The sequence below is a fragment of the Crassostrea angulata genome, chromosome 7, assembly GCF_025612915.1.
Source record: "Crassostrea angulata isolate pt1a10 chromosome 7, ASM2561291v2, whole genome shotgun sequence".
NCBI lineage: Eukaryota > Metazoa > Mollusca > Bivalvia > Ostreida > Ostreidae > Magallana > Magallana angulata.
The window spans coordinates 22,291,270-22,413,165 of record NC_069117.1 but is presented as its reverse complement, the minus strand read 5'-3'; the positions used below and the strand labels follow the sequence as shown (position 1 = coordinate 22,413,165).

General features: G+C 32.9%; 12 protein-coding genes and 1 pseudogene across 25 annotated transcripts; 5 read left to right on the top strand and 8 right to left on the bottom strand.

Moving 5' to 3' along the window:
• Positions 1–1,166: 1,166 nt before the first annotated feature.
• On the bottom strand, positions 1,167–32,191 carry LOC128193129 (uncharacterized). 6 transcript variants are annotated; one of them, XM_052866394.1, is made up of 12 exons: positions 32,078–32,191; positions 28,663–28,857; positions 9,145–9,216; positions 8,585–8,647; positions 5,965–6,027; positions 5,201–5,251; positions 5,049–5,081; positions 4,039–4,101; positions 3,592–3,787; positions 2,640–2,732; positions 2,356–2,448; positions 1,167–2,244 (listed from the first exon to the last, which is right to left on the bottom strand). In XM_052866394.1, exons 2-12 carry the CDS (start codon positions 28,809–28,811, stop codon positions 1,978–1,980), a joined length of 1,143 nt encoding a protein of 380 aa, XP_052722354.1. In that variant the 5' UTR covers positions 28,812–28,857; positions 32,078–32,191; the 3' UTR covers positions 1,167–1,977. The 6 variants fall into 6 exon arrangements, with proteins under 6 accessions (XP_052722354.1, XP_052722355.1, XP_052722356.1 ...); XM_052866395.1 differs by having other exon boundaries at positions 8,597–8,647; XM_052866396.1 differs by lacking the exon at positions 8,585–8,647.
• Positions 10,234–26,480, top strand: LOC128193128 (uncharacterized). 4 transcript variants are annotated; one of them, XM_052866390.1, is made up of 7 exons: positions 21,124–21,294; positions 21,442–22,696; positions 22,843–23,116; positions 24,398–24,596; positions 24,728–24,789; positions 25,634–25,709; positions 25,803–26,480. In XM_052866390.1, exons 2-7 carry the CDS (start codon positions 21,549–21,551, stop codon positions 26,078–26,080), a joined length of 2,037 nt encoding a protein of 678 aa, XP_052722350.1. In that variant the 5' UTR covers positions 21,124–21,294; positions 21,442–21,548; the 3' UTR covers positions 26,081–26,480. The 4 variants fall into 4 exon arrangements, with proteins under 4 accessions (XP_052722352.1, XP_052722351.1, XP_052722353.1 ...); XM_052866392.1 differs by lacking the exons at positions 22,843–23,116; positions 24,398–24,596; positions 24,728–24,789; positions 25,634–25,709; positions 25,803–26,480 and adding exons at positions 10,234–10,629; positions 13,648–13,771; positions 16,287–16,360 and having other exon boundaries at positions 19,574–21,294; positions 21,442–22,051; XM_052866391.1 differs by lacking the exons at positions 22,843–23,116; positions 24,398–24,596; positions 24,728–24,789; positions 25,634–25,709; positions 25,803–26,480 and adding exons at positions 10,239–10,629; positions 13,648–16,360 and having other exon boundaries at positions 19,574–21,294; positions 21,442–22,051.
• Positions 32,151–35,812, top strand: LOC128191236 (myb-related transcription factor, partner of profilin-like; annotated as a pseudogene).
• A 2,909-nt stretch (positions 35,813–38,721) lies between these two features.
• On the bottom strand, positions 38,722–47,712 carry LOC128156880 (uncharacterized). Of its 3 annotated transcripts, none has more exons than XM_052819205.1 (12): positions 46,529–47,712; positions 45,851–46,048; positions 44,728–44,889; positions 44,559–44,588; positions 44,329–44,370; positions 44,121–44,174; positions 43,743–43,784; positions 43,450–43,491; positions 42,607–42,805; positions 42,276–42,371; positions 41,186–41,278; positions 38,722–41,034 (listed from the first exon to the last, which is right to left on the bottom strand). In XM_052819205.1, the coding sequence occupies exons 1-12, from the start codon at positions 46,558–46,560 to the stop codon at positions 40,768–40,770; spliced, it is 1,257 nt and encodes a 418-aa protein (XP_052675165.1). In that variant the 5' UTR covers positions 46,561–47,712; the 3' UTR covers positions 38,722–40,767. The 3 variants fall into 3 exon arrangements, with proteins under 3 accessions (XP_052675165.1, XP_052675166.1, XP_052675167.1); XM_052819206.1 differs by having other exon boundaries at positions 38,723–41,034; positions 44,773–44,889; XM_052819207.1 differs by lacking the exon at positions 44,559–44,588 and having other exon boundaries at positions 38,723–41,034; positions 44,773–44,889.
• A 122-nt stretch (positions 47,713–47,834) lies between these two features.
• On the bottom strand, positions 47,835–49,651 carry LOC128156881 (uncharacterized). The gene is made up of 5 exons (XM_052819208.1): positions 49,492–49,651; positions 49,005–49,200; positions 48,668–48,736; positions 48,428–48,532; positions 47,835–48,317 (listed from the first exon to the last, which is right to left on the bottom strand). Exons 1-5 carry the CDS (start codon positions 49,602–49,604, stop codon positions 48,015–48,017), a joined length of 786 nt encoding a protein of 261 aa, XP_052675168.1. The 5' UTR covers positions 49,605–49,651; the 3' UTR covers positions 47,835–48,014.
• A 1,293-nt stretch (positions 49,652–50,944) lies between these two features.
• Positions 50,945–52,403, bottom strand: LOC128155272 (uncharacterized). Its single transcript, XM_052816900.1, has 4 exons — positions 52,246–52,403; positions 51,891–52,155; positions 51,674–51,778; positions 50,945–51,565 (listed from the first exon to the last, which is right to left on the bottom strand). Exons 1-4 carry the CDS (start codon positions 52,383–52,385, stop codon positions 51,263–51,265), a joined length of 813 nt encoding a protein of 270 aa, XP_052672860.1. The 5' UTR covers positions 52,386–52,403; the 3' UTR covers positions 50,945–51,262.
• Positions 52,404–53,524: 1,121 nt separating this feature from the next.
• LOC128156709 (uncharacterized) lies at positions 53,525–59,425 on the top strand. 2 transcript variants are annotated; one of them, XM_052818959.1, is made up of 9 exons: positions 53,525–53,671; positions 55,560–55,752; positions 56,110–56,213; positions 56,456–56,578; positions 56,933–57,118; positions 57,268–57,380; positions 57,588–57,711; positions 57,808–57,831; positions 57,921–59,425. In XM_052818959.1, exons 1-9 carry the CDS (start codon positions 53,632–53,634, stop codon positions 58,421–58,423), a joined length of 1,410 nt encoding a protein of 469 aa, XP_052674919.1. In that variant the 5' UTR covers positions 53,525–53,631; the 3' UTR covers positions 58,424–59,425. The 2 variants fall into 2 exon arrangements, with proteins under 2 accessions (XP_052674919.1, XP_052674918.1); XM_052818958.1 differs by lacking the exon at positions 53,525–53,671 and adding an exon at positions 54,225–54,774.
• A 546-nt stretch (positions 59,426–59,971) lies between these two features.
• On the top strand, positions 59,972–63,644 carry LOC128156710 (uncharacterized). Its single transcript, XM_052818960.1, has 9 exons — positions 59,972–60,178; positions 60,448–60,534; positions 60,756–60,933; positions 61,148–61,371; positions 61,502–61,687; positions 61,965–62,080; positions 62,276–62,384; positions 62,626–62,649; positions 62,872–63,644. The coding sequence occupies exons 2-9, from the start codon at positions 60,495–60,497 to the stop codon at positions 63,117–63,119; spliced, it is 1,125 nt and encodes a 374-aa protein (XP_052674920.1). The 5' UTR covers positions 59,972–60,178; positions 60,448–60,494; the 3' UTR covers positions 63,120–63,644.
• On the bottom strand, positions 63,626–64,771 carry LOC128156711 (uncharacterized). The gene is made up of 2 exons (XM_052818961.1): positions 64,410–64,771; positions 63,626–63,989 (listed from the first exon to the last, which is right to left on the bottom strand). The coding sequence occupies exons 1-2, from the start codon at positions 64,486–64,488 to the stop codon at positions 63,637–63,639; spliced, it is 432 nt and encodes a 143-aa protein (XP_052674921.1). The 5' UTR covers positions 64,489–64,771; the 3' UTR covers positions 63,626–63,636.
• Positions 64,772–65,427: 656 nt separating this feature from the next.
• Positions 65,428–76,529, bottom strand: LOC128156408 (uncharacterized). Of its 3 annotated transcripts, XM_052818522.1 has the most exons (10): positions 76,414–76,493; positions 76,034–76,154; positions 72,219–72,390; positions 71,146–71,249; positions 70,280–70,408; positions 69,215–69,403; positions 68,914–69,053; positions 68,520–68,640; positions 67,894–68,250; positions 65,428–66,273 (listed from the first exon to the last, which is right to left on the bottom strand). In XM_052818522.1, exons 2-10 carry the CDS (start codon positions 76,092–76,094, stop codon positions 65,894–65,896), a joined length of 1,653 nt encoding a protein of 550 aa, XP_052674482.1. In that variant the 5' UTR covers positions 76,095–76,154; positions 76,414–76,493; the 3' UTR covers positions 65,428–65,893. The 3 variants fall into 3 exon arrangements, with proteins under 3 accessions (XP_052674482.1, XP_052674483.1, XP_052674484.1); XM_052818523.1 differs by lacking the exon at positions 70,280–70,408 and adding an exon at positions 70,798–70,923 and having other exon boundaries at positions 76,034–76,511; XM_052818524.1 differs by lacking the exon at positions 65,428–66,273 and adding an exon at positions 66,284–67,044 and having other exon boundaries at positions 76,034–76,529.
• Positions 76,530–78,402: 1,873 nt separating this feature from the next.
• LOC128191163 (uncharacterized) lies at positions 78,403–82,854 on the bottom strand. Its single transcript, XM_052863250.1, has 8 exons — positions 82,461–82,854; positions 81,199–81,367; positions 80,704–80,807; positions 80,316–80,435; positions 79,866–80,054; positions 79,598–79,743; positions 79,388–79,508; positions 78,403–79,141 (listed from the first exon to the last, which is right to left on the bottom strand). Exons 1-8 carry the CDS (start codon positions 82,516–82,518, stop codon positions 78,852–78,854), a joined length of 1,197 nt encoding a protein of 398 aa, XP_052719210.1. The 5' UTR covers positions 82,519–82,854; the 3' UTR covers positions 78,403–78,851.
• Positions 82,855–84,213: 1,359 nt separating this feature from the next.
• On the bottom strand, positions 84,214–89,421 carry LOC128156451 (uncharacterized). The gene is made up of 4 exons (XM_052818606.1): positions 89,275–89,421; positions 88,889–88,951; positions 87,686–87,964; positions 84,214–87,425 (listed from the first exon to the last, which is right to left on the bottom strand). The coding sequence occupies exons 2-4, from the start codon at positions 88,935–88,937 to the stop codon at positions 84,883–84,885; spliced, it is 2,871 nt and encodes a 956-aa protein (XP_052674566.1). The 5' UTR covers positions 88,938–88,951; positions 89,275–89,421; the 3' UTR covers positions 84,214–84,882.
• Positions 89,422–92,919: 3,498 nt separating this feature from the next.
• On the top strand, positions 92,920–120,985 carry LOC128192969 (circadian locomoter output cycles protein kaput-like). Its single transcript, XM_052866113.1, has 14 exons — positions 92,920–93,059; positions 97,415–97,468; positions 98,022–98,179; positions 103,337–103,413; positions 103,661–103,750; positions 104,137–104,275; positions 105,789–105,935; positions 106,671–106,815; positions 108,293–108,399; positions 109,370–109,523; positions 109,912–110,786; positions 111,536–111,597; positions 113,521–113,700; positions 114,797–120,985. Exons 1-14 carry the CDS (start codon positions 93,028–93,030, stop codon positions 114,866–114,868), a joined length of 2,292 nt encoding a protein of 763 aa, XP_052722073.1. The 5' UTR covers positions 92,920–93,027; the 3' UTR covers positions 114,869–120,985.
• The last annotated feature ends 911 nt before the right edge of the window (positions 120,986–121,896 follow it).

The window sequence follows — 121,896 nt, the reverse complement described above, 5'->3', positions numbered from 1 at the left end:
ATATATATATATATATATATATAAAGCACTGAATAGAATCAACAACACTAGGCATCTTTAAGGTGTCGGATCTAATATATAGATACTAAGCCAGTAAACTGAATATATAAAGCACTAAAAATGGCTAACGACACGAACAATAGAAATTGTCAAATTTTCGGGACAACCCGTCCCTTCTTCAGGACCAAAAAATAGAAGTTTCTTAAGTAGTTTAGTAGTAGCTTTAGATTTTGCTTTCTTTGTTTTGGTCCTGAAGAAGGGACGGGTTGTCCCGAAAATTTGATAATTTCTATTGTTCGTGTCGTTAGCCATTTTTAGTGCTTTATATATATATATATATATATATATATATATATATGTATATATATAAATATATATATATATATATATCCTGTTTCAAAGACACAAAATATTTCTATATCATATTCATTTAATAACCATCTTTTTATATTTTTCGACAACTCTTTTAATGGTATAATTACATTTCAGGGCCATTGTGTGAAAGACAAAAAAATACTAGTCCCGTTTTGGATGAAATTCTTCTTTTGCAGTTGTACACTTTTTAATAGAAACTTAAATTCTAGCTGAAGTATATATATATATATATATATATATATATATATATATATATATATATATATATAATTTTTTTTTAGCAAGATACTGTGGTTTCATTAATATTCAAGGATTTTTATTTTCATGGATAAAGTGAAAATCAGTTTCAAGGATATGAAAATTCGTGGCCAATAACCCCATCAATACAAAATTTTAATAGAAATTTCATTTCAATGAACATTTAATTTCATGGATCAACTTTTAAAAACGAAATCCACGAAAATTGGTATTCAACGAATATTGTTGAAACCACAATAAACTTTATCGAAACGAAAAATTAAAACTTTTAAAAAATTATCAACTCTAGGTGTAAAAATTCTTGACATGATGAGGAAAACAAATACACTGTACTTATGACTCTGTCTTCAGTCAGAAGTTTTTTTTACTTTTAATATTTAGGGAAACAGTCTAAGAGACTTCAAAATGCACAAACAATTAAAATTTTTAGAACTTAGTAAAGAGCCAATACACCCTCCAAAACCTCCCTTTTTCATACATATGGTTGCAACATACATGACCTTAGTGACTAAAGACTAAATTAGAAACGTTCATAACTTTAAAATCAAGTTTTAATCATAGGATATTTCTACATACAAACCATACTTGCATTCAAATCGTTGTTGTACATAACTATTGCTCATTCGTTGTTTATTTTTTTAAAATGAATACACGTAAAAGATATTCTAATATGTATCATTTCGTGTCATTAAAAATTTGATTTCTTGTTTCTTTCTCAGTATTACATATCACACAGCATAAAGTATACAAACGTTTTAAAGTTTATCAAAAATTGGTATGTGTCATAAAACCCTTAATTATTTGTCATCCAAAGTTTTCCACACAAGTAAATTTAACATCACACAGTACTAGTTTTATAATTTGTATCGCTCTGAGTTTTTGCTCAATGTAATTGTATCCAATACTTGTAATTTAATGCTCATGGAAAATATTGCGCCCAGCACTAAGATCAGAAAAAAAATAAAACTGAGGGATATTGACAAGTGCCAAATTCTGATGTGACATTTATAACACCATTTTATTGGGTGTTGGACATATTAATGGATATATTATGATTAACAATATTGGCACCTAACACTCGGTGACCTTGTTGTGCACAAATGCAAATTACAATCTGTCAAACAACTCTTATATTCATTATCCTTACATGCACACATATACATAATATCATCTTGGCTAATGAGATATTACAATGACACAGTATAATACGTACTACATGTAATTATACAATTACATTTGTTTCCAAACTTGATTTTATTTACAATGAATATAATAAATTGCAAGAAATATTAACCTTTGTCACCAAATTAAATTTTCATTTGTACTAAAAATGACTTAAAAGGATCACTTTGGTTGCAGAACACCTTTTTGTACTATTGGTCCATCCTCATGAAGAAAAACGGCCGGCCAAACCAGAAAATCGACTTTTTCTCCTGTTTTCGTATACAGTCGGAATACATTTTTGTCGATTACGGAATCCTTTTGGGGTCCAAAGTTCAAAAACATTGGAGGATCTTGGATGGCCATCATCCAGCATAACTGAGAACACTTCTCAACAAATTGACCTTTTGCTTTGGAGCTGTTATTCTTCAGATGTGTACTTTCTTCTAGCTAAAAATTTTCAATAAAAATGCAAATAAATTACAAGAAAAGAAAATATAAATGAAGGTTTTCATTGATATTAAAAATTTTATAATGTCATAAATTGAGGTCAACTCTCACAATTATTTTCTCCACATCTTGAAAAGCTAGTGACGCAGTTCGTTTTTGAAAATCAATGACTTTGGACACAACACCTTCTGGAGGATTGTCAGTCTGAAAGTATCAGAACATTTAACGGCATAAACTGTTTTTAGTATAATTGTGCTCTTTGTGTGTGTTTGTGTCGTCCAAATATCTTTAAATTACCTTTATATGAACCAAAACAAAAAATTATATTAAAACTCTCAAATAAGTTGTACTTTGTACATGTAATCATAATGAATATGTCTTAGTAATTGCAATACCTTTTGGGGTTTTGGATTTGCAGGGTATGCTATAGCAGTGGTCAATACTTGGCGTTGATTTTGAGCTAGTTTGTTGCAAATATCAAAGGCGTCCTTAAAATACACGTGTTTGTATATATATATATATATATATATATATATATATATATATATATATATATATATATATATATATATATATTCAATGAAAGTAAACCCAACAATCTATCTAATCATATCTTAGGTCATTTGACATATATTTTGCATTGCATTATTTGCAACTTAAAGAAAGGTAACTCTTTTTTATTTAAGATATGCCATCAGAATGAACTACTGGATAACATAAAGACTAACATAAAATACGCGGTATAAAATTTGAATACGAGAAAAAACTCATTATCATGATCTATAACATCTTCACAACGGAATTCCACACAAAATGTTTGTGGAGTTCTGTAATCACAAAGCCTTGACGTTGTGAAGATGGTCTATAATAAGATTTATACATCTCTTAAATGATATTGAAGAAGAATACTATGAGTATTTACAAAAAAGAATTAAAATTGAGGATCAATAATTCGATTATGAATTCACCGTAAACATGAAAAGGTTAAACTACTCAAAACACATTATTGACTCACACACATTTATTGAAACTAATGACTTTTCATTTTCGTGTCATTTTCTCAAAACTTTCTGCAAAAAAATTGTTCATCATTTACTGCACGTCTTATCTTATAGAAATTTACTGTAATATACTACATTTGAGGTATTTTTTTTATCTACAGCGTAGTACTGAACTAAATATGTAAAAAAAAAATTTCAATCTTCAAAGTCCAAGAAACAAATTGAATATTTCAGGAAATATATCAATTCAAATCAAATAAATATAGCTTTAAACTTTATTGCCGTGACCTCTCTAGTTCCAAAATTAACTATACTTAGAAATTTTAAATGTTGTGATTTTGTAAACCTTTAACAATTGTACAATCTGTCCTATTATTTCTTCTTCAGTCCCGGTTCCTTCCATATTTTCATAAAATTCTGTCCATTCGTTGTCGTAAAGCTCGCTAAACTTCTCAGCCAGTTTGTTGGGACGATTTTCATCCGACAAATCTGCTATTGCTGGATTATTAAACCGCAATCTTTCACCAGCCACTGAGCTCAATCTAAAACCAAAATCCAAGCAGAAAAATGTAAAACAAAATGATATTCATTTTTTTTTTATAGATTTATCTATCAGGTATGATGAGAGCCTTTGTATATTTAACACCATAACACAGACGAGGAGGATAAAAGGTTAAAGTTATCTTGCCACAAACAGTGAACCTTTTGTATATTATTTGTTTAAAACGGAAGAATACTTCATTTAAAGATGAGATATCAAATAAATAGAACATAAACAGGATACCCGTTTTACCTTGTAAGGGCTTTTTCTTTCTCTTCTTTTTCCTGTTCATAGCTTTTGGCAAGTACTGAATAACTGAAGTATAATAATCAACAAATTATTATAATGTACTAGAGTATCAAATAAGCGAGTTCGATAAAAGAGTTCAATTAAAACAAAAAGTATCCATTGGTTGTAAAACGGTTGAGTACTAGTATGTTATTCAGTCCGGTTAATGTGACCAGTTTTCATAAAATTGTACCAATCAGTGAATCATAAAATGTAGAATTATACTTTCTAATATATAACTTCTGCTTGACCAACAGAGCCCCATCAGACATAAAATGACTACTTATCAATTTTATATCTATGTAAATAAACACGATGTTTCATTACGTTGTATGGGCTGTCACAGATGTCAAACTGGTGTATATATATAAAAAAAACTTTAATGTTGTTATTAAAGTCAATTCATAATCAAAGGAGTCAGCTTCCCCCAAATACCTCTGCATCAGAAACTAACGCTTTTAGCTAGGTTGATGCATTTCACAGTCTTTTAGATGTCCAGTAGTAGAAGATATTCTTTTATCAAAGAAATTATTTAATTTTACTATAAATAATTCAATAGGGCTTCGCCCAGAGACCAAAATGACTAATCCATTGGCACAGTTTTGACAATTTCGCTTCAGGCTTCTATACTAATAAGTTTATCTGTTAGATGCTCAGTACAAGCTGATAAAATATTTTTTTTTCATTCGATTTATTTTAATGATTTTTTTTATGAATTATGTTGTAGAATTATTTAACCAATTTTAATTAAATTTATCTATTAATTTGAATGTTCCTTTTTTTAATAAAAAAAACGTGGTTCATTAAAACTGACATTGTAGTTTTAGATAAGAAGATAAAAAAAAGTTATATTGTTTTTATTTTGACCAACGTACGACGCACGCCAATAGGCATACTCAGGTATTAACACGTCCCCTTAATGACTTAGGGGACCTAAACATTAATTGTTATCACAAATGAGAGTAAAATGTCACCTTTTCTGGAGATCTCTCACTTGATTATACAATCTGTAAACGATAAAGAAATATGAAATATTAGCAATATTATTTTGCGCCAAAATATTATAATAATGTTTTTAAATAATAAAAATAATTTTTCACGTAGTTTTTTTATTTAAGGAACATACCGTGAATTATCTTTCTTTGATGCTTCCAAATTATTTTCCAGTTCTTTAATTCTACCAGAAATAAAATAGTCCAACTGTTAAAGTCTAAAATACTTGGATTGATCATTAAACTTTACTATGTTTTTAGTGTAACAAGTAATAATCAAATTCAAACGACGTATATCACTTTTTTGTTTTTTAGTTTACGCGTGAAAACGGGTTCTCAAAACTGGCATTACTTTTTTTCATTGCTTCAAATTATTGCATGCAATGTATATATTTTGATATGCACGCTTATTAATTAACATGGTATTTTATTAAAACTTCATTTATTTTTTATGTATGGTATTAGAGAAATTAAAGTTTTTATTTAATAAATTTAACATACGCTGGTTTAACTTTCGTAACCTTTTGCATAGTTAACGTTCCTTTTGAGTGTATACTTTTTGTGTGTATATTGTAAATCTTCCCCTTAATAATTTCATGAACTTATTTTATAGAAGTGGATCGGACAGACAGGACCGGAAATACATAAGACAGAAATACGAAATTTTTATATCAAGCCTTGATCACTTGAATCTGTTTTCATTTTCAAAATCTTAATAATTATTTCATGCAAGTACATTTGTCGTTGGTAAATTAAGGCAGCGATTTATTAGGTTTTCTATATAACACCATAACAAGTTTTAAAAAATGGATAAAATACATCAGTTGTTTGAATTGAATATTGCAATCACAGAGAATATACACAGTAAGCTTTTTATTCAAATATATTATTTTATTACCTTTTAATAAGTTCCTGATTCTCTTCTTTAAGTCTTTCATTTTCCCTCGCATATTCTTCCACCCTAACAAACGAATTCATACTGATTTTGTTATTGGATGACAGTAAATATTTCAACAGTCTGCAGATTGTATCATTTCACAGCATTTAAACCAATGGTTTTTAAACGCATTTGCAATCGATCAAAAAGAAAATGAAAAGTACATTCCAAAGAGTGTTTAACATTTCATTACGGCTTTCAAAACTTTTCTGAAGGAATTGCTGACAGTGAAACAGACGGGCGTACGTCAAATTTAAATTTATCATCATTCATAAATGTAAAAAAATGAGTAGAAATTGATTCATTGATACATAGCGTTGGGTTATTTTTACATGTGCATAGGCAATAAATGAACTCGTTCAAATCGTGTTTGTAAAAGACTGTTAAGAGTGTATTCCTCCACTATTTCTTCACCTTACATGTGTCACAGCAATTGGGGGTTAAATTTAATTAAACTTAATTGATATTTATTACAGCAGTTCCATACTTTTTCGGCAAAAAAATACCGCGACAAATTTAAAGTATGAGATATTTTTCAAGTTATCTGACTTAATTTTATAAGAAAAAAAAGTTGATCACAGAAAACTCAAATTTTAATGAAACCTCCTCTTTATGGAAATATGAAGTCTGAACGATGACGTTTTATCACTTTTCAACAAACAATAGATGAAAATGATGCACCGTTATGATATAAAGTAAAATGTTCTTAAATTATTGTTATTTATAGCCACTGAAGAGGTTTTTTTAACAAGAGGCCCATGGGCCACATCGCTCACCTGAGGAACAATAGGTATGATAAAATCAGCTTAATGGAGTCATATTACAAACTATCTGGACAATGTACAATAATACATGAAGATCCTGTATAAATTATAAAGAATTTATCTTAACAATTATAAAGAATCATCTGGCTGATTAGTTTCAATGAAGAAGATTTTTAAAGATTTACTCTAAATATTCATATGCTAAACTTTGACCCCCCATTGTAGCTCCTCCCTACCCCCAGGGATCATGATTTTCACAACTTTGAATCTACACTACCTGAGGATGCTTCCACACAAGTTCCAGCTTTCCTGGCCAATTAGTTTCTGAGAAGAAGATTTTTGAAGATTTACTATATATATTCATATGTTATACTTCGACCCCCCATTGTGGCCCCACCCTAACCCCAGGGGTCATGATTTTCACAACCTTGAATCTACACTACCTGATGCTGCTTTCACACAAGTTTCAGCTTTCCTGGCTGATTAGTTTCTGAGTTGAAAGTTTTTAAAGATTTACTCTATATATTTCTACGTTAAACTTCACCCCCCCCCCAATGGTGGCCCCACCCTACCCCCGGGGGTTATGATTTTCACAATTTGGTATCTACACTACCTGAGGATGCTTCCATACAAGTTTCAGCTTTCCTGGCTGATTAGTTTCTGAGAAGAAGATTTTTAAAGATTTACTCTATATATTCATATGTTAAACTTCGACCCCCCATTGTGGCCCCACCCTACCCCCGGGGGTCATGATTTTCACAACTTCGTATCTACAATACCTGAGATATGCTTCTACCTAAGTTTCAGCTTTCCTGGCTGATTAGTTTCTGAGAAGAAGATTTTTAAAGATTTACTCTATATATTCCTATGTAAAACTTCGACCCCCCATTGTGGCCCTACCCTACCCCCGGGTGTCATGAATTTTACAATTTCGTATCTACACTACCTGAGGATGCTTCCACACAAGTTTCAGCTTTCCTGGCTGATTAGTTTCTGAGGAGAAAGTTTTTAAAGATTTACTCTATATTTTCCTACGTAGAAATTCGACCCCATTGTGGTCCCACCCTACCCCCGGGGGTCATGATTTTCACAACTTCGTATCTACACTACCTGAGGATGCTTCCACACAAGTTTCAGCTTTCCTGGCTGATTAGTTTCTGAGTTGAAAGTTTTTAAAGATTTACTCTATATATTCATATGTTAAACTCCGACCCGCCATTTTGGCCCCACCCTACCCCCGGGGATTCTGATTTTCACAATTTGGTATCTACACTACCTGAGGATGCTTCCACACAAGTTCCAGCTTTCCTGGCTGATTAGTTTCTGAGAAGATGATTTTTAAAGATTTACTCTATTATTCGACCCCCCATTGTGGCCCCCATCCTACCCCCGGGGTCATGATTTTCACAACTTTGTATCTACACTACCTGAGGATGCTTCCATACAAGTTTCAGCTTTCCTGGCTGATTAGTTTCTGAGAAGAAGATTTTTAAAGATTTCCTCTCTATATTCCTATGTAAAACTTCGACCCCCCATTGTGGCCCCACCCTACCCCCGGGGGTCATGAATTTCACAATTTTGAATCTACACTATCTGAGGATGCTTTCACACAAGTTTCAGCTTTACTTGTTTTATGGTTCATGAGAAGAAGATTTTTGAAAATTTCTCGAAAATTTTCACAAATTCCTAATTATCTCCCTTTGCAAAAGGGCGTAGTCTTTAATTTTCACAACTTTGAATCCCCTTCAGCTCAGGTGAGCTAAAAATGGAAAGGATACGATTCTAGGTTATTCATAAACAACATGCAAACATCATACCGTTTGTCTAACCTTTCTTTCAATGTCTGTAACTCTATCATTTCATTTTCATACTCGTTGGTCCTGAAAACACGAACAAAAAAACTTGACTTATCAAGTACTGTAAACCAAGTATTATATAGATGCAATAAATACCCATGAAATTTACCTGCGGATATTCATTGAGGCGGACCAGTAATCAGTTTTCAGTCGCTTTTTTGCACATAGATTTTTAAAATATCTAGTCTACAGTATTACTCTTATGCTTAGACATACTGTTCGTAATATAATGAGCTTTACACAGAATTAAACAAAAGACTGTGTTTACAAATAAACGATATTTATTTATGTTATTTACAGCTCGAATTCGTTTTCCTAATTTCTTTTATTCGTTTTATTCTATTCATATTTTGTACAAGATTTCTGTGTATATCCTCGTATAGATCTACATAGTTTAAATGATCGCAGGGTAAAATGCATATGAATGGGGTCAAAAGGCTTAAAAGGCGTGCATCTTAAATATCTGATATAATGATGCAATGAAATGCTGTAGAGACACATCTGCTTAAAGGACGCAATACCTCTTTGAATGTCCTGCTCCATGTCTATTCCGTATATTTAAAATCCATGCAATAATTCTGACACATCTTTCACTGTAGAGAAATAAAATAATGAACAAAAGTGTACTAGTCGGCTGATCACTGCATTTGAGGTTAAATCCTCAATTTAATTTTATTATCTAATCCATATTCAAATAACAAATAACACCATTTGTTTACTAGGGATATTGCATTCTAAGGAAGACCAGGAAAAACAAGTTGATTTTTTTCCTAAAAGAGGATACCCTTGTACCAAGCACTTGGCTTTTTAAGGTGAAATTAAATGACTTGTACTTTACCTACTTCAAAGAAAAAAAAGACATTTGGTGTATTGGAGATTCAGAGTCCTACTGTGAAATACACATTTGGAATACGTGTTCATCTAATAGTGTCATTTATATTCTATTTACTTATGTGCTATCAAATAACTGTAATATCTAAATGAGATGATTTGTTGATACTTGCTGTAGCTATCTTTACTGAATTCAAATATTTTGATAACATATTATTCTGCATTTCATAGCAAATATGTTACCTTTATGAAAAACATTAAATACTTCCATAACTTATAAAAAATTAGCTTTATAGCATTGTACATTCTCATGTTGTTTGTGTGATTTTCCCTTTTCTTACAAACGTCTTGGTATATAAATAAGGAATACGGAATCATTCTTTGAGTATTATGAGGTGATAATTTCAGTCGGGGCGTGATCAAATCCAATAGATAGATTTGATCACGCCCCGACCGAAATTATCACCTCATAATATTCAAAGAATGTTTCCTTATTACTTATATTTATATAATTATAGGCCATCGTACGATTAAATCTTTAAATATGAATAAGCAAACCCAGCCGGCGCCTCAATTTGGCGTCATTTGTATTATGGGTTATATAGTACAAAATCGATACGTAGTGTTTTCAGAGACAAAGACACTGGATAATGTAAATATATGTATATATGTGTAGGATAGGCCAATTTTCAAACCTTGTAATAAAAAATATGTTTATACCTATTTTGAAATACATTGTAAATCTTGAGAGAGAGAGAGAGAGAGAGAGAGAGAGAGAGAGAGAGAGAGAGAGAGAGAGAGAGAGAGAGAGAGCTCCCGAGTTTCCTACATTATGGGGTATTCAATTTGTCTTCAGACCAACACTATGGGGAAAGTTGGAAATTGTGGGGAATAAATAAGTTCCCCACAACAACAATCGACATTTTTGACAACTTTTCAATGGCGTACATAAGAAATTTCTCCATCTCTGGCCCCTCTCTTTATCATGAAGCTTTGCAGTGATCAGCAATGAACGCGCGCAGCGTTGGTGACGTTCGTAGATTAGTCCAATCAAAATACCCCACAGTGATCATATGACATTCTCACACTACCGTAACTGAATTTTGGTGTTCGGAAGTCCCCATTCGCGGGAAAATGTACAACGAAGAACGAACAAGGGATTTCGTGCAAATTAGGTAAGTAAAGTGGCATAAATATATAATTATATATATATATGCGTAATAGATAAGTTAAGACTTAAATAGGACAGTTTAGCATGTATATATTAGTGAAGTTTACAAACAACAGCGTGTTCAAAGGCCGAAGATATCAATGAACTGGCTACTGTAAGGCAAAGTCGTCAACTCTGGTTTTACACATGGAATGTCATCGTAACAAATATTTATTATATCTATTGAAACTGTTTAAGTGGATTCTATTTTAATTAATACATTTGGAGAATTCATATTTTGTATGTCAGGAGTGGAATATGGGGAAAAATCTAGAAAATAGAGAGTGTAACTCGGGTACACTATGGGGAAATTGTGGGTCGCTGAGTGTTGCATGATGGGACAAAGAAGTTGGCAGGAAAGTTGACGTGAGACGATGGAACTTCCTTCTGCTTTCCTTGCATTTTATGACGATTTTGACTACTCTAGAGCATGCTCATTCTGTTCAGATTTTGATTTAGACGTTCTGGAGTTGTTTATTAATGGCGTGAACTTTATAGCATTTTTTGATATCACTGAATTTACTGCCTGCAGTTTTTTTTGTGAAATTAATGACATTGCCATCGGGAAATATGTGTTTTGCATATAAATTCATGGGAACAATATTCATCAGGTATGTTTTGAAAATGATATTTTAACATTTTTTCAGCATATATTTTGCAAATGCCTAAATTAAATATGTATCTGTTTACACATAGTAGCTTTACTCTGTCTCAGGTTTTTGCTTCCACACTTTTCGCTTGATATTTCAATAATAATATACTGGTGTCTCATAATATCGCGGTACTTGTTTTTTTCCCTAAAAAAAGATATACCAAGTTATCATTTTCACATGTCATAAGTGCTGTTCGAAAAGCTTGTATTGGACTAGCTTTTCTGAGGAACATCAATTTCCCAACTTACGTAGTTTATTTTGTGTGCTATTTTTAAATCACAAGTCTTATTCACCTTCAAAATTAGAGAGTTCCATTATATCGCGGCATTGGAAATCTGGAAGCCTGGTACAGTTTTTATTTTTATAAATAAAATATGATTTTTCATGAAAGCAAAGTCACCTTAACTGGTTCGGGAATGAAATATACATTTTATTATGCTTTTTATATAGTTTCCTCGGGAATCCTATTTTTGGAACATACCGCGATACAACGGAACCCGCAATATAATGAGAAGAGAGTATATATACCTTTGTGCTCAAACTATGTTCATTCACTAATATGAAAAATGTCCAGATTATCTGTTTAGAAACACCCCTTCTACCGCTTCATGCTTAATACACATCCAAAAATAGAAAGTCTAAGGGAATTTGCCTTGCATCAGCCATTAATTAGCCCGGATGATAACGTTTAAAAATTGCGCGAGGTGTCCTGAGAACTTTTAAATGGAGAAAAGATGTAAACATTTCCCATTATAAATCTCTGTAAGAAATTTGTTTTCGTTCCTGTAAAATTTTATGAGTAAAAAGGGATAATTTGTTAATTTTCCATTTCATTGATTTCAACTGTACTTCTTTCACAGGTATGTGTATTTTTATTAAAATAAATAGGGATGGATGTAATAACTAGGGACAGACTATAGTTTTTAAAGATGAAATCTTGGCCAAGATTTGCTTCATATTTGGACTGACATCTTTACCGAATCTCAGGGCAGTCCTTAATTCACAATTCACTTCTGGAAATTCACCCCAAAATTTGGGTGCTAATTTAGAAAATGTATAAACAATGAGGGGGGGGGGGGTATTCAGTGAGTAAATTTAAAAGCAGAATGGGGAATTTTCAGTGAGAAAATTTTTGATCAGTTTGGGGAATATTCAGTTTATATCTAACTTCCTTATGATTTAGAGAGAGAGAATGTAATATAAAAAGTACCGATATGTGGAATATTCATATTCTTATAGATATGATACTGAAGATTTACATAATTATAATTTAAAGTTTATTTCTTCAAACATAACATTGACAGAGAGTTCAGAAAAATTACTTCAACTTCGATCCTGGAATTTTCTCAGTTGCAAATGTGACCATTTTAGGGGCAACTTGAAGCACTGCTCAGTGAGAAAATATCTATACACAGTATGGGGAATATTCAGTGAGAAAATATATTATAAAACAGTATGGGGAATATTCAGTGAGAAAATATATTATGAAACAACAGTATGGGGAATATTCAGTGAGAAAATATAATTAAAAACAGTATGGGGAATATTCAGTGAGAAAATACACAAACCATATGGGGAATATTCTGTCAGAAAATATGTAAACAGTATGGGGAATATTCAGTGAGAAAATATGTAAAACAGTGTAGGGAATATTCAGTGAGAAAACATAAATGGTATGGGGAATATTCAGTGATTGTAATGAGAAAGAAATATAAACAGTATAAGGAACATTCAATGAGAAATTATGAACATAATATTGTATATATACTGTAACAGTTACAGTGTGAGGATTATTTATTGAGAAAACTCTTGAAGAAAGAAGTGCGCAAGACATAGGTATGTCCAGTTTTTAGCCTGAGCAGCAAGCGATTTTGGAAGTTTAATTTGGCTAAATTTCTAGTCATGAATTATGGAGATCTGTCACAAGATCAGTCCAAATATCTAGTTGAGCTGAATCTCCACCGAATTTATGTATTAGAGTAAGGCCAAGTAAATTGAAATTCCGTTTCTCAGGCCCTACACGCATCTGTTTTGAGGGAGCCGCATTGTAAATTTTATTGCATTTTATATAAAATTGAAAGTTGGGAATGCAGCGCCTATCCAGAATAAAAAATCCCTATCCACTTATTCATTATTTGGAACTCCTCATGTCTGACCCTTATCTATCGCATTATCATCAAGTGTATACTGATAAGTTTCACTTTTGCTTTTAATTTCTCTAGCCCTGTCATGTGCAGTAATAACTGAAAATCAGTTTTACGATTACAAATCATCATGTTTCAATATAATGGGTTTTAGTCTCACTCTTGACATGTAAATCATTTTTTCAGAAATGTCTGAGGAAAAGCAAGCTGTTTGGGCCAAAGGTTTGCCTGGAGTACCCAAAGCAATGTTTTGGCCAGGTATTTTAGGAGAGACTGGGGACAGTGTTTATGTACATTCAGATGAATCTCTGTAAGTATGTTTTTATCTCTCATCAGAGGAAATATTGTTTTGATAATATTTTCAAGTTAAAGTATTTAGAATATGAAGGTGACCATGATCTAAAGAGCTGTAAATAAAAAGCATAGTCATTCTTTAGAACCAGTGGAATGTTTTTCAAGAAATCTCAGTTAACTTGAAGAGAATTTAGATAAATTTAAAAAAGTATAACCATTGAAACTAAAAATAAAAGGGGGCAATGTCACAACATTGGTAAAAAAAATTCTTCAGTAGAGCCATTGGTAAAAAAATTCTTCAGTAAGCCATTTTTTATATTCAACCTTATTCTCAGTCTCTGTTCATTATCTCTGCAAAGGTTACACACACTGAAATGAAAATTGGTATTCTGGTTTATCATGAAAATATCCAGTATAAGTTTTGTTTTGGGAATGATCAGACAATTTTTGACAGTCATTCGCATGTCCAAGGGCATGGAAACTTGACTTACTTGACTTATTCCTGTTCGCTCCTTGGGGAGCATAGGGCCGCAACCACTCCTCGCCAGCGGTCTCTGTTTTGGGCGACTTTCTTTAACTGGGCCCAGGTGAATCCTGGGCATGGGGGAAGGGGGCATAATTATTTTACAAACATCTCTTGTTAAAATTGTGTCACACCTAACAAAAGAAATAGGAATTTAACATTGAGTATCTACATTGTAGATTTTTTTTGTCATTAAATGCACCATGTCTTGGTAATGCCATATATTGAATGTTGACCATTGCTCTTTGAACTTTTTGTTGTAGGAAGATTGGTTGATGTTTTTGTATTAAACTGTTTATCTGTTGTCGTAGATTTCAATACAAAGAACAGGTGCCTTTCAGGATTCAGGAAACTGCATTCTATAAAGATCTTGGAATGAGTAATGTTTAAATGTTACAACCCCCCCTCCCAAAAAATGTGTGTGTTCAAGGTTTCCAGATTCCCTAAAATATAATAGGTATTAATGAGGTTGGATATTTTTTTTTTATGAGACAGAACTAGATTTAATTTCAAGAGTTACCTCTCTCAAACAATTTATGCAACATGGTGTGAAAAATGTCACTTAATGCAGTACAGCACTAAATTTGTGCTCTAAAGATGTTCACTTGATGCTCTAAATAAGTAATCATAAAAATAGGTAAGGGGGGATTAATAAAAGTTGCTAAGGAAACCTTAAACATGCAATTTTTTTTTTTGGTTTTCTTGTTATTTTAGAATGGATGTTTTCGTTGGAGAAATTTTTGTGGAAAAGTTAATGTTACAGGTCTGCTTACTTTGTAATCATGTAATTCACATTTTCTGTTTATGAATTTCCAAACTTAAATCCATTATTAATTAGCATTTTCTTAGGTATTTCATAATGAATGATTTGTTATATTTGAAAGTAAATGTAAGTTAATTTTTTTTCAGTATTTTGACATGTACACAAAAAAATTAATTATTTAGGATTGAAATATGAATGATTGTTGGATAAATGGAATTCAAGTTTGTTTTAAAAAGAGGGCCAGGCCCTCATAAAGAGAAAGATAATTTTAAAAAAATGTAAAATATGTCTTAAAAATCCTCTCAAGAACTAGGAAGCCAAAAATATGAAAACTTGTGTGAAACATCATGATGTTATTAGTTAAGATTAAAGTTAAATCAAAAGGTTGTCCCGGGGTCAATATAGGTTTATATTAGAGAAATTCCTCTTAACACATGTGGCAAATTGCTCTATGCATATTTGGAAGAAAGAAAGCTAACTTTGAACTAGTCTCAGTCAATAGAACAGTTTAATGTAAGAAGTCCAAAATAATTTAGTTTGGTAAGATAATATATGAAACAACTATTTCTAAGCAGACAGTTAGTTAATAAGCTATGGTTAATTTGAAAATGTTATTTCAATCTATTTTTGAACAAACTACTAAAGCCATTTGTTTAATGTATATTATAGCTGAATGATTAAAACTGTCATAATACAGATGTCAGTTTTAAGATACATGTATGTGTATTAATTAATTTGCAACAATTTTTGATGCATCTCTACTTTTGCACCTATGGTGCTTTTGTGATTTTTGGGCTGTTGCAATTTATTCTGTTTTTTTCTTTTATTTGTTTTTAGCTCACCTGAGCTGAAAGCTCAAGCGAGCTTTTCTGATCACATTTTGTCTATCTTCCATGTCTGTCTATCTGTCTGTCTGTAAACTTTAACATTTTCCCCAATGCCCCAAAATTGTTAACCCAATATATGTTGGTGCATTTGGCAGATAAAGGAAAAAATATATATTAATTGTTCTGGACTTAATTATTCAATGATTTTGGGTCAGAGTAGTAGGCCATTGTTGCTCAGGTGAGCAATATGGCCCCTGGGTCTCTTGTTTCTACTATTCTATAAATAACAATTACATAGCATCCAAGAAAGTGAAGATGTACTTTTTTTAGTTATTTAAAGATGTATATGATACAATGTTTTACAATATTGGAGAATTGGGTGATTTTTAAATTGATGATACTAAAAATTCTTATACAGAAAACCTGAAAAGGAGACCTGCAACCCTAAAGGCCTTCTTGGCAGACATAGAGTGGACATTAGAGACCATAAGGGTAAAGAATTTTTATACTTTGTTGCAACAAACTCGAGGATGAAAGGATAATTAATAAACTTCAAATCATTTGAAAACATAATTTTCCCAGCCATGCTTGTCTATCAAAATATTGGTTTTTATATTCTTGGAAACATTGTTTTATGGTATAATTGGAACCATTTTGTCTGTCCACCTTGCTCTTTGTCAGTCTTTCTTTGTAGTCATTTTTTGAATGGAACATATTTTTACAAGTGATAAAAAACAGCTTTTTATTAGCTCACCTGAGCTGAAAGCTCAAGTGAGCTTTTCTGATCACCCGTCGTCCGTCCGTCTGTCTGTCCGTCTGTAAACTTTTTACATTTTGATCATCTTCTCTAAAACCACTTGGCCAAATTTAACCAAATTTGGCACAAATCATCCTTATAAGAAAATGAATATAAATTGCAAAAATAAAAGGCTAGATTGTATTCAAAGCGGAGAAAACCTCGAAACTGTAAAAAAGGGGGTAGCATTTTAAAAAATCTTCTCAAGAACTACTGAATTAATCTTAACGTAATTTAGCATAAATCATCCTTAGGGAAAGGAAAATATAAATTGCAAAAATTATAGGAGAATTCTGTTCCAAATTTGAGATAATTGCGAAAATACTAATAAAGAATGGCTCGTTATTCCAAATATCGTAGACTGGCAATTCATTGCGATAGACTGGTCTTATGACAGGCATCGCCAGTCTACCGCATCTCGAAAACGAGGTTCTTTGTTTGAAGCTGGCAGTTTGTTGTGCAACAGTTCACGTGCGAATAGACTCTATGAAACATGAAAATAACATTGGTGCTGATTATTGTGAAGTAAATTGAGGTTAAATATTTCAACGCGTTGTCATTTTCACTTGTGAGGGTGGTTTTAGCTTGTTTTGAATTTTTCGTTTCATTTTGCTTTTTAACTTGGGAAACAATCGCCTTGTATTTGGAACATAAACTTCAGTAAATAGGCAGTTGATTGTTTACCTGCGAAAATGATAAAATCTGATGCATTAACAACGTACTAAAGTGCATTTCCCTCTGTTTTTATTGTTTATTAATTTCTAATTGTGTCAACAAGGATCAAACAAGGGAGCGACTATGATTGAAACTCGATTTTTGATCGGTGACTTCGCCGGAATTTCCTTCGAAAGAGAATTTGAAGTAGCCATGTATTCCGAGTTCATAATCGTGTAAATTAAATCCAAAGACAATAAAAAGATGTTTATGAATGTGAAAAAAACTTTTTCACAGCCTCAGTTAAACCCTGTTGTGATTAATCACCCGCGACTGTCTTATCTTTAGAAGTTATAAATACGGGTGATGCAAACACATATACCGTGCATTGAAAATTACAATCGATAATCATTACATTTCTTGTTGATACTACAATAAGAAGGTAACTTGTAGTTATTTAATAACTCTGCCAAATTAATGCAAAACCGTTTGTTTACAGTTATCTTCAAAACTGAAAACTGTTGTAATTGGGTCATAGGGTAGGACTAATTTCTCCAAAATACACAGTGCATAAACTGATTTTGTGTCACCTGGCTAACTCAATTACAAAACATTTTATCTATATAATGTATGAATGCATTAAATAAAATGAAATTTAACAAATTGGATAAGTTTTTAAAAGTTGCTTATCATTCTACGACTGACGCTGAAATGTTTGTTGATCATTGGAATTGTCTTGCTAAACATTATATACTTGTGTACAGAAAAATCAAAAGGATGATGTGCTATAACTACTTTCTGGGGTCCTGTCTCATTTGATAAATTATTTTAAATCTGCAACAATTTTGGTATTTTTCAAACGAGTAAATAAAAACTTCTTTTTAACAGTTCTGACACATTATAATTATGAGGATATCCGTGCATTATCATTATTTTAAAGAAAATATTGCAGCAGAAAATCATCTTGGTTTGTAGCCGTTTGTTGTTTTTGAGAGAATGTGAAATAATTAATGGGCCTTAGTACAGAACTGATACCTGTATGCCTGACAATACATTAAATTATATAGCTTTTTAACACATCATGTGACAACATTTTTTAGTCAAATGTTTTCATCGATCAAGTGAGTAAGGCTATTCAAAAACGTCACAAAAGTTTACATCAGGTAAACAATTATTAATAACGTCACACTTTTTTGTAAGCACTCTCATGCCTACAAATTTCGACGGATTTTCATTAAATTTATACTAAATCTTTATACCACTTTAACCTTGGTCAAGTTCGAAAATCAGCATTGGTCGATACTTTTTGTTGGAGTTATGGGACTTAAACCACAATAATGACTCCGTTTTATCCAAAAATTGACCTTGTAAGCGCTCTCATGCCTACAAATTTTGACGGATTTTCATTAAATTTATACCAAATGTTTATACCACTATTACCTTGGTCAAGTTCGAAAATCAGCATTGGTTGATACTTTTTGTTGGAGTTATGGGACTTAAACCACAATAATGAATCAGCCTTGGTCGATAGACTCGATACTAGTATACTGCTTGACCGGCGGGGGACCCAGGAATTCTATTCTTGTTTATCTTAAATGAGCTAATACTGTTCACATATGTGCAAAAACTGAAGGAAATAATGTACCGGTGTTATATATAATTAATATATCACAATATATTTTCACCCCTACCCCTTTATAAAATATTGAGTTTTAGGTCAGAAAATTATCATGGTACTTAACTTTGCTAAATATTAAATTTTACTGTTCATAATTATTTAAGGACACACGAGATGTTCCTCAATTTTATATAATTTTCCTTGATAAATTATTCCTTATTTATTAACATTTAAACCTGTTAATTCCCAAAAATTCAAGGTTTATTACCAGGCTATTTTTAGAGCTATAATATTTAGAATTTTCCTTAAAATAGCATCAAAATGCATTTGAATGCTTATAAATAAAGTCATAGTATATATTTTCAATTGAACACTTTATATCTAAATAAAAAAAGTATCATATAACAGGAAAATATAATTATGGAATTACTTGGTGGAAATCTTCACATTGTGGAGATAGGAAAAAATAGAAAATAATGGAAGATAGGTCGCGTCTGATTGTAAATTAAGTGTGTTAAGTCAATGTAGTTCGCCATTGTTGCTCAGGTGAGCGATGTGGCCCATGGGCCTCTTGTTTTGAAATCATTTTAAAATTATGCACGGAGACTATTGCTAATTCAAATCATATACTTTGTAGTTTTTGTGTGGATCAAACTGTCAACCAGGGAGAAAATTACTTTGGTTCGGTGATGATAAGGACAAGGATACTGACGGAGATGGTATCCCTGACCATCTTGATGACGATGATCACAACGATGGGATTCCCGATAGCAAAGACAACGACGACGATGGCGATGGAATAAGCGATGACAAACAATACTGGGACAAAGACGGGTGCACAACCTTGAAAGATGGGGATGGAATTCCTGATCACTTGGACGATGATGATGATGGCGATGGGATTCCCAACGATAAGGAAAAAGACACAGATGGCGATGGGATTCCTGATTATTTGGATGATGATGACGATGGGGATGGGATTCCAGACGATAAAGACATTGATGATGATGGGAACGGGGTACCAGACAATATGGAGGACACAGATGGAGATGGAATCCCTGATCATTTGGATAAGGATGATGATGGAGATGGCATTCCAGATGACAAAGAGAAGGATACGGATGGTGACGGAATTCCAGACTATCTGGATGAAGATGATGATAATGATGGGATCCGTGACTCCCAGGACAAAGACGATAATGGAAATGGTATTCCAGATCATTTAGAAGTCGACAGTGATGGAGATGGAATTCCAGATTACCTCGATGATGATGATGATAATGACGGGATCCCTGACCATTTGGACAAGGACGACAAAGAGAAAGACACTGATGGTGACAGAATTCCAGATTATCTGGATGATAATGATGGAATTCCTGACGTTGATGATGACGATGGCGATGGTATTCCTGATAAACTTGAAATTGATACAGATGGTGATGGGATACCAGATTACTTGGATAATGATGATGATGGGGATGGAATTCCTGACTCTGAAGATAAAGACGATGATGGCGACGGAATTCCAGATGACAAGGAAAAAGATACAAACGGTGATGGTATCCCGGATTATCTGGATGATGATGACGATGGAGATGGTATTCCAGATAGTGAAGACAAAGATGATGATGGGGATGGTATTCCTGATGACAAAGAAAAAGATACAGATGGAGATGGCATTCCAGATTATCTCGCTAATGATGACGATGGTGATGGAATTCCAGATAGTTTAGACAATGATGATGATGGTGACGGTATAACTGATGATAAGGAAAAAGACACTTATGGAGACGGAATTCCAGATTACTTAGATGATGATGAGGATAATGATGGAATTCCAGACTCAGAGGATGATGATGCCGATGGAAATGGCATTCCTGATTACAAGGAAAAAGACACGGATGGTTATGGTATTCTAGACTACTTAGATGACGATGATGGTAATGACGGAATTCCTGATCATCTTGAATTTGTATTTGATTTTGAGTCCTCTGATGAGGAATGGAAACCTAAAAAGGATGACTGTATTGAATCTGATGAATCTGATGAGGTTTTTTCTGATACAAAATGTATTCGGCCATTCCTATCAAAGGTACAGATAACATACTGTTACTTTAGTGTTCTTATTTTTTCTTTCTTTTCTCATTCTTTTTTTCCCCCAGTCTTTGTGTAATTTTTTAGAGACACTTGGTCCATTATTTTGAAACTTGAAGTGATTTGGGGGTGGCGGCAAAATAAGATAATTGTAAAAATGACTGTAATATTGAACACAAAGGCATTTTAGTTCGATCTTTTTTAAGGATTGGACATCAAAAGTCAAGATTGTTGCTGAAGGAGATGCATGTGTTAGTGAAACAGGTATGTGAATACTGCATACAGGATTATTTTTTCGCACCATGTTAATTTCGCCTTTTGCCACTTATTCTATCTATTAGTCCGTGACTAACGGACTAAGGTTAGAGTTGAACCCTGGCATGTGTATATAACCTTATCCCTTTCTTCAAGTTTCAGTTGCACCTGTTGTAAAACATGGAACAAAGCGTGTATATGACAAAAGGCATGCTTGTTTCTTTTGTGGTGACACTTTCTCCAAGATATCATCTCATCTGCAAATGAAACATTCAGGAGAAAAATTAGTAGCCGAAATTTTGGCTAAAAAGAAAGGAGGAAAGGATAGAAAATTGCTTTGGAAGAAACTAAGAAATATGGGAGACTTTCATTATAATATAAAAAGAATTACAGAAAAAAAAGGACACTTGATTGTTGAAAGACGACCAACAACTGAAAAGGATTCAAATGAATTTCTTCCCTGTCCCCATTGTTTGGGTTTTTTTGTAAGAAGTGAACTTTGGAGGCATGCTAAAGAATGCCCTTTTCGATGTCAGAATAATGAAGAAGAAAAGCCTTTGGTCTATTCAGCCCAGATACTGCTTTACTCAAACTTGCATGAAAATTCAGATTTGCAGGAGAATATTGAGGAAATATTAACAGGAATGAAATCTGATGGTGTCTTGAAGGCAATACAGTCTGACAACAGTTTGATGTCCTTTGGATCTGCTATGCTGAAAAGAGTGGGAAGAGGAAGATTACCTAATGTCAGACAAAAGTTACGACAGTTGGGACGACTTTTAGTGTCATTAAGGTGCTTGTCAACAGAGGCAGCTGTATTTACTGATTTCATCAAACCAAAGGAGTTCGACAGAGTAGTAGATGCTGTTAAAAAAATAAGTTCAAACCCTTCAGAGATTACAGAAAAAGGATGTCAGAAATACAGCCTTCCCTCCCTTGCTCTAAAACTTGGACATTCTTTGAAAAGATTAGCTGAGGTAATAAGAGGAAGGGCAATACGAGATGGTGATGATGAGAGACGAAAAGATGTAGAAAACTTTATCTTATTGCATGACACTGAATGGGCTGACAAAATAAGTAGCCATGCCAGACAAACAATTGCTGAGAGGAAGTACAATGAACCAGACATATTGCCATTAACCTGTGACATAGTAAAACTGAAAGACTTCCTTCTTCATGAAATTGTCAGGCTGAGTGAATTACTGTTGAAAGACATAAATGCTGTCAACTGGAGAAACTTGGCAATGGTTGTTTTATGTAGAATTACGATATTTAACAAGCGCCGAGGGGGAGAGACCAGTCAGATGAAACTATCTGCTTACGTAAACAGAAAAACTGGAGAATGGAAGGATGCTGAAAATCTGGAAATAATATCCACTTTATCACCAATTGAAAAGAAACTGATGGACAGGTAAATATGATTATTGAGTGTCTCAATATTTTAAAACAGTTTTGGCTTATTTTTGACAACAATCATTGGACAAACATTTCTACAACATAATGTAACAATTAACGCCTATTGTATTTTCATTTGTTTTGTTTTTGGATGGATTTCAGGCTACAGCTTGTAGAAATAGTTGGAAAGAAGAACAGAAAAGTCCCTGTTTTGCTAACTAAAGACATGTGGAATGCATTAGACTTGCTTAACAGCAAAAGGAATGCCATTGGAGTTCCTCTTCAAAACCCTTTCCTGTTTGCTGCACCATCTTCCAAGTCTGGGCACTTGAAATGTTGGGATTCCCTCAAATGGATAACGAACAGAGTGGATTTAAAGAATCCTGAACTTATTACTACAACTAATATGAGAAAATACATCGCAACAGTTTCACAGGTACACATGTAAATCTCCTCTTGCTCGTGAGAACTTTTTTTTGCATAATTACTCAAAATACTGTAGTCTGCTTGCAAAATTAAAGGACAGCAGGACTAAGTTTATTAGTCCCCTACCGGTTTCACCGGAGGGGACTATAGCTTTCCTCTGCGTCCGTCAGTCCGTCTGTCTGTCTGACCGTCCGTCCGTCTGTCTGTCCCACTTCAGTTTTCCACTGTTTTTTTTCTTTATGCGTTGGACGAATGATATGAAACTTGCTGAGCAGCTTCAAAATATCAAACTACAGATCAAGTTTACACTTTTGTAGCGTCTGGTTGACATATTTTCAAGAAAATTAATTTTTTATATTCCATTTTTGTAATGTTCGGGTTCGTTAGCGGGCTCGGTGTGTATCAAATAAACGAGGAAAGTATGTTGTCAGTAATAATATCGTGCATTACTTGGACCATTCCTTTTATTGTTTCTAACAAACAAATAAGTTCTGTTAAATACTATCAAGCATTGTGTTGTAAATTTAATCGACAGGGTATTTTGTATTATTACAATCGGGTTCGTTATCGGGTTGGTCTGTTGAGACGGTAAGAAATGATATTCTGCATAACAGTGCATTGTTTTCACAAATTTCTACAAACCGGTAGGGGACGTGTATTGCTTATGCAATACTCTCAGAATGCTTGTTCAGATGAGTTTTGTGGCCCATGTGCCTCTTATGTGACCATTCTGACTGAATGTGTATATACTTATGGCATTATCATATGGTTCAGTTTTCTGGTATTTTGATACTATCTGCTTGAAAAGTAGGGGTGTATAGAGATGGGGATGTCTGTCAGTAACACATGAGGGAAGTCAGCTATTAACAAAATTCTTCCTGTATCACTGAAACATTTAATAGAAGCTCTTTTAAAAAGTGCCATTTGTACCCTGTTTTATGTTTGGATAGGAAAACTATTTGGTGTTTTCAATAGTAAAACATAAATGCAGGGTCTGCCATTTTTTCAATAACGTTGATGGTACCCATTTCTTATCTGCAACTCCTTGATCTTATATCGCTGAATAAAATTATAAAAAATTTCACAATGTTTATTAATTACTTTGTAACCTAATTTTGTTTTTTGGACTGGACAAATACTTGTAGTTTACCATTTCGAAAAAAATGAAAATTTGAAAACTTTACCATTATACAGGAGAAGATGGCAGGGTATTGTTGTGTGAACTCTGTGTTCATAGTACCTTTAGTGTGTAAGCCTACCAGATGAACCCTTAATGTTATTTTTATTTAAGATAGTTGATCTGGATTCCAAGAACGAGCTAGAATGGCTGGCAAACCATATGGGGCACACCCTTTCCGTACATAGGAAGTACTACAGACTCCAAGAACAAACTCTTGAGCTCGCAAAGGTCAGCAAATTGTTGATTGCTGCAGATTGTGGAATGGTCCATAGATATGCTGGAAAAACTCTGGATGATATCACATTGGAAGGTATACAAAATTTGATTTCGTATTGCTCTGAAATCCCCACGTGGTTTTAAGAGTGAAGCATAAAATTGACAAGAAGTATTATTTTTATATTTGTCATGACAGATGTTCAAAATAGGCAATTTGTATTTCAGAAATACAGTTAGATAAGTCTGAAGAGGAGGATTGTGATGAGCAAGACTGTTCTTCATCAGAGGTTTGTACAATTTTCTTTAAAATACTTTAACTTTTTTCATGCCATCAGTATAATATGTTCAACTGTTACCATCAGGATGTCAAAACACATCTTGTAAAATGCAGATCAAGGCCTCTCTGGGTTATAATAACCCCAAGATATCAAATGATCAATATATCATGAAAATTACTGAGATCCCCACCCTAAATCATATGCATTATTGTTCCTTGTGTAATGGCAAGTCTTGTTACAATTGCAGTTGAAATTAGAATTGAGTATACATATCTTTAAAAAATATCCAAAACACTATTTACTCAGTTTTCACAATTAAAAAAAAAAGAAACTTGATTTTTTAGTGTATTTCAGTAATGGTACAAAAAATATTTCCTAAAATTTTAAGAAATTTTTAACAGTTTATCAGAGGAAGTTGAATATTGTTGATAAGTATTGCCAGAATGATTTGAAATCCATGCTACAGATCTGATTTTAGTATTGCTTGGTAGTTGATGGTACAAGCACATTACCTGGGTTTTTTTATTTCAACAGTGTTGTCATGGTTGCAAAAAATTTTTGTTAAAATTTCAAAATGCCAGTAACCCTCTTACAGTTTTTCTCAGATATCAGTAAGATTAGATACATAAGTAGATTGTTCAAAATATGTAATCATATTGGGTTTTTGACAAATGATGTTGCCATGGTTATGGAAACAAAAATTTATATTACATTTTTTTTAAAATGTCATTCCTTGTATAGTTTTGGTCTATGTTACATAAGTAGACAATATATAGATGCATCTTTCCTCATTGTAAGTACTGTATACACCTGTAAAGCCACAGTCTCAGCAGATATTTCTTGGTTTTTTAAGGAGTGTCAGGAGAGGACCCCCCCAAAAATAAAGGACAGTAAACAAAAGCAGAAGGAACAAAAGCAAAGCGAGAAAGGTAAATTCCTAGAAATGCCTTGAAGAAAACTTATATTTCAAATGATATCCTAAATCGGAAAATTATAGTTCGTTTCACTCATATTTTTTGTAGATACGGAATATGTTTGCAGTAATGCAAAGAAATGTACCAGAAGGCCATGGAAAGAGGAAGATAAACAAGCATTAAGAACATCATTTCATCAACATTTTACACTATGTTGTCCTCCAAGTAAGAGTGATGTAATGCTACAGGGAAGGAAGTCGGACAGAGTTAGAAAGTTAATCGAAGAGAGAGGGTGGACTGCTGTGAAGTATTATGTTTGGAATCTAGTGCAACAACATAAAAAAAGGGGCCAAAATATGACAAATGCCAAGGAACAAAAAAATTAATTGTGTCTCGGGCCAAATTTTGAAATTCTGGTAAAGCAGGCAAATTTTTTTTTTTTTACTATCATCTTATGTTTTCAGTCATCAGCAGGTCGTCAAACTGATGCAATATTAAGGGTTTTACTTTTTGTTTGGTTTTAACCATACAGTAAAACAGGCAGCCAAGTAGCTGGAACAGATAATTGCTTTTTTGAGCATAATTCATTTTATTCATCAAGTGTTTAATATATTGAAAAGTCAAGAGAAATGAAATCACTATGCTAAAAGAGTCAAATCATTATTGGAATATTTTACTGTAATTTGACCACATATACATTTCCATTAGTTTAACTTGCATACTTGGTAATGAAACACCAATTGAACATGTGTTATTAGTATGTTTGAATAAAAAATGTAAATCAAATTTTCAGTTCCATCATTTGATAAGTACAAAAGACATGAACAGTCTAGCGAAGAAAATGAGAGATGGTAAAGTTTATTTTATAGTCAAAAGATGACTGAAATTGTTGTAAAATTCCCATTATCCATGTTATTAGATTAATTGCACAGAGCAATTATAACTTGGAAGATTTCTGAGCTGCGTTTAACAAAAGAACTTACGACCAATTTAATAAGTGCTAGTTAATCACAAACTAATCAATAGTTTATTCATATGGCTGAAAAACATAATTATGGGAATTAAAATATTTGTAAACAAATGGTTTATGGCAATTTTGTTCATTACAGATCATTTTATGAGACTGTAATTATTTACAACTTTGTCGTAAGTTCTTTTGTAAAATGCAACCCTGAAGTTCAATATGAGGATAAGAGAATGACAAATTGTAACAGAGAATTGAAAATGCATGAGATGCAAGTATCCAGTCATGGAGAAAGAGAGACAGTATTAAGATTATTTAGTTAATGGACAGAGGGGAGGTGCCATTGATAATAGTTTATAACTAGAGTATGCAGAAACGTCAACACTAGTAGAAATTTTCAGAGAGAAAATATTAAACAGAGGGAATACTTGGTGAGAAAATATACATAAACAATGTGGGGAATATTTAGTGAGAATGGAGAATGTATATGGGGGGGGGGGGGGGTATACATTGAGAGAATAACTGAATAAACAGTATAGGGAATATTAAGTGAGGAAACATGTCAACAGTATGGGAAGTAATAAATAAGAAATTCAGTAAGAAAACATATAATCAGTATGGGGAATATTCAGTGAGAAAATATTGTGGGGAGTATTCAGTGAGAAAATATTGTGGGGAATATTCAGTGAGAAAATATTGTGGGGAATATTCAGTGAGAAAACATTGTGGGGAGTATTCAGTGAGAAAATATTGTGGGGAATATTCAGTGAGAAAATATTGTGGGGAGTATTCAGTAAGAAAATATTGTGGGGAGTATTCAGTGAGAAAAAATATAAAAACAGTATGGGGAATATTCAGTGAGAAAACATTGTGGGCAATATTCAGTGAGAAAATGTATTATAAAACAGTACGGGGAATATTCAGTGAGAAAAAATATATAAACAGTACGGGGAATATTCAGTGAGAGAATATATATAAACAGTACAGGGAATATTCAGTGAGAAAATATTGTGGGGAGTATTCAGTGAGAAAATATTGTGGGGAGTATTCAGTGAGAAAAAATATAAAAACAGTATGGGGAATATTCAGTGAGAAAACATTGTGGGCAATATTCAGTGAGAAAATGTATTATAAAACAGTACGGGGAATATTCAGTGAGAAAAAATATATAAACAGTACGGGGAATATTCAGTGAGAGAATATATATAAACAGTACGGGGAATATTCAGTGAGAAAATATATATAAACAGTATGGGGAATATTCAGTGAGAAAACAGTATGAGGAATAAATCGGCGAGATAGTTTGAAAACGGACTTGGATAATGAGAATATTGTAATAGAAGTCTAAAGCAATTTTGAGGATTTAAAAAGAAAAATGGATGAGAGTGATGTCCAGAACAGTATGAGGAAAGCTTATTGAGAATGAACGCCTGGATTGCGAGGACCGTAGTTTTTTCTAAATTAAAATAATTTGATCCAATGTATCTGTTATACCGGCTATATATTTGTAGGAATTTATATATTTTAAAATAAATGAAAATAACATTACAGTAATATAAATGAAATCAAACTATATAAGACACTGAACACTGTTGTGAAAGGATATATGTATTCTATACATTCAGAGGGGTTCCGAATTTCATTTCCTCTTTATTCTGTGAGAAAAATTATTTCCCCATATACAAAAACTCCCAAAAGACATTGTTAAAGGCAAGCAATCAAGATATGCAAGAGGTGTTTACATTCATAGACCTTTGTTTAATAATGATATATTATAATTATTTTAAACAAAGTGTAGGAAAGAGGTTTCCCCATAGAACTGGTGTATGACCCATTCCTCTTAATACAGGAAAGTCGGGTAAAAGAGAGAGAGAGAGAGAGAGAGAGAGAGAGAGAGAGAGAGAGAGAGAGATAGAGAGAGAGAGAGAGAGAGAGTTCTTTTTGTGCTTACAACCTTAAATTCAGTATGTTAATGTTTGTGTTTCTTATTGCATCAATACTCACGGAAAAATCCACTGACAAAACCGATGGTAAAAAGCACATATATAATGGATCATTATATTGGTTTTCGGAATCTGGCTGTCTGGGTCTATATCGTGCCTTGACTCAATGTGCCTTGGGAGAGGAGTATACTCGTACTTTCCGTATGACATTTTGTATCAATGTATAATGTCAAAATCAACAAAGGAAGCACTCCGCCTGAAAAAATAAAATGCGAGTCTGTTACCTAATGAACGCAATTTAATTCATCTAATAATATAAAGCATGTTTTTCTGTCCCATCCCAGTCTTTTTTTCTTCATTGCTACAATAAACTAATCTTGAATACTATACAGATCCGCCATTATAATATATGACATGCGTAATTCAAAAAGTTTTTAAAAAACAAAACAACAAAAAACAACAAAAAAACAGAAAAAGCCTTGTCGGTCATAACTTTAAAAGAATCAACTATTTATTTTGAAAATTTCACAGATTTACTTTGAAATAATATTGATTTTAACCACCCTCGCGATAATTAATGTTTTGAGCAGTATACCTCCATCATCAATTAGTTTCATACATGAGAAAATCTCTATTAATTTAATTTTATTCATTGGGTTGTATTTAGGTTCCAAGGGCTTTAAAACCCAAGGTGGCAGGGGATAGTTTCAAAATTTTGAAATAAAGGGAGAACCTGGGGGTTGGCTGGTTATTTGAGGGGCATAAATTGCTAGAATATTTATTGCATTCATTTTGTGGATAGAGGAGCTCATGTCAATTTCATTGATATATGACACTTTAATACTGGTAGCACTTATCATCATATATGGAATGAAAATGCGAAACTGTGGCAAAAATTTTCACTTTCGGTTTAGTGCTTGAAAAGTAGGGTGGGTTCAGAACACGAAATGTTACTCGAAAAGAAAGTGATTGACCCCCCCCCCCCCCCCCCCATCAATTGGTGATTATTTGCATGGGTATACATTAAGCTACCAATCTTATGGTAGTTTATGGCAGTTGCTTGGGACTGGAGCGTGGTTCTGGACCCGTGAAAATGTGAAAAAAGGACAATTTTCAGAAAATTTTGAGACCGTCCCTGGCTATTCTTTATAGGGCTAGATGTAAGATGTACTTGTTTTATTCTGAAATGTTTAAAAATTCTCAAGAGTCGGGACCATGTGTCCCCTGCATGCAAACCAATTTTAGCAAATTTAAAAATCCACTGAAAAATCGAATCTCATATATGAGTACTATCTGCCTCACATTTCCTCGACCAAAAAAACTATCCCCTGCCACCCAAGTTACGCCCTTATGCCTTTTCAACTAGAAAATCGTGTTTGCTGACAAAAGTGTGTATATTATTGCATAAGTCCAAATTACTAAATTCACATCAAGGGCATACAGTACTTTTATCCAAATCTTTTTTTTAAGTTCATTTTTTTTGTACATATATATCGTTTTTCATGTAATTAACGTTTTTAGTTTTTGTGTTTTTTTTATAATTTGTATAGGCGGGTTTTTTTTATATAAAGAATATTTTGTATATCCCACCCTCTTTTGATGATTGGCATATCAGTGCCATACTTTTTATGTGTTTTTATGTAGGGGGTCAGATTATATATGTTGCCAACTATATTGAAAAATGTATCAGCTGTTTTTTTCTAGTCTCGTCTCAATATATACACTTTTTTAAAACTTTTTAATAAATGGCCTTTTTTAAATTCAACTACGAGTGTGTTGTGTTTTTTCTAATTTCATCGAAAACCCTAGTGCAGTCGTTTTGCCTTTTTTAAACAAAGGAACATAAACATCTTTAATCCAAATCAAAGCCGTTTAAATCAACCGTCTTTCATAATAAACACATCCAAAATCAAAAATATCATATTTGTACTTCGACTCGTTGGCAATTTTCAAGTTGGGATGTGTTTATAGTCATTGACGTATTTATAAATAAAAAAAAACACATTAATATTTCAACACGGACGGGATTGGGGTGATCATCAAGTGTTCGAAAGTGCAAAGATGCGACGGCGAAGCGCGAAGATGCAATGGCGAAAGTGAGAAGTTGCGAAGGCGAAGATGCGATACTACTATCGCTCCTTCGCCATCGCAACTTCGCACTCTCGCCTTCGCATCTTCGCGCTTTCGCTTTCGCCTTTTTATAATTGTGGAACTCTCTATCGTTTATAGAAATGTTAGCTGTAGAAAAGGATATCTGAGGCAGACGATGAACTTTTTAGAATTTATTTTCAACAGCCTGCGCAGATCCATAACTTTTTCTAGGGGGGGGGGGGGGGTCGATGGATAATTATATTTATATGGGGGGGGGGGGGGGGGTCCCGAGACATATTTTGGAGATTTTATCATATATAATTAATAAAATTAAATTGTCTTGGGAGATGGGATCCGGACCCTCTCTCCTCCTTTACTGCATGTGTGTAGTTATTAATATTGAATTTTCCGGGAGGGCGGACCCCCTCTCCCCCTCTAGATCCATACACGAGCAAGGAGTGACGCATAATGAAATTAGAATGTTACTGTGTTTGATCCACGGTAAACAGACAGCTGGTAAGTGACAAGTGTCTGGAAGTGCATATGTATACATTATGGCGGACATTACATTTTATGTGGAGTATACATGTATATTAAATGATTAGGCATAGCCAGCACTGGTAAACATATATGTCACATATACACATCAAAATATTTATAAACATTCATAGTAAGTACCAATAAAACCTTGGCGAGTACGGTGCCTGCATCAAATTCTCTGTAAAATCAAATTCAATGTAATCGACCGAGACTTTCTGAATGCTATCAAAAGAGGCGAAGGCGAAAGTGCGAAGTTGCGAAGGCGAAGGAGCGACAGTGGTATCGCATCTTCGCCTTCGCAACTTCTCACTTTCGCCATCGCATCTTCGCGCTTCGCCGTCGCATCTTCGCACTTTCGCCCCTTCGCCGTCATACTCTCGCACTTTCGCCTTCGCAACTTCGCACTCTCGCATCTTCGACCTAAAGGCGAAAGTACGAAGGTCGAAGTGGCCCCATCAGAACATCGTACAAAACTGATTAAGAAACACAAGACATTGAAAGTTGACAATAATCCACCCCCTCTCCAAGTTTTTTTTATCTTCAATGAATTTGAGGCTTGTGAACTTCAGCTTTTTGAAATTTATTCTAGTTTTTTGTTGAGATGGTTTACGATTATTCTAGTCGTCCTACAATTGGGTACACTATGAAATGATATGAAATCAATTATACGTGCGTGAACATACATGTACATGTGTACATACACTGAAATTAAACTATACTGACGGTGACCAACGATAAACAGCACATGCTACGGTTTAGAACTCGGACTGGCAAGCTGTAATATAATGGGATATTAAGAACTGTTGTTAGATATAAAATAGATACGTTTAAATGCTAATACTTACGTGATATTAAGAAGACTTACTAAACTTGTAAAACTTAGAAAAACTACTTTCGTTTTGTTTTTCTCTAAACTTAATGAAGAAAGACAACTCCTGCAGGTATGCGGAAAGTCTCAAGGTATCACACCGGTAATTGTTTTCACTATATAACACTATAGAGGGGAAAAAATTCTTAAAAATCAGTTTGTATTTTTCATGACAAAATATTCGGAGGAAATGTTATTTGTTACCTATCTCATCAGCTAACACCATAAAAAGGGCAAGCGATACTGCATTTTCTCAAAATATCTAGCTCCAAACAGGTCTACCCTCAAAACCACGTGTTTTCCATTTGTATGTAAACAGACTGCACACTCCCCAGGAAGCTGCTGCATGAGCCCTGAAAGAAGTAGTTCCTGTGAAAAAAAATCATCACCTAACAAAATACATGAAATATCCTACTCAGTGGTACAAAAAATTTTAAAACTGAGTAAAGGAAAATGTAAAAATGCAGTCAAGGAAAAAAATAATTCTGAAGTATATATGGAACTACAATTGACTAAGTTCATTTTGATTGGCCGATTACCGGTGTGATACCTAAAGATCTAAATATTGCGATTAACAATTAAATTGACCTATAGGGGAGATGGATTTCCCGGAAAAATCACTTTTGAAAATCAAAGTTTTTTTTGTTATTTTCTATCGTTCATATTTCAAATTTTTTTGAATTTGCTTTTTTAACCTAATTTAACATATTGTTCTTGCTATTTTATAATTAATCTTCAAAGTCGGCTAAAACAGCATTCTCTCAGTAAAATGTTATATTTATGCATGGTTTTTGGCCTAGTAATCCTTCAGGACCGGACTGCCCCTCAACAAACTTTGATATTTTGATAAGTTTCGTTCAAAAGAATAAATTAGGATACATTTTTTTTAGTGGCACCCGGCCATGGGGGTTAAATAACGACAAAAATTTCGGAAATTCATTTCTATCATAGTGGTCTTTATTTTCAACACTATGAGTAACTTCTGGGTCCGCCGCCATAAAACTTCTCAAGAAAATTCTCAACTAAAGTCTTGAGAATTACTCAGCTAAGAATATTCTCAAAATCACCGCCATAAAGCCACTTGAGAATATTCTTAGCTGAGTAATATTCAAGACTTGAGTTGAGAATTTCTCAAATTTACGTTCTCGCGAGACGGTTTTCGCGCATTTTTTTTTTCAATGACTGAAGGATTCTAGTGGAGCTCTTCTGCGTCAGAAAGGTAAGAAACATTTATAGTTACGTGTAAATAAACACGCGTTTTGCATATTTTATCGTCTGCTTTGTTATTTTGGAAAAGTAATGGAAAAGAAACTGGGCAGAATTGGGGGGTTGACGAAGAAGTTGCCCTTATTGAGGAAGTAAAAGCGAGGGCAACCGTGCTATTTGGGTCGTTTAAGGGGTGTGGGATTAAAAGGGGGAGGGAAATAAAAAAAAAAAAGAGAGTGGCACAAAATTGCAGACCGACTGAACTCGTCAGTAAATCTTAAGAAGTGATAAACAATAAAAAAAGACCTGAAATAAAAAAAAATGTGAAGTGTTTGTCATAAGTAAACTAGATCTACAAGAATACCGCAAATTTCTATGTACAGCGCTTGCATGTCTACCAACCCGAATTTGCCGTATGGCTACAGCTATTGAAGTTTCGATACAATCATAATTTATTAGACAACATGAAATTGTAATAAAAACTAAATTTGTAAATGACATGGAATAGATGTCTTCATTTTTATTTCAATGTAGCTGCACGTACGTGCCGTCAATTATTATACGTTTATGTTCACGAGCAATATACATATATATACCACACTTCGGTGCGAAAATATAGAGCCCTTAGGCTACTTGTATTTTTGTGTGCATACAACAATTACGTACATTCAAAACGCATTTCGTAGTTTGTTTGGTTTTAGTTTTTCTTTACAGTTTTGTCAATGGTGTTTTCCGTTTCTATTTATAGTTCCGCTTGCATTCATTAATAGGCTCTCCTTTATTGGAGACAGTTCGGAATGGGAGGAGGTGAAGAAAAAGTATTACAATGTGAAGTCAAGAAGTAAGTGTGTATATGTGTATTTAATGGTGAATGTATGATTAATCTTATTTATCAATCTATTTACACAAATTGAATGACAAATCAAGCAGATAAATTATTGCTTTGAACGATTTTTGACTGTTAAATTGTACACATGATGGACCTTTGAGTCTATTGGGCATAAATATTTTGAGTTTTTGAATACCCAATATACTGTACATATATATAATTGGACCGAGTAACCAAATCATTTTAAGCATTCAATATACCAATGTTATAGTTAACTGACAACATACTGTAAACTTACTGCATTTGGTTGTGTATTCTATTTAGCGCTTTTCACGGAATTCAGCTTTCGCTAAGTCAAGTACATCGCTAAATGCCATGCATATATGTACAGAAATAGTCACATTCAGGAATACGCTTATTCAAATCTACTCCAACTTGTTAAAAAAGCAATTTCCGCCAAATATCGTACACGCCAAATGCACAGCCGCAATTTGATGCTGACGCAAATCGTTGTTGTCAACTCAGCTGTTGGGTTCTTGTAATTTATATTTTGCAATATATAGAATTAATGGTGATCTGTAACAATAATTATTACAGAAATGAATATAATAAAATACACACTTACAAAACTTAGATTCACGCATTAAATATATTTGAAGATGTTTGAATATTATTAATGTGTTTTAAATAATTAATTATTTCAACAGATAACTTAGGCAACTGCGGTAAATGAACTTACCGAAATGACAGATATTTTATATCACTATTATGGAATAGATAATATTTGTAGAAGGAGATAAACTCTTCCTTTCTCTCGGCTGTCTGGGGGTGAAGTGTCTTAGATTTAGGATTTTGCGCCAAGCATGCGCACTTAAATGTAAAACTTGTAAAACAACTCATTCACTATTTCTTAAATATCAACCATGAATGAAATGTGGGAACGTAGTAAATTCCAGTAATCACTATTCACTATGTATTTGTTTATAGACGATGATGAAATGATATATGAATATTCGTACATTATATATCAATATATTAAAATAAATATTGGATCAATGAATAATTCACCCTGTGACATATATTTCATTACTTATTTAAGAAATAATTTAATGAAATCGCAATTTAGAATGTATTTATGCATGAAAATATAATGTATTAAGTTAAAAAAACACCCCAGGTTTAAAGGACAATGAAAATAATTATGAATTATTATTAAGACTCTTATTATATCACATCTTTTCTTTTTGAAGGTAAAGAAAAGCTTGATGGGCTGAAGCGTCCCAAGACTGGTGGCGGCCCCCCACTACCTCCACTCACACCAGGTGAGGAGACGTACCTCCGCCTGGCTGATGGGGAGCCAAACCTCTGTGGTGTGGAAGAAGGGATTGATACAGATGGTATAAAATCAACAATATGTTAATCCACACTCGCACACACATGCATTAATATAATTATACACACACAGGACTATAGATGGTATATATAAAATATAGGATACAAGACACAATTGTGTTAATGTCTTTAAATTAAATTAGAAGGTGTATAAATTAGGATTGAATTCACACATCTGTCAGTTTATATCACATGCTTAACATACATGTATTTATGCATAATTTAATTTACATAGCTCCATTACCGAGTATATCAGAACCACTGGTCCCAGATACTGATGCATAGAACGATCTTTAAAATCACGTCACACGGGACATAGTTCCTTATATGTCCCTGATTGTTAATAAACGCATAAAAACTGCATGTATCGTATTAAAGAAAGTAAACTGAAAGTAAAATTTAAAGATAATAAAGTAAAACAAGAGGCCAATAGGCCTTAACGGTCACCTGAGTAGCATATAACCCATACACAAACTTGTCGAGGAGTCTCATATTCATTTAATTGGGTTTCATTCTGGAGTAGAAAAATTATGAATTTGTAATGACGACCACCTCCCTGCCTAAAATCTTTCAAAAAGAACAATGAAACCTATAAATTAAAAACTTAAAGATCTGGTCTACAAAATCATGAATTCAGTTTTCCTTTCAGGTGTGTGGTAGTAAAGAAGATAATTTATGAGAGTTGATTTTAATCAACTCTCCTATGCAGTTACTCTGGCAAATCGAAAGTGAAACAGTGTTTGGACCTAAGCACAAATCATCACCGCTGACAAGACTAAGTTCTTGAAAATAATAGAAAAAATTCGTTGTAATGTATGCTGAAGCATTGTTTTTCAAGGAAACTTATCTACAAACACTTTGAAAATAGTCAAATGTTATATACTACGAACAATTTAGATATTTTTGTAGTCTCGTTTATTCCTACGCCAGAGTTAATAAAGTCTCGTTCAACCAGACGCTCGGCTGTCTCAGTAAATCTGCGACAAGCAGAGAAAGGGGGCTCTCTTGCTTGTCGGATATTAACGGAGACAGCCGAGCGTCTAGATAAACGAGACTAGAGTTCGATATCAATAGTGCTTGGATCCATACAATTTTTAGAATTGTTTCGATAACTAATACAAACAAGTAGTTGAAATCTATCTTTAAATATTACTCAACATGATTCATATGGGGTTTCTCGAAATTCTTGTCGGAAAAGTCTAAAAACTCATATTATAAAAAAGTGCGTATTTCAAATACAAACTAGAAACTAATTGCCATGCAAGATAAATTGATTTTAAAATAAATGATAATCGATAAAATCAACTTCCGTCAGTACTTCAGTACTTTGATTAAACATTATATGCATTAACACCTAAACATCCATTTTGGCCCTGCCCTAGAGTCAAAACTCATACTCCAAGGGACATGAAATTTAAAATTTCAGTAGAGGACTTCCTGGTAAACAGAATTATGAAGTCAGTTTTTCATACAGATGTGTGCTCATGAGAATAGAGAAGAAGATTTTAAAACATTATTCTCTGTACGCTTTAGCACTATATTGCCATATTGACCCCCCCCCCCACCCCCCCGTATCCTGAGCCCCTGACCTAGGGGCCATGAATTTCACAATTTAGGTAGAGAAGCTAGTGGACTACATAACCATGTATTCAGTTCTTTGCCTATATGTTTGGGGATAAAGAAAAAACTTTTTAAAGATTTAATACATATTTACTATATGGCCATATTGGCCCCACCCTAGAGCCTGAACCCTGACCCAGGGGCCATGAATTTCACAATTTTTGGTAGAGGGCTACATGGACATCATAATCATGCATTTAGTTTTTAACAAATATATATGGGAGTAGAGAAGAAAATTTTCTAAGATTTAATACATTTTTACTATATGGCCATATTGGCCCCAACCTAGAGCCTGAACGCCTGACACAGGGGTCATGAATTTCACAATTTTGGTAGAGGGCTACATGGACATCATAATCATGCATTTAGTTTTTAACAAATATATATGGGAGTAGAGAAGACGATTTCTAAGATTGTGGTGCCCCGGATGTGGTAGAACCACGAATTTCACAGTTTAGATTCCTCTTACTATAGAGATGCCTCACACCAGAAATGGTAACAATTAGCCTTGTAGTTTTTAAGAAGAAGTTAAAAATGTAAAATTGTTGACGCATGTAGCACGACGCACGATGACGGACGAAAACGGGTCACCTGAGTTTACTCAGGTGACCTAAAAAAAAGCGTCCATTATTCATACTGCTTGAACAACGACTGTGAAGCTTTTTTTTCAATCACTATACATTATGGGAACTAGAACTCAAGCGTTTACTAAAATCAAGAAATGGAACGGAAATCGATATGCTTTTTTTAGAGACAGAAACCAATACCGGCCCTATAGGTCAATTCAATTGTAATATACAATTGATCCGTTCCAATAAAATAATTGTATGAATACATGACTGTCGTAAATAAAAAGCTTCAAGTTATTTTTTTTTTGGTTTCATGTTAATACCAGAAAACATACTTTGCACAATAAGTTTTTTTATCTTATCTACATCGATATTTCTCGCATTGACAGACCATTACTCTAAATCGTGTATTGTGTGCGGATCAATAGATATATGTAACCTATAAAACGGAAAAAGCAAGGTAATTTTTTTTCATTTCAATGCAGCCTTAAAAAAATAAAATTATTTTAAACCTAATCAACTTTATTGTCAATTTTGAGATTTATCCCATCCCTCTATGCATCGTTACTTCTCTAAGGAGCACAAGAAAATAATGAACAGGAATGTATGCAAATCACTTTTAAAATATTGGCTTGGTTTTGTAGACTGCAAAGTGATGTCTTGTCGATGGAAACCTGTGACATAAGAATTTTGAACGTAACCGCTACCGCGCAACATTTTTTTTCAATTAAAAAAGTATCACGAAGACATGCAACAAATTCAGTATTGTAAAACATTGCATAAAAAGTTAACTGGCTTCCGTAAAAATAATCGTCACAAATCCATTTGTTTGCGATTTTTAAAATTCCTACATTGAATCAGGCAGATGTGCAAGTCTTGCATAATTTATTTGTTACATACTGGTCAGCGAGCAGTTTAGCTGCATATCAAATGTTGTAACATTAATATAATATAATATAATATAATATAATATAATATAATATAATATAATATGCATTTGCGAATATGCAAAAATATAAATTTGTATTCACGTTAAATTGAAAATATATGTACATGTACTTAGTATATATTTATAGCTTTAGCAATGTATTTTATATTATATTATCATTAATGTAAATTGTTTTAAATAAAAAATTTATAGGCGTTGACTGTTGAGTCTTCACTTTTTTAAATTTTATTGCGATTGCTTGCATTGATTAACAAATGATTCTGAAAAAATCCCGAACAAGAATTGCAAGTCCGACAATTAGGCTTACACGTCCTCAGAAAAAAAAAACGAAAACAAAAAACCAACAACAGGCTTAGAATATGACCCTCTTCGATGTAAGCGTCTTTCAGTGACAATATCATGTGAATTAGTAATATCAACAATCTTTATTTTTAAAATGAAATACGTTTACTCTAGCTTTAAAAAATATACTTCATAAAACACAAAATTAAACATAACATGCTAAAACACACGATTCGATACCTGGAAGTTAAAAAAGCTAGATCTTGTACAGTTGCAAGTACTCTTCAAAGTTGTGTTTGCGATAGTTACGTAAAATGAATCTTATATTTATTGAATCATATGTCAGTGGTTATGTATGTGCAGTTATGCATATTGTTATGAATGTAAATTTCATAAAGTCGATCTAATAATGTACAACTGACAGCTGGAATAGGGCACTGACAGACACTTCCCTGTTTTATCATTGGATTTTGGTTAAAAAAAACGGTAAGACTTTGTATTGACATTCTAGAGCATAGCTCTTTTAAGGTTTGGTGATCACCAAAATCGATTAGATCCATCCAAATTATTGAAAATGAAAGTTACGAAAAAATTATTTTAAATTTCACAAATCAGTTAAATCCTCGGCAAAAACGTTCCATTTTACTCCCACATTATTAATGCCTGACAAACATTTGATAAACATTATCAAATCTATACTACTATATTAAAACAATAGACTCCAATTTTTGGGCTTTAATACCGAGAAATTGGAAGAGTACCATCTTCTGTTTTATATATTTTAAACATCATTGGTACTTGAAGATTACCAATTTGTTTTTATTTTTTCTCAATAAGGCTTCGCTAATTAATAATCAACGAAAATTCATTTTAAAAATCCGGAAATCATTTGGATTTTTTGGATTTTACAATCTTGCGCATGCGCAATACATTCACGCTAAATTCCGGGAGGTTATGTTTTCACAATATCACATTTGCACGGATAAACTCAGAAACGATAAAAGAAATATGTGTAAATTTTCATTGAAAATTTGCTATATATTCTGTTCATCAAAGAAAATAGGGAGATAACTCTTACATTGCAGTGCATTCCAAAGTTCCAAATGTCAGCATGGTGTGTAAATTTGAAGCGAGTAAAAAATGTTGGTGAAAAAGTGTTGAATTCTTCATTAATATGAATTAAATTTTTAGATGAAAGGTATTTTACAGACCCAAAATGGTTTGTTATGAATAATTTGACTGTTATTTTCAATGCAGTTTCATTATTTTCCCCCAAAATGGTTTCGGAGCGATTCTGCAATTTTTTGCTACATTACGGGTATATGGGAGGCATTTTAACCGTGGGAGGGCCTGTTACGAGACACAGTTAGATTATTCTAACGAAGCAGAGTGTAGTGAAATTATGATAGCATTATTATAGGCTTAAAGCTTGGTTACGTAAATGTCAACAATACGGTGTGTCGATATCTATTTCGTAAATGTCCGATATCAAATGCAGCCCGTGCAAGCACGGGTCAAAGTCTAGTAGTTTTAAAAAAATTTATCAATACATATTGTCGCATTGTCGTTTGTACATAAACAAATCACCAATAATAAGATGCGTTGACATGTCAATGAATGTGGAACCTACTTTAATAAATATGTAGATTACACATTCATTTCTTTATAATCTTCTCCAATTTTTGATAATTGTGAGTTTTTGGGGTTTTTTGGGGGGAGGGGGCTTTTTACTGAATAGTTTTGACGTATTTTTTAAAATATTTTGTAAAACGATGATTTACTAGAATATCATATTTTATAATGTTCAATAAAGGGTACAATTATTTTGCGATTGGTTGAAGAACACCCTTGGTAACTAAGGGACCATCCTTGTACAAAAACACTGCTGGCCAAACCACGAATTCCACATTCTCTCCATTTCTTGTATAACATCTAAAAATTTCTTTATCAAACTCCTCATTTTGTGCCGGACTAAAGTCGAGCATCATTGGCGGATCCTGTATAGCCATTATCCAACAATACTCTGTACAGCGATCTAAGTATTTTTGCATAGATGTGTTGTTTGTGAAGTTTTCCTTTTTAGCCAACTGCAATAAAATTGATTTGGCATCAACATAAGAGTCTGAGAAACTTTTGAATGCTATATTGAACAATTCCATATACTGATGTATTACCAAGAATTTTTTTATTAAGAGATTCCGATATTCATATTCTTATTTTTATCTTTACATAACTTACAACATAGTTTCTAATATCGGCAATGGCATCGGATGCCGTCTGCTTTTGAAGATCAATCACTTTTGACAGAATTCTCCCTGGTACATCTGTGTCCTAGTAATGGAAAGTACAGTCAATTGTACCTTGGTATACAGGATTACGAATATCTTTTAAGCAGGACATTAGAAACGCGAAATATAAAGTGTGAAACTTGAGAATTAGAATTAAATACAATCATGTAGTTCTTAAGTTAAAGCAAGATTTGAGAATTCATCATTAATTTTATTCATTTTCATTAAAAAAAAACAGTAATAAAGAAAAAGGTTCATCCATGTATTTGCAATTAAAGACGATGGGTCGATAATGCGTGTAAAATTCCCATACACGGTAGACCAAACTACTTAATTAAAATATCAATAAATCTGATATATTTTTTTAAAAATCATTTAAAACAATATACATTTTACATATCATTGATTTTTAACCTATAAACATTTTCAATATTAAGAATATGTTGACTCAAACAGGCGTATACGTATCAAAACCTTCAAATACATGTACTGTCATTTTTTAGAACGAACTTCAAGGCATTTTCTTTCATAGAGTGGGTCTGTGCTCCATATTTTTCCCATAGTCTAAGCAAGGTCTTTTGGAAAACAAACCGATTTCAATCAACAAAAACGTGGAGAGATGACCCACTATACATTAAAATATCATTTTGTATCCCAACAATGGAACGTTTTGAAAAAATAATTCAAGTCCGTAAATTCGTGGTCAAAGTCACACATAATATTTAAACAGTCTACTTTGTTGTGTCTGAAACGGCTCAGTGGTTAGAGTACCTGACATATATGATTGATCAATATAAGATAAAAAAAAAAAAAAAAAAAAAAGAGTACCTGACATAAGCGAACTTTATATATCTAGGGTTTTATGTTATGGGTTCGATACCGCAAAAATTTCTGGTATTATTTTTATTCTTATCTTCTTTGAACCACAACAGTTTTTACTAAAAGTTCGGACATCAAATTAATTTTTTCAAATAAGTTTAAACGTAGTTACAGGTAGTTTTTTTCAGAAATAATTTCATTCACGGACGGCTTATTCTTACCAGTGGTTCATCTTTCAATGTAGAAGGTTTAGTAATATCCAGGATAAATCTTGTTCTTTGTCGCTCAGCAAACTCCAAGCAACAATCATAGATATCCTAAATAACGTAAAGTAAAGATTTAGAATTGAATAGCCTTACCTGATTTCAATCATAAAAGTCCTCATTAATTGTGAACTTCGTTGTTCTTAACTTGTTTTTATATACATGTAACTCTCAAACAACTAGTACATGTATATCTTTGTACATTTTTGCGGGTTATTAACGTAGAAATGTTTTAAGTTTACTGTTGTATCAATATGCTCTCAGACTACCTTTGATTTATAAATATTACCTGAAGCATATGTAAAAGCTCTTGAGTTTGGGATTCCTCGGTTTGGTTCGTGTCTGCTAAAGATTCTAGGGCATCCGTCCAATCATTGTCATAAAGCTCACTAAATTTTTCGGCTAGTTTGTTTGGACGATTTTCATCAGATAAGTCAGCCAATCCTGGGTTGTTCAATCTCAATTTTTCTCCAGCGTAAGCACTTAATCTGTAAAAAAAAAAAAAGACAATACGCAAATTTAAAAATCGTTTGCATTGTTGTTTGTTCAAGAATCATTTTGAGGCAACGTTGTGCCCTTTGACTCGATGAAATTGTTATTTTCTTTCAAAAAATAAGTACATCAAGTTCTTCGACCGATTTCAACATCACATGATTTCTTTCTAAGTCAAATATGCCTAAAGTAATTGTGAACGAAATAAAAATAATTGCCCATCTGTTAACTTTAACGAACCCGTTTGCTCAAATAGAGCCAAAAGTGATCAATGAGGAAGTAGATTCCAGCATTTTCCATTAAAAATATTGTCATAAAGTTTAATCAGATACTATAAGCCACTGTTAATGAGATTAACAATTAATTGAGCATATTTAACAAGTCATTTGACTTTAGGTTATTGTGTCAAACAGCAATGTCTGTCTATTTCATTGTCGACCATCAAGTCATGGCTCATTTAAATCAACATGTGTTCGACCCTAAAGCTGTGCCCACGTTAATGGTTTTTATATTTCTTTCCATGTGTTGAAGTTTTCGTTCGTTTCATCAAATACATGGACACCTATGTATAAGACTACCTAATCTACAGAAAAAGTATGTAATGTATGCGATTAATAAGTCAGTATTTTAGTTCTTTTACCTTGTTAATGCTTTTTCCTTCTCTGTTCTCTCCATTTCAAATCTACAAATACAGAAGGTAATAGTGGTTGCTTAAATGGATAGAAATAAGCTAGTTAATGAAAAATTATGATAGATATTATGAATAATACAAAGCATGTATATTATAGATCTTATCTATGCTAAATGTAATTAAAGAGTCATCTTTATGAATGTCACAATAAAAATATGTTCTTTTTAAATTTTCATCATGAATAATTGGATCATCCAGAAAAATAAAGTGCAAAATAATTGTACAGTCACTGTTACTATTACCTTGCTTCTGCCGTTTGCCTTGCAACTTTCTCCTCTTCGATTCTTAAAAAATGTTAATAGATGAGTATGACTATTTAGTACCTATAGCTTTGAATTCAACTCATAGGGTGAAAAAGCGGAATTTACAAAAGGGTTATCGCTGGGAATTTGTTCTACTCCAAATTAACACAATAATTACCAAGAAAACAACAATTTTCATGAGAAACACTTCAGTAAAGGCTTATGGAGCCAATATAAACCACGCGTTTGTTCAATATTGTTAGATGCAAAAAGTAAATATTCCCATGGTCTACATAAAGGGATTTACAAGAGGAAGAAGTTACTATTTTAACTTTACTCACGGCTTGAAGTATGTTGTCTTATTTTCACAATATTTACCTTTGTTCCAAATGCAGTTGCTCTCTCTTCAACGTGTCATCTTTCATGCGAAGTCTAACGAATAAAACAAAAAAATATTAATCGTTAATGGACGTGTCATATATATTGTATATGTATGCATTTGTTTTTGATTTGAAAATGATTTGTTTACAGTTGTTTGAGAAAATATACATTTCATGCTTTTAAAATAATTGTTTAAAATAAATACTCTTCTTTCAGTTGATCAAGTTCAGACTGGAATTCGGACAATCTAAAATGCAATAAAGCAATTTTCAAATTATGTTCACATGATAAGCAAGTAAAATTCTACAAGATGTACATTTTGTTCTTTGTCAAAAATAAAATGTTATATCCATAAATTTTAAGTTTGAACTCATTTCTGTTTGGCTCAAAACACATAAAATTGTTCTTTAACAATAAACAAAATGTTGCATGTACCTGATTTCCTTATCGTTTTCGTTCTTAAATCTATTAATGATACCGATATCTCAGTAAATTATATAAAAGAACAAGAAATCAAGACAGAAATTATTATTATAAAAATCAATAAAAACCGATGTATATTTTCAATTAAAAAACTATTGGCATTAGCAGTTTGTCATTTTACCTTTTAATATTATATTTATGATCATTTGTAAATTCAAGCATATACTTGTCTTGATTATGTCTCCTCTTTTCGATGATATACAGAACAATGCTACAGAAATATGCAGCTCCAAAGACCACACAAACACTATTAAGCGTCAACATTGTTACGTTAAACTCAAAACTGTAATAAAAAGTAAAATAGAATAGTATCATAATGAGTAACAAATAATATTTTCATTTGTTTTTTAATTTTTTTTTTGTACATGTAATTGGTATTTAAGAATATATAACAACATGTAGCAAGAGGCCCATGGACCAAATCACTTTTCTGCAGAATAGTTCATGTATCTCTTTCTAAATTTTATAATATATAAAACTGTTCTAACATTTGAGTAAAACTCAAAAAATGTCTTTCCGTACAAGATTTGACAATGCATAAAAACAATATAAAAAAGATACCCACTATTTAAACATTATATTCTAAGATCTCAGATGCATAAACTGTTTTATTATGGTAATAGCATCCACGTGTCATAGATACCAAAATTAGAAGATGATCTAAAAATAACTAGAAAAAGGTAGAGAAGGCCACTATGACCTTGATATGAGAATAGCAAGATATATAATGTTGCTTCTCTGGTAATCTCACTGTTTGTAGCATTGTAGTTCTTGAGAAAAGATTTTAAAATAGTTTTCTGATATATTTCTATGTTAAACTTTGAACCCCTCATTTGTCCCAAGAATTAGTCCAGAAGATCAAGGTGTTGACATTTTAGAATCTACACTGTCTGAAGATGTTACAAATTGTACATGTAGCATCGTAGTATACTATTAGAATTTTAAACATTTTCCTTATATACCCCTCTTGCAGTATTAGTCTGGGGGTCATATATACTACAAGAAGATCTGAAAAAAGTTCTCCCTCCCTTAAAGATTGCCATTTTCTTATAGAAGTTTTAAAAGAAAAAAATCACGTCTGTCATGTTTTACAAAATATACAGAAATGTTCACAGTAAATTTGAAGGGTATATTCTCTCGGCGATAGGGTATCACATATTATATGTACTTGTGCTAGAAGCGGGTGAAAAATTTTGGTACCAGAGTATTTCAGATACAATGTTACCTACTTAAAATTTACTTACCTCGGATTTTCTAATTCTTTGCAAAACCATTTTTCCACACATACATAGTATGCCAAAATTACCCATCCAATGCATGTAAGCTTGCATGCTAAACACAGACGGCACATATGCCATTTCAGTTCCCTTCTCTTGGTCCCTTCTATTAGTTTTGTTTCATCACTCTCCTTGGGTTCCACTTCAGTGCTCTTTGACGACTGCCTATTTACAGCAATAGGAAACCAATCGAAGGCAAGATTTTAGTCATCTTTCGATATGAAGGGCCAATAAAAATTATTATTTGAAACTTGTATTTAAAGTGACTTAATGACTAAATACTAAGGTATATAAGAATCTTCTCGTTATATCTTTAATAAGAAAATAAAAAAGAGGCTCTTAATGAAGTGATATTATATAACGGCCTTCCTTTGCATAGACTGAAGACAAAGGTTGTTAACTTTACAAGGAAAATCAATGTCATAAATTAAGACAGTATTTACATACTGTACACTATTTTATACAAATATGTGTACATACATGATAACATGAGACTGTACGTGTCTTTAATGCACTAAAATCAGCAGATTATATATAATGGACATAATACCAAGTGACGTATATTAATCGAAACACGTAAGAATCATACAGACCAGAAGTCTAGAGTACAGTACATAAACAACATTAATTCGATCAAATACTTACATTCTTTTTCTGAATTGTCGTTCCATGTACATACACCCTACTTTCTTTTTAAAATGAACAAAAATGTGATGAAGAATTACTTCCCTTATTCTTGGAATTCTTTCATATATCTGTATAATATCAATTCTAGGAATTTGATGAAAGAAAGTTCGTGTAAAAATTACAAAATTTATGCGAAAAATGCATGTTTTTTATCTCGAAAGTGTGGGTTATTCCTACATACCGTTTACTTTTCTGTGAACACTTAAAAGAAATAAGCGTAACACAAAGAGTAAGTAGTGTCTTTAAATTTGTTGTAATATTCATCTGCACTGGCTACATGTATAATGTTAAAATAAAATTTTGAGCAATAAAACATTGATTGATTAATATAGTTAATCTAAGAATGTAAAAAAAAAAATTGCATTGTAGATTTAATTTGCTCTTCCATGTAACCGTGCTATAATTTTACCAAATGCGAGCTTATAATTTTTTTTTATATTGAATTGTTTTCTTTAAATCAGTAATTAGTTCCATTAATACCTTTTTAAAATTTTTCTAAAAATTACATTTTTTTTCAGGATCTATCACTAAAACGTCACACTATTTATGTAAGACAATAATTAATAGCTATATAGACTATGGTCAGTTATAATAACCTTTGGAAGTAGTCACTAACTCAATGTTACTTAAATATTGCTGGTTTTGTGCAAATGAATGTACATGTACCCTATAGTTATTATACTTATCTATGTTCCGTAAGGTCATTTAGACTACTTCCGTTGGGATTTTGAAGTAATTAACAACATTATACTTCTATACATATTACATGCACACGCATAAAAGTAAATGTGACAATCGAAAACTGAATGGTCATATCGAGAAAATCATTCATGAATATTGCACGACAACGAGAATAGAAATTGGCCATTATCATTTTGGAATACAGTTGTTTATCCGAGTGTGGTCCTCGCTAGCATGGATAATGATTTATTAAATTGTATTTTAATCAATATAAATTACAGTAATTGATATATGGGCGTTGTTTTACAACCAAGGAAACATTATTTTTCAATTCATATTTCTTAAACAATATAATTCAACTTTTTTTAAAAGAAAGAAAGAAGTGTAAAAGTGCTATATCATATAAAACTTTTTTTAAAGTTGAGATTTATTCCAATTAAAACTTCAACGTAAGATAGAAAAGAAAACAATAACGGTAAATAAAACCCTGCAAATATACTAATTTTAAATAGTTTATAAATACACAATGCAATACAAGTTTAATGTATAAACAAATGAAAAAATGAATATGGTAAAAATTCAAAAAAATGATATGTTGATTTATAAATGACCCAAATATATTTTTATGTATCATCAGACGTAAAAACTATAGTCAAGATTTTTCAACTGAACACAATTTGACTAGAATACAGCCTGTACGTCGGCCAGCGACGGTATTGTAAGTGTTTTAACTACTGACTGTTACAAAATTTATCTATTGCTTTTAAGATGCTTCTTTTTTAGAGGAATTCTCTTTCATTGGCTGGACCACACCTTTTTGAACAAGAGGTCCATTTTCATGTAGCAAGAGCGCTGGCCATACAACGAAATCGAGGCTTCTGCCGTTTTTAGTGAAGAGTCTGAACAGGCTTTTGTCTATATTCTTCGTTGAATCAAATTGTAAATACATGGGCGGATCTTGGATTTGCATCATCCAGCAGACCTCTATACTCCTGTCTATAAATGGTTCACAGTGTAACAAGACGTCTTTGTACTTTGATACGAATTCCTCGTCCTCTTTCAGCCACTAAAACACAAAAGGTTTCTTTATGATTTAAAACAGGTGTAACATATTGGTGAATAAAACAATACATTCAACATTGATCACATATAAAACTACAAATTCCAAAAAATTACCTTTTTGGCATTAGATATAGATAAAACAGCCACCTCCTTTTGAAGTTCGGAGATTTTCTTGTAAGTTGTTATGAAGCGACCTGCTTCTGAATCTCTCAGGTCTCTCTGCAATTTTTATAAAAATATCTTGCCGATGATAAGTTTAAGTATAACCATAATTGAAATAGTACTGTATTCAGAAGAATTTGCCTACATGCAAAAATAATCAAACGAAAAACGCTTCTCAATGGGTGTATATACCTGGAACAATGCCTCTTGTAAATTCTTGTACTGTTTGTCAGCCCAGCACTTCGTTTTGTTGGCAACAAACTGAAAAAGAACATGTGATCTCACGTTAACTCTTTATTTCTTTAGATACAAGTAAGAAAAACAATGTAGATTGAAATAAATGTGTTAAAGCATAAATCGTAGATAAGTACTTAAATTGGATAATCGTGTGCTCATATATCGTTATGGGTATCTTTGTCGTAAAAATTATCATTTGATAGAATAAAATATATATAATCAATATTAAATAAAAATACAACACGTTCTAGACTAGACTAAGTATAAAATTACAAAAAGTGTCGAGTCCTACCTTGAGAACATCCCTGATCATCTGAATGGCCATTTCCTCGTCTCTGCCCCTAGTCAGCTGATGGACAGCCTCCGTCCACTCATTGTCGTACAGTTCGCTGAAATGTTCTCCGATTTTTTGCGGCCTGTATTTGTCCGATAGATCAGTCAGTCCTGGATTATTATGAGCCAACTTCGCCCCAGCTATGGAACTGAGTCTACAAAGAACAAGATAGTTTCATTTAAAAGTTTATTCAAAGAAATAATAACCTTTGTTTGATCTATAAATAACATTATTTTGAGATACACGTGCGATAATTATATAATATGTTGGGCTTTAAGAATTTGGCATTTACTTCCTTTAGAAATTTTATTGTTTATTTCTATATCATTTTTAATCAAAAACTTACGTGTACAATAAGCTATATATTATACTGAAGACTTAGTCATGTACACATATCTAAAAAATGCTCAACACAGCCCAAAATAAATTTGACAAATTCAATTACCGAGTTAAAGCACGTTCTTTTTCTGCTTCCTCTTGTTTTAATTTCCGTTTTGTCTCGTCTAGTTCCCCTTGAATCTTCGACATGAGGAGAATCAAGTTATTTATGTCTGCCATCGTGATAGTAAGGCCTTCCACTTCAAAATGATATTGCACATGCTTATGTTTTACGTAATATTTAAAGCCGATATCGATGACGCATCCTTTTAAATATTTTGGCATCGTCATAACAGCACATAGTGTGCATGATATTTTACAATTGCGCTTCCGTTTTAACACTTTTTAAGTTGTTTTTAGATCAAATCATTAGATTTTTTTTTCGTTTTTTTTTTCATAACAAAGATCTTTTGTTCAGTAACAAACAGTTCATTTTGTTACCAAAAACTATGATTGTAAATACGAGATTACATATATAACTTTTGTATGATGATTATCATTCAAAGTTAAATATTTTTAATGATAAATTTCGGCTTGGGCAGAATATTTTATACTAATGACAGTGTTTGAAACTATAACGATAAGTGATTCAAAATATTGTGCATAATATAATACTAGTGACACGTTTAAAATGTGTGAATAGCGTAATAGCTTATTTTAGTTTTTGTACCACAACATATTCACTTTTCAGGTACATGTATTCATAATTTAGCTCTTAATTGTTGCCTAAATTCATTTCCAGCATATACCATGGCACATCACGATGCTGAAAGCGTGTTTTATAATGATTATTCTTATCATTTCTTTGATTTGAACATATTTTATTGTTCTAATTTACAAGTGGGATTGGTCACAAGTTCTGTAACTTACTTCTACAAATTGTCAGGTGAGACACCCAACAATGCAGACACACGTAATCGTTCATTCGCCTTACTTTTTTTTTTATCTCGGCCATTTAAACTCAGGCGAGGCAGGTGTGTCATAAGACTATATATGGTTAACTCTCAGCTGATCTTTAGTAGGTCAAGTGATAACTGGTTCACTCACATACGTCTCATTTTCACAAGAGGTCATCGTATAAGCACATTGTTGTGAATATATGAGCTTATAGGGTAGAAAACATTGTAAGTAGCTGATTCATTGATAGACGCCGCCAGATAGTGGGGTGAAGATTTAGAACTATAAACACATAGGTGGCTCTAGGTACATTACATCACCCATGATTACTCATGATCAGTAATATTGCAACGAATATGGAACAGCTATTCCCTGTTTTAGTAATCACCCGGAAAAGGGCATGGAGTACTTGTTTCATACACGTTATTAATTTCCTGTCGATCAGTTCACGATTAATTATTTCGATCATCGCTAAAACCAAACTTATATATATATATATATATAAATGTGTGTGTGTGTGTGAATTTTTAATTCGTCTGTATTTTTTAAACTCCCTTTTAATACAAGGGGTGAAATATACCTGAATATGGCGAGCAAAAGAAACGAAAAGATAAACCCCAAAGACAACTGTAAATAATTTTTTTATTCAACAACGAAACAACTGTAACAATAGCATATCAAAATAACAAAACTAAAAAATATTTATTATGGTTTGGCATATTATTAGAATATTGCAGCTGATTATTTATATAATTAGCACTTGTCGTTTTGTCGATTGCGTGTTTGCCAATCGGTTGACAAGAATCTCAAAAAATTTTCCTCATCAATCTAGAGTGTAAAAATTCTATATGTTAACATGAAACGGTTCAGATGACATTGATCTTCCAAGTTCAAACAAATATAACTCGGTACTGTAAAAGGAAATGTAAACTGTCTGAAGGTTAATGAGATTTAAGCGTTGATTTTGACTTCAAAGGTTGCACAACGCCTTTCTGGACAAGAGGGCCATTCTCGTGCAGTAATAGGGCAGGCCAGACAACAAAGTCCACGTATTCTCCACTTCGTGTGAAAAGTCTAAACATGGTTTTGTCCACAATTTCTGATGAACTACTAAAGTCCAGAATCATGGGAGGGTCCTGAATATGCATTCTCCAGCACAGTTCTACACATCTGTCTACATAAGGTTCACCGTAAAGAATAACACTTTCGAACGGCAGCATGAAATCCGAATCAATTCTGAAGCCCTTAATAATGAGAAAGAAATTCATCGTTAGTATAAATCATGAAAACACTCTTAATCTAATTTGTCTATGACGGGTATTCACGAAAAGTTAAGATTGTGTTATGTTTACCTGCTTTGAGTTTTCAATGGAGATTGCTGCCACTTCCTTTTGCATTTCACCTATTTTCTTGTATATTGGTATGAAGTTCTTCATTTCCGAATTCCTCAAGTCCCTCTGGAAAACAAGAAAACTTTTTAATTTTTTTTTCATTTGTTTCAAAAACACGTAAAAACACACAGTTTCTTATAAAATAACAGTAGATGCCATTTTTATTCTCAAAAATTACCTGAAATAAGGCATTTTGGAGATTACGATACTGGTCTTCTGATGCCTTTTTCGTTTTCTCATAGATATATTGGAGGACATCTCTCAGCAGTATGATAGCTTTCTTCTCCTCCATGATGTCCGTGAGACGATCGACTGCGTCCGTCCATTCATTGTCGTACAGCTCACCGAACATTTCCCCAAGTTTCTGGGGTCTGTTCCTGTCTGACAGGTCCGCTATGTTTGGGTTGTTGTAGGTTAGTTTTGCACTAGCGATGGAGCTCAACCTAAACAAAATGACATTGCATTTAAAAACCCTGTTCAGTGAACAGCAAAAGAGAGATAAGTCTTTTTAACATATCAGTACACAATTTTACCTGCTTAATGCATTGTCCTTTTCTGCTGAAACCTCTTGTAGCTTTCGCCTAGTGACATCCAAATCGTACTGTAGCTTAGAAATAATTGCCACAAGGTTCTCTGTGTTGATATTCATTTTGACTGTTGAATAAGTTTCCATATCCGCTGCTTATATATATACGTGCGTGTTTTGATCACGTGATATCTCTAGAATGTATGAGTAATTTCTGGTTTAAGCTAGTCTCGTCATTATTTATTCAAACTGAACAATGAACTATTACAATAAGTATTTCTTATATAACTGACCAAAAATGTTTATTTTTAATAGGATCTAGATTCAGGCTGTCAATTGCATTTTTATGTTGTTTTCATGATTGGTAAATCATGCGGAAATCATCTAGAAAATTCCAATTCAGGAAAGAGTACATCAAGAATGATTCGTTTAAAAATAGTTGAAAATGCTCCAAAATAAACCATACACAAGTATCTATCATGTCATATGGTAATTTTGAATTTGTTTGGAATATGGAAATAAGATTAGATCCATTATATAAGGATCGATACATTTCGCCTTGATCAGAAACAGATTTATAATCTTCAATATCAAAAATATTATCATACTTTAAAAAGAAAAGTTACTGGTTTGATTTCAATATCAGTTTCTGTAAAACGTAATTTCTGACTTTTAGATTATTCCGCAATCTGTATATTATAAAATTAAAAAAAGAACATAGGGTTTCGTTTCGTAATAGGTGTGTTCATTAAATATAATATTTATTAAGATGTATTGGAACTGTTTCTGATATGTATTTCTCTAGCCATACACATGTATATATGGTAATGTATGTATTTTAATAAAATCGTTTAACATTTTTGTTTTAACTTTTTATGAATATTTTATTTGTACCCTCTACTTGTTCAAAGGAAATCTTACACCAAACGCTTTGTTTGTTTTGTTCAGTTCAGAATCCTGACTCATGAAATGATACAGTAAATCACACGCCCTTCTTATCCATACGTTTAATTATTGCTGGATTATATTGTTTTACCCTTCCGGTTCCTAACGTTTTAAACAATAAACAATTACTATTTTTTTGAGAAAAAAAAATCCTTTTTCTTTTAAATAGCTTTAAAATAGAAAAGTTTTCGTTGGTTTTTTAACGCTCGTACTAAATCACCATATCATCTATTTCAATAAATTCTTCCTAAACTAAAATTATATGCCAATGGCTGATGTCAGATATATCAGAAATATGTTGTGAAACAAAAATTGTACTTAACGCTCTTGACATTTATGATAACCAATCAGTTGTTATTTCCCGTTTCCTCTCTATTCACATAGCAAAACGTTCAAAGTTCACTATTCCGCTTATTTTGATTTTAACATAAGAAAAAACAACAAACACATGTTATTACTTTGCAAAGTGCGAGGTTCAATAGTTGAAGGTAAAGCTATAGAAGTTCATATATTTCTAGTTGTCTAAGAGAGAACGTTAGCTTAATTAATATGTGTCTATTTAAATGTTGCTCTTTCCACACCAGACCATCAAATTGTTCAAATTTTAAGATCTTCGACTGTACAAAGACGAATATATGTACTTTGACTATCCAATGGTTTTAGACAGCACAAACCTACAAAACATTTTAAAGTACATGTATGTAAATTTTCATACAAGCCGTGACATGTACATTTAGTACTAGTAACATGTATATATACATGTAGTACTAGTTTGAGACAACTATTTGAGAGGCTCATCAGTCATGAACATATCCTCTTAGTGAAAATAATGAAACTTTATACTACTCTCTTTCTGAGGGTTGATAATTTTTTCTTAAGTACAAATAGAAGATGTATTTTTTCATACTGGGATTTGCATATTCACAAGAGCAAGTATTGTTGATTTAATTTGAACATATTTTATTATGCAAATATATATTTACACAACTGGATTAGGCAGCAGGCAATGTATATGTGTCTCCATGAGCAAGTATTGTGATAATAATAGACATCTCATTTGCGACTGCAGCCAGATGCGTTTCATGAAAAACCTCTGAAAATGATAAGAGATACAAAATAAAAATAAAAATGTAACTGTTCAACAACTATTGATGGGGCATGTGACGATTCATTATATAGATTCAGTTATTCGTCAGTGTCCAAACTTTTTTACCACCTTCTGGAAAACGATCTGATAAATTCACCTTCCTTGGTGTAAGTTTATTTATAGTTTGATATGCCTTTATGGCTATATTGACTTGTAAGTTGAAACCAACGTACCTAGATTTAAACAAAGAGAGTTTGTTGCTGGTGAAAAGAACCGTATCGTTGAACCGATGAAACAAAGGGTGCCCAGAGAAGAAATATGTTTGTATCAACCTGTTGCTAATAACTACAAAGGTTTGCATATTTATCCTTTTTCGTGTTTTGCCACTGAAATTGGCTACGGAAAAAGTTTCAAGCATCATGAATATTGTAGCAATGAATTTTCTTTTCATTAAACGCTTGTTAATTCGACTGCTAATTTTGGGATTAGGTATTCCATATTCAGGTAAAATAGTTTCTTTATATATCAATTTAATTTAAAATCTGTTACGCCGCGTAAGAATAAGTTTTTTAGGCATGTTAATGTTTACTTTAAAAAATATTAAAAAGATTCGCGTAAAATATGATAAATCAATTCATATCCATGTTTAATTAAAACGCGTTATTTTTTACTAATTTCTTTGTGAACGTAGAAATTGGGAAAATCTGACAACAACCTTAACAAAATATTTTCATTGGAAAAAAATGATTATTGTACCATTTTTTACCACAATTTGCGTTGCTTTTATATATTTTGGGGGTAAAATTTTTGTTGTTTATAATATCAAGGGTTTTTGAAACACCAAAGGATGGTGGTATGGCTAAAATTGATGTATAATAAAAGTACAATGTAACATCGACAGAATATTGAACATTCGAATGGTTTAGAACAATATCAACCATTTTTTTAAAATCAGACGCAAATGCACACCAAATATGGTTAAAATGATTTGAGAACGAGAAAAATGTACATTTAAATGGAAGTTTAAAACTTAATGTTTTGACGTCGTATCCAATTGCTCTAAGGTGTACATGCATTTCCTAATCGTATTTTTGTGAACTTCTCGTGTGTATTTTTGTTATACCGATGCTACGATATTAGTTCATCGCACAATGTAGATTTGCACAATTATCTTCACATGTACATGTATGTAGGTACGGCTTATTCATACTCTCTTTTTGGACTTACGATGAGTTTTATACTTTGAACCCTGCTTACTAACAGTTACATCTTTGTTAATATTCTCTTAGATGGAACTTGTATATTTCCGACTTATTTAATGGGAGAATGGACGAGTGCAGAGAGAGGCAGTTTGTCCATTACAACGGATTCCATCTATAACTACAAGGTCTACATCCCCTCCGCCGACCCAAACAACCCCACCATAGATTACTATAATTTTACATGTCTGACCAAAGTCAACGCCAACCGCTTCACTATAAGGTAACACATGTCAATTGTGTTTCTTAAAACCATATTCATGTTTGTGCGTGTCTATATTCAACATGCGACAATGTATTTATCTCCCCTACTATTTAAGTGAAGTGGCTTTAAACTCTTTCTGTCCTTAATTAGAGGAAAAAAACGTCCGAAATGAGAATTGAACCCCTCTAATGTGTCGTAGTGGATGATGGCGAGTTCGAGAAAAAGAAAACTTATTTCTTGACAGGTCGTTATATTGAAGCGCCAACTTTGTGTCTTAATATTAAACCCTCTTGCATCGTTGTTTAAAAAGGTCATAAAATCATACTTCCTTCATAAGTTTAAATTGTATGATCTATTATATTAATAAATTTTCAGGTCAATGAATTTCAATGTGTTATTTGGAACCAACGTCTTCTTTTACATTTGCCTGGATATCTACAATGTCAATGACCAGCTGAACTATTACTACCACGCAACAGGTATATATATGTATAATATATAACAGTGTATTCAAAGGTAGGACAATAGAACTAACAATGTCCAAATAAATGAAATAGACACATTGTCTAATTCAAGTCTCAATTAATGTTTGGTTAATTTTGTTGATGACTTAAATAGAAAACAACTGGGTTTTTTTAATTGAGATTGTGGCTTGATTTCTTTTGTACGTGTAAAAGTTTCATTTGTTGTTACACTTTCTTGAATGAAAAGTTTTGAATAGCTGTAGATACTCTTATCCGTGAAAATATGGTCGGGATTGCGGAGGACAAATCAAACTCATATGAAAATATCTGCACTAGAAGCTACATAGATCCGTCAAACTTCATTGTACTGTTACGTAAAGGTATAAACTACTATATAACTATAGTATTTTTTGTAAAGTTTGTCTTACGTACGTACTTAACAATGGACATCATAATACTATGTTGTATACAATACTGCTGCTGTAGGTTTTAGCACGTGATAAACAACCTTTCCGGTTGTTGATATCAACATTTATATAGATAATTAATTTAGATAAAAAAAATTATGAAAACAACATCTACTCAACTTTGCAAATTGCAACGCATTTAATGAACATAGTACAGTAGGCGGATTTTACATGATCAATTAAGAAAATGGATCAAATACCAAATCCTCATATTTAAAAAAATCAAATCAAATGAAATATTCATTAACAATAACATTTGTCTGTCAGATGCCGTGGAAGATGACGTAATACAGACCCTCTGTCCCAATGCCTTACAGATGGTCTACAGTAATATCACATTTACAAGTCACTCGGGGACAACAGAAAACTGTGTGACGGCGGAGATGGACGGCTGTACTAATAAAACCATGCTCAACTTTACGCAAGGAGATTGTACCGAGAAAACACTTTCAGGTGAAATATTGTGTTTAGAGCAGCGACTGATTCTAGTTTATTTTCCGAAATATTATTAATTATGATTATAACTTTTAATTTTTTTTTTATTTTCTCCAGGCTATCTGGGTATTGACATGGTTACTTGTGTTGTTTTTAATGTTATTCAGATGGAGGCATCTACACCTGCATCTTCTCAAAGACTGTTGACAGTCAGTTGTATTTATCAGTGTGGAACAACGATGATACGTTGACTTCATCCACATACAGATTCTTCTGTTTTGTGAGTCATATTCTGTTTGTAGGATCAAGATAAAATAAAAACTTAAAGCTAAAAATAAAACAGCATATCGCGACAAACATGAAAATAAAAATACACCTTTTTTCAAATGGAGTGTTATATATTAATTTATATTAATTTAAAGGAAGTGCACTTGTGACAAATTCGTCGATTTTTTTAAGCATGTTGATGCCTTTCTAATATTTGCAGAAAATTACAAACTACATGAATGGAACTGTATTCTTAGAAGAGAAACCAAATTTTTGTGGAAATTCCGTAAATTTTACAGCCTATCCCACAACAAGTTCATCCGCTGAATTAAAGGATATAACAGGTGCATTAGGCATTTTACATATGAATATCGTTGAAATGATGATAAATCAAAAGCATATTAGGATAAAGCTAATCACCAAGTTTTATGATTTTTCAGACACCTGTCAAATTATACTCCCCAGTACGTAAGTCTTATCATTGCAATTTTCGTCTTAAAATCATCGTAAAAAAATAAAAACACATAACATTTGTGTTTTGAATTTTTTTCAGCCACGACTGAAGCTCCATTTGTTGCTGATTTGAACTACCTATTCATATTATTAGGATTATTTATAATTTTCTTGGTCGTCGTCATTGTAATGCTGACTAAACGTCTAAAACTCTACCTTAAGAAGAAAAAAGAAGAAAAACCTATTGACGTTCGAAAGGGAGAAAAAGTGGGACTTCAACACTTTGATCCCAAGAAATCCCTTATGATCAACTCTCCTAGACCTGTTAATTATTTTAGACCAAAACGAGCAATTCAAATTGTACCTTTGTTCAAACCAGGCTTCAGTACTGACGAGTTTTCGATTCACCCACCTCCAAAGATCACGTGTATCTACACAGACAGTATCGTGGATTATATGAGAGGCCGGATGCCCAGACGACCGGACGGGATAAGCCTGTATAGCTTCGATTCCGCCATATTTCGGGCGAGAAGTCCGTTCTCCACAATTTCCATCCTCAGTACAGATGATGACGATGTCTCGTTCGGATCAGAATCTTGTTAGAAACTTTTTGTGAAGAATTCTCAGTCGTTTAAAAATGTTTATTTAAAATATATAACTGGTACTGTACCAGTTATCTGCTAAGACCAGTTATCGGCTAAACTGAGGGATCGGGTTTATAGCATGCGACTATCCGAGATTTTTTAATTCAGTCGTCTGTTTCGAATAAAGAAAAGTTAGTTTGCTTGAAAACTTTCTTGAATATGTTTTAAACATGAGCTTTAACGATCATTGTTTACCGCTGATTTACAGCTATGGGGAAAGTGACGTAATAAGTTAAAAATGGAATATGACCTCTTTGTGATACGTTATTATATCCCTTCTTTGATTTGACATTTAATATCAATACATATAAAATTTCTAAACAAAAGAAATTCACTAAATTCTGAGAGAGTCATGGTGCAGTTGAACGCCTGATTGCACAATTATGTATTGAACAGCATGCGTTGTTATGTATTACCATATGATGATAAACGGATAATTTTATGAGTTTTATGTATAGTAACCCCTACGACCTATAGGCTGACCCCGCAAGGGACATAATTCAATTTAAACTTTGCAGAATATAAAATCAACATGAAAAGGGATTTTACTGTGTTATTATCACGAAGCCGATAACTGGTAAAGTAAATCGTAAAAACTCGGCAAATTCGGAGCGTGCTAAATAGCACAAAAACAAAATGTTTAAGTTCTAAATGATGATATAATCTAACCGACTGATAAATTAGGAGTTCACCATTTAAAATATGTCAAGCTTTGTTCAAATATATCAAGAAATAAGGAAACACGAAAAGAAAACGTAAAATTTTAGCCGATAACTGGTACAGTGCCAGTATACAACATTTCTAACATTAATTTATTCCTTAATTTAATTTAACTGAATATTTAATAACTTTTTAATGTTTTTAATTAGCTCCAGTAATAATTTTTCAATGCGTTATTATAAATAGTAAATAGTAGTTGAACAGTTTTTGCAATGATTATTACATTGTGTTGGTATGTAGAAATATATAGTCAATAAAATATACATGTATGCATCAACACATGCTTTTTTTTTATTTATTTTTTTTCGATCGCATGTATTAAGTGTGTCCCCCAAGGGACCGGGACATTGGAACATACAATTTTGGGGACTTTGAATGGTGGCTTGTGAAGAGAACTTTGGTCATTTTCAATATGAAATACTAGTAGTTCAATACGATGATGAAAAATCCCGATCGATTAATGAAAATCATAGTTTGGGTCACGAAACTATTTCTAGCTCTCCCTCAATAGAGGTTGAACTAGGCGGTCTAACCACATGACATTAGATGAATCGTCCAATTTAGAGTTACCTTTCTTGCATCTACCCGATCCCATCAGTCAGACACATTGCAATACAAAGTCGTTTAATTGTCTGTCTTCTCCTTATCGTTTTTTAATTCATTTTTCGTTGTTCAGGGATTTAATTCTGCAATTCATACCCCCTTGCAGCCTTGCCCACAACAATACGGGCATGCTTTCATTTATCTTCCCTTTAAACCTAATCGATTAATTTGCTTTTGCATAAACAGGCTTTCACCAAACTGAATAGACGAACCCCGATCCATTAAAATGAACGAAAGTACACACGGTTTTTCAATAGAAATAAGGTTCGAACTTTGATATAAGTTTTTCATAAATAACGGTTGGCGATATTTTTCATGCGGTGTGTGCAGCTTGGGAATTAAGCCACAGTTTTAATTGGTTTTTGGGACGTCTACTTGGGAATTGAGAAAGGTAAATAACGAAAAGTAAAATGGCAGTTCGTAATAACTTATGTTTTGGAGATACAAAGAAGTTTTTTATCTTAATCAGTTCAATCACTATGCATGGATTGTTTGAAAATGAGTGTGTACTGGGTACTTTTTAACCCTCCCCTGTGTGTATTATGCATTGTCCTTCCAACACAATAACTGGCTTATGGGACTACCCATGTTTTACATGACAACAGGCAAATATCTGCTCTGCTTACGTCTATTACAATTTAATTTTTTATTTTGTAAAAGGTCTGCAGATTATGTAAACTGTGGCGTAATCATCGAGAAAGATTAAAATGTTGGGGCTATTTCTTGTAACCCAACTCATTTTTGCAGGTAAACTCTCTCTCTCTCTCTCTCTCTCTCTCTCTCTCTCAATACGAAATTTAATACAAAAATAATATCAAAACCATTTTCAGGTGTTATATATAGAACTCTATTTATTACTCAATACGATTACAATGCCAGAATATTGGAAAATCAAAGAAAGAACTTTAAAAGTGTAGAAAATCGATTGCTTACTTTTATGTGAAATATTCTATTGAATTTTATCACAGCACAATCTGCATCGTCATGCCAGTTGCCAGAGGACCTAAGGGGCGTGTGGATCAGCTCCGACAAGGGCTTTCTGAGAATGGGCGAGTCAGTGATTCACAATTACCCCGTAACACTCCCTGGGACGAGCTCCATAGACTTACAGTGTACAGAGAACAATGGCACTCACTTCATGTTTAAGTAATAATATCCGTCCCGTTTACTTTTAAATTATTTCCAGTGATATGTTATTGTTTACAAAAAAACATAAAAAAGATAAATGACTGTGTCTTGTATACGTATTTCAACTTAGTGATTGGTTATGATATACATGAAAGATTAACAAAGTACGAAATATATTCATGAATTCTATAGAGCTCATCATTTTATAACATCAGTTTTTTATGTTTTGCAGGTCGAGTCAAGATATTGACGTGTTTTCAATCAAAGTCAGCGTGTATACCTGCATGAGCTTCGTTCAAGTGACACAAAATAATTACATATACTATATCGGGACACCTGTAGATCCGATGGTCGGAGAGCGAGTCTTTGCCAATTCTAATGAATTAAACGTTACCATGACTGACGTCTGCACTGCTCTAAATACCGAGAACAATATGTATAGCTTAATTAAAAACGGTATGGTATGATTTTTAATGATTAAAAGAAAATATACATTTAGTATGAACATGATCACAATTGCTTTACATGCATTACGTCTTCGTTATGTCAGTAAGATCATGCAAAATTATGTGTTTTTGAATTACAGTTTCAAGTGAGGCCATTGTTAAGACCAATTGTCCGAGCATACTGAGGAACTCATTTGCAAGTCTAACAGTAGAAGAAAATGGGGTTCAAAACGCTTGTGGAAATGGCGTAATCAACGGATGCTTCGGAAGCACAGAGGTTGTGATATCAACAAGGCTGTCTTGTCATTCCAACTCGTTTATTTCAGGTAAAGACCCTTTCTTTGTTACTAAGCTGTTCTGCAATGAATGTCTGTACTGTTCAGTTATGTATTTGAGAACAATTCCAAAGACATTTGTCATCTTAGTAACCGTCCGAGCAATGCATCTCTGCCATTCAGTCAATTAGATATGACTTAATTTTAACTGAAATGTGACTGAATGACATAACTCTGTCACACAGTCACCTTTCCAATCCTTGCAGTAACATTCAGTTGACTAAATTGTGCAGGTTCGTCTTGTTGAATTTTTTTTTATTCCCTACAGCTCACCTGTCTCTGACTTGCTTGTTTCACCGGAAAATTGGAGACGTCATATATCTTTACTCGTGGACAGAAGATGTTTCTTACCAAACTACAACAACTCACGGGTTTATTTGTATGGTAATTAATTCGTCATTCTTATGATATTACATTCATAAACGATACCGTTATTTTATCAACATATTTTCGTTTTGATAAAAAAAGGATAGAAAGGATGCAAGTACATTGTTACATGACAGTAACTGTCACGGGCCAAAAGATGTTTTTAAACGCAGTATTTGTAAAATGGTTAACTTTAATTAATGATTTATACAGGAAATAACACAAGATGCTGAGTGGACGACATTTCGATTGTTTAATGATACATGTAGTGACGTATCCCCGTCTCTCAACTTCCTCACTCTGAAATCCAATCTGACCACCGGTAAGAGATGATGATGAATAGCTGTTACTGGTATTATATATAGAAATTGAGCATTTTATTTGAAATTTTCATATCATTTTACATGTAAAAGCGTTTAGTAAACATCTAAAACTTCTTAATGTAAAAAATAGCATTATCAATTTGATTCTAGATTTTTTTATGTGTTTATCCGTTAATCTATAGATCTATTTTATTTTCTACCTTTCTACAACTATTGTACCTTTTTTATTTATTTATCTAGATACGTGTCAACCAACCACACAAGGTAATTGCTTATACATTATATTGTGTTGAGTGTCATATTAATGACTGTCGCTTTTCAAAAGATTATTACAGAAAGAAATCAAATTCTCTTTCATTTGTCAATATTTCCTTTTAACTTTACATTTAACTTCTATGATTGGCATTATGATGTCCTATGGAATATAATATATTCAAGTTTTAATTAGATTTTTTAATTAAATTTAATTGTGTAATTTATTTTCAGCCCCTCCACCAAATAGGAACACAAACCATGCAAATCGTCCCAAAATGAAGGCATCAACCAACTGGGTTATCTACTTTGCCATCGTGGTCTGCATCATTATCATCATGGGATTTATATTCATTATTATCAAGTTCTTCCGAAAACAAATGTGCGATTTCTTTGGGAAGAAACCTCCACCCCAAGAGCGAGCAGTGTCTTTCACAAACATTGAAGCAAAGTCGACGGAAACGTTAGACACCCAAACTTGATTTCCTTTCAGAGCTTTGACATGATTTAGTCTTCTCAAACACGAAAAGGTGGATAACTCAACTATCTACAATCAGTTTTATAAATAGTCTAGTGAAAAAGTATACAATTTTCTTATTTAAAGAAAGACACGATATGATAAACTTACTACTGACTGTAACAAAAGTTCTTTTGAATGTCCATAGAAAATAATTTATATTTCAAATGTAGATATATGTATACATATTTGTAAATTATATCACCTTTATAATTACTGTTACAAAGGGATTTGATAAATTATTGTAATTCATTTCAATGGCAAGATTCTGTATCGCAAGATTTGAACTACGTTGCATTTTAATTTTACTCCAAAATTCGGATGCTTTAGAGTAAAATCTCGTTGAAACCACCACAATGACTACTGATCGGCTTCATGTCTTTTACACAACTTCATATAAAAATATCTTGATTTACATCATTTAAAAAGCGCATTGTAGATTAAAATGGCAACTTTCTAAATGCACAATAAAACTAGTCATTTTATAGTCTTTGAAAAGTTCTTCTTTTTCTTTTAGACCCCTTTTGCTTTTTCCTACTGATTTTGTTCGACTTTTTCTCCTTGGTCTTTTCCTTCACTGTAACCAAACCCCCAGTATTCATTTGATGAGTGTGGCTCGGAATCATGGGTAAATGAAACTTGGTTTGGCGCCCAGGATTCCTTCCTGTTTTTGACGGTTTGGTGCTGACAGTAGAGATAGTAGAGGTGTTGAGATAGGCCTTGTAGTCCAAAGGATGGACACCGGGCAAGGGTGGAAGGTTAGCAAGTCTCGTAAAACTAAAACGGAAAGGAAGGTCTGAGTCGCTGTCACTGCAAATGGACACAGTTTCGTAACCTGTAGAAGAAAGAGTTACACATATATTTTTTACATGCATTGCTGATGACACAGGATGGCACTCTGTTATTCTGTCAACTGAAAGATAACTTGAAAGTGACTGAATGGCATAGCTATGCTATTCAGTCAATTTTCCAGACCTTTAATACAACATCCAGTTGACTGGATGGCAGAGCTTCATCCTGTGTGAATTCATCGGTGTTTACATTCAATCAACACCTAAAAACTTAATGTTAAATTTTATTAACACAACCACTTTATTTAAGTTGTGTATACCAATATTGTTTCCATCTAGCGTTAACAGTCTAGCGTTAACATATCAAAGACTATTTATTTAATCAATGCACGAACGATAATAAAGATACAAACACACACTACATTACTCAATTATCATTCTGTACTTATACAAAATTCTCTCACCGATGGAGTTTGTGTAGGCCGTTGATCTGTTGGAGAGGATGGCTCCTGATCTCAAGTCCCTAGGGTGGGAGTTTCCCATCGTCTCTCTGACCCCTACCTTTCCCGAAGTACACCCAACGGCATTTCCCAGGGTGGGAAATAATGCGATCCGTGGCAATCAGTAGAGCAAGCGATTTTTGATTTGAACGAAAAGCTTCATAAACTTCAAATTCAATTAGCACATGGTATAAAACGTTTCTTCATTTCTTCATAGAACTAAGAAAACTTATCGTTACTTATACATTAATACACAGTAAAATATCCGTGGAGGGTTTTATGTAGTCAATCTTAGGAGAAGAAACACGGGCCTTGGTATCCATTGAGCGGATTAAAATAATCAGTTTTAAGTAAACGGTTTGCAGTTTGTTGATTGTTCTCTTTGTTTAATCATAATACAGATATATTGCATTCACCCTTAACTTTCTTGTGCTTGCAATCGATTTAACTCCATTACTTCAGTCATGTTCTTAACAAGACCCACTTATTAATCATTTGTGATGAATAGAACGCAGATAACAATTTGATGACATATGTTTGAACTTTAAACTTATTTACTGGACGTCGTTTTTGTTATCTTTGTATAAAAAAAAACTTTTTTATGTTCTTCCACTAGCTATAATTTAGATATTTAAATCTGTAAAATGCAAGTACATGTACCTGCATGTACTTGTACATCTACATTTGGTCTGACCGCAGCAGCTGCATACTAGGCTTCCAACAAAAATTTGTGTACTTGACTTGTAATACTAAGTAACTTAGATTAGATAAATACACGTAGTGAGCGTAATTAATAAATATTTAATATCGATTTGTACTAAGTAATGACACATTAATAAACTTAACGAAATGAAAGCACATGTAAGTGTTATATATATAATAATTATTTGACGTATCTTATAACACAGTCCTTGAAATTTATTACATGTGTATCATAACATATCAGCTTTTTTGTTTATAAAAATCAACCAATCCATAAAAGAATTATTTGAATGAATATCTCTTTATTTAGTTTATTTTACAAATCAGTAATAAGAAAACAATTCAATGGTCTGTTTATTAAATAGACAAACATATAACATATAAGTCAATAATTAGGACGGAAGGGTTCGTGGAAGCAACAACATAGTTTCATATTAACACGTCTGACCCATATATTTGATTTCATTTTCATTGCAATCATACACGTAATATGTTCATGCCATATAAATCAATCGTATCAAACGTATCCAGCAGTTGTTCATCCTCTCCACAATTGCACCAACTTGTCTTCTTGTAAAACAGTAAACAAACACAAGAAGACAATAATTAGGACAGTATTTTATACACAGTTCTATGTGGCACCAGAGACGTGCCAGATGGGAGTATCACTCAGCCATACGTGATATAACCATATTTTGACAAAATATAGGTATAATGAAAATTGTTCCTTTAAAAAGGCTTTAAACTCATTTTTTCGACATTCTACGTTTTGTAGTTCCAGGTTTGGGTTCCTTTGAGTTTTGTTTAGTAAGTTTCGGTTTGTCTTTAGGATTTTTTTTCTCATTTTCTTCCTTGTACTGTTCCCCTTTCTTCTCTTTAGAATCATTGTCCTTTTTAGTGTTTTCATTATTCGGATTATCTTCAGAGGCTTTGGTTTCCTGTTTTAGTTTCGTTTTCTTCATTTCTAATACATCATGTAGAGTGTTTCGTTTGGGATCCGCCAGAGCGCCAACATCGAAACTCTTTTTAGAACTGATTTTTGGAAGAAGAATAAACTTGGCAATATTGTAGAATGTGAATGGGTTATCCTCGTCTTCAGCACTCTCAACCGAGATGGTATCGGCTTCTACAAAAATAAGTATCTCTTTAAAGCTTAATACGAACAAACATTTTAAAAGTTAAGTTTAAAAAGCTAGAAAACAGAGTAGCACAGAACTCACCGTGATTTTAAATGTGTGTGTTTTTATTCTATGTACTGTGAACTGCTACATTTACAAATTTCTTTGCTTCGTGATGTTAAAACATAAAACACTATCACACAATGAAGTTTGTGATGTGATGTTATTCAATAGTTGTGTGCTAAATAAATACATGTACTTGTGCGGTGAACGAAATTTATTGCATTGTTCACAAATGATACATATCACAATTTTTTTCATCACAATCAGAATATCACAGACATTTTACAGTCATTAATCTTACAAATTGCTGCTTAATTAAAACAAACTATAGAACACAAATTATATTTTGTAAAACACACAAGGTATTCTACTTGCTATATACATATTTTGTTCTTTTCATGGAACTACAAATCACGCCACTACATACAAAAAAAGTCAATGATCTATGAATCCTTAAAACAAAAAACGCTGGAAAGACATTCTGGGCTTTCATTTTACAGAAACTCCATTGGAAGTTCAAATAATTTTATAGCCAAGCTAATAGTTGGGATTTTCACTAACAGCCTCGGGTATATTCGCGTTGGTGGGGGTTTCAGGTATGGCCTCTGGGTAATAAACAGACTCTGCAGAATAGTACAGTTTTTCAAATGAGCGATACAACTGATCGTACGAGTGGTACAGAAAGCGATCGTCGGAGCGGTAAATCTCCCTCAGTCCTACAATATAGATACAGATAGAGATAATTGAGGGTTCGCTTGATTTTACAGGGTAGGGCATTCGAGGTGGGTGGTGTGATTATCAAGAATCTAATTTTTTGTAGAGGTCAGCGGAAAAGAGCCGGTCAATCAAAACAAAGGATACATTTTCACCGTTAACCGTTTTAACAGGGATTGGCGGAAGGTTGCAACTTCTCTCGTTCTCTCTACTCCCGTACATGTACCTTTTTTCACTTTCCCTCTTTTTTCTGAGGAAACCACAATTGCGGAAACTTGATGATCATTTTCCCCAAAAACATTCCGGTGATTCATTATCTGACAATTAGTGCTTTGTTAATATGCAATGAAGTGAAATCTACGTTGAATACAGACATGTGAACAGCAAACACTACTGAATGTGAAAGAGGACATCATAACATTTGAATACAGATAGCTCTAAGAAACTTTTTGAAATTGAAAACTGATGGTTATTTGTGAAAAAAACGAATTTTCTGACAGCATCAAAAATTACAAAGTATTAGATGATAAAGCTACATAAAACCACGCAAGTTAGTTGGGTAAGAAACATTGTAGAAGGCGTTAGTACAAAAAATACCACACAGAAAATAATACAAGATATTATTATCACTCTACAGTTAATAGAGACAAATAAACATGTATATATAAATAACTTGCATAGATTATAGATTTTTTCCTCATATAATACTGTAACATAAATTACTTTTAAAATTGATATATTATGTTAAAATCAAATATCTATTTATTGTTTAACAGTTTCCTCTGTAGGCGGAATCTGTCGATCAACTAAGAATGCAGAAATATCACAAGTAAAAATACTGCCAAGCGAACCTCGTTTAGCGGGTTTACTGGTGTCCTTTTTATTGGTCAGGGCATACAGAGGCTCGACCTTGGGAAGAACATCAAGGTTAGGCTCTACGATGGGTCCAATTCGAAGAGGTCTCTTTGCTTTGAATCCTGGGATTGGATCCAACTTGTTCACCTTGAAGACAGTGTTGGTCACGTGTTCACCCTGCTCCACCGTGCTTTCTGGAGAATTCGGTCGCTGTTGCTTCTTGCATTTCTGTGGCGGACAGTATCCTTTCTTACATAGTATGATGACCAGTATAACAAGTGCTATAATGAACAGGGAACCTAGTACTATGGTGATGTAGTACACAGCACTAGACCCTCCCTCTACTTCTTCATCTACAAAACAAAACAATCAACGGGAGCTTAACAACTAGCAAGTTTCAGACATTGTTATTTTTCGAGTTCAAATCCCGCTGGGGATTTTAAAATTTTTACCTTTCCAAAAATTTTAAAAAGTATAATAATTTTAGGTCAAATAATGGAAAGTTTGAAAATTCTTAACCGGTAGAGGTATTTTGATTATAATATACTTTTATATAATTGTAATATTATCGACAAATGTTCCATACCACCTTAAGTTGTATGATTTTCGTATAGTTACTTACAACATGTTTGTGTTACGCCTGAAAATGAGATCTTCAAGCCCGGTGAAGACACAGTCGTAGGCGTCTGGCTGCTGTCGGAACAATAGTTTGGAAACATGGTGGCCGAAGACCCACTTATCACCTGAAATAGAACAATGTACAAATATTGACCCTAAACCATCTTTATACCTATTGGTAGTTTTCTTTCAAACTTTGATGCCTGTCACAGTTATTGTACTAAAGAACTAGAACAAAATTTTAATACTCTCTAAGGGCTGTCAAATTGAAGAATGAAAGAACATCTCGCCATCCTTATCGTCGTTTTTTTTTTAATTAAAGTTATTCAAATCCTAGATGCCTATTTCATCGAGATGGATTCTACCGCCATCATAATTATGCCTTGGGTGATACTCACAAGGCAGGCAAATTGGTAGTTGACTCCTGATGAGAAGGTATATGTTGTGGAGCCTGTGACTGATGAATCGTTGTTCCAGACCGAAAGATACGTGTAGCCACCACTCGAAACACTCCTCATACATGTCCAAAACCCATCGGCTGTAATAGTATTCATATACTATGAAGCCCAAAGTGTTTGCACTTACATTAATGTTAATGTGATCAAAGGTAGTTGCTGATGAATAAAGAAAGCAAAGCAGAGAAAAAATAAAGTTGTTAAAGAGAGATACTGCGTAGATCAAATTTGCAATTAAACTTACTTGAGAATTTTAGTGTGGATCCACAGCTTGCATCGTATGTGTATCTCATCTCTGTTCTGTCCGCACATCCATCCATTTCCGTACTCGAACACGTTGTACTGCTTGTTGAGTCAGTTATCGTAACTGAATTGTATGAGGACAAAAGGCTTGTTGCGCACGTGGCCTCAGAGTCTCCGGTCGTAATAGATCCTAACGATGAAAAAAACATCCTTAATATATGATGGCTTTTTCAAGATTCATATAATGTTCATGAAAACAAGACGAAGTAATGTCATCATTATGTAAATTACTATTGAACACAGAAAATACAGACAAATATATTCCTGAAAAATATATTCCAACAAAAATTATTAGTTTCTTGATTTCTGATTATATTTTGATTGGTTGAAATAAAGGTTATGTAAAAAATATCTCTTGAATTTTAAAAATTTCAGAAATTTCAAAGTGGTAATATTGCATGCTTTAAACACAGACATAAAACAAAATTTGATACAAATAAAAACATCTCACCTTGAGTTTGCTAGTGATTATTTGTGCATGTGCGTTTCGTTCAAAGTGAAGGCTGACAAAATATAGCAAGTAAAACAATCTTAGGTGTCAAACAAAGGAACGGAAAAAATGTCACAAAATCATAATGCAGTGCAAAAGATACAACATCAAATAAACACAACAAATGACATCATACACAATTAAGTCCAAAACAAAAGCGGTGGACAAAGTATGCAGATCTTAATACTAGAGGGACATATCCCTGAATTAAAACAAGACCCTATACTTTACGTTTTTTTATAACATGTTATTATACATGTATTGCCATTTCTAGAACAGTATCGCAAAAAGAGAGTCTCATTTTAATGCATATAATTATAAAGGTTTCTAAAATATTCAGCGAAATAAGTGGAATGGAGCTTACGCCAGGAAGGAAACGAACGCCAAAGGAATAGCAGAATAAAAACAACAAGCTATATACGTATAAATATATAATATTGCACAAATGTACACATAATCACAACACAAAATAGGTAAGCATAATTATTTAGAGCTATAAAGTGCCGAACATTTTACCATCTTTGACTAGAGTTATAAAAGACGTTATGTTGTAAGGCTCTTCAATGTCACACACAGTCTCCATCGTTCCTACGGCAACGCTATCGATATATCCCTTAACATGGTCTTGGTTTGTAGAACTTATTGCTAAAGTATGATAAAAATATACAGACAAGTTACTTAATAGACGGTATTTCCCATCGCCATTGTTGAGTGTAGAACTTATTATCCCCTCGAAAGGGAATAAACATCACTGATTGTGTGTGAGTGTCATATTAGCTTTCTAAATCAAACCCTTTAGTTGCAGTAGTATGTCCCTGTAGAAGGTCAAACTGCTTGGAGGTAAACTTTTGTGAATAACATTCAAATCAGTAATTAATCTCTGTGATTCTGTGTTATAAAGTGAAAAGGTCGAATAAAAAGTCATCAGTGTAAGACAAAGTCTTCAAGTCAAATCAAAACCTGAAACATATTTACACGTGAGTGTGAGGTCACATTTTAATTCAGATGCTGGTATAAGGCAAGGAGAAGCATACCATCCTTGACTAATGTTATAAAAGATCCAGCAGAATAAGGTTCGGGCTCGTTACACCCGAGGGTCGTGTCTACCGTCACGGCATCCACACGTCCAAACACATTGTCATTGTTGGTAAAACTTATACCTTTGTTGTAGATAACAATATTTTTATATCTACTGTTGGGTGGATTTATGTACATGTAATAATCAATGACTTTTTTGTATTGGCATATACTTATATATATACTTATAATTGATACAATTTCTATGACGTTTCTTTTGATAACAAAAACATGTCGATCGTTAAAATATATATATGTCATATTTGATGTATAGAATACCTAACGTTATCTTTACAATAACTTACTTGTCCCATGGTAGTAGAAATATTTAGTACTGGACACTCTCCATAACTCTAGGCATATATAGCCTCGAATATATTGACCGAACACAAGCGCCGTGGAAGTCGCTCTGCAAATAAAAACAATTGCAATTTATTTTATATGTGCTTGAAAAGATAATAAAGCCGCAGAATTGAAACAAGGAAATATATTTTGTCGATGATATAACTATATACGTGCTTTTTTAAAATAAGAGACAGGGGCTGATTTTTTAAATTACAAAAATATCTCTAGGGTTGCTTTCTGTCATTTCTTTCTCTAGTCAAAAATGGAATTTCTTTTATAATTGAAATTTCTCTTAGATTTTTAATTCTCAAGCAAAATTTCTTATCTTGGTATATATATAAATTGTGAAATTTACATTGAAACTGACGTTAGATCTATTTTCTGAAGAAGAAAAAATTCTGTAGCTTTATAATCATTTCAAATTTTTAATCATAATTTATTTCATCTTGACAAAGAAGGTTGTTACAAAAAGGTCAGTGAACGGGGCTTATTTGAGTATCATATCCACACTGTCTAATGAAATAATTACAATATGTTCTAGATTTTCGACAAACACATTTCTTCCAGTTCTCCTGTGCGTGCTCTTGGCGACTGGCACCCTGTTAACCTGTCTCATGGTAGGTATTATGCAGTCTTATACGAATATGTAGACATGGATCTCCTCTCTATTTGTACTCTTATTTTTTAAGATTTAAACGGGTTTGGGCCGTCTTCAATTTCTGAGAGCGGTCGCGAGTTTATCGCTAGTGAATTTAAATGTTTAAATTTGAAGTGGGTTTTATATCCCTTGCATCGTCTCTGCATGAAAGAACTGGCTATGATTTATAACTCATTGTGTCGAAATACGTGAACGTTAAATTGATTACCGCACACTCTGAAATCGATATATCATCGTAATGCGCATCTTATGCAACAAATTTATGACATGTATAGCAACCGCTTTAATTATATAACTTTAAACATTTATATTGTGTCACTTTTTTAAAATAAATGACTGTTGTATGAAATGTAAATGATCATTTTGTTTGAGTACCTCAGCAGGTATTTTCTGCCTGAATTGATGTAACATTCAAAGTCCAGCGACTGTACGGCAGCAGACATATAAATGGGGTATCCCGTCAGATGGGTGGAGTTGAATGTCAATTTGCCTTTGTACGCACTATACCAGTCACCATCGATCTCTGTTGGAAATGTGCAGACACTTTCTGCAAGATAATAAAACCAGCATTCATATATTTATTATAACACATGTTTCTAAATTCAAAAGCCTCAGTCGGTGTAAAGTAGCCAACGAAACCTTATGAAGCAGTTTGCATGAAAAGCAAAAAAAAAAAAAAAAAAATTAGTCAATAGAATTCTAAAACATTTTATTTTTATTCTGCTAAATAAAATTGTCTACTGAATTTGTTTTCCATATTTTGAGCGATATTTTATGTCATTGCGCTAAAGATATTGTTAATTTGAAAACTCAGACACGAGTATAGCATTTTGTTTTACTTTACTCAGACTTCAAACATAGTCTCTGTGGTCATATCATTTAAAGTTCATAGCAGCTGATAGTTTTATTGTAAGAACGCGTTTTAATCCTTTTAGCTGACCACCATTCAAATGTCTATACCCCCATGTGTTTAATGGTATTGTACGTTGTATAACCAAATCTTTTGTTTCGGTACAATGAAGTAAAACTAATAAAATCTGCCATGTAGGGATTCGAAAAACTGCCATTGTCTGCCACAAGGTTTTTTAAATAATGTTGTTTATGGAAAAGTTTAATTGGAGAATTAGCTCACTATTATCCTAATGTTGAACCTTGTAAAACATACCCTTAAAAAGCGAATGTTAATTAATAAGTTGACGAAAATGCCTACTCCGTTTAATACTTAATACATCAAAGAATACATGTTTATATTAAAACGTTATTTGCAGCATTAATTTTCAATATGTTTCTACTCAATATCGGTTCAAAAGCTGATCTTACTCGGTTAATATTGCGTCTGGAAACAAATTAAACGAATCACCATTCAAAAGATATTTTTTAAATACATGCCGGGTATTGCATAATACAACAATGAATATTATTAATAAAACCATTTTTAAAATTTATGTTAATAAAATTGCATAGATTTTAGTTTGACACTAATTGGTTTCTTCTTGGGGAATATAACTGAATTATAAAGCGTTTAAATATTCATAAAAGAATAAAGAAAATGGAAAATATTGTCTTTTCACTGTCGACAAAATAGGCTTTCAATTTTCATTCATCGTAGTGTCATGGCTTTTAAAGTTCTCTTCGAAAATGAGTAATAAAACAAAATGATTTTTTACCATTGTAAAGAAAATATTTTTTCAATTTTCGTCTGATGAAAGAGATTCCATTGGGAAAAAAAGTTTCCATAAAATGTGGTAAAATTATCTTCTGTATTTCCCAAGAATACTAGCATCAAAATTTTCTCTCCCGAAATGATATTTTTTGACACATACAAGTTCGAGAAAGTAATTCTATCTGCCTTTTTCATAAAACGATGAATAATTTCTTTTGTGTTGTTTTATGACAAATTTTCTATGGAGTCAAAAATGCCTCAGTTCCATAAAAACATGATCTTGATAATTTGAATTTCATATTTGTAATAAACGAAGGACATTATTGCATTCAATATTTTCTATTCAACGCAGACAGACATCGACTGTTTGCTTAATCCTTTAAAATCACCAGTGTGTGTAAATCTGCCTTCGATATCAGATATAATATCAATGTGCATTATGGTCATAGAAAAGAGAAGGGGGTCGCACTATGGCAATATTTCCGAAGATATACAAGTAGTTTGTGAGAGCCTTTTATTGTCATTGTTGGTCATATTTTGGGTTAAATAAAAAAATGCGCATTTATGAAGATTGCATATTTACATAAAATGTGTATCACATTCAATGACAAAATTTGAAGGCTATCAATATGAATTCCAGGTGGTACGAAAACTTCTCTAGTGTACCTGGTTTTCAATACCCCTTTGATATTAATATACATGAATAAGTGCCTACTAAGTTATCAACGCAGCTTTTCTTAAATAGGAAATAACTACAATACTTCAGAATATGTCAGTAGATTATTCATCCTGAAAACAAGTAAAGTTTCAAACAAAATGAAACTGTTCTCTCTCTCTCTCTCTCTCTCTCTCTCTCTCTCTCTCTCTCTCTCTCTCTCTCAAACTAAAACTAGAAAACCAGAAAAGATTGAGCAGTGGTAAGTTATAGAATATTTTTTTTAAAAACCATCCAATATTGATATGCGGTTCAATACTGTCATCAAGGCTAAGATAAGCCGAGGACTTGAAGCAAGGGCTTCTTTTTCAATCTATAACTAAGCGCGACTTTTTCAATTGAAGAATCGAAAACTATTTCAATAAAAGATGACGGTAAAAGAAAAAATCAATGGATTCCTTTTTGTACAAGATGGAATTTGATATCCAATGTGTTCGCTACAGTCCGCTGATCGTTTTTATATTGGATGCTAATAGGATGTAGATTCGCCATAGATGCTGACGAACACGGGAATTTCATCAATGTTGAATAAGCACTTAAGCCAAGGAACAATACTCATTTTGTCCGAGTGTTTCAGTGTATTTGTTTATGAAATTAAATCAATTACTCTTTGAAATTGTACAATATTTGGATTGAATTTATTGAGCATCAAAATGTTTTTATAACGTCATTATTAATTAACTTCAACGAATTGATTATTTTACATTTCGATTTAGTTCTGTTGATAGCGATAGGCGTCGAAGTTTATCTGTTACATACATGTATTACTATGGATTTCATACATAATTTTGGAGAGGAAAATATTCTATCAAAGTAATTGAAAAAGAATTCCGATAAACACGTCGATGATCCCCCGTGCAATGCATGTGGACCAGATTATACAGGACCGGTAATAAATTTCAATTTTCAAACTGATCCATGTTCTATCATGTTTAAAATTCAACAAAAGTTAAAAGTCCGGAGGTAATAAAAGAAAAAATGATTGAATCGGAAATTTCATAAGAGGGACTTAGATATCATCGTTTAAGCCGCATATTTTGATAATTCAGACCTAACATATTCAAACACGAGGGGTTTCATTACGTTGTAGTCAGCTTTGTCTATTTCAGTTATAATTCTGGTTTCCAGTTTAGTTGCGTAAAGATTGAAGATTAATTGCAATCCCGTGGGTTCTAGTTCATTTAACCCCTACAAAAGTGAGAGGTTAAGCCTAATGGGTTAGATCGTGCCTTTTTGGTCCGTATTTGTGACTAGAAAGCTTCTTAACACCCATTAAGATATAACATCAAAAGAATTTTCATTAGAGTAGATAGGGATCAATAAATAATCGTTACTCCAAGTTCAATTTCTTGTTCGGAGACCCTCAGCAAGTTGAGTAAATGCATGAAATTATAATATCACAAATTGTTAACCAAATATACTCATGCAAACGAAACCCCCCCCAAAACATCAACAAAAATATAGCTTAAATGTTCGTTAACATATTGAGTTACTCATATATTTATCTTTTTGTGATAGATTTAGCAGTATAATCTGAGAGCGAATCCTAGGCTCTTAAACACACTCGGGAAGGGGGGGGGGGGTTTACGCGGTCCATGGCCGCGCTTACAAGTCGAGCTGTTCCGTATTAAAAAAAAACAGTGCGCCACGTTTGTTGTTGTCCTCAGAGAACTATTATGATTATCTCGAATGGTTTCTTTTTCATCTTACCGTTTGTACATACTTCATTCAAATTACATCTTGAACATATTCTGTATATGTATTTCGTACTTACATACAGCATATTGAATATATTAAAACGTAAAAACATACCTGATAAACCGATGCAAATGAGAAGGATGAATAATGAGATCCACGGAAAACTATATTTCATTTTTCTTCTTCAGTTCAAAGTCATGCGTTTCTCATAGTTAAAAGAAGAAAAATCAACAAACTAAAAAAAAACACAATAAAATCTGATATTCACTAGTTTTTCAAGTCATTGTTTTTACGAATTTCTCAATCCCGAATGCAAAATTAATGGTTTTGTTTTTTCAGGTCCAGATACAGTTAAATACAGCTTATAACCTCCAAATCCATGTGAACATTGAAACAAATACGTCCGTGTGTGTCACAACCCTTATTGATCTATAATCTGTTGTTATTAATACACAAATAGAAAAAATACATATCTGAACCTGGCCGAAACTAACAATGGGTTAATCCACGGATAATGCCTGGGTTCGGGCTTCTTTTCAGCTGACGGGTTTAAATTATGCATCGATTTAAAAAAAAAAATTGCAGTAATATAACTTTGCCATTCCAATGGCTCGTAGCTGGTCGTCTCTGCCGTGGAAACGATCGGGGGCCGATGAGTTTAAATCTCTACAAATCGTTTTGCAAAATTTTCGAATTACATCATTGTTTGTAATGGAGACAGATATTCGTGATGATTTAGAAACTAAAATAATAGGTTCGATTTTTTTGAAAGTAAAATTGTGTATGTCATTACTCGAAAGCTTTTTTGGTGGTGTTATGTCAATTTGAGAACGTGCCACCAAGTAAACAGTGCATTATGGCGACATTAATGAAGATGTGACACTTGCAAACAGGTGTTTGAGTAACTTCTTTTGTTTCAAAACGTTCTGAATAAAAACCTCGGTAAAAAAGACATCGATGAATATCACATACGGCTATTTTACACTAAGCGTCCATCTCACCTACTTGATAAATTTTCTTTAGATATCGAACTCGTGCAATTCATTTTTTAGAAAGTAATAAAGGTCATCAATAGAATGCAAATTATCATAAAAATTTAGCTTAGTAAGCACAGGCGATCACTATTTACATGTACAGCAATGGCGATCTACAGTAAAATTTAATTTTGTTATACGTGAATCATTGTAATAAATCTGCATATTTAAACACTTCCTCGGAGTTTTACTGTGTTTGTGGTACACTACTTTTAAAATAAATGGACTTGTATTGTAACAAGACAAAATTAATGATTTTTTGTCTTATGTTTATACGTCAACAAAATTAAAACGTATTACATGTTGATAACTCGAGAGTACCCGGAATATTAAAATGAATTGGTATGTAGTCATTTTAAAGGTCTGTTAGATTCTCTACAAAAGATGAAAGAAAATGCACTTCGCATTTCATTAGATTGTTCGTTTTGTTAAATGGACAATACCTCTGGGAAAGAAAAATCGATTTCAATACAAAGCCATTTAAAAGAAATGATATAAAAAAAACGAGCGGATATATCATACTTGAATATTTCAAGTCGTCGTCATCATTTTGTGCAATGAATAAGCAGTATTTAATCTCCAGAATTAACTGCTATTTGCGATCCGATCGCACTAAGGAAAGTCTTGAACAAATGTGTATAGACACAAAGAGGGGGAGATGGGATGATAAATCCGCGGGCAATGAAAGAGTGAAGGTGACTTGGTTCAGCAAGTTTTAAAGCTTTGAATATAAGATATTGATGTTAATTATTATGTACAATATGGTTGTCAACAGAGGAACAATGGCCGAGCTTTTTGTGATTTGAAGTCGTTCCACGCTCTCTTAATTTTGTGTAATGCATTGCACAATAAGAAAATAAATTATTACACGTATCCACATGGGAAAGAACACATTATCGCCATCCTATTCTTACGTGTAATATTTTGTATTGTACCATTTATTAACATGTAAGAATGAAAACTGGCCAAGATGTACAATACCAACTTAACACTCAATCTCATTCTTTTAAAACGTTGGAGTCACGGAGGTACTGGTATTATTTTGTTAGCTGTAGAGCGCATGTAGGGATGGTCGTCCCACCACTTGTTAAGTCCATCACATGCAAAAGCAGTCATTCTCAACAGCTCCTCTGGTCAATATGCGTTTCATCTTTCATTGCTTTAGGTATTATTGATTCCATTCAATCCTTTTGAGGTCCAAAATAATACAGCTCAATTTACTTACGAATCAGACGACTTTGTTGTTAAGGACGTTTTGATTGTAACTTTAAAGAAGAAGATTTAGGGCCGTAAACTACTATTAACCCTTTCAAATTTGGGAAATTATCCTCATAATAATTTGAAACTAATGCATGTTTGTACCATTTTGTGTACTACTATTTTTGAACTTGCAGGTTAAGGAGGTATGGTACACATTGATTTTATAACGTAATAAGTTTTGAATTATCCAAATAAATGAACTTTAATATTGTATATAAATTTAAAACTTTAACAAGAAGATATAGCAAGTATCAAACTGAGCTTAATAATATTTCAAATCAAACACCACACTTTAAAATTATTCACTGGATGCAACAAAACGTTTCCATAATACTGTATTAGTGTTTTCCGTGTTGCTATTGTGTTCGGTATTTCACACTGTGATACATTCTGATCCTGTAAAGGAAGCACCATGGTCTGACAAAAGTTTTTTTTAAAATTCCTACTAATAAACTGAATTAATGTAAAAGAGTTCCTTGTCCGACACACAGGACATTATTACGTAATCCAATAATTCCAACCACGCACACATTATTGCAAAATTGTTCACTGGGCACAAAGACACAACAGTCTGATCTGTTCCTACCAAACTTGTTTATTTTACCGCACTTATGCCCCATATGAATTGAAATCACTGTTTATAATTTAAAATTAAAGTTCGTGTTGAATTCCAACACACTGATGACGTCAGTTTTGTCTCGTCTTAGGGGTTCATCCAAATACAACGGTTGTACTTTTAAAGGCGGTTTGGACATGATAATTTCCAGTGGACCAACTTTCGAAGATTTGCAGCACCTCCGTTTACACTTTCGGAAAACACCTTTTTTGTACAAGATTATCAGTAGAATCACAAGCGAGATAATGAACAAGGCACCCAGAATTATAATGATGTAATACACAAGGTCAGATTCGGGCTCTGTAGTTATACCTGCAAATCAGAAAGAAGCGTTTTTAAAAAATGTATTGAAATAAAGATACCAAGCTTCCTCAAGTAAAAATATATAATCCCTCACTACCAATTCCATAGCATTGGTATTGGATTGCTAAATCAAAATTGGTGGGAATGTAGCTCAAAAGATGCATACATGTATTTTGATGCAGAACTGTAGCTCTACGAGTAACTTTTGGAAGACTGTAGAGCTGCAGTTCTGCAACTAGTGAATGGTTTACTTACTACATGAAGAAGAAGCACCGGAGAAAGTCAGCTTCAGGCCAGGAGAGCTCACAGACGTCGGAGTCTGCGTGGAATCGGAACAAATCTTAGGAAACAAAGTCGCCGAGGTTCCGCTTACAACCTGCAAAAAGAGACGAATCTAGGTATTTTTCATCTAATATTTCACCAAATCAGTTTATACTTGAAAATCCATCAAAAGCAATTGCTTACCAGGCACGCAGACCTATAGGTCTGGCCTGCTACAAAGTTGTAAGGTTGGATATAGCTCGAGGAAATCGTAGTGTCGTTGTTCCACAATGAAACATACGTGTACCCATTGCTGGCGATGCTTCTTAAGCAAGTCCAATAGCCACCCACTAGAGAAGGAGTTTCAAGTACAATCGAATACAGTTTATTTCATTAATTTAAATCTAGTATAGTTTAACTTTTCTCGTATAATAGCCTTTTTTTAAAACTATAGAAATTACAACAAACTTACCAGAAAACTTGTGCGCTGTCGTACAGGAAGGGTCGTAGGTGAAGGCCATTTCGGTTTTGGAAGAGCATCCGTCCATGACATTGTTGGCGCAGCTGGAGGCGTCATTGTGCTCACTAATGGTGACCGAGGAAAAGGTGTTCAGCAAGTCCGGGGGACAGGTTGCTTCTGAGGACCCATCGTCAACGGACCCTGAAAACGTGTAAATATATGCTACAAATCAAAACTAGGGACCTCCTAATCGGTAGATAAATAAAATGATCATATTTTACACCCAAAACGAAAATAAGAAAACAAATATTTTCTTCACACGTCGCACTTTTGGAGTTTTCCAACAAAAGGAGTTCTCTGTTGAAACAATAAAAAATATGAAAATTTTCTTGAAAAATCTATGCAATACTCAGAATTAATGATAATGATTTTTTTTTTCGTTTTGTCTAATAAAACTAGTACCATCTTTGACGATTGTGACGAATGATGAGGTATCTGATGAGATACTACAGACTGCAGATGTGTCTAGAGAAATCCCCTCCGGACTTCCACGGGTGTGATCATTGTTGGTCGTTGAGATTGCTGTATCAAAATCAATTTGTACACTGAATGTAAAAATGTCGCACAATTGCTATTAATATAAATTATATAGAAATGCTTCGTTTACGTAAAACTACAAATAATTAGTTAATATATAGTTGCGTCTTGAAATCATGGTAAATTTAAATTTAAAAAAATTCAAAGACTGAATATCGGTCATATATTAAATAAATCGCATAGAGAGGTCGCAGTACTATGGTTATTTTACAAAAATAATTAAATTTGTATGGAAAGTTTTTAAAAAGCGTACGTGTATTGTGAAGATAATAATATTTTGTTGCAGAAACTCTCCAAAACTCGACACAAAAGTAAGCATGAAAGTTTCCTCCAAAAATAAATGCTGTCTCTGTCGATCTGAAAGTACATACATGTAGATATATGCAGTACTTATCATAGTATCATAGTGCTTGTCTAACTATCAATCATTGTGTTAAAAATTAGAATAAATAAACTAATATTGTTCTACAAACAGTTTAAGAATAATACAGCTTTGGCTTCAAGTAATATGATAAAGGTACTATTTGAGGTAATGAAATGAATCAAATATTCCTATATTAGGAACGTCAAACTCTCAACCAACCAATCAATCAACCAATCAATCAATCGATCAATTAATTTTAAACTGAATCAGGTGAGTAAATTGAAATATGAGGACTATCGTCTTTGGATTAGTAAATTATTAGTAAATTATCAAGTTTTGCTACAAAAATGCAGATGACTTCATAAAACTTGGTTAAACTCTTACTTAAATGCGTATTTCCTGTCACTCTTTCCAATGCATTCAAAGTCTAGGGACTGCACGGATACAGACATGAATATGGGATATCCCGTGATGTGCGTGGAGTTGAAGGTCAAAGGCCCTTTCTGTGCGCTGTGCCAGGTTCCTGACAATTCATCGGGTAGTGTGCAGGACCCTAGGGGGAGGAAAGAGATATTTTGGTTATATAATTCAATACTCATGCTGCTTCCAAGTTTCAAACTTTGAAACGTAAAGATAAGCGATTTATGAAGTCAAGTCATTTGACAATAGAATCTTTCTCTTTGATATGCATATAGGGAAAATGCCTACTCTTGAACAATGTTAACATTATGCTTAGCTAAATCCAAATTAATTGAATCTCAAATTTGTTCAGCTACTACTAGTATTTTTGATCATTAGAATTGATTAACGTAGTTAGTGTATCATTAGAAAACAAATTAATTTTATTGATGTTGAGGGCTTTCCGTTGCTAGGCTGGAGTAATCAAGTATTGAATTCATGATTTAAAAATTCTCTGCAGTGTATCAATGCAACTAAGGTCCCTTTTCCGATGCATAGTTAAACCAATCTATGCCGTGTCACTACGAAAAAAGACCAATATTGGCCCAGAAATCTTGAAAAGAAGTAAAGAATAATGCTCAATCAAACAATATGACATAGCCACTCTATATGGGTTACATTCATCCGAACAGCTTTTCAATGCTGAATTCCACTTACGATTTTAATAGTTCTCATGCTATGTAAACTTTTAGTGAGGAGTTTTTGAATATTTTTTTTTATATAAAATTACAATTGAACATAAAAAAAAAGATTTTCAATAATTACTTTAGTTATTTGCCCGCCCGTCGTTAGATTTTCAAATAAATCGAAATGAAAAATGCACTTTGGTACAATTTTTCATTTATCAAATTAAAACATCCTACATTTTGCGATTTTAACTGATATGTAATTAATTTAAGCTTATACTAATATACCGCTGCTAAATATTTTTATGTATAATTTCTTTAAGAAAGAGGTATTTGATTAGCAGATGATTTTAATAACATAAACCAGAATAATAGCACGGACGTAAGTAGAATAAACTATTAAAAAAATGAAATATTGCCTGCAATTTTTTTTTATTTTTATCAAAAGATTTTTTATATTTTTTTTGGTAATTCATATTGAAATCAACTTCGTTAAATTCTGATATATTAGTGACCCTTTTTAAACAAAAATTATTAATTAATTATAATCATTTTACTTACCTGTCATTTTAACAAGATTACCAAGGAAAATAACTACGATGTATAAAATTTCTCTCATGTCACTACATCCCCTTGGGAGAAACTACATTACAAGTTACAAAAAATCACTGCATATCACACGGCAGGGTGAAAGTCATTATTTTTCTGTTGATATATCCTGATCACCTGTTGTGTTAATCTCCATTGGCTTTGCCATGGAAGATTGGTTCATTTGCGCTAAAACTGCAAGTTTTCTAAAGAAAGCAACGTTCCGTGTTTGCGCATATCGTTAGAGTGATTTCTAAAAGCTGCTCTTGGTTTAAAACCACCGGTTCGATTTTCAGCATTCTACTGCCTGCGCGCACACGGCAAATACCATATAAAGGGTACTGCAATTTACCTCTTAAATGTATTATTGATCAATGCATAATCATTGCATTCCGTTTCAAAGAAAATGTTATAATAAAAAAAAAGGGAGTGAATAAATACCTGCTTTTCAGTCACTGTAGATTTTCTTTGTGTGTCTCTTAAAACGAAAATAATAAAACCAGTGAAATGAAATTCATATCCATTGAAATTTTCAATTCTTGCATTATTGTAAAAAAAATTTGGAATTTAAAATTACAAACAAAAATGAACATAAGTGCTGTTTTAAAACTGTCATTGTGATTTTTTCTGAAGTACAATGCTTTAAAATCTTGTACATATTTTGGGTTATGGAAAAGGGATTAAATCAAAATTTCAAACAAGAATTCAATCCCAGTGAACAAGTATTTAAAAAAATATCATTGTTATATTTTTCTTAATCAAGGCTCAAGAAACATTACTCTGCCAAGGCTTTTATTCTAAATCAAACGCTTGGCTTTGTGCATTATATAAAAAGAAAACACAATGCGAGATGACACTTCCATCTTTCCATTATTTCTCAATACGAATCAGAAAAAAATCATTAACCCTTTGTTAATGTTTGGATTGGTTGGGATGGGGGTTGGGGGTCAGCTGGCCTGAAAGAATCAGGATAGATATGAACAGTACATAAAGACCTCAACACTTGCCCCAAAAATATATACTTGACGAAAATCATGATGGTTTGCCCATATCTTCATTTTATTATCATAATGTGATCCTAGGTATCAATGGAAGATCATAATAATAGATTTTTCCAGGGAAATACATCGTACTAGTTGGTTTGTTTATTTAGTCGCCAGGAAGCAGTAATGCAGTACCACACTATACCACAATAGACCTGCTGCAATGTTCATCTCTTGACAGTGCAGTAATGCTGAACGGCCTTTTTTAGAATTGTCGGAGTTTGTATCACTGTGGTATAGATTTTTAAAAACCGGTTTTGATTGATTGATTTTTTTTCAAAATAAAGGTTTTGAATTAAAATATTAATATGATTCTGTTTGTATTTCGACTTGTGGCCACTAGCGCAATATGTCGTTTTTAAATTTTAATAAAGCACAGAGCTGATTTGTTCTGCTGATACTGTCAACTGTTGGCTTTAACAGCGAATTAAATGATTTCAGCTACATGTACATCTGTTGCCTATACAAAGGTTGGCGAGGGTTGAATATATTAATATAAGTTTGTTCATTTCTTTATTAATATGCTATAATCATATTTCACGTATTAAAGAATAAATAACACACACCGATTTATAGCTTATACTACGTATCTGATTATTCAAGAACAACCATCATATCGAGAGATCCCCCTCCCCGAATCTTACTGTACGCACAATTTCAACATACCAAACACAAACAAGGCATTCATTCAGTTTTCCTCAAAGTAGTTCATGAAGGGTTTATATAGGCTATCTATCTTAATCATGCAATTAAACAAAGTATACTGTCCATGATTGAACCTTTTGCAGCAAGTTTGATATTGGACATATAAGAAAACAGAAAAAAATTCAAACACTTTGCTATTTTTTTAATGTTTAGCTATCAGTAACAACTATTATTCTTAGTACATTAGAAAACCTTTTTTTATATATATAAAACCAGTTTAATAATACAAATTATTAAGGGTTTATATAGGCTATCTATCTTAATCATGCAATTAAACAAAGTATACTGTCCATGATTGAACCTTTTGCAGCAAGTTTGATATTGGACATATAAGAAAACAGAAAAAAATTAAAACACTTTGCTATTTTTTTAATGTTTAGCTATCAGTAACAACTATTATTCTTAGTACATTAGAAAACCCTTTTTTATATATATAAAACCAGTTTAATAATACAAATACATGTACAATGTATATAAATTAAATCTGTGTTATAAAAATATGAAGCCCAAAATATAAAATGTAGTGAAAAAAAATTTGATTGTTTTACAAATATTTCATTAGTAAAATCATTGTGCTGTCATTATATTATAAATAATTAAACAAATTTTCACATCCACTGGTCAATGCTTTGTTAACAAAGTTGACTTTATTTTTTCATATTTTTCGCTTTTTCTCTCATGGTATATCGCATCATTCTTTCCAGTCTGTCTTGCTCTCGGCCTCTGCCCATCATCATCATCAATGCACGCTGCCTTTCATCCGGGTCTTCTTCTCGCACCTGGGGAAATTCGAGCTCGATTCCTTCCTCTACGAATGTCTTGACCAGTTCTATATGACCATTTGATGCCGCTAATGTTATGGCGAAGTCTCCTTCATTTGTGGTATTTTCCGGTTTGGCTTCATTTTCTAGAAGCAAGTCTACTAAGGACCAATGATCATTTTCCGCTGCAATGTGCAATGGAGTCTTTCTGTCCGTGGCTTGACTATTCACATCAGCCTTTTTCTTTAGCAAAAACTCGACTATTCGGGACCTATTGAACAGAACTGCAAAATGAAGCGCCGTCCATCCTCCAGTGCCTTTCGCATTGACGTCTGCCCCATTTCCCAATAGCGTCTCAACAAGATTCGCATTCCCAAATGCACATGCACTATGCAGTGGTGGCCAGTTGTCCTGGCACCCCACTGGATTTGCTGATCCCATGGCGTTTGATAGCGTCTTGACTACGCTCTCTACACCGACGCCTGTAGCTGCTGCCAACATTGATCTACCATCCTCCATCTTGTAAGCATCCTTGGGAATGCCCTCGCTGAAGTGTCTGGTTGCATTATCATTTCCACATCTGATGGCCTCGTGAATTGGTAAACTGCCTGTCGCGCTCTTAATGGAAGTCAGGTCGGGTTTGGGCTGCAGAAGAGCTCTTAGAGCTGCATCGTCAGGGTTTCTTGCTACTCTGTGGTAAACCGAAAATCCGTCTTCTGTCCTCTCGTTGACGTCTGCACCGTTGGCGATCAAACCTTGTAAAGTATCAAGGGACCCATAAAAAGCTGCAACATGTAGCAATGGAGCATTAAGTTTTCGAGTTAATTCAAACATGTCCTGCCCATACAGGAGAACAAAATCGTCATCAGGTAGCGGGTCTCTAGAACTCAATGATGCGCCTTCTTCTAACAACATTTTCACGACTCTACCACTACTGGCACCATTCCTATTGCAAGCAGCAAACAGAGAAACGTCAAGTTCCTCTTTAAACCATTCCATCTCCTTAATATTCTTAAAATCTTCGTGTTTCAGCAAATGTTTGATTGTCTGTTCTTGTCCATAATAACAAAGCCAAAAGAAGAATGAACGATGATAATCGGCCCTTTGAAGAAAAACCGGTTGTAAGCTTCCCATTTCCCCCATAAATTTGACAAAAGCTTCCCCAAACCGTATATCGCATAAACTTGGATGAGATGCTATAAGCCTTGCATTGCTTCTAAGAATTTCAAATACAAGCCTTTGCGCCAAAGCTGTATAATCTTTATTCCAAACACACAAATTGGACTCCATGGTTATCGTGAAGTAACTTGATGTTCTAATACGTTCCATTAAGAAATTTAAACTGCAAATTTCTAAAACTTTGAGAGGAATTCTTTTGAAAACGGAATGGGTCACAAAGAAAAACATTCGTTCATGGCAAAACTTCCAATGATGTAACTGAATAGGTTCAAGAAACACTCCACAGAGAAGAGTGCAAGCGTGCCTCATCTTCTCTAAATTGACATCATGCGGGACTTCTAAAGCTATTTTTAGTTGCCTAAATATATTTTGTTGAAATGCTGTGTAATCTTCAAACCTTCCTTTGTCTAGTTCAATCTTTCCATCAAATAGTCCTACACATGCCAAAGTGTAATAAATGATTTTGTCAAAACGAAATACTTTCTCCAGAACAGTTTCCATTGAGTTTTCAGGGCTCTTGAAATATTGCATACCTTCCATATGGAAGCTTTTGACCCCTCCATATAGACGACAGTGATAAGCAAAGGAATTCAGATTGGATCTGATAACGTCATCTTGTTCATTTATTAATAACCCATGTTTCCCACTACAACTGCCTTCCAGAATCTTTTGTTTTTCATTATTTTTAGCCTTGTATCTGTCATTGGTTAAATCAATGACATGCTTGGACTGAAAGAGAGGACAAAGTGTCACTCGAGGGTGAATTTTCTCAAGTTGGTGTTTTTGAAAAGTAATGATTACTAGAGTGTTTGGTCTGTTTCGAACAGCCGTCTCCAAAATTTCATCCAAGTGGTTGATCCATTCTTCTACTTTTGATATAGTGTAAGTTGCAGGACCAAATATCTTATCAATCAAAACACACTGCTTTTTGGTCGGGTCCACCTTGCGCTGCCATTCCTGATACGAGTTGACGTGGACCACCGTATACTGTGGTCGGCCATCTTCATCCAGCCAAGCTCCTTCCCATTCGTTCTGCTCTTTTGGAGTGGGTCTCTGTGGGGGTTTCTCTGGTTTCCTGACAAATTTGACCATCAAATGTTCTGCCAGGGCTCGCTTCCCATCACCAGGGAAACCTGTGATAGTCACCCAGCCTCTATTCCACAAAAACCTCCTGGCTGAGTAGTATGCACTGTACTTCATAAATAATTCCTCCGAGTTGATTGGAGTGACATTGAAAAAGTCATGCCACACTGAAAGAATGAACAATACTTTGAAATTATAATTAAAGTAACTTAAAAGTGTACTGTAACATGGTACAGTGTATATTCTCTTGATTACAGGTTTAATAGCCCTTAATATCTTAATTTTCTTAATTTTGACTATATTTACCCTGGAAGTGTTTGCTGCATAAAAAATATATATCAAACTGAAACCAGCAATTTTTCTCAATAACTGCCAAATGTTTGGACTAATTAATGGTTAAAAATAAACTTACTACTACTACACTTACGTTTCTTCTGCTCCTCTGTAAGATACTCATTGATTTGTAAAACTGCTGGTGTTCTGTGCAAGGCTACATACTCTGGGGCCCTTGGTCCTGTCTGGGTAATGCCAGGGCCAGAGTCGTTAGCAGGAATTACACCACCATCATTGTCGACAGCTATTGGTTCTGGCTCAAACCCATGATTGACACTTCCCATTGGACCAAAGCCTTCAGACTGAAGTATTTGTCCAGTAGAAGTGTTATTTTCATATGCAAAATCCTCTACATCTGCGAAGTCCTCGTCATCTTAAATTCAAAATGATCAATATATAAAGTACAAGTAAGTGTCAAGAGTTCTCATTATCTACAATAAGAGTAAATCCATTTGCGTGGTGATTCAGAGACTTATAATGATTATCTTAAAATTAACTAATATAGAATAATAAATGAATCACCAATATCAAAATATTCTACATTTTGTTGCAAATATTGGTTCCTATAATAATTCAGCAAAAAGGTAAAACATTTGAAATTATTGGAATGTACATTAAAAAATTGATTTGTAGGGTTATCACTGACAAAGACACTTGAAAATGAAAATATATAGATATAATACATGCCATTGTAAAAATGAGAAAAGTTTGTTAGCCAGTTACAGTGTATTAGGATCGTGTGTTTACATGTGTAGTACATGTAGTTGGGGGCTATTTATATGGACCTTGGAACATTGGCCTGAGTCGCTTAGAGAGCTCGTGACTATAGAATTGCAGGGGTCTCAGGTTTGATTCCCTGTCCAGCTATACTGTGCACAGGGAAATATTTGCCCCCATTTAATTTTCGCCCCTTTTGCCCTAGTTCTCATCAGGCGAATTTAAGACTGGGCAATTTCCAATGTCTCAAATTATCTTTCTTCAAATGCAACTGTGTCTGGGCATATTCAAGATGGAGCGAAACTGTTTGCAAATGTAGAAGGGCGAAAATAACCCTGTATACAGTATACACGGTATGTTCAGATGTTTTCATTTATTCCTTTTACATGTAAATGTTCATTCCTCCTTTTCCACTACACATGTAATTATTTACATGTAATTGTAATTTATAACAATATATATGTCATGTACCTGTCTGTTCTGGACTCTGAATTAGAAATAAATAAATGATCTGATCTGTATGTATGTCAAAAAATAAAATTGAATTAAACATATTGCTACAATATTTTATTTATCTTACCACTGTCTGCATAGTCATCTGTTGTGAAAACAATATGATTAGGATCCATATTTGGCTACCAACCTAAAATATAATTAATTTACAAATTAAAAATCTTCATTTAAGTAAAGTATTTTCATGTGCCCTGTAAGGCATCATATACGTATGCCAAAACACTATAATAAAACAACAGTCGGTGGGAGATAAAAATTCAGATTTTGTTTAATGCGCGCTTCCTATAAATAAGCATTATTACATGTATTAAAAACAAAAGATTAACAATCTGAAAATATATTTTACGGATGCATTTACAACATAATTATTCGAAACACATTAAAAGCTCTTGCAATGTATATAACCATCCTGAGTAAGATATAGAATAGATATTTTGAGTTATAATGCCTCACCTTGACAGAGAAATGAAAATTGGAAATCCCATGTGCTAAAAATAGAATGTTGGTTTTGGTCTTAGACTGGTTCCCGAGCTACTCTGTGGTCCTGAAATAAAATTAGTATTTTATAAAATAAGAATCAATCTGAGCATATTTTCACATTATTCACAAATAATATTGCCCTAAGACAGTATCTATCGCATCCGAAGTGTTATTTGTACAAGCTACTTTTGAAAAAAGAAGGGAGGTTTGAGGTAAAACAAGTGGAAAGTGAGAACCGGGCCGAATAATTATCCAACATATCACACCCCCCCCCCCCCCCGAAAACTGTCCCGGAATTTTACGATTCAGCCCCCCCCCCCCCTCCCCCCCCCCCCGAAAATTATCTGTTTCAGACTAGTGTGTTCTGAATTTTCTGTCTCTTACTATATACTGATTCAAATTATTCACAGGTCCTGGAGGACAGGACCGACCCCCTTCCCCTCCACCCCCCATTTGAAGTATCTAGACCCCGGGGCTTTTTTTCCTTTAAATTATCCTTTTATGTCATAGTTATAATCTAATGAATATATATATACATTCATTGCACAAAATTATTTAAAACAAACATTTTGAAAAAAAAAATATCATCTCCCCTCCATAAAAGAATAATCCAAATAAATAATATAATAATATAATAATAATATTAATAAATGAATTTAGCATCTGTGGATTATGTAAAAAACAAAATTGGTATGATCGCTACCTCCATAACGTATCCGCACGAATCATTTTTAGGAATTTCAACGCATTTTATTGTTTATTTTTACATCTTTTTTTTAAATTTTAGCTTTGATGAATTGATCGTAAAGAGCATGTAAAAGTAGCTAAATTAGATGTACATCAGTTGTACGTTAGATAAAAGATAGAGCCAAGTCGTCTTGTATGGGAATTAGATTCTGACATCATAATTATTATCTACATATATATATATACCCATCGTCGTTAACTGTCTCGTAATATAGGACATGGTGGATGGTTTATTGATAAAAAAGATTCAATTAAGGGCGTGTAGTCGTGTACCGTGTACAGTTGACCACCAATAAAAATATGGACGATATGACGATATGTTTTTTTTAAAATTCTATTTATATAGTAAATTATCAACCGAAAGCACCATGCAAGCAAATCTTGCTTCTCCGCTTGATGGAAAGTCCCAAGAAGTTGCGATTGGTTTTGAATAGAATTACTATTATTAGCAATTTATGACACTTTTTTAATCCTTTTGGATTATACTTCTGAAAACTGAAAAATAATTCATTTATGGATAATAGTTCGGTTAATGATGATACATTAGTTAATGATGCAAGTCTTTCTTTTTTTTATATAAGAAACCACATTTGACTCATTTTTTATATAATCAATTGATATATTAATTGATCCTTAATAGTTCATAAAGTCAGGGGGTTTTTTTGTTTAAAAATGTGCAACAACTTTTTGTCTGATCGAGTAATCTGAGGTGAATATGCCATATTTTGATGGTATGTTTAAGTATAACTTTTATTACAAATTCCAGAGAGAAAAAAAAATCATAGAGCCATATAAAGGATGATAATGTGTTTTGCTTGGAAAAAACCGATTCAAAGGATGCATAATACGATAAGTAAAATGATTGACCATATATAATCGTGCCATTTTGTAATATAGCATGCTCCAAATTAAGACAGTATGGCGAAGTTTGTTTAGATATATACCGTGCGTGGATCTACAGGGGGTCGGGTGGGCATGCATCTATCATAATTTGCAGAATTTAAGACGGGATTTTTCACATAGTAAATTTGAATGAACTCTTTCAGTGGAGTAACTAAAATAATTTAAATGAATCAAAACAACCTCAACTTTTAGAATAATATATAACATATAATGTGAATAATGGTTTTGACATGGCGACTAAAGAGGTTCATTCCTGTGTTTTAATTTTGGTAGATATTTGGGTCACCTCTAGTCTACAAATTCTGCATTATATATCAATTCTACTTGTAAATTCAACCAAGTTGGATCAATAAACTAGATTGAATAAAACAGTCAAGAATAAATTACATATTTACAGAGTTTAGTAAGGGAATATATATTTTGAAGCGTTAGTTTTTTAAGAAGAAAATGAAAAATTTTCATGACTCAGTGGTTCTACAATACCGTAACTTTAATTTCCTAATTTGCAGAGCAGACCAAATTTCCAGATACTGTGGTTTCATTAATATTCAAGGGTATCAATTTTCGTGGATAAAGTGAAAAACATGGTTTCAAGGATACTTAAATTCGTGGCCAGTGACCCTATCAATACAAATTATAAGTAGAAATTGCACTTCAATGAACACTTAATTTCATGGATAAACTTATCAACGAAATCCACGAAAATTGGTATTCAACGAATATTGATGAAACCACAGTAGTCTGTGCATTGGGATATCTTTATTTTGTTCCAAAACATATTTATTTGAACAGTTTTTAATATTTCTATCGACATTCTAGTATAATGGCATATTTAGCTTATATTTCAAAAAGGCAAGAAGAAATGAACTCAAATATTTGCTAAAAATTAGCTTCTTTCATGCCATATCTCAAATTTGACACAATAGACCATAATACTTTTGATTTTATTTTCCGAATTTATAAGATTTTTCTGGCAAGTCTACTAATTATAATTTGAGAAAAAGTTTGAAACTTTTAAATGACTTTTTTTTTTTTTAGACTTTTCATTGCATGTTGAATAGTTAATGACTAAAAATAGCGTTTTATTAGAGTAAAAAGGTCATAATATTATTAAGGTGAGGAAATTGCAAACTTTTTGTATATGATTATGTTAATTTTATTTATTTCAAATTGAATAAATTTGTATTTGATGCCATGGTTCATACCGATAAGAGGGAAAAGCGATTTATGTAGAAGTTGTACTTTCAGCGCTGAAAATTCATATTATAAATGAATCCCTAGGTGTTTGTGGTTGGACACAGACTATATATATATTCTTCAAGTCTTTAAGATTGTCCTCTCGTCTTTTAGCTATCGAAACTGGAAGGTACAATAATAAACACAGAGCCCAAAGGAACTGCTTTTCGTGTAAAAATTAAGATGAATTCCATTTTATTTTAGTTTGTCCAGTATATATTGAATACCGTCAAAAATATAATAAAAAGTATTTTTTATGAGAAATCATCGATGTTCAAGCTGTTGCAATTGTTTAATAACGACAATTTTAAAAGATATGTGTAACCTCGGCAAATACATTTACTATATTGTATGAAATTAAGAAACGATATATGTAATTAACTTTAGATGTTGTTCTTTTTTGTGGTCCTTATTTATATATGTTTATATACAGTATAAGCAAAAGTTAAACCAGGGACGTATATACATGCACTAATTGTTGTGTATGCCACGTATGTCTCTAGTAAAACAAAATATGTGAGTTAAACGAAAATCATTAAAAAATCAAAAACATTAATGGAATAAATAGAGATAAAAAAGAAGACTTGAGAGCATTGAAAATAACTTAATGATAAGTCATTAGTCGGATGCAGCTGAATGAGAACCCAAAAACTATTGATATAACTAGGTAGATGGGCGGACCCGATACCGATTTTGGTACTAGTTTTACCGATATTCCGAAACCGCACGCATGCGCTGTATCCACTATTTACATTGCGAACTCTGAGGCCTACTAACCTATTATAAACATGTATGATGTAGCGACTGTTTTGACATTACGGGAATGAAAATAGTAAGGACATGGACAGTCAGAATGTTGGAGCTGGATCCAGGTTGGTACATACACACAGTGACATTGTCAGGTTTTTTGGTTGCCCACATGCACTGTTACTTTTAAGGGGGGCTGTAATAGACAAATCTATATCGGTAGCATGTACACGAACAAGATTATCCTTTTGACCTAATTATCAACTGCGATAAGAATTCACAATGATAGGGTACCATACTATTCCTTAGCACTGACTGTGTTAAAAATAGATATATACATATATTGTTTGGCTTTGATCTTTAATCTTCTCTCAAAAATGGCAGTAGCCAATATGTCGTTTGGCAAATTATAGTTTAAAAAGGTCACCTAAGGTTTTGCAGGTCAGCTTTTTTTTACCTCAAATGAGCTTTTTTGTCCAGCATCTGTCTCAAGTGACAGTAAGAATTTGTCCCATATACTTGCAATGTAGCAGCTGCGAAGCAGATCTGCTTGATGTCAATTTTAAGCTTGTTAAAAATAATCAGCAGGGGTAAAACACATCAATGTATATACTTAACAAACTTTTTTTTAACATGTATATGTAGTTAAGTCCACAAAATATCCATTTAATAGGTCATACCAAGGCATTTACACAACTTCTACATTTGAATTTGCGTGCCATTTGGCTGTATATCCTAACAGAGTATTGCAGATTTTTTTATCACTTAAATGGTGACCGTAAACAGCTAATATTCAAACGTAGTTTAAACGGTAGTGATTTTGTTGCAAAAACAATTAATACGGTTAAATGGGACTATTAATAAAGAGAAAAAATGGAGTTATTTTAGACCAGTTATCTGAAATTATAGGTGAGACACAATGCAATATTTCTTTTTAATTTGCTATGAAGCAAGTGTAGGGGACAAATATTAGCATTAAACTGGGTCTGTAAATCTGTCATTTTAACGATAGAACATTTTATCTAGCTTATGTTATACCCCCGGCGTCAGTGTCAGCGTCCAAACCTGGTTGAAGTTTTTGGAGTAGCCTAAGGTCTTAAGTTATAATTACTTGTGCTATCTTCACCAAACTTGCATGGATGATGCAACTGGACTTATGTATGATACTTATGGACTTTAAAGAATTGGATGCCAATCTGGAATTTCAGATGGAGGAGGTTAGGTGTTTGGGCCAGGTTAAAGTTTTAGGGGCAGGTGCCCTTTAATGGCAATATCAAAGTTACTACTGGTCATAACTTCACCAAACTTAGATGATGCATCTTGTGAATCTGATACACCCCACATACAGCCTGGTATGCTGAATCCTAGGTTTTAAATGCTGGATGAGGTTAAGATTTTTTGAGCTGGTGAAAGTTTTTGGAGCAGGTGCCCTTTGATGACCATATCACATTTACTACTAGTCCTAACTACACCAAACTTGCATGGTTGTTGCATCTTGTGATACAGATACACTCCACAGGCTTAGATGCTGAATTTGAGCCATTTATAGTTTTGGATGGTGGAGGGGGTTAATGTTTTTGAGCTGGTCACTTGTTTATGTAAATAATAGTACTTACGGTATTCAAACTTGCATAGTTTATTTAACTTTGTAAATGAATCACAGAGGTAGCTTCAGATACAGAGAGTGATCTTGATTATCTAGATGCTTAGGCAGGTTTAAAATTTCATACCAAGTCAGACTTATAACAGTTAGAATAACCAGGATAACTATGGGTGTGTAAATAAAGAGATAGCTTCAGATACAGAGCTTGATCTGGATTATCTTGATGCTGGAGTAGGCTTTTGGCAAATTTCAACCAAACCTGACATAAAGTGACCTTGGGTGAAGGGAATTCAAGTAAGCCATGCTCTCTTTCAAGGGGAGGTAATTTTGAGTTTTCATGCATGTTGCAAAATAATTGAACCTCTGATGTCGAGATATATATAAATCAATGTTTTGAAATATAAAAGCCCGGGCGTCAACTATAGTGTCAACTATAGAGATATTAGCCAAGGTTTTAAAATTTCAAACAATTAACATTTCAAAAGCCAATTTGATCTATTAAGCTATTATCAAGATATTGATCAAAGTTATGGCTATTTTTGCTTAGGTTAGTGATTAGGCCCTTGGGCAGGGCTGTCAATCTCTTTGATTTGGGTCCGATAAGCAGACCCTTCCAACTGGGAAATCCCCCTATAATTCCCAATTTACTTACCTACAATTTCTCAACACTCAAAACCCTAATTATACCCCCCGCAAACGAAGTTTGGGGGGGTATATAGGAATCACCTTGTACGTCCGTCCGTCTGTCTGTTCGATTCGTGTCCGGTCCATATCTTTCTTATGGAGAAACATTAGAAGTTCTTACTTCACACAAAGATTGCTTATGACCTAAGGGTGTGTCATGACCTTGAACCAAGGTCATTCGGGCAAGGTCAAGGTCACTGGCAGAAAAAGTGCAAAATTCGTGTCCGGTCCATATCTTTCTTATAGAGAAACATTAGAAGTTCTTACTTCACACAAAGATTGCTTATGACTTAAAGGTGTGTCATGACCTTGAACAAAGGTCATTTGGGCAAGGTCAAGGTCACTGGCAGAAAAAGTGCAAAATTTGTGTCCGGTCCATATCTTTCTTATGGAGAAACATTGGAAGTTCTCAGTTCACACAAAGAATGCTTATAAGATAAGGGTTTATCATGATCTTGAACCAAGGTCATTCGGGCAAGGTCAAGGTCACCAACAGAAAAAGTGCAAAATTTGTGTCCAGTCCATATCTTTCTTATGGAGAAACATTGGAAGTTTTAACTTCACACAAAGATTGCTAATGACGTAAGGGTGTGTCATGACCTTAACCCAAGGTCATTCGAGCAAGGTCAAGGTCACTGACAGAAAAAATTGCAAAATTCGTGTCCGGTCCATATCTTTTTAATGGAGAAACATTGGAAGTTCTTACTTCACACAAAGATTGCTTATGACCTAAGGGTGTGTCATGACCTTCACCCAAGGTCATTTGGACAAGGTCAAGGTCAATGGTAGAAAAAAAACGCAAAATTCTTGTCCGGTCCATATCTTTCTTCTGGAGAAACATTGGAAGTTCTCAGTTCACACAAAGATTGCTTATAAGATAAGGGTTTGTCATGACCTTGACCCAAGGTCATTTGGGCAAGGCCAAGGTCACTTGCAGAAAAGTATAAAACTCTTGTCCAGTCCATATCTTTCTAATGGACAAATTTTGGAAGTTCTTAATTCACATCTAGAATGCTTATAACCTGAGAGTATGTCATGACCTTGACCAAAGGTCAATTGAGGAAGTTCAAGGTCATTGTTAAAAAAAAATCAGGCTCAGTATACCAATAATTCAAAATTGGAATTTCGTTTGATTCGAGTCATGTTTGTTAACATAAGGATGCAAATGTCCTCATGCATTAACAGTTAACTTGAACTAAAATGGAATTTAAAGAATAGAAATTGGTTTGTGTACTTATATAAGCATTAACAGTTTTAAAAAATAGAGCAGTTGTTATTTATAGAAAATGGACGATAAAATAGATTCATTCAATATTTTCTATAATAGAAAAAATACATGAGTTATGATTTTTCTTAGCGGGGGGTATCAATTGTGAGCTTGCTCACAGTACCTCTAGTTTTACATTGTGTGTATAAAAAATTGTGTGCTGTAAAATATCAGTTTTTAGAAGTTAACAAAAGATTATGCTATTAAATATTGATGTCCTTTTGATAATATAAGTATATTAAATTTTCCAATTTAAAAAAAAATTTAGATAATTTTCCAAATATTGGGAGGGACATGATCCCTGTACCAAAAAGTGCTGTGACAGCCTTGCTGGGCCTCTTGTTGTTTATACATTAAGTTACTATAGCAGAAGCAGCAGAATATTCTACAAAAAAAATCGGGTTGACATATACGATAGAGCTACAGTGCCTTTGAAGGGTTACGTATAAAAAAAAACTTGCAATAGATTGCACACTAAAATTTGTTTAAGTGTTGGATAGATTACCCATATTTTTAACACATTGAATAACAATAATATACATTGATATTCAAAATTTTTCTGAATGTCTCAATCAAATATATTGCCATTAACAGGATCCTATGTCATAAAGATTAGACAAACTCACTTTTGATCTTTAAGCTTTAATTTCTCACTTTTCAGTTTTAAGGTTGTGAAGTAATCAAAATTTGAATCTGCTAGAAATAATTCAGATCCATAAGTGTGCTATTTATAAGAAAACATTGAAGCTCAACACGTGATTGTTCGATGATGATGTATAATTTTTATTCACCATATTTCTAGAATTTGTTATAATTTGCATGAATAAAAGTCATCTTCAATTGATGATAAACTAATGGTTTCACATTAAGTTATTGCATCAGTTGTCAGCTGATATATGTTATATAATATTTCAATTAAAATTCAGCTTAAAGAGGAAAGGCTCCATATCTGATGAGGAAAATCATTTGGAAAACAAAAGGTAAAAAAAAATTTGAATTGATTTTGATTAATTGACCACAGTATTGGATATTTTGTTTGTTTTAAGATAAGTACATTTTAACTATTTTTTTAAAACATTCTTGAAATTCATAATGACCATCAAATACATGTATTATGAGACTCACTAAGAAATGATGGAGATTATAAAATTGATTTTATATAACAATGAAGTTCCGTGTAGATAATATTTTTTAAAAATTGGACACATCATTAGTGTCCCTTAAACAAAATAATTTTTTTCTTATTCCAAATTTTGTTCTGATATAATTACTGTGGAATCATTAGATTTCGTGGTGGCTCAATTTTCGTGGAATTCGTGGGTAACTTTCATCCACGAATTAAAATCCTCCACGAATTAATAGATTAGGGTAATAAAGTCATATTTCCTCTGTAGGTTTAAGAGAATGCACGAAATTAAGTCCCCACGAACCTGTAAAGCTTTAGCAATCCACGAAAATTGGCCCCCACGAAAATTAATGATTCCACAGTATTGAAATTTCATCATAATTGATTATCTTTCTGATATGTTGCAGAAAACTTAGGCGGGAAGGTGAAAAGTTAAGAAGAGAGAGGTTGAACAGAACCCTTAGCTTGCTAGCAGAAGAGGTACCATGGTTAAAGAGATGTGAACGCCGGCCAGACAAAAGCAGTATACTCAAGCTGACAGTCAACTACCTTAAGTTGAATATTGGTGAGATTTAAATTTATAAGTTACAAAGCAATGTTAACATGGTTAAGTAATGGGACTTTCTTTGGTAGATGAACTATATTTAGATTGAGGGAAATGTAACTAGAGTTTCGTTCTAGATACTAGTCTCTTATAAACATTTTAGATTATCAGGCGATTTTGATATTCATATATAGAGTATGTATACTTTGTACCATAGCTTTTCTATTGTTAATAGTGTGGGTTAATTGTACATACCCCACACTTTTTTTTTTAACTCTGCCCACTATCTCGAGTAAAAACAACATCAACAAAGTTGTTTTCAGCGCGTCCATAATACTCCACAGTAAGAGCTTCCTCCAGATCAAAATTGCCAAAACTCAACACGGATAAATGACTCGACTAACTTAGTTCGTCGTATAAATCTCATTTTTAGCTCGAGTCAAAACAATATCGGCAATGGCTTTGTCAGAAAGACTCTATTTTAATATTCCTTTCCATGTATGTGGACAAGTAGAGAAACGTGTGTTAAATGAAATAGGGGTATCCTGTTTAAAGGTTTCATAGAAAGTCAGTCACGTGATAGGAAAGCGTTTGAATAGAAGACTTGTTTTGTGGACAGAGTGAATAGCGATAGCCAATCGAATTTGACATTTTCCATTCACGGTTTCGCTACATGCATTTCTCAAATAATATATTTTTTATTGCTTATTAGTTGATTTTGTTCAAAATATATATGTACGTGTTTTTTCAGCCACTTTTAAAAAACATACATTGATACAGAGTAATCAAATAAGATTTTTAAAAAACTAATTACCTTCATCAATTTAAATTTAATTTCAATTGTTTAAACTGAAGCATTGCACAATTTAGGGTTCGTAAATATAAGATTGTGTTAATACGTTTAATTCTTTGAAGCAAATATCGATACTATAAGTCGGAAAATGAACAAACATGAAATAAAAATAAAACAATGAGAAGTCAATCTATTCATTAGGGCTATGAATTTAAAAAAAAAAGGAAGAATGATTAATCTTTGTCGGGGATAGGAAGTCATTTTGGAAATTCACGAAGTACAATGTACATATATAAAGACCAACTCATTGGCACCGTATAGTTTAGAGGCAAGTGCACTCCCGATATTGCTATGATAATAAGATATAATGAATAATCGTAAACTATGGTACAAGTAACTTACCCCATATAATATTGTTGATTATGTGCAGATACCCGATGGGGCGTGGTCATAACGACACTCGGGAGCTACGCTCCCTCGTGTCATTATGACCACGCCCATCGGGCATCTGCACATAACCAACAATATTATATGGGGTAACTACTACTCAGATATTGTGATGTATCTACAATCCATTTATTTAGCAAAAAATCATCAAGAGACATTTTTTTGTCAAATATCTCATATTTTGATAATTATGTGTTAAACTTTTTCTACTGAATGACAGTATAGAAAGTGATGTAAAAAAGTTTTTATATAAATGATCATGATAATATTATTGAAATTATATAACTGCATATACTTAATTTATATTTTAAATTAAGGTGCTGTAGAAATAAGATATTTTCAGTTGATTTTGTTCTGCGGTTTTTTAGCTCACCGAGACGAAGTCATGGGGAGCTTATGCTATACCCCCGGCGTCGGCGGTTGTGTTGGCGTCGTCGTCCGGACTTGGTTAAAGTTTTTGTTGCAGGTCCTAAGCTATTACTTGTCATATCTTCACCAAACTTGCATGGATGATGCATCTGGACCTACTTATGGACTTGAAAGACTTGGATGCTGAATCTGGGTCCTAAATTTCAGATGCTGAAGGAGGTAAAGGTTTTTGGAGCAGGTTAAAGTTTTTGTTGCAGGTGCCCTTTGATAGCAATATCTAAGTTATTCCTGGTCCTAACTTCACCAAACTTGCATGGATGGTGTGTCTTATGATACTGATGCACCAGACAGGCTTGAGTGCTGAATCTGAGCTATAGGTTTCGGATGCTGGAGGAGGTTAAGGTTTTTGGAGCAGGTTAAAGTTTTTGTTGCAGGTGCCCTTTGATAGCAATATCTAAGTTACTGCTGGTTCAAACTTCACCAAACTTGCATGGATGGTGTGTCTTATGATACTGATGCACCAGACAGGCTTGAATGCTGAATCTGAGCTATAGGTTTCAGATGCTGGAGGTGGTTAAGGTTTTAAGCTGGTTAAAGTTTTTTAAGGTGCCATCTGATGGTAATATCTTCGTACTCCTGGTCCAAACTTCATCAAACTTGTGTGGATGGTGCGTCTTATTGATAGCAATATCTAAGTTATTCCTGGTCCTAACTTCACCAAACTTGCATTGATGGTGTGTCTTATGATACTGATGCACCTGAATTGCTTGAATGCTGAATCTGAGCCATAGGTTTCGGATGCTGGAGGAGGTTAATGTTTTAAGAGCTGGTTAAAGTTTTTGAAAAAGGTGCCCTCTAATGATGATATCTTAGTATGTCCATATTTCTTGTCCTAACTTCACCAGACTTCCATGGATGGTGCGTTTTATGATACTGATGCACCTGACAGGCTTGAATGCTGAGTCTGAGCCATAGGTTTCGGATGCTGGATAAGGTTAAGTTTTTTTTAACAGGTGACATGTTACGTAGATAGTAGTACTATTTCAAACTTATATAGTTGATTAAACTGTAATATGAATGAATCGCAGAGGAAGCTTCAGATGCAGATCTTGATCTTCATTATCAAGGATGCTAAAAAATATATCTTAGTTATTTCAGGTCCTAACTTCACCAAACTTGAATGGATGGCGTGTCTTATAATACAGATGCACATGATAGGCATGGATGCTGAATCTGAGCCATAGGTTGCGGATGCTGGAGGAGGTTAAGGTTTTAATTGCTGGTGCCCTCTGATGATGATATCTTAGTTATTACTGGTCTTAACTTCACCAAACTTGCATGGGTGATGCGTCTTATACTGATGCACCTGACAGGCTTGAATGCTGAATCTGAGCCATAGGTTATGGATGCTGGATGAGGTTTAGTTTTTTGGAACTGGTCAAATGTTTAATAGATGATAGCTTGCATAGTTGATTTAACTATATTATAAATGAAACGCAGAGGTTGCCTCAGATGCAGAGCCTGATCTCCATTATCAAGGATGCTAAAGAAATGTTCTACATCACTTAAACCTGCTTGATAGAAAGATGAGGTTGTTGTTAAATGATATAAGATGATTCCTTTGATAAAGTATTGTATGATTTGAAACACTATTGTTTAATATGATACAATATAATATTATATGTTATATTGTAAAAAGTTATATGATACGATATGATATTGTATCAATTTTTTTGATATTTTATGATATGATATTGTATCATGATATTGTTTTGTATAGTTTTGTATATTATGATACAATATTATATAATATTATATTGTATCATACGATATTGTATAATATGATATTAGTTTCTGTAATTTACAATTATATCAAGCGAAACTGTATTATATGATATTTTAATATAATATACTAGACTTTGACCCGTGCGTGCACGGGTTGACATTGCATATTGAACATTTAGAAATAGGTACATCGATACACCTTATTATTGACATTTACATAACAAAGCTATAAGCCTACAATAATGCTATTAATTTCACTACACTTTCCTTAATTTGAATAACCTAACTGTGTCTCGGGAAAAGCCCCTCCCTTACTTATACCCGTAAAGTAGCAGAAAATTGCAGAATCGCTCTGGAACGATTTTGGAGAAAGTTAATGAAGTTGCCTTGAAAATAACAGTCAAATACATCACAACAAACCTTTTTGAGACTGCAAATACCTTTCAACTAAAAATTTTAATCCATAGAATGGAAGAACTCAACACCTTTTCACCAACGTACACGTAATCGTATATTCTTTGTAAAACTGGGTCTGTAGGACATTATTCATTTTTACGATAAAACATATTCTATCTTCACTCTCCTAACAAATATAATGTAACATTTTTGCATGTAATCAAATATTTTTTGTCATCACGAAGATGAAAGTAAGTGCTTAGTTGAAATGTATATTTGTTATTTTATACTTTCTCTCATAAGAAATCATTAATTTATATGAACAAAATATATAGCAAAAGTCCAATGAAAATTTACCCGTATTTGTATTATCATTTCTGAGTTTATTCAGGCAGATGTGATATTGTGGAAACAAATATAAACTAAAGATCCCGTTAGTGTGAATGTGTTGCGCAAGTGCACGATTGTAAAATCCAAAAAATCCAGGTGATTTCCGGGATTTTTTGAGGAATTTTCGTTGATTATTAATTAGCGAAGCTTAACTGAGAAAAAATAAAAACAAATTGGTAATCTTCAAGTACCAAAGATGTTTAAAATATATAAAACAAAAGACAGTATTCTTCCGATTTCTCGGTATTAAAGACTTAAAATTCGAGTCTATTATTTTAATATAGTAGTATAGATTATCGTATCATACAATATTGATATTGGATTATATGGTCTATTATTGTATCATATGATACAATATGTATTATATTATATTGTATTATATAATATTTTACTTTATCACATAATATTGTATCATTTGATTTTGATACCATGTTATATCAAATTATATTGTATCATATGATACAATATGATACAATATCATATTATGTATCAAATATCATACAATATCATACAATACAATATATAATACTATATTATACAATATAATATCATATGTTTCAATGTTATGATGTATTATGTTATATGATATTGTATCATATAATACAATATTGTACTATATATAATGATGTTGTATTATGTGATCAAATACAATAAGGTTTAAAACAATACAATGTCATTTCATATTTACAATATCATCTTTGTTTATGACAGTATTTTATTATATTATATGATATATATTGTAAGTATGATAGGATGCAATATTTAATTTTATATTATTATATTGATTAACATATGAACATATGATTATCATACAATTTTTTTTAACAGATGATATATGTTTTTGTGTCAAAACAGAATCCATGAATATCCAAGATCATAAAGTATGATTTTCATATAATATGATAAAGTTGGTCTCATAAGGGTGATGCCTCGTCTCTGTGAGCTTTGTAATCTGTGATTACCTATGTTTCTTTAAATTTGTATCTTTCTAAATCCAGGAATCAAGAAAAGGAACCTTAATTTTGTCCTTCCCACTTTTCTTAAAGACACAGTCACTGAGGATTTCCTGGGATTGGTATAGGCATTTCAATTTTCTGAATTTTATAATAAAAAGATAATATTTTGAAGATTTTTTATTTAGTACAGAGACGTACTTCTCCTGCATACAGCTAATAGGCTTTTGATGTCTAATTCAAACTTGCACATGAATTTTTTTTGAATCACAAAAGCTATGATTAAATTTAAAAGTGAAAAACTCAGCTGCTCTGATGATATGTCATTACTGCCTACGTGTATATTATTATTCATTTTGTTTTTCGTAGGTAGCATGTGGATCTTTGCTCATCATCTCAGAGTCTGGTACAATCCTATATATGTCAGAGTCTCTAACACAACGATTAGGGTGGCTACAGGTAATGAAATCTTGTATCGTATTTTTCGGATTTTAAGTCCATATTTTTTTCCTGGCACCTGGATCTCGCCCTATTCATTGCTTCGACCTATTTAAGATTTTAAGAGAGAATTTTGTGAAGTTTGTGAGGAGCCTTGATCATTGTCATGAATATTTCTCACTGTAAGCCAGCCCTTGTTCTATTGTTACTATAACAACATAGAGTTGGATAAGGCTCACACGCAAAAAGTAAATTGTGAAATAATGACGTCGCAAATAAAAGTTGGTAAACAATAAATGCCCAAAAAATTTTTGATAGGGTTTTGGGTTTTTTATTGTGATTTTGGAAACATGTATGTGTTAAAATAAAATCAATTCCATAAATTATTTGTTTAACCTCTCTTTTAGATTGATGTGCTTGGGAGCTCCATCAACAAGATGATTCATAAGGATGATGTAGAACTGTTGAAGATACAGTTCAAATGGCTGATTAATTTCCATTACACAACACAGACCAGTACAGAAGATAGTAAATCATATATACCAGGTATAATTAAACAATAAAATGCTTTCTTTGGTGATTCATTCGGGATATGAAGGTAGTGACATTGCGGAAAATCTAAACCCGCGCTAGCAGGTTATATAAATTTTTTCTGCAATGATCGCTACCTTCATTACCCAAATGAATCATCAAAGAAAGCATTTTATTGTTTATATTAACATCTTTCTTTTAACCAATTGATAAATTGATTATGAAAAGTAAGTTAAATTCACTAAATTACTGTTAATGTACGTAAGTATGTTAACTAAAAGAAACAGCCAAATCGTCTCCCGTGAGAATTTGAGTCTGACTTCATCATGATTATTTCGTGCAGTCCGTGATTTTCCTCGGTAGTTGTAGGTCTCGACCATTCGATAAACTGGGCATGTCAAGTTTGGTCCTGTCACTTTCTTGTCAGTTTCAGCCGCTGTAGATTAATTTCGACCAATCTTTAAAAGGGGCGTGTAGATTTCAATATGGCTGTTTCTATAGAGCTATGAATTAACTATAAGTTTCCGTAAAATAGAGGGAATAATACTTGGTAGATGTAAATATTTATGTATAAATCATATATACCAGGTATAATTATGTATAAATCATATATACCAGGTATGATTATGTATAAATCATATATACCAGGTATGATTATGTATAAATCTTATATACCAGGTATAATTATGTATGAATCATACATACCAGGTATAATTATGCATATTCAGTTGAGGATAAAACTCTTAAGGAGGTAAGGGACACCTCCATATTGTGATATTCTTTCTTTTAAAAAAAAAAAAGCAAAATTAACTGTAAAATTTATCATGTGTATATACACTTTTTTATCTCTCAAGTGAATTTTGATGCCTTTATAACAGCATAGGGCAATATGATAAGGATAAAGCATCAACTGCTGATCTGCAAAACAAGATTTCAAAAGCCACTTGGGCTTTTTTTAATTTCCATTTTTACCAGTTTAAGAATTTTTAAAATTAGATTTAGATATTCAAAGATTGTACAATATGGAAATTTTAGAACCATAATCAAATAATATGTTCTTTTTTCTACATTTATATCAGGTTGATATGAAACCTTTCTAAATTAATAACCAAGGCCTATGCTTGTAAATGTTATTAAATAGATTGATGAGCTCTGTATCTTGCTTTTATATTTCATGTGACTGTCAAATTTTGATTCATTTGATGCCTGCTTGAGTTAAAAAAAATATAGCTTAGAAGTCTTAGATTAAATCATCTTAATCATGATAATAGCAATGTTTATCTAAACCAACTATAACTCGCAGCAACTTTATCCTTTGATTTACTTGACATAAACTAGTTTATGGCAACAAATTTTCGAAATCAAGAAGTAGGTTATCTGGAAAATAAGATACTAGAGACATTTGAGGAAAGGACTGAGGCGAGAAATATTTGCAATGAAGAGCCTTTTTTAATCATTGCAAGATTTCTCGCATGAGAATAAAGATTTCAGATTCGTCTTTAAATATGACTTCCTCTTGCTTCTTTAGTGAACATGTCCAGAAAGGTGAACAGGTCATTCTTTTTGAGAATGCTGAACCTTCAGCATGGATCCGGGACTGCACCCCATTATGATGAAATGAAAATTGTCGGCCATCTTCATTATCATACACAGGACAAAAAGAAAGTTAGATCGGGTGCGTAATGATTGACAATCGATCTACAGATAAAAGGTTCGGAAGGTGTTATCTTACTATTTTGAAGTCTGCATTGTTGAGTAAAATTAATTCATATTAATGAAGTTTATGTCATCAAATACTTATATGCTTTTATGTTTTATATTGAATGTCTTTTTTTTTTAACCTATGTGTACTACATTTTTAATTATCTAGATACGAATAATCAGGTTTTGTACCTATAATTATGTGTAAATTTGTAGGGAAATTCTAAAGAGGTCCTGATGCTATGTTGTATATCTCTATGTATACTCTTTACATATATCCAATTGATTTTAACTGTAAACCACATTGGTGTAAGAATATGTACATGTACTATGACAGTAGCCATATGCTTGGAATCCACAATGTTTACTTTAATAGTTTTATAGCCTGACATAACATGCAGAGTTACAATGATTTTCACCCATCTGTGAGTCTGTAGTCTTAATTTCCATATGCGAGTCAGTCATGAAATATTAATAATCAGGTTCTTGGGCTCAGTTTTTAATCTTGATGCATGTTCCCTCATAGAATACCTATTTTATTTAAGATGAGGTATACATTTTAAGTTTATTAATGGTACATGTGGAATGGGTACACTGTTTACATACAATCTTCATAGATTTTTAGCTCTGTCCTAAATTGAAGCCCACAAAGTTCTTGAATCTATTACTTGCATACAAGGTTTAAGAACTTGGTGTTTTAATTTTGTAGTTTTAAATGAGAGTTGGTTGGTCGGAGTTTGTCGCCCAGTTGCTCAACAAAATTTAATCAACATGCAGACTTACGAAGACAACAACAGTCCGGAGTGGATATCCCAGCATGCAATGGATGGGAAACTCTGGTATCAGGACCACAGGTGCTCTTTATTTTTTGGCTACTTAGTACTTAAATGATGATTCGTGCTGTTTGCAACAGAGTGGTTAACTTTTTCATTAAATTTGTTTATTATACTCAGCAAACTGCCTTTTTTGTTTGTCTTCACAAACTTTTCAAGTCTCTGTTCATTTTGCTCTATCTGAGGCGGACTGATTGCTGTTTTCCACAGCACTTAACTGCACAATCACTTTGAAATAGAATATGTAGTACTGGTAACTGGAATCCCCTTTAGTCCTGAGAATATATTTGCCTGTTCTTAGAGCCATCAGTCATACATCTTTTAATTTGTTTGATAAGTCTTGTCCTTTCTATCCCTCTCTCTTTCAACATATATTTTTATGGAAATAATGCATGGTACAAGTATGGGAAAATCATTTTCTATCAGAGTCTTGAACCTACAGTACCGATCAGACCCAACCTAACAGAAAGTAAACCCCAACTAAACCCTGGGTTTACTTTCTGGGTTTACTCTAGGTTTACTTCGAGTTTACTAGAGTGGACCCAGAGTAAACCCAAAGTAAACCTAGAGTGGACACAGCGAGTAAACCCCGATCAGAAGTACACCCCTGAAAACACGCTAACTGTGTATTCAGAATACACAAGGGGCAGGAATTACAGGCAGTAGGATTGTAAAATAAATTAAGGGTCTGTATCATACTTCAGTGCATACAGTTGACCAAAAAAAGCAATTTCCAAGTAAACCCAGAGTAAACCCAAAGTAAACCCCAAAAGTAAACCCGGGGTTTAGTTGGGGTTTACTCTGGTGTCAGGTTGGGTCTGATTGGTTCTGTATTCAATATCAGGTCATTCACTCTATTATGATTCAAGTTTTTCACTAAAATTATAGGTCTCATAGTCTTTTTTGAAAGATTTCAGGCAGGGTACTCTAGTTGGTCATCATTACATTCAATATTTTAATTTATCTACTCTAGAATGACACAGAATTAAATCTAAATCCTTATATGAGACTCCTTGACAAGTTTGTGTATTGGCTATGGTACACAAGTGATCATTAAATGGAGAATGTGTTGCAAACGTTTTCTTTCCACCAGTGGGCTTTACTGCTATTTTATTTATTCCTCGCATTTAATTAGGATATCCACCAAACAGCAATATGAAGTCTAAAATGATTTTGAACCATTGTCTCGATAATTTAAGTTCTCATGAATAAAATGTTTGTGACATACAGTTATGAAATGATGTTTCACACTTACAGTCAAACTTCGTTATCTGGAAATCAATGGGAGTGTTTAAAAACTTTGAGATATCTGAGTATTTGAGATATTTAGGGTACAATGCTTAAAAATAAAATAAGTGGTTGGAACTTACAAATCACTTCGACATATCTATTTTATTTGAGATATCAGTGTTAGAGATATCGAAGTTCAACTGTAGTTATCAGACATTCATTTATGTACAGAGTCGCGCATTACATATGCCATAAATTTATTTTACAGAGTATCCTTAGTAACTGGATTAATGCCAAAAGAAAATATCGGGAAGTCTGTGTATGACCTAGTCAGGAAGGAGGACTTGAGGGACATTGCCTGCAGTCATATGAAAAGTAAATACGTATCATATTTATTATACACAGAAAGTCAAATGAATGTAATAGTATATTGATTACCATACAAGTACAAGACATAGAATACTCAAGCATCTACCAATTAGGTAAAGAATTGCAAATTTCTTATTGTTTAAATTGCTCTTGGTAAAGAATTTTCAAATACATGAGAGTTTGTGTGTTAGCATATGAGTCATAAAGGGTAAAAAGATATAAATACCCATTACATTGAATTTTTTATTCACCTGAGTCACTCAGGTGACCTATTATTATTTGTTTGTCATGGTGCATGATGCTTCACCATTAACAATTTTACATTTTCATACCCCTGCTTCAAATTATATCTCTGCTCTGATGGAAAAGGGAGTATACTCTAGGGGGGTATATAGTTTTACCCTTGTTTGTTTGTCTGTTTGTCCATCTGCCTGTCCATCCATCTGTCTGTAAAATTTTAGCACCCTCTATGTAGGCATGTCATATAGTGGGATTCATTATTGTGCCAATTGGACATCAACTTCCTGTTAAATGATGACTAATTTTTTTTAAAAACCAAAATTTTCAAATTAATTCCTGTTGAAGATTTCTCAGCAATTATTCACTCTGTCCTTCAGTCATTGGAGGTCAACTAAATGCATTGTAATTTTGTTCATATTGTCGTCTTCTTAAATTGTGAAATCACTACCAATGGGGCAGGGAATCAGGCTTTTTATTTTGGGATGGGGGTGACAAATATGGCCATATAGTAAGCATATTTTTTTTTAGATCATTTGAGTTGCTCAATTAAGCTATTGCTGTTGGTAAAATCAAAATTAAATGAGACTCCCTGACAGGTCTATCTATGGGCCAGGCATGTTGGCCCCTTGTTTTTGCAGCGCTATAAAAATGCAGAATTAAGAGTTAATGATATCCCTGCATTTCCTTGTACATGTGGTTAGTGATTAAATCTGATGATATGTTTTACTTTTCGTAGTCATGACAGATGATGAGATCCCATGCACAGTGTTTCGAATGGACTCGCTTGATTGGCACAGGAGTGTTAAGTACATCAAGGCCCGTTCAGTGATTGTCAAGGACGCATGGACTAAGAAAAACCTCTTCATTGTGAGCCTTAATCAACATATCAGGTACATTTGTAAGACATCTTGTTTTGCTAACATTAGATTGGGTTTGCAGACTCAGATTTGGCAATTGACCTGTGGGAGGAGAGGAAATTCACATCGTTTACTTGGTCATTTAGGTCAAATTATGACTTGAAAACAATTAAATCATGAATTTAAACTTTTAAATTAGTAATAAACTTTGACAGATCAGTTTCTATATTTAAAAAAGCTCTTTGAAATAAAAAATCTAAAAGATTAAAAAAGACCAATTCATTAAAAAATAATCAGAATTATATTTAGAATCATGGTATCAGAGGAATTTTACTTAAATTTTGAAATCTAGATTGCATGTTCAAATAAGGATAGTTTTCTTCACTGTGTGTATGACACTTGTATTTGATAATCTTTTTAGTGATGAAGAGGGGGAAGCATTGCTCATTGAACAGCAAAGGAGAGTGCAAGCTCTAATAGCTGCTACGAAAGGTCTGACCCTTCAAGAGCAGAACTTTGAAGAGAGCAGTGAGGTACTGTCCATAGCATCAGGCAGTAGTCAGCCAGAATCCCCTGTTGGGGCTGAACTCCCATCCATTTGTAGCTCAGCGTCACGGCATAGTGTTGACAGTTGGAGTGACGGTGACTCCGCCCCTTCAGGGTTACCAGTGACAGATAAAAGTCTGTCCAAAGACAAGGACACCAAAAAGAGAGACTCTCTGCCTTTGTTGAAAAGTCTCTTAATTGGACCAAACTGTGAAAAAGGAACTGTGAATAAATTGGAAACTCTAGAGTGTAGGTCACAGGAAAGTGTGTTGCCTAAACATAAACAGAGTGGAGATCAAGATTCAAATGTGGGTAAATCCAGTTTTTCAGGGGAATTTTCTGGTGAGTCGACAGGAGATTCTGGTATTGTTAGTGGGTTCGAGAGGCAAGATGTGCCATATATAAGTATTGTTGACGTTGATCTTCTTGACGAGAATAATGCATTGCAACAGTCTGATGGAATATCTAGCCCCGAATCATTTCTAGAAGAAAATAACTCTGCTGTAGACAAGGAGTATTTCGAGAATCAGATTTCTCATTTTTTCCCAAATGTTTCATCAGGAGGTGTGCTAAACAGTGACTCAAAGCAGTGTGGAGTAGATTGTAGTGATAAAGATCTACCCAGTGTCTCAGATAGCAGTAATTCTATTATAAAAACAACTTTTAAAAGTGATAATGACAGAATAGGGATATTACAGGGAATCTTGAATTCAACAACTTCATTATTATTGGAGAAAACACCAATAAAAGGTACTGATAATTATCTTATATACCTAAAAAAAAAAAAAAGGATTGCTTGTGACCATAATAAATGTCATGAAAGTCATTTGGACAAGGCATATCAAAAAAAATTGTGTGTTTAAGGTAACACTGATGAAAAAATTAGGTTAGGTAGGGAATCTTTTTTTATTTTATCTTATTTTTTTTTCTGCATGAATCCTAAGTTTGTTGGTGTCATATTTAATAATGGGTTTTTAATAGAAATAATATAAAAATCATGATTGGATAAAAATAGATATCTAAAAATGGTAGGATCGGGGCATTTTTGTAGGTTAGGTCAGGTTACCCTAACCACACAACTCTTTTTTTTAGGCCCAAGTTAACGTTTAAAGTCAAATCTGAATTGGGATATAATTTTGTGAGCTTGTTCAGTGTACTTCAGTTTCAGGTAGTCATCCATCTAGATTTTGTAAGCTCTATAATAGGTTAATAGAGGATTTAGATATTAATATTGGTGAAGAAACCAAAACGTTTACATACTGGTACTAGATAAACTTGACTGTATGGCATTGAAATGAACAAGACTGCATCTGATATTGCCTATGGAACTAAAATTCTATGGAACAAGGTTCTTTTTCATCCTATAGAACATTGGGTAGCAATTGTGATCTATTTGAATCAAATCCATAAAATGTCTTTTGATTAATTATACAATTGTATAATATTTTCAATTGTCATTGTAACAGTTGTTCTTAACAAATTTGTTTATTTTTCTCTAGATATCCAAAAAGTCCAATCTCCTACCATTTCCTCTCAAATCTCACCTCAAACAGATAATGCAGTAAGTTTTAAAATACATCAATATGCAGCATAATATTTTGAAAGTTGTATCTATATATATGAATGGAAAAAATGCATGGGAATTTTTTTGGCTTGCACTGAGTTTATTATGTTATTTGATCAAAGAATCACCAAAGAACATGCATAGGCGTCGGAAGCAAATTTAAAGTGGGGGGGCTAGACTAATCCTCAGAAATATTGAGAAAAAAGTAATTCCCAAAATCATGGAAATCCTAATCCGGGGGGGGGGGGGGGGGGGGGGGGAGTATACTATACTTCCAAAAAAAAATTTACTTACCCAAATTTTTTTTTCTCCAAAATCATGAAATTCCTAATCCGGGGGGGGGGGGGGCTAGTATGCTTCTGAATCTAACCTCTCAATCTTTCAAGGTAAATTTAGGAACAATAGTCTTTCCTGCGATAAAAAGTGGGGGGGCTGAACCCTCTATCATGCTATGTTTCTAATGGTTAGGTATAACTTTGCAAAAAAAGTGGGGGGGCTATAGTTCTGTGTGTGATAAAAAGTTGCAATATACGATGCACAAAAAAATGATCTAGTTTTGGACTGATTAACCTTATTAGAAAAGTGGCATTGTTCAGTTAATCAAAGACACAGGAAGATGAAACTTGTACCACAAAAGGTTCAAGTAATTTGCATTAAATTTATATTTTGGTATCAAATATTATATGATTTAAAATGATAAGATGAAAGCATACTCGTACATAAATTTGAAATGCAGTGCAATGTCCAAGATGTCAAAAATGAATAGTTATTATCAACATATTAAAGAAATGAAAATTGATTACCTGGTAATTTTTGAGTGAAAAAATTCAAATAAAAATGCTTTTAGATTTGTTAATTTCTCTACAGTTGTATTTTTTACCCAATAAATATTGCATTGGTTTTAACAAAAGTTTTAAAGATTTTATAGTGCGTTCTGTGACAGTTTGAAGTGTAACTTGTTGTAAAATGATGACATCAGTGTTTGAGGCATGCATTGATAACTAATAAAATTTTGCAATGACCTTGAAACAAATCCTAAGCCAATTTTAAAGTAAATAAAATTACCAGAATTGCTTAGAAATGCATTTTTTAATAAGAGTATTCTAGCAACATCAAAAATATTCAGACAAGTATGGTAACATCAAGTGTAAAAGAAACCCCGACTGATAGAAATGGACAACAAAATGCTGAACTACACATTGCGGGAAGACAGACGTTAATACATGGCATGTTTGGGTTGGCAGATCATTTGCTCTTAGGGAGAATTTTAAAAACAATAATAAAAGCATACATGTTCAAGAAAATGTCATTTCCCAAGGCCTCTTTGGAAATAGAATTGGAATGTTACTGTTAACAATGTGAAGGGTTTAACAATGAAATTAAGACTGGATATTTTTGATGTTACATACATGTATTGCACCGCCTGGCGAAACCCGTCGATATGATTTATGTGTTATATTTCTCAAAGAATATATTTAGCATACATTTGAATTTTGGGATACTGTTTGACAAAGGGTCAATGATCAAAATACAGTCGTGTGACAAAATTCACAGAGAAGAATTAATTAACAATATTAATAATAATTGATGATAATCAATTGTGATGATGATCATTGATCAATATATTAATTGTAACATATACAAAATATGTACGTGGTACCTTGCTTCAGCGGTGTAAACGGACCCCAAAAATTACATATTTTGCATTCTTTTATAATGTCCAAATTGAAATGTTGAGCATTTTCCATGCTATCATTTGCTCATGCAAACAGTATCTTATCTTTTTTTTTTATAAATGCATTGTGAATTAAATACAATGTAGATTATTTTAGAAGCATCTATTTTTTATTTAATTAGAATTCAGATTTTTCAATCAATATGCTGTATTGTAGAGTTCAATTTATTTGATGCATGTTTTAGTGTGTTCAAGATTCAAGTGAAGTCAAGGTGGAGTCAAGATTTTATCAGCAGCTGCAAAAGAAACACGACAACTTGGAGAGAAGTCTCCATTCACAGAATCAGGAACTGACTGTCCTCAAGAGGAACCTGCGCGACAATCAACATTATCCTCATTTTGTAGAAAAACTAAAAAACCTACAGGTAATTATAAAAAAAAAACCATTGGAGGAAAAATGTGCATCAAATTAATATAGGGTAATGTTTACATTTTGAATTTTTGGCATGCATACAATATGGAACAGTATGGAACAGTTTTAAATGACGAATACCGGTAGATCGTTTCACATAGGACATATCCTAACAATAAGCAAACCCCAACCAAATCTAAGGTTCACTTTTTGTGTTCCCTGTGGGTTTGCTTCAGTATTTAGGTATTAATATGGTAATAGTTATCACTATACATGTAAAACACTATAATAAAGGAAAGAAATGTCTGTAAAAAATACCCAGATTTTCATTACTTTTTGACAAAATGTTCACTGGAAATATTATTTATTAGGGCCCTGCTTTGCGGGTGCCCTATAGTGATCAGTCTGTTGATCCTTCTGTCCATCATTCTGTCTGTCTGAGATCTCTTGTCTTGAGCATATCTTCTCTCCCGTTGGTCCAATCTGGCTCATCACTTACAGAGTGTCTACGATCAAAGAGTTTGCAGTGACCTTGAATTATGTATGTAGGTTAAGGTCCTAATGGATCATGCAACATTTTTTTTTGGAGCATATACTCTCCACTTAGCCCTAGTTGGCTCCTACTTCACATTAACAGAGCTTTAGGCTAATGGTCTGCAGTGACTTTTTGATTTGAACCAAGACAATGTGAAGGTCATAGCAGATATCTTTATAATCACTTTTAGATCACAGATTATTTCCCATTTTCTTAATCTTGCTCTCTCTGAAATGCTTTATATCCTATTGTCCATTATTTAAGCGGGGCCCTTTGAGATGGTCACCATATCAATGTTCTCTAGTTATTATTGTCATCAGCTTACGCCAAAAAAGAACAGGTACACTGGAAATATTATTTATCATCATTCCCTTCAGCTTACACAAAAAAGGTTTATTCCAGTACTAGAATTGTATTTGTCTCTATGTGTAATATATGTACTGTATTTTTAATACAGCCATACTTTGCTGGGTTGCATTACATTTAAGTTACTGCTATTACCCATGATGGATTGGGGTTTTTTTCCTCTGAAACTAATTTATTTGTGATGCTTAAAGTATCTTTTGGTTTTCAGAGAGAAATTCAGGAACAGTGCAAGCTTCTAAAAATCATTGAAAGTGAAATGAGAAAAATTTCAACACCCTGACTACCAAAACGTTTAGCAATTGTTTCTATATTGAATCATTTGTGGAGGAATTTCTAACAGGGTTAGAAAAAATTCTGATAAAATTGACTGTCTGTGAACCCCACAGAACTAGTGATGCTGACCGATACAACGAAACAGAAACCGTCAAGAAAATATGAGATACATGTATTTGCAACCAATATTGCAAATTTCCATATTTGTTTAGGGAGAGCAGGGTCTCTTCATTGTTTTTACATTCCTGAGTTTAAAAGGCCTTGAGGAAGAAACGTCTTCTCCAGTAGTTTTTGTTGTGTGGTTGAGATTTTTGGTAAGTGGGTTGGATGTTGTCATCTCTTTGAAACTATAGTTATATATGTAGTTCAGTCCTTGTGGATGTCAATGTGCAATGTACCTCACAAAATCAATTTTGAAGTTGTTTTGTAATTTTAATGATGAAGTATATTGAGGTGATTTAATTGCTGTGATAAAAGTGGCTATTTACATGTTTACTCAAATAGCCCTCTTTGTAAATTTTGCATTTTCCATTTATTTTTTTTTTAATTTTCAACTACTGTAGAGTTCAATTATTAAAGTTTTAATAGAACGCATTAGGTTGGTCACTTTAGTGTCAGCGTGATTACCTGGGACCTTGTATATATCAAGGTTTTCTTGAGAAGCATATCAGTTTCAAAAATAGGAAGAAAATCTTCTGAGTTTTGGTGTACATGAGTATTCAATTCGCAATTATTTTAACTAAAAATACCAAAATTTCCCAGTCATTTTGAAGGGATAGAATTATTCAAACAATTATCAGAAATAGTCTTAACCTAAATAATCAAAAAGTTTAATTGAATATACCGAACTGCACTGAAGTACTGGAAGTCATAAATTAAACTATTTGATCGGTTGCAACCAGAAAGGATTAAATTTTAATTACTAAAGTTTGATATTTCTATAAGCTTGGTGCATAGAGTCTGAATTTTTGAAGTAAATTCCATTGATAGAATTAAGAGGGTCATTCTTAATCTTAAGTAAATTCATACAATAACATCTTCTTAGTCAAGGGTTTTCGGTCCACTTTGGGGAGCAAAGTGGACCGAAAACCCTTGGCTAGCGAAGATGTACAATAATTGGCACAAAAATAACTTGTATATCTGTAGTTTTACTTTTTGTCTTTAAAAGAATGTCAAATGATTAAAAATAAGGTTTTCCAACATATGTTGTTCGTACGTGTATATATAATAGTTGTAAATTCCATACATTGTATAGAAATTACTCTAATTATTGCTCAATAGATATAAATTCCACTTTTTCATAATTTTAATATGCAATACCAGTACATTTATTGATCTTATTTCCTAACTGAAGAAAATAGTTTAGAAAAATTTATTTCCCTATCTCGTATTTACAGGCAGTCAACAATGATAATTATAAACTATATTGTCCATATCATAACGAGGGGAATAAAAGGGGGGTTAATTTACTCATATTTGGGGGGAAATACTAGCTGTGATATTAGAACTTAGAACTGTAGTCAGAAAAATAATGCTCCAGAAGAAAATAATATAATACACTTTACTGGAATTCCTTCTATGGGCAACAGCTCTTGTTAATATCGTTACAGTATGATTATACCGTGAATTTTTTTTAAAGAAACGTGCATGTGTCCAAATTACAAAAAGAAAAGTTGTAAATTTATTTGTCTATTAAATGTTTGTTAATAGAAATGAGTCATTAGGTAGAGTCAGAGTTATATTTGAGATGATTTATTATGAACATGTATTTTGAGTGTTGAATGAATTTGTGCATGATTACCATCAGCTCAAGCCAATGATGATCTAGAGTATAATCTGTAGTGCATACAGATATAGCTCTCGATACATTTTGCCTTTTGTATTCCTATGATGCATAATTGATTTCTCCTTGATGGTTAAATTATTGATACTGTATTTAAAAGAATTGACACTGAGTATTCATTATGACTGCTTACAATTTCAATGCACATTTTCAAGTGTGTATAATTGTCTTTCTCTTAAAAAAATGAAAAGAAATCCAGTCATTAAATTATGGCTTTAATTAACAAAATCGTGATTGTCAGTTAGTCATTTGGGAGACCATAATGTTGTAGCTAATTGTATTGTATTGATTGCATGCGCATCCTGGCATCAAGTTTACTTTGAGTGTGTGTACAATGTCTTGCTATTCTTTTTGTAGTTTATGACTATTGTTTTTATAATCACCATGCATACAACGAAAAGCAAAATAATAGCCAATAAATATTACTTTTGATATACATGTATAACTTGTTACAGTAAAATGTCAACATATTTTTATGTGATATAATTTTTTTTTAAAAAGTAGAGAGAATTTATAATCTTATTTCCTGTTTGTGCATTCCAAAACCAATTTTCTGACTTAGACATTTTGATAGGTTTAATTTTTTGGAGTTCAATGAACATGACTAAGACTAGTCTTGTTGACAATTAATTGCTGCTCAATGTACATAAAATAAATATATCCTGTGTTATCTTCCCACATAATGCTATATGGCATCTACAAAACAAAGGCCATTGCACCCACACTTTTCTAATGAATTTCAGAGATAAATATTTACATGTGTACATCTGAGGCACAATATTATTAATAATAATTAGACTCTTGTTGCAAAAGCAATAAAAAGGTCTTCCATTCTTATATACATGTAATAATTTAATTGTAATACATTGCTTTTTTCACACAGAAAAAAAAATAAATGATATGAAAATTGCTGTAAAGGAATTTCCAGACGAGACTGAAAAAAATAAATAAATCGAAGTACGGTACTTTCTGTTACATCCGGAAGTTAAACCAATTCAAACAAAACATAATAAACATTTCCACAAACATAAGTCTATCTTTCCTCTAAGTTTGGTTGTTTAAGTCTCTGCCCAATCTGAGATCTCGTTGAGACAGTGTTTTTTGTCTCGGTACCAGAAATGAATGAACTGAAGTGCTTACTGAAAATGAAAGCCAGTATTTCTTGTACATTTGCCTAATGTACATCATTGTTTATTAAGCTAAATGAAACAGCCAGGAAAATAACTTAAACTTGTTAAAACATGATTTGTTGAAACCCATCAGGAAAGGAATGGAAGAGACGGTCGACAAAATGATACCCGTTAACACATCTTTATTTAAATGTCTATCATCCATGTAAGCTTTGCGTCTTGGGCACTTACAGATCTCGCAGGTACAAAATTTGTTTAAAAGAGAGCTACCTGAGATATTTGAGATATCTCACCGGAAGTAGAATTTGTTTGCTGATTTAACAGTGTATAGATGACATATATAAGATTTATGCTGATTTATTCATTCTCTGAAGTACTTCTGATGATGACCGGAAGTTATCGATGACGATCGAATCAAACAAAATAGTGTAAACACATGTAAAAACACAGGTCTATCATCCCATAAAGATTGGTTGATAAGTCTTTACTGTTTTTGAGATCTCGTGGAGACTAGGTTTATTGTCTAGGAACAGGAAACGGACAAACAAAAGTGCTTAATGAAACCCAAAGTTAGTATTTCTTGTATATTTGCCAATCAAACATTACTGTTTATCAAGCTAACTAAAACTATCAAAGAAAATCAGTTATTCTTATTGAAAAACTTGATTGTTTGAACCCATCTGGTGTCGGACTGAAAGTGACCATTGATAAAATAAGAACCTGTTAAATTCATCTTCTATGAAATCCATGTAAGTTTCGTGTCTTGATCACTTATGGTTTTTGAGATCTCATGGGTAGAAAATTTAGTTAAAACAGGCTGCCTGAGATAATTTAGATATCTCTTCGGAAAAAGAATTTTTTTTTTTTACGTTGCATAGATGACATATGTAGGGATTTATACTAGTATATTCATTCTATGTAAAATAAATTAAATACGTTAAAAAAAAAATATTTGAAGTACTTCTGGTGACAACTGGAAGTGATGACAAACAAAACAAAATAGTAAATTAAACACATCTACAAGTAAAGGTCTATCATTTCACAAAGTTTGGATGTTCAAGTCTTAAACTGTTTCTGAGATCTCAACGTGACAAGCTTTTTGTCGCGGGACAGAGAACAGAGAAACAGAAATAATTAAATTTTCTATCATCCCTGAAAGTTTCAAGAAAATTTCTCAAGTCATCTCTGAGATATTCTGCGGACAAAAAAAAGGGGGGGGGGGATAATGATAATAATAAGAAACAGAAAAACTACAATCACCATAAGGAAATGGAAGACCTTAATTCTATAAGCAACATTCAGTGTTTGTGAACATGTAAATTTTAATTCTGAAATTGCATATACATGTACTATCAGGGAGTGCAAATATATCAAATAAATGGATGAAAAATATATCTATCAACTCTTCTAAAAGACTAAATGGCTGACTCTGATCGAAATGACATTTTTCTTTATTAAAAGGATTTTATCGACGGCAATATATAACTCACTCCATAGCCAAGTGGATTAAAGGTCAGGCTTGTGATCAGTACAACCCGAATTCGAATCCCGCAGGGACTTTTGTTGTTACTTACTGAATTGAAATTTTTAAATATTTATTTTTTTATCCCCAAACTGCAAATTTGTCCCTTAATTTGACATATGTACACTTTATCATTCAAATTATATCTTTCATAATCAAATAATTTACTGTTAAATTGAGTGACTTTTTCCAGGTGTGTTAAGGAAAATATACGTTTGATACAATTAAAGTGTTGCTTCTGAAAGCCCATGTTTCGATCAGTATATGTAGAAAACAATATATTGCAATATTAATGGAAGCTATTCGTTTTTGTATTGTTTAAGCATAGAATAAATGATTACAGGTTTTTATTCACTGTATTTTATGGACATATTAAACAAACAATTAAGAAAATATATACACTTCATTCTACAAAATGAGTACTGAGTTAAGTTATAAGTCATGTCATGTTCTACTTGTGATCTTCAGAAACCCAAATTAAGACAGCGATTGATCCTGTGCAGCTTTTCATTATTTATTGATTTATGATTGTATATATAATATGTAATATATAGTTTAATTTGGTCAGTATTGTGTATTTTTTTTTAAAAATTGTTGTTTGACTGTTACAATGGCAGCTGTTGTATAAATGTTGTTAAAATGTATTCCAACTTGACAATTAAACTACTTTCAATTGATAAAAAGAGAAAAATTTAAATACTACCAATAGAAGTCAATTGCATATGGTAAAAATTAATGGCAATGCAATTTAAATACAGAAAATGTATAACAATTTTTAATGTACATACTTTGGATATCATAAAGTCCACTGTAATGGTATATGTGTTATATTTAAGATTGATATACTATATTCATGTAGTATGTATTTTACTCAGTATGGAAGGTCAAATTTCACTGGCTATTAATTGTATTTTTACAGAGTGAAGTTCTGACAGAGATCATGTGATCTGGGGGTCAGAGGTTATGGGAGAAGAAATGTATGATTTGCTTTTTTCTAAAGTTATGTGTACAGTGTTAATGGCTCTTTAATGGACATGCAGAGATCATGAAACACATTACCAAAATTATAAGTGTGCTTGCATGTAGAACACAGCATGTTTTTTTGTTTTGAAATTTAAGTTTAGATGGATCATAGTTATAATTTGACAGCTTAATATATTTAATGCTCAGTAAAAAAGAATTTGAATCATAAGATTGCTCAAGTTCAGCCTAACTAGCATTTTAATAGTATCAATTTTCTTGTATTCCTCTCTTCCCATCTGCTTAGGCTCTATATTGTAGTTCATGTGATGTTGAAGATGAATCTTGTAGCCATAGAATTTGCAATGTTTCTATATGTATATTAACAATCATGATATTATTACCTATATAATTGCCATTTTATGGAGAAGTTTATATATGACTTCTTCAACAAACTAAATCATTATACTGGTTAGAATTTTGTTTTAGATGAACACCTGCTCATTCCAATCCATGTGTTGTTGATACTTTGGACATTAAATTGCTATATATTGACACATAATTATATAATTATTTATCAAATACATGTTATGAAGTAATGGCTGGAATAGGCCAATCATATTTTGTTATGTATTACATTGTGGAATAAATATTTATGAATTGTTGACAATCAAATTTTTTGTTTTCCTTCAATTCTTATTATATTCAATACGTCTAACCGAGAGTGCAATGCAGTATAGAACTATATGTTGGAACTTTCAAAACAAATCTTTAAAAAAAAATAAACATAACAGTCTGGGTTTCATCCAAGTTTTATCCATCAGTCAAGTATAGTGTGAATCTCTTCATGTTTCTTTTAGTTTTAGATAGGTCGAAATGAGAAACAAGATGCCCATGGGCCGAACCGCTCACATGAGCAATAAGGCATAAAAAAATCAGCCTTATGGAGTCATATTCAAAATATTTGGACAATGTCCTGTAATAGATACTGTATAAATAAAAATGAATTTTTCCCCCTGGGTATTCTTATGTTTATTATCAAGTCCCTTTTCTAAAGGATGGTTTTGAAGTCATATTGAGCATTGCAGTTCTCAAAAAGATCCTAAACAATTGTTAATATATGAGATCATGATTGAACAGACTAGAATCTACCCTACTTGAGGATACTTCTACATAAGTTACAGCTAGCTTTTCTTGGCAATGGGTTTTTGATAAGAAGATTTTGAAAGATTATTCTTATAGTGGCCCCACCCTACCCATGGGAATCATGATTTGAACAAATTTGAATCTACCAAACCTGATGATGCTTCCACACAAGTTTCAGCTTTCCTGACGGATTAAGAAGATGGGTGAATAAGGTGTTTAAAATGCCTATATGAGGATAGATAAAGTACAGTACTATAAAATCAAAATATCAACAAATCTGATAATTCTAAATTACCGGTTTTGAAAACAGTGTATATTTATCATAACATTGGTTTATAACCCTTAAATATGCTGGTTACATACTTGGAATAAGGTTGATTAAAACTGGCGTATGCGTGTCTAAATCTCCAAATAGCATCATTTTTAGATCTTCA

What these genes read in the sequence shown, in the direction of transcription:
- LOC128193129 (XM_052866394.1), bottom strand. Translation starts at nt 28,811, where the DNA reads ATGTCATACGGAAAGTACGAGTATACTCCTCTCCCAAGGCACATTGAG. An exon ending in GGAGCAGGACATTCAAAGAG is followed by an intron (nt 8,648 to 9,144) that starts GTATTGCGTCCT and finishes TCGTGTTTTCAG; the next exon opens with GACCAACGAGTATGAAAATG. An exon ending in AGATTGTACAATTGTTAAAG is followed by an intron (nt 2,733 to 3,591) that starts GTTTACAAAATC and finishes GTGTATTTTAAG; the next exon opens with GACGCCTTTGATATTTGCAA.
- LOC128192969 (XM_052866113.1), top strand. Translation starts at nt 93,028, where the DNA reads ATGGACAGTCAGAATGTTGGAGCTGGATCCAG. An exon ending in CAAAAAGAAAGTTAGATCGG is followed by an intron (nt 105,936 to 106,670) that starts GTGCGTAATGAT and finishes TTAATTTTGTAG; the next exon opens with TTTTAAATGAGAGTTGGTTG. An exon ending in TGCCTGCAGTCATATGAAAA is followed by an intron (nt 108,400 to 109,369) that starts GTAAATACGTAT and finishes TACTTTTCGTAG; the next exon opens with TCATGACAGATGATGAGATC.
- LOC128155272 (XM_052816900.1), bottom strand. Translation starts at nt 52,385, where the DNA reads ATGGAAACTTATTCAACAGTCAAAATGAATATCAACACAGAGAACCTT. An exon ending in TCCAAAATGCCTTATTTCAG is followed by an intron (nt 51,779 to 51,890) that starts GTAATTTTTGAG and finishes CTTGTTTTCCAG; the next exon opens with AGGGACTTGAGGAATTCGGA. An exon ending in CCATTGAAAACTCAAAGCAG is followed by an intron (nt 51,566 to 51,673) that starts GTAAACATAACA and finishes CTCATTATTAAG; the next exon opens with GGCTTCAGAATTGATTCGGA.
- LOC128156709 (XM_052818958.1), top strand. Translation starts at nt 54,690, where the DNA reads ATGAATATTGTAGCAATGAATTTTCTTTTCATTAAACGCTTGTTAATT. An exon ending in TACCGAGAAAACACTTTCAG is followed by an intron (nt 57,119 to 57,267) that starts GTGAAATATTGT and finishes AATGTTATTCAG; the next exon opens with ATGGAGGCATCTACACCTGC. An exon ending in CTGTCAAATTATACTCCCCA is followed by an intron (nt 57,832 to 57,920) that starts GTACGTAAGTCT and finishes AATTTTTTTCAG; the next exon opens with CCACGACTGAAGCTCCATTT.
- LOC128156880 (XM_052819205.1), bottom strand. Translation starts at nt 46,560, where the DNA reads ATGTACATGGAACGACAATTCAGAAAAAGAAT. An exon ending in AAGGAAAAAGCATTAACAAG is followed by an intron (nt 42,806 to 43,449) that starts GTAAAAGAACTA and finishes TTTTTTTTACAG; the next exon opens with ATTAAGTGCTTACGCTGGAG. An exon ending in CCGATATTAGAAACTATGTT is followed by an intron (nt 41,035 to 41,185) that starts GTAAGTTATGTA and finishes ATTTTATTGCAG; the next exon opens with TTGGCTAAAAAGGAAAACTT.
- LOC128156408 (XM_052818522.1), bottom strand. Translation starts at nt 76,094, where the DNA reads ATGAAATATAGTTTTCCGTGGATCTCATTATTCATCCTTCTCATTTGC. An exon ending in TTTCTACTACCATGGGACAA is followed by an intron (nt 70,409 to 71,145) that starts GTAAGTTATTGT and finishes ATCATACTTTAG; the next exon opens with CAATAAGTTCTACAAACCAA. An exon ending in ATCCACACTAAAATTCTCAA is followed by an intron (nt 69,054 to 69,214) that starts GTAAGTTTAATT and finishes ATACTATTACAG; the next exon opens with CCGATGGGTTTTGGACATGT.
- LOC128156451 (XM_052818606.1), bottom strand. Translation starts at nt 88,937, where the DNA reads ATGGATCCTAATCATATTGTTTTCACAACAGATGACTATGCAGACAGT. An exon ending in AGATGACTATGCAGACAGTG is followed by an intron (nt 87,965 to 88,888) that starts GTAAGATAAATA and finishes TTTGAATTTAAG; the next exon opens with ATGACGAGGACTTCGCAGAT. An exon ending in TACAGAGGAGCAGAAGAAAC is followed by an intron (nt 87,426 to 87,685) that starts GTAAGTGTAGTA and finishes TCATTCTTTCAG; the next exon opens with TGTGGCATGACTTTTTCAAT.
- LOC128156881 (XM_052819208.1), bottom strand. Translation starts at nt 49,604, where the DNA reads ATGGCAGACATAAATAACTTGATTCTCCTCATGTCGAAGATTCAAGGG. An exon ending in TGATCAGGGATGTTCTCAAG is followed by an intron (nt 48,737 to 49,004) that starts GTAGGACTCGAC and finishes GTTCTTTTTCAG; the next exon opens with TTTGTTGCCAACAAAACGAA. An exon ending in TACAAGAGGCATTGTTCCAG is followed by an intron (nt 48,533 to 48,667) that starts GTATATACACCC and finishes TAAAAATTGCAG; the next exon opens with AGAGACCTGAGAGATTCAGA.
- LOC128191163 (XM_052863250.1), bottom strand. Translation starts at nt 82,518, where the DNA reads ATGAGAGAAATTTTATACATCGTAGTTATTTTCCTTGGTAATCTTGTT. An exon ending in CGTCACAATCGTCAAAGATG is followed by an intron (nt 80,055 to 80,315) that starts GTACTAGTTTTA and finishes ACACGTTTTCAG; the next exon opens with GGTCCGTTGACGATGGGTCC. An exon ending in GACAGCGCACAAGTTTTCTG is followed by an intron (nt 79,744 to 79,865) that starts GTAAGTTTGTTG and finishes CTCCTTCTCTAG; the next exon opens with TGGGTGGCTATTGGACTTGC.
- LOC128156710 (XM_052818960.1), top strand. Translation starts at nt 60,495, where the DNA reads ATGTTGGGGCTATTTCTTGTAACCCAACTCATTTTTGCAG. An exon ending in GGCACTCACTTCATGTTTAA is followed by an intron (nt 60,934 to 61,147) that starts GTAATAATATCC and finishes TATGTTTTGCAG; the next exon opens with GTCGAGTCAAGATATTGACG. An exon ending in GAAATCCAATCTGACCACCG is followed by an intron (nt 62,385 to 62,625) that starts GTAAGAGATGAT and finishes TTATTTATCTAG; the next exon opens with ATACGTGTCAACCAACCACA.
- LOC128156711 (XM_052818961.1), bottom strand. Translation starts at nt 64,488, where the DNA reads ATGGGAAACTCCCACCCTAGGGACTTGAGATCAGGAGCCATCCTCTCC. An exon ending in GGCCTACACAAACTCCATCG is followed by an intron (nt 63,990 to 64,409) that starts GTGAGAGAATTT and finishes TTTCTTCTACAG; the next exon opens with GTTACGAAACTGTGTCCATT.
- LOC128193128 (XM_052866390.1), top strand. Translation starts at nt 21,549, where the DNA reads ATGAAACATTCAGGAGAAAAATTAGTAGCCGAAATTTTGGCTAAAAAG. An exon ending in GAAAAGAAACTGATGGACAG is followed by an intron (nt 22,697 to 22,842) that starts GTAAATATGATT and finishes GATGGATTTCAG; the next exon opens with GCTACAGCTTGTAGAAATAG. An exon ending in GGATGATATCACATTGGAAG is followed by an intron (nt 24,597 to 24,727) that starts GTATACAAAATT and finishes TTTGTATTTCAG; the next exon opens with AAATACAGTTAGATAAGTCT.